The 144,179-nt window shown below is 40.8% G+C and overlaps 1 protein-coding gene across 5 annotated transcripts; it reads right to left on the reverse strand.

The window, feature by feature from the left end:
* Positions 1 to 3,375: 3,375 nt before the first annotated feature.
* MAPK10 (mitogen-activated protein kinase 10) lies at positions 3,376 to 89,113 on the reverse strand. Of its 5 annotated transcripts, none has more exons than XM_059826998.1 (12): positions 89,042 to 89,113; positions 76,568 to 76,737; positions 56,423 to 56,552; positions 54,093 to 54,151; positions 52,419 to 52,557; positions 50,979 to 51,144; positions 47,947 to 48,018; positions 27,582 to 27,764; positions 25,250 to 25,374; positions 11,270 to 11,333; positions 10,605 to 10,682; positions 3,376 to 3,602 (listed from the first exon to the last, which is right to left on the reverse strand). In XM_059826998.1, the coding sequence occupies exons 1-12, from the start codon at positions 89,105 to 89,107 to the stop codon at positions 3,460 to 3,462; spliced, it is 1,395 nt and encodes a 464-aa protein (XP_059682981.1). In that variant the 5' UTR covers positions 89,108 to 89,113; the 3' UTR covers positions 3,376 to 3,459. The 5 variants fall into 5 exon arrangements, with proteins under 5 accessions (XP_059682981.1, XP_059682983.1, XP_059682982.1 ...); XM_059827000.1 differs by lacking the exon at positions 47,947 to 48,018 and adding an exon at positions 37,175 to 37,246 and having other exon boundaries at positions 89,042 to 89,107; XM_059826999.1 differs by having other exon boundaries at positions 76,568 to 76,797; positions 89,042 to 89,107.
* Between the last annotated feature and the right edge of the window lie 55,066 nt (positions 89,114 to 144,179).

Consider the following 144,179-nt stretch of genomic DNA (forward strand, 5'->3'; position numbering starts at 1 on the left):
GTGAGGTGAAAATTGTTACTCGAGTACTGTTGAGCAACATCCTAAACAGAGGTAGATTTAAAAGATCACCGGCAAGAAAAAAATAAGAAAAGCATTATCAAACTGAACAGAATATTGGAATAAAAGGGAATAGACTTGAAGAGAAGGGTATCAAAACTTCTAAAATCTGAAAGGAAAATTTTGTTTACCTTAGGACAGCTACAGAACATCGTCGCTGCAATCTTTTATTCAAGAGTACATGCATTCTTGTATCAGCTGACAGCACCAACCTCCTGACACAAAGCAAACAAAGGATACTATTCCTGTTCCATGGTCGCTACTTCAGTTTGGACATAGAAGGACCAGAATTGTAAAGAACTATTGCTTTTCTTCACCGATGGCTTTTTTCTAGTGTCCCATGTGGACAGCCCTAAGTCTCCTCCCCCGGCCAGAGCTTCTCATAAAGGAGACTAACTAATTTGAGGACAAAAAAAGAGATGCAGTAATTCTTTTAGGCCCCATTTCAGCAAGGCACTTAAGCACATGCTGATGTCCATCGCTGCTGAGCAAAGGACAGAAGCACACGCTAGTTAAAAGTACGTATGCATCCCTATAGTCTCCATTAAATGTTTGTACAAGCACTGGTGCTTCACGGAATCAGGGCTTCTAGGAATAAAGCTAGTTAACTTCTGTGTCGTGGGTTCATTTAGCGCCGATCACTAGGACATCTTCTGTGGTGACTGGTTCTCCACCCAGCACCCACGAACCCAAACAAGACTGAATTATACCACGGGACTAAGAGCACGTTTTTTGGCTTCGATAGATGAAACATGGAAGATCCGTAAGCATCCGTCTACTATAAATGGCTTCTCTGCTATTGCCTATGCCACATCTCCGTAATATCGCTGGCATTGAGCTGGGATTATTCCAAGTTTCTACAGTCTACGTTTGTGGTGTTTCCACAGTTTCTCTTACATACACCCTTGCCTCTTTGAGACACTGTTTCGTTTAAATAACACCACCCAAACGGTGCGCAGTAAGGAATGTAAAGCAGATACTAGTTACCTGAATATTATTCATATATATCTATGGTGAATTAAATCTGGAGGTGATAGATTTGATTATTGCTAAGAAGTCACCCTTGGTGTTATTGCCTTCGTACCTACAGAGCATTGCTGTTTACCTTTCAATACTTTTACGATCGTTGGCTTTGAAGTGAGAGTTAGGTCACTCAACAATAATTCGATGTTTCATGGCTTAAGAAAGAATATTGCTAAATATTTTTAGCAGTAGTATATTATTGCTTTTACAATTACTGCTCTGAGTTTTTAGAACATCATCGACCTAATTTTAGTCTCAAAAAAATTTCCATAAAAATCTACCAAAAAATATACCTGGGGAAGACCCACATTTCCTACAGCAATTTTGAGACAGCTCAAACCTACCAAGTATGAAATTATTTTATATCCACTTAATTTTTAGCTCCCCTCCTCCCCACCCTGGAAAGAAGTTTTTTTCTTTGCTTTCTTCCCTTTGAACAAAATCTGACGTGATACTCAATTTTTTTTTCCTGCCACAGAATGGCAGGCTTGTAAGCCACCTAATAGAACAGTCCTATTTTGGTCAAATTTTGAACACGTAAGAATTATTGAATTGAAAATATCCAGTAATATATACTAAGCGGTTTCTCTCTTTGACATTTGGAAAAGCATTAGAGTATGATTTAGCTCATTTCAGTTTACATGGCACACTTTGGTAAGAGGAGAGATGACTCAGATTTTAGTTAATTTGCAACTTGGGTAACGGTGACCTTGCAGTGGAGAACGCTAACGGCTGTTTTGGCTGGAAAAATACTCAGTTGTTCTGAAATTCCGTGTGGAGTTTTACCATTCTCTGGTAAAAACGCTTGCTGTTACTTACCACTGGGAATGACGTATTATTACCTGGTAAAATCAATTTGATATTCAGTCACTGTTGGGTTCTTCGGAACTTGTCAAAACTGCCCAAGACCCCTGACTGCGACCCTTTCAGCCCCGGGCGCTAGCTGATTGATGTCCTCTGCTATTACTTAGAATACAGGAACACTAGACCCATGCACTCCGTGGTTCTTTTCCATGTAACACAGCTAATAAAACTTCCTGGGGAGTCAGATGATTTGTCACGAGCCAGCGAACAGCCAAAAGCACCTAGAGAAGGTTCTCTTAGTAGTGGAGATCCCTTCAAGGGAATGATTTAAAGAGAAAACAACCTCTAAGCCACAAGCATACACTGAGAGGGAGTGGGCCGCAAATATCCTTTCTCTGTTGAACCTAGTAAAGGTCTAGGCATAAAATAAAACCAAGTTGTTGCATGTCCTTTTGATCATAATCTGCCCGTTCCCCAACCCCGTCATACCCCCTAACGTACAAGCATACATGTAATTCCTAAGAGCGAGCCTATCTATGAACTAAGATGATAACTCACTTAACATTGACAGGAAAAGTTGCTTACTGAGATCAATCTTTCTGGGCTTAGACATGCATAAAAAAACCTTCATTCTTGTTCCCTGTAGCTTGCAAAGATACATGTGCTTCCTTCTAACCTGGTCTTAGCTTGGCATATCTGCTCTAAAAAATCAGAACAAGTCTTAACATTCACAAACAAAACGTTTTTCTACGAAGCTCTGGGGCTTCTGCTTTCAATACAAACTGGTTATTATTTCAAAATATATATACAACTCTCGGCAGAAATTTTGGTGCTACATCTTCAAGTGTCTGAGGGAGCCACAGTTCGATGTGGTTATTTACACTTCCACAAATCCTCATACAAGATATGCAACCTCATCAATGAACAAACAAATAGAATATGTACTGGTAATATCACGTATGTAGTTATGCAGTTCACCTGAAATGGGCCGTTTAGTTGTGGAGCGCACACTAAGTACGTATGCAGATGTGCGTGTTCCTATAGGCACGCAGCTGCATACACTGCCAGAATTCTATTGGCACGTGTGTGTATGTGCTATTCATATATGAAGAAAAATGCATGTATACCCCTATCTGCCTCAGTGGGCAGAAGACGACAGAACAGAGAGTGAAGGCAGATACACACTCGTATGTTTGAGAGTAGCTACTGCACACCTTGTCATGCCAGTGTGAAAAGGACAGTGGCAGGTTGCTGGTTTTGCAGCCATTAATTTTACATCTTATGGGGAGGGGGTAAAAAAAAAAAGGATTTTTCAGTTCCTTTTTTCCCCCCCACCTCGGTAAGCATCATTGGAAGAAGACCAAAGCAGAGCAACTATAAGTTAAATATACACTTGAGCTTAGCTGCATTACATAACTCTGTAGGAGAAGCAGGCTGAAAAGATTTTTTTTGTTTGTTTCGTTTAAATCTTTGTATTTTATTTCTCTTCCTTTTCATCTCTTAACTCCTGTTAATTTTTCCTCCTAAATTACATCATCCTCTGAAGAACGCTGGGTTTCGCAGGCAGGCGGCTAGTCACCTGCAACAACCGAGGGGTCCCGCAGAAGCTTCCAGGCTGCTGTCCGTGTCAGACGCCAGTGTTTGATCCGTAGACATGGATGAGATGTCGTTGACAGATGAGGATGGAGGGAGGCTTTCACTGCTGTTCACTGCTGCACCTGTGCTACGAAAACGAACACCAGCGTGATTAAACCTGAAACCCCAGAACTTTCCGCAGTTTAAAAAGCAAAGGGTACTTACCCTGTGGCAACAGGCACGTAAGTACACAGACCATTTTAAACAACGGCAAACATCAGCAGAAAATGGGCCGTACAAACTTTAGGAATTGGATAACATTAAACATTTTACCAGGAAATTCTCTCCCTCAACAGTCTGTTTTGAAGAGGTGTAGCTCATGTTGTGTCTATCACTCCACTTCTTTCTAGCCACCTTAGAGTTACAAAACACCCAACAATCAGATGCCTGCTAGGATCACGCAGGCACCAACACGACGATTATAAAACCCAACCTGATCCTCCATACTCTCTCAGAAAATCCCTGTTTTCTTGTAGGTAGTTCAGTGGAACGGGTGGCATCAAATCACCTAGTGGCAATGCAGAGAAGATGGCTGCGGGGGAGGCAAGGCTGGTTTCTTCCTCTTAGTTAAGGACTAGGTGACTAAGCCCAGGATTTCAGCTGTGACACTATTTTTGTGCATCCAAGTTTACCTGTCCTGTGTAAAGTGACGCTAGTACCAGGTATCATCCAAAAATCACTTTGACTTTGTGAAACAAAGAATGTACCTTCGTGAGATTATCGTGACTGAACATTTAGCACATCCCTGAATATTATCAGAAATTATCTGTCCTATAAATGCAGATAATTGCATGATAAATACAGAGCCACGTGAAGAATGTATTTATCTTGCACCTGTGACTGCTCAGCCATCACTCTGCCCGCTAACCTCGGCTGATACGTAAGTTCTCAGAGTAGCAAACAACAGTTTGATTGGTGGTTTTTTTCCCCGCTGAACTTTCAGGCAACGTTTTGTTGTCCTCCTCCCACCAAAATTAACGCTGTCTGCAGTTTGAGAGGGGTACATTAATTTTCATCAAATATTCGTGACAATAAAATACATTATTTTGCATGCTGTTGCACAGCTGGAAATCGTAGCTAGTGACCGCGACACGCAGATCTTTGTTCTGCAGAGAGATGCCGTTTCATTCTTATGGCTGAAAAGTTTTCTCGGCTGACTTTTACAGATTTTCATTTCCCTGAAATGGATGAAAATTAACATCTATTGCCTTGAAAAGCGAGAAAACACACCTAATAAAACACACCTAGTAAAATTACAAAACCCATATAGTCTTAATACAGAAATTAAACAGCCATCTATGCAGCCTAGGCAAAATACAAGATGCGGTGGGCAAAAGGAGAGGATTTCTGTCACTTTCCGGTTTTCAATAAAAACATCACTTTGAGAAAACAAGCCACCACACCAGACCTCCAACCGCTCTTCTATTTTCCTCAACTTTTTCTTCCCTTTATACACATCCACTCTAAATGTGCACAAAACAGAGACAGGTACGCTCACTTTCAGAGCTCCGGATGGGAAGTGCTTTCTGCTGTTGTAGTAGTACAAAGATATTCCAGCATCAGAAGAACCCTTACGTGAGTTTACTTTCCTAATGCATTTGGAAAATTAAAGAGTTAATTTTGTAAATGCTGCAAAAAGACAGAGCAATCTCAAAGACATCTCATTGTTGACAGCAGACAGCAATCATCCCTCTTTTCTGACGGGAGATTTGTTTTTCTAAGAGTTATTTACACGTACCTCATTCATATTGCTCAGTAATCACCCAATACAATACTGTTACTTCATGTTCACATGTTATTAAACCATGTGGCATTTTATGAAAATCCTAATCAGTCAAGACAAATGCATTTAGATATAGTAAAAATATGACTCAATTTTATGATATTAATGACTAAACGATATATTACCTTTCTAAATGTTTACAGTGCTGGACAGAAGCCTGCCATTAAGTCATGGATACTGTCCCAGGAATCAAACGGAAAGAACTCCAGTCGGTTCAATCGACTTTTGATCAAACTGTTGCTGCGCAGCTTTCATTGATGAACGTGCAATCAACTTAGCTAGGCAAAATAACTGAAGAAATAGCTGCAGAAATTGTATAGGTGAAGATTTTGTTACACTCTGTCTGATTCAGCACCACTGAATTCAATAAACCCTGCTACGTTTGTTTCGGCAAGTATCAATTCAGCCCCTAAGTTTCTGGAAAGTGCATTTTTACGGTTATTCCTAGCTTTCAGCACAATTCCACGTGACACGACACACACCTGATAGTTACTGTTGCAGCCCCAAAGCACCCAGACTCACAAAATACCCACAAAACCAAATGAAACCACACCAAACCTAATGACAGAATTAAAGGATTTGGCAGCACAAGGCAGCCCAAACACTCAGAATTAAAGAATTCAGCAGCACAAAGCAGCAGCAACACTCAGAAACCCGGCTGAAAGCTGTCCTAGTCACTCGGTAATGCTTCATTTGCTATGCTCAGCACCTGCCTGGTGCTACAACAGCTCCTTCCTAAGGGAGGGGTGCCAGGTGAAACAGTGCAGAAATGACAGAGGAGCATTCAAAAGAGAAAAAGAGCCTCATTTATGAATTTGCTGTTTGGCAGGAAGCTTCTCCCTGGCTGCAGGGTTGAAGAAAAGAGCAAAAGGTTAGGGCAGGTGAGAAACAGCTCCCGGGATCTGTTCCTGGCTCTGCCATCGACTTGACAGCTTCTCTTTTAAGCCACACACCAGCTTTCCTGCTGTAAAGCAGGGATTCCTTCCTCAGAGGGCTCCTGTGAAGTCCTATTTAATTAGCAGCTATGGAAGTGCCTTTAAGACTTCAGCTGCAAAGTGGTACAGATGTGTGTGTGTGGGGAAAACCTGAAAGGAGAACTGCAGCTTTTGCTGTTTCCAAAAAAGCCTTGTGTCTGTCTTGGGGATTTGCTCAGCTTCTTATAAATCTAATTAGTAACTCTTGATATCCAATGTCGCAATGCTTGGCAAGTCCATCAGCTGCTTATTTTAGGCTCTGCACACAACAGAAGAGGGCTGCTAAAGGTATCCAGTCATTCTCGGGTGATAGCAACAAAACTGACCAAATCGGAGAGCAACTAAAAGGCAGAAAGGGAAGAATAAAAGAGCAATTTTCAGCAAAAAAGGGAACTGCTAAGAATAAGCTGCACTAAGATCAGCGCTATTACTATATTCAGTATCCAGAAATGAGAAGACAGTTGAAAATGTTAGGTATGAAACTATAGCTGGGTAGTGAAGCCTAGGGCAGAGTGTGAGAGGAGGTTCGACAGTACGCAGTGTCAGAGCAGGAGAAATCTGCAAATAGCAGGAAAGTTATTTAACTTTGGACAGAACTTAAGTTTAATTCTAAATGATCTACAGCCTTGTATTAATTTTTTTTATTTAATGGAAGTACCTGCTGTTGATAATACCAGTCAGAAACACTTTTTTAATATGTTAAGCAAATAGACAACAGCATTGGTAAACTCCTCCCGTATCTTTGCATAAAAGAGTTTATATCCTTTGCTTCTCTGCTTCAGAAATGACAGAGCAGAAGAGTCCCGAGACCGCTAGTGAAAAGTTCTACTGCACTTCTTGGAAAGCGAGTAATTTAAAATAAACAATACAACTTCTGTGGAACCCAGAAGGAGACCTCAACAGAAGATGCACATACGCATGTGATACACACGTATATGTACACGTGTATTTTGGAGAGGATATAGATGTATAGAAGGTACGTATCTTCATGTTGTAAGGGTGGGAATTAGTCAACAATCCTGAAGGTGGATTAAATTTAGTGGCTATTTCTCACATGTATTGTTGTGACTGAGTTCTGCTGAGAAAACATTTTATTCTAATCACTTTTATTCTCCCAGCCAAGTAATGATACGGCATAGACCCTTTGAATAGCGAGCGCGTCGGTAAGGGGTACAGAATCTGAATTTATAAATAAACCAGAACTGTTTAGCAATTCTGCAACATAGAATAGAAAAGCAAAAACTACCATCTGAGATTAAATTCAGTGTTCATGCGCACATGTGGACACGCGTAAGTTGTTTGCACATGTTGCTTACATATTTATCTAACACCTATATACACACCTACACGCAAACCTTTTCACTCAATTCAGCGCTCCTAGTGCCTTAAGCAGCTAGGTTTGGGCACTGTGAGCTATGAAAGAAGTCACCTAGATAAAGTGTAGAGAAAAGCAGTAAGTTTGAAAGATTGAAAGATGCAGGTAGTGGAGTTCAAAGGAAGGAAGACTGATTGGGGTGCGATAATGGAATTTACGTGAGCTAAAAGCTGCCAGAAAGAAACGTGGAGAAAGCTGTTCTCCATGTTCTCTGGAGGCAGGACAAGAAATAATCGAGTTAAACTGCAGCAAAACACATTTTAGGCAAGACAATACAAAAAGCTTTTTGAAAATAAACAAGGTAGCCCACAGAGGTTTTTTGGAACAGGCAGCAGCAGCATCTGTCGGGAACGGTTTTAGCCACAGTTGATTTTGTTCGTTGGACATGAGCACGAGGGGCACTTGAGGTCCCCCCCCAAGCCCCACATTTCAAGCTTGTATGATGTCTTACCTAATTCTTCACAGGACAAGAGGAAGCACGAAGTGACTGACACCCTGATACACCAGCACTCTAAGCAGCCTGCACTATCAACAGGCAGCTACTATCCTTGGTGCTGCCAACTTCAGCTGTCGCCCCAAAAGCTCTGATCAAGTAATCACAGAACTCGTCTCCAGCTTGCTTGCTATGATTACTGATAGAGCACCAAATGTTAGCCTTCTGAATTCTTGCCAAGAATGCCGACCAACGAGCAACATCTGTGTAGAGTCTCCCTCATTTCCCTTATGCTCAGAACTGGTGACTCGTTTTACCTCATTCTTCCAGTATTTCACTCAGTTGAAGAAAAAAAAAAAATAATCAAGTCAGGCGCACAAAGTGATGAAAAACCAGGAAATCTACTGTTTCGTACAACAGCCTCATCTCAGAGCAATTTTTAAATAGTTGCTATACTTGTTGGTGCCTGACAATCCAAAAATAGCCAAAGGGGAACAGCAAAAGAAAGACAGGTAAGAAATGGCAATTTTGTATGTTCGGAAATATTTTACGTAAACAATAAAAACCTTCCACCTAGGAAAAACAGAACATGGAATGCATAAAGAAATCCCCGGGTAGTTAATTCCTGAAAGGAGTAACTACAATGTTTCTCAATTGTAAATCAGACTGCAACCACCTTTCTGTAGGGGAGAGAGATTTAAGAATGAGGATTTATCAGATACCTGTCAGGGCCCAGATTTCTTTTCAGTGGTGGTACAATAGTTTGGTAAATTAAATCTACAAGTACTATACTTTGTTTGCTACTCGGCAAGAACACAATGGATCGTTTTCAACATCTTACTTCATCGATGTCAAAATCGAGGTGCAGTGCTAGCGCTCTAATATTACCATCCAGCACTCTATTAACGTCCTCCATTGTTGCCATGTTTCCCCTTGTCGTGTCAGTTACTAATGATGCATTCTTGTTCTAACATTCAGTTAGCACAGCAGCAAGTGAAAAATGAGAATGCAAAAAAAAAATCTCTCTGAAAATATGCAGAGAACACTGAATTAAATGACTTAACTTTGAGGAAAGCCTCTGCACAAGGCATTTTTACCCGTAAGCGCTACCGGAACACTGTGGTCAAAATCTGGGCACTTCAAGTCTGCCAGTGAAAGCGTACCTTCACAAATACGTATTCCTGTGAACTGGCACTCATCATTTGAGTTTCTGTGAAAAGAGTGCTGATGTGAATTTTCCTTAGGTAAAATTTAGTTGCGATTTTCTTGTGACAGGACCTGAAGAATCTGTGTTTGAAAACAACTTTCCCTTCTCATCGATGTGTCGACCAAGCTTATCAGCAAGCTGTTCTAATGTTACCAGACTTCTGAAAGGATTAACGACCCAAGTAGGTACCTGATGGTTATGTGGTGGGGTGCAGCGTCACGTGTCCAACAGATGGATTCATGCTAACATCACCGATTTTGCTTATATCAACTAGCAGAATATTAGTTCAGTCATGCATCCATAAGCAGTATAATAATAATAGCGTGAGATAAGCCTCCCCACCCACAGGAATATAATCTGTAACCACAGATCTTTCCATAGAAAATACCAGGACAGCTATATCTCAAATAGCAAGCAGACCGATTTTTAAACTATTAACATGACACTGGAGCGCAATTAATTGAGTTCAACCCATTACAGAATTACACAATGACTAAGGTTGGATAAGACCTGTCAGATCAAGTCCAACCCCCAACCCAACCCCACCATGCCCACTAAACCACGTCCTGCAGTGCCACATCCACACGTTCCTTGAACACCTCCAGGGATGGGGACTCCACCACCTCCCTGGGCAGCCTGGTCCAGTGCTTCACCACTCTCTCAGGCAAGAGATTTTTCCTCATATCCAGCCTGAACCTCCCCTGGTGCAACTTGAGGCCATTTCCTCTTGTCCTGTCACTTGGGAGAAGAGACCAGCACCCACCTCCCCACAACCCCCTTTCAGGGAGCTGTAGGGAGCAATGAGGTCTCCCCTCAGCCTCCTCTTCTCCAGACTGAACAACCCCAGCTCCCTCAGCCGCTCCCCATCAGACTTGTGCTCCAGACCCCTCACCAGCTCCGTCGCCCTTCTCTGGACACGCTCCAGCACCTCAATGTCCTTCCTGGAGTGAGGGGCCCAAAACCCAACACAGCATTCGAGGTGCGGCCTCACCAGCGCCGAGTCCAGGGGCACGATCCCCTCCCTACTCCTGCTGGCCACACTCTTTCTGATCCAGGCCAGGATGCCGTTGGCCTTCTTGGCCACCTGGGCACACTGCTGGCTCATATTCAGCCGGCTGTTGACCTGCACCCCCAGGTCCTTTTCTGCGGGGCAGCTTTCCAGCCACTCGTCCCCAGGCCTGTAGCACTGGATTGCATAAAACCTTCCTAACCGGTCTACGTAACTGCAAGCGTAACCCAAGTGTTTCAGCTATCTCCATCCTCTTTTTGTCAGTACAGAAAACACATTTAAGTTGTTCAATGGGGCTGAGTACCTGAAGGAGAAGGCTGTCCTTTTACTACACCATTTTTAGTCTTTTCTTCTGAATTCATTACTTCTTTGTAGATGAGTTCTGGAAAAGAGAATTGCAACAGTTACAAACAGGAACCAGTGCCTGTGATCAGGAACAAAACAACTACCACAAAACACAGTGTTGTAGCCCTCCCACAAGCTCCCTAGGTCTGCCCTACCTCGTCTTCACAAGTCTGACCGCTCTACACGCCTAAGACCTCTCTCTTCCCTTCCCCTCCTCTCCTATCATCTCTCTTTGGAGCTGAGTTGAAACAAATAGGGTTAAACTAGAGCACATGAATTTTTTAACGCCGCACTATCTAGAAATGAAGCAGCACAGTAATACAGTGCTTTTTACTGTAGGTAGAATTCTGCTGCTGAACAGGATTCTGTTCTCCAGATGACATCCTTAGGTTTCAATGAAGCACTGGAATCTGCACCTCCTGCCTTAACATGAACCTGTGTAGATAAAGCTAGTCCTCACGACATTTCTTACATTTTCGCTACCAAAGCACCAGTTTGTAGGGCTAGCGACAATTCTTCGTGTCAAAGGAATTCTTTCAGTTTTACACAGACGCACTTGGCGGTGGGACGTGGCCGTTTTGCCACTGAAATACGCCTTCCCATATAATTCTAAACTGCAATTACCTTTCCATTCCTCGATTGTATGTTCCCTTTCATCCAGCTGTTTATCATATATCTGAGGAGGAGGCTGCAGGAGAGAAACAAAGGTATTCAGTCTATTGTCTGTTATATTGTAAGTAATTAGGAGTAATTATTTAAGTCAAGATAAATTCTCTTCTCCCTCTTTGTTATCCATCCTGTACATGCAAAACCACACAAAACACCTTTGAATATTAAAGGAATTAACACTTCTGGAATTCAACTCTTTATGTAGAAGAAATCAATATACTTTTCCCTTTTCCTCTTTTAAAGAAGAGGCATGGCTGCAGCTGAAATAGAACACAGGTCAGCAATGCCACTGTGCTTATACTGAGCCCAGAAACTCCACACACGGATTGTTTGCACTGGCGGAGAAAGTGCTGTCAGAGTACCAGACAAGTATCAATCCTGATTAATTAGTAGTAATATTACTATGTTAATTTTTAAGTTAGCCATTAGACATCATACTTGCTGCTATACAAACTTCTTAGAGTAACTAATTTTGAAGTAAATCTCCCTCCCAGAATTTCTGATCCATGTTCTAAATTCCCAAGCTTTCCAGTATACAGATTTTAAGTAATTTTGCTTTGACCAGAAAGGTTTCTTTTTTTTTTCCTTACTGTATTATTCAGTTGATGAGAATGTCGCAGAAGTAGCAGATCCTGGGATTTACTGAGACAAAGGCAACTAGAGTTTCCGAGAGCCTGGATACCTGCTTTCACTGGGCCACTATGCCACGTGTTCATTGTCTCTCCTGATGTTAGCTGCCAAATACTGCAGCCAAGCAAGGCAGAGGACTCTCTCCTCCTTCCCTCTACCAAGAAGCCTCAGCATCCAAGGTAAGATATCTAATGAAGATGGAAACGACATCTACAATACTTGTCTCGCTCATAAATATTTCCTCTAACTTTCATCTTGGGCACTCGGCCATTGCGTCCTTTTCAGAACATCCTACTATTAAATGCACATTTACCGAGCTGTTTTCTGATTCACTAAGTTGAGAATTTGCTCTCAGGACTCTAACACCATCAGTCCATTAAGCTATTTGCATGCTACAGGTACAACTCCAAGTAACAGCTCAGTGACGTAATATGGAGCAGGAAAATTCTATGGTAGCTGAACTGGACAAGTCCACTGAAAACAAGAGAAGTGCCTGCAGAGTGACATTTGTATCGGTGCTAAAGACAAGGGAATTGGGTGAAGTCCTGGATTGCCAAGTCTCATACCTGAGAAGGTGCCGAGAGGGAACCTGAGACACGTGCCATGAGCTAAAGGGAGTGTCAGGCCTCAGCAGGGCTACCTGAGGTTTCGCTACGTCAGCAAGGTAAGACACAACCTCATAAGAAGTCTGAGTCCAAAACCAATACAGCTGCTCTCTTATTCAGCATAACCACCCTTCTCGGTCCCTTCCAGTCAGTCCTGAAGCTTAAGATAGATTCAGCCAAAATCGATGCAATCTCCGTGGGGACTCCGTGTCTGTATGGACATATCGGGGAGCTGAACGCTACAAAAGAGTGCAGGTGAGCTTCACCATTGACCGGCGGGATGCGGTAAGCAAGCTCCACTCCTCCAGCTGAGTCTGCTGGACTACTGCTCAGCCAGCCCTGCAGCATCCTGCTGGGGGGAAAGCAGAGAAAGCTGGCCAAGACAAGGAAACCCCGGGGGGTAGGAATTTACAGCAGACTTGCAGGGGCTGTCAGCTCCACTACATAGCTGGCTCTTGGCTTTTCTGGTAGCAGCAGGGGAGGTATTTGGCTGAGCTGTAGTCTGAATCACAGCGACAGACCCACTGCTTCTCTGTTAGGTGGAAGGAAAGCAGGTAAACCAAGTTGGACAAGAATATCTTGCCAGTACCTTTCTTTCTAAAAGCTTCAAGGAGGGGCTTACAAAAAGCACAGGCTGTGGGCAAAATTGCTCCTACCCAATGCAAACACTCTTTTTACACCTTCCATAGAAAAACAGGGGTGTATCTCCCCCAGCCAGATAGATAGGATAGATAGGATAGATTCCTTCACTACTTCAATTCCCAAACACAAATTACAGAAATAAAGGAACAAGTCATCAGATGCACATTCCTGTCCTCAGTTCACACAACCACAAAATCTTTGTCTGATGTCTCTTCTAATTTATTTCAGCAACGTCTTAAGCAGGAATAATTGGCTAATAGGCAACAAGAAAAGCAGCAGTAATTATTTCCTAGATTAACACATTCTGGAAACGAAGACATTTTCCAGGGAGAGAGCCCAGAATCATCTCATTTGTTACCAAACTCCTATTTTGCTATGAAGACAATCAAGGGAGAGCAATCAAACTCTACTTCACACACCGCACGCAGGATGCCAGAAACCGCACCCGCACAGCGTTCTACTGCTGCAGCAGGGTTTATACTGCAGACCTTTATTTGTGAGCTAGCAGAACCCGCAGCTATAGAACACGGCTCTCGGCAGGAACGCGAGAGCCAAGGGTAACAAGTATTCAGCGTGATAATGACATGAGTAAATCCCTCCTCTTCACACAGGCAGGATCTAACACCTCGAAAGCCTGTGCGGAACATAGGCGAACGGAGCTCTGCTGAGAGGCCAGGCCAGCGTTCTTGTGCTGGGAGAAGTGAAGGTGTCCCATCTAAATTCCCTGCTAAAAGGAAACGAGTCCTTACGATGTGTTTTCATTGATTCAAGGCACAGAGCTGAGAATACCACAACAGTTTCAGGAGTGAATGTATTTTCCCATGATCCTCATTAATCTTAAGGAGGACCACAAGGTTTAATACACATTGTTATCAACCTAGATAATCCCCTCCAGGCTGACCACCCATTTTCTCCTAAGTTGTTTGTTTGGGGTAGGTTTTTTTTTTTCAGTCCGTTCCTAAAATTAGAGGTTTTTCACACAAGCATTGTCACAGCAATGGAGCAGACAGAGCAGCTGCTGTACCTGGATCCTCCTGGGCACCTGATTTCAGTCTTGGTGCAAAAGTTGGCCTAGAAATGACTTTTTCTAAGGTATCTGAGTTAGGCGGCAATGACTGAGTTCATCATTATTAAGTTTCTACGTGGATGCAGCTGCAGTATTATAGACATTCTTATAAATCCTTCATGCAGCACATCCCAACTGAGAGTTATATGGTTTAGTTTGTACAGGTTTCAGAAAAAGGACAAACTAGCATTAAATCAAAGCAGAGTGTGGATCAAGCCTATGGGTGGCAGCATCTAGCTTCAGTTTAAGGTAGCCATTTTCTCCCCAAATCAGATTGATTTGTAAGCAATTGCATTGGCAACAATAACAAAGAATAGAATCTATTTTTGGATGGGGAAGAGAAGGAATGAATTATATTTCTCTTGCAGATATTAATGTAATACCTTGTTGTTTCAGTGGTTCTTGGCTTTTACATTTTACAAATGGATCTTCAAAATATTTTTGCATTAAATTTAACACTCATTGAATATAATAAAAACTACCAAAAAAACCCAGAAAATATCCACATGGACCTTTTTCCTAAAAAAACCAAAACAAAACCACCCCCCCACCACCCACCAAAACCCAAAACCCCACAAAAGACAGTTTTTTTCCTGTGGTCAGACACACATCAGGAGACTACTGGATTTGTTAAAATACCTTTCTACTTTCCAGGGAGGAAAAGCTTTTCACTAGGGGAAAAAGCAAAACATGTTGAGGCTGATGTATTCTCACTGTCCCAAAGCAACACGATTGGTTTGTACGCCACTGCTAGAAAGCAAAGGGAATGGGATGGAGCTCACACTTGAATAAATGCCGCCATCTCTGTCCCTGCCTCTGCAGAGCTAGTGCCAGCACAGTGAGGACCCTGGGATGAGCTGTTTTTAGAAAGCTTGGCAGGAGCAAGGCATCTGTTCCCAGAATCGCAGGGTCTGGAGCGGTAGTTGTGGAGCAGCGTACAAGGCGACGATAGAAGTAGCAACATACAAATAACAGAGGCAATGGAGGCTGTAAAAATTAATGGTGTGAGGTTAAACAATTTGTTAAATAGCTTAGATCCTCATGGCAGGTGAATATAAGAATTCCTTTGTGTTTTGCTACAATCTAGATTGCGTTACTGATACCATTTATATATTTGTTTTTGCAGTGTACAGCACCAGTGTGCCGTCACCAGAGGCCTGAAGTCTCTTTCGCTAGAGAGGACCGTGTCAAGGACCTTGGATTTCATCCTGCATTGCCCAGAGACTCCACAGTGGACTGGGCATGATCTCAACTACGGATATGGAAGAAGAAATGCCTCTGTGCCCATTCTTTCCTTGGACTCTTTGCAGAGCCTTTTGGAAAACTCCACGCATGGTACGTGTCAAAGAAACTGTGGTCTGAGCTGTTTCTGTACAGCTGGACTCTAAGGATACCAGGCAGCAGGAGTCAGGATTACTTGGCTACAAGTAACGACTGAACAGCTTGCAGATACGTACGACAGCAAGCTGGAAAAAGCTTTAGTTTGGTTTGGAAAAGAAAAAGATGATAAGAAATGCCTCTTTCCTCTCTAACCACTACTTCTCACTGACATGAACAAAGATTGCTGCAGAAGCTGTGTTCAGCTTCCATAATTAATCAGCTATAAATGGATAGATGTCGCTGACTACAGGAAATATCCGTGCTTCTGTACAAAGCAAAGCTGCAAACTTCTTTTGTGAGACAACAGATGCGCACCATCGACCTCTAAGGAGAAAACCAAACCCTGTAACTGACTGCTAAAAACCCCCGTGGCAGATCACCGAAGAGGTTAGGTACGACATCTGTACACACAGGGCTGGGCAAGAGAAAAGAATACCAGAAAAGAAGCGCAACCTGACAGCCTTGATTTTGCCTTGAAGTGTCACACGTAGTGAAGGTGCCAAGGGCACAGAGCTCTCCAGAAGCGCTTCTCCATCATCATGGACAGTCAGCGCTCACAAGTCAAATAAGAGACAGGTGTTTTGGTGGTGGTTTTTCTTTTTTCCTTATGACAAACTATGAAACTTGAAATTCATTTGAACAGGTTGTATTTAACAGCGGGTCATAGATAGCTTATACAGGGCTAAGACAATACAGCAGCAGTTTCTCTCCTGGACAGGACCTCGGACTGAGCACCGCAAACCAAGCTCTCTTCATAAGCATCGTAGGAAACAGCATCACATTAATAAAGGTAATGCACAGGTTGGCATGCACAGAAAAATGAATGGTAATTCACAACTCAGCCCCTCGTGGGTGGTCCTAGATGCAGAGATACCCCAGTGAAATATAAATCCTAGGAAAATAAAACCCGTAACGAAAGCAGCGTGAGTTACAGCGAATAAAACCCCATAAAATCTATCACTGTTGTAAAATTCTGCCAACACAGAGAAATGCTTAAAAGGATTATTTTTAACATCTGATCTTTCTAAGAAATCTCTCTTCTAATGGATGGCACATGTCAGATAACAAACAATAACTACAGGTACAGTAAAATCTAAGATGAATTTTGAAACCAGTTAACAGAAAACATCAGATAATAACCTATGGCAAATTTTGCTACTAGCTTTGTTCCCACGGAATGGAACAAAACTGTTCCCAAGTAGGAACCAATATGAGATCACACGGATATTCACAGAATCACTAAGGTTGGAAAAGACCTGTAAGATCATCAAGTCCAACCTATTCAAAAGGTTCCAAAACAAAGCCATTTATAGGTGAAGAAAAAATGTGCAAGACTAAGTCCTAAACAATTGCCCCTAAACAGCAAAAATTTGTCTAAGAGAGGCTCTTCCCGATATGCGCAAGCAAATTTTTTTGGCCAAAAAAATACTTAATTTTTTATGAAATAACATAATTATTGAAAAATTAAGGGGAGGAATAGAAAGCAGCCACAGTCTTGCGTAAGAGTGTGACTTTGATAGCGATCAGTACGTTTCTCTCCCATTCAAAATTACTTCTAATGCCAACAATATGGAAGGAGTTTGACTGGAGACCAGGCAGCTCAAGCCAACGCAGTCCTAGAGAACAACCAGCACAAGTGTTCTGAAATTTTATTTCAGAGCCACCCAGGTGGCAACGCTAAAGCTATTCTAAAGCACACGTCTAGGAATCCATTCTGCTCACAAACAATTCAAACATTTTGGGATAAAAACAGTGACATCCATATAGGCAGCATCGCATAAACATTAGGGGAGATAGGAAAAATATCTGATTTGGGATTTATTCACAGATCATCTCGAAGGATAAGAATGTATAGCAACTTCAGTAAAAGGCAGCTGTGTAAATGAAAACAAAATCTCCAGCACAGCATTTTCAGACAAGAAAACAGAGAAGCTAATACATCATCAGGGAGATACTGAGATTATCTACAATAAACAGAGTAGTCTACATGTGGAGGCAAGAGATGTTGGAAATGTCTTCTTTCCTAAAAATAGAACAAGAGCACTTTGAGGGAGAAAAGTTATTGCGTCTCTCATTTATTCATTATAATAGTCCAAATGCTGTTACGTGGGTAAAGTAAATATCGTAACATGAGAATAATAAACATACTATTTGTTTAAAAGTGGAACTGAGACACTTTCTGCATGTAACATATAAGAAGAAGGAACCTTTAACTGAAATATAAAACAGAGAAGTAAGGTCTATAGGTTCCTATTCTGATTTTACAATAGATTTCCTGGGTAATATTAGTCAATAACACTTGTCCCCTTTGAACTCTGGTTTCCCCTACATGTAAATTAGGTGCAAAGACTGATAACAGATTTCAACAGTTCCTAAAATCTTGGGAATTCCACACAATCATAAACACACATTATCTGTCTGTTTTCGTATTTTTTTCAAAACACATCTTTTACTTGTAACTGGTTGAATACAGAAATTGTCTTAACTGTGAGGAAGACTTGAAATTAATTTCAAAGCAACGATGTACGCTCCGGAGAACCAGACACTGTGACTTTATCATCAAAGATACTGCGGCAAGTGGGCTGAAAAGAAGCTGGCTAACTCGGTTAGTATGGTAGACATAAGAATTTCCTTTAAATCCAAGATCTAGCTTATCCACTCACTCCACAGGTAAGCTTAAAAACTGTGCAAGGCCTGTTTCTAACAGTAAATATGATGACCTTTTCAGAGCTGTTGAGGGCTTTGGATGTGGTTTGTTTTTATGGTGTATTTGTTTTATGCAGAAGTCTGTGGGAGAGGCACAGCGCTGTTTGTGCAACCTCCTGCTGTGAGTGAATAGCAAGTACCACATCTAATAAGATATCGTCTTCCCCTCTGTATCAGGGAATCACAACACAGCATTTAAGGCTGACCAGAAGAGTTTGATGCTGTTACACATCAGGGGGAAAGGGTATTGCATTCCTACCACTTCCCATTTGCGTTACAGTCTTTGCCCATTAGAATGAGACATAATAGTTTTATTGCCCCCATACAGCCTGTGAAAGACCATAAACTTTTAATAGACTTATAAAAAGGGACTGTAACTGTCTCACTAGTCTGCTTTTTAACTGGACAGGGCTATTTCATCTGTTTCACTCACATTCACAACGCCATAAATATGGGCAGACATAGAGGGTCGTTACCTCCAGGTTAAAGTTAGACACCAAATTCTCTGCTTATTCCCTAAACTGTCTTCAGTGCTCTTCATGGTCTATGCCAGCACACGCTGACTCTTCACGATACTGCAACAGCTCACTTCCAAAATTCCTGTCACATTAAATGCTTTCCGTTACCTGTCCTCCTAGGCCTCCGAACCACATGAATACTGTACAACAGATGCCCAGCTGCTTTTGAAGAAGCCGTTTACTGGGGAGAAGACGCAATCTAACTAGACAGCTAAGTTGGCTAAATGCCCCCCCAATGCTATACTGGTTGAAAACACCATCTTGTTTAATACCTCTGTATCCTAATTTCTGTGTCATCCCTACTGTCCAAGGTTATTGACACACTAGTTATGTTATGTTACACACTAAGGGAGGAGGACTCAAAAAATCCCAAAACACCCCACTGCTAAACCTTTAGTCACATGATGAAAGACTTCACTCTGGAAAAGTACTTAACAAGTGCTACAAAAGACAGAGTGCAGTGAACGTGGGCCGATGCAACACAGCGCAGGCTTCTAAGTCCCAGTGGGGCAATCAGGAAAAATAGCAGGAAGTTAAGCACAATACAAGCGACCAAAAGCATCTCCATCACTCATTTTCCTATCGCTCTCTTGTCAGGTTCCCTGGCCTGCACGTTTGCAGGACAGTCTGTGAAAAGCAGGGTTGCTTCATAGAGCCTCGTCTTGCTCCAAATCCTAAAGGAGAATTCATTGCCAGGTGGTCCTCTGCAAACTTTCCCTAAGGAAGTGGCAGAATATTTGTCTTTGCTAGTCCGTCCTTTCTCCCACTCCTCCCTCCACTCCATCCTCGCCTGCCCACTTTGCAGTCAATAGCTAAGGCTCCCGTCGCACCCCCTGGCACCTAGCCCCTGAAATAGATGCAAATCTCTGAAGCCATGAGCTAGTGGGGTGAAGCGCTCATCTAGGAAGAGACAAGGCCCGATCGGGGAAAGCAAAGCAAAAACCGCGGTTAGTACCTGTTGTCCATGATACAGAAAGACAGAACGTAAAATCCGGCTTACGGCTTTTCTTCTCCCTTCGCCAGCATTCAACACAGCTATTACTTGAAATCTAATAGACAGGTACATCCCCAAATACAACATACTTCTTGTGTAAAGAAAGCGGAAAAGATGAAGAACACCGCGGTATAGGTAAGTGCTCCTGATCCCTCTGCCTGACAGAGGAGTTCTGATCTGCCTGTTCATCACACCCGGAGTGATGTAATTCAGCTCGGAGCAGAACCCAGACAACAGAGAACTGAAGTGTTGAGCTTTTATTGAGTCAAAGATGACCAGGCTTTTCTTACATTTCACTCCCTTAAGCTTTGTTCTCAAACAGGAAATTTGCACACCTTGGATCAGACCAGTTGCAGAAGCCAAGTTCTGACACAAGAGAAGACTCACTGAGTGCAATTGTAAAAAAAAAAAAATTCATAGGGTCCAAACCAGTATGTTTGTAAAATGCAGGAGCAAGCAACTGCAAACTAGTAAGGCTCTTGATTACCTCAAGGCAAATCCACAAAAAGAGGGTGGAAAAAAGTGGGGAAAAAAAAAAATGATGCTGACTAACCATGGCATTTCCAGTGAAACACAAAACACAAATGCCCACCTAAAACCTGTTTTAACAAAAGATCATCTTGGAGTAAAGATACCAGGGAGAGATGCTTCAAAAATGGCCAACATAGTAACAATAGCACTTCTGAATTTCAACACGAAATAAGCAAAGAGAATAGAAATCAAGAGCAAAACTGAATACTCGGCGCAAATGCAAAATCCATCAACTGGTTTATCAGCTACTGAAGCAGCAAAGCGTTAGAATAGCCCAGTCTCCTGATAATCAAAACATGAGACAATACCTTTAAGAGACAGAGAAGAGTAGAACAAATGTTGAGAAAGACGTCAGTTTGAATAAGACTGGCTACTGTGCTCCACATCGGCTCAATCCCTTTCCATCGCTTCACTATTAGGTAAGTTTGCAAGACCGTCATGGAACAAGAAAATATCACCATGTCTTCCTTGGGTAGGAAATCTTCCAGACAGGGAACACAAACAATTTCATGCAACTTATTACACACCGAGAACAGAAACTTTCTAGTAGCAGACTCGCCTTAGGCTGATACCCTTGCGTAAACCTTTTGTCAACCTATTCCGATCACAGATCCTAAATCTGTACGTGAATAATCGTAAGGAAAAATGGGGCTAAATGGTTTGAAAAAATTATTTAGGCTGTAGTCTTTCATGTGCTGTTGTCCTTCAGTTATAAAAGCTGGCTCCCAAACACAGCTAAGATAGGTAGGCACAAAAAGTTGAGACCACGCCGGGACAAACTCTTAACTGCATTCAGTGAAACAGTTAGGGATCAGTAGACGTTTCTCCACCTTTCCCATGAGGCATTTTTATAAGCTTCACAAACTACGGCAGAGTTTGGGGACAAAAAGGACCTAGACTAGTAGCGTGAGGATTTCAACGCACTTCAACAGCGCTTTGATCTAGCATCGTCTTCTGGTTTACATCTAGAAACAGGTTCAGCTGCAGAACTGAGGTCCAGTGGCAGATGCAAATTCCATTTCCACCTTCCAAAATTCAGTGGGCTAGATCCAGAGATCGGTTAGAAAAGCCACTGATGAGATGTTCTGGTGCAGTTGTTTCATAGCACACATAAATAAAGTAGCTTACCAAGGCAGGGAAAAATGACTTGTTCCATTCAAATTGGAATGGGAAACTTAAGACGTATGCAACCCGGAAGAATCGGACCGCAATCTGTTCTTCGTACCCATGTCCCCGAAGTGGTTTTTTTTTTGCAAAAACTAACATTAATGAGCCAGCAAACCATTTTTAGGTTTTTACATGTCATTCAAATACCACTTCACAGTGCAATTGTACCCTATTATAACTCCTGCGGTTTAGTTCAGTGCAGACAAATTCACAGAGTCAAATTATTAAATGAATCAGTGAAAGTACCTACCTCTCAAAGAACTCATTTGTTGGACATATTAGATGAGTACTAGCTCCCACCCCTGCTACGAAGTTGGCATGATCTAACAAAAATACGTAAGACGACAGTCATTTCCCCATTGCCCATGACGTGCTTAACGCATGGCGGTAGGAAGCGTTTACTGAATTTGATCCTAACTCTTCTGCAGCTGTAACAAGGTGGATATTTCAGTGAAGTATTTATTTGAGAGATGCAAAGACTCTTGTGATAGTAATTTAATTCTTTATCCAGCGTCCTTAATAATACAAAATTGCCACAACAAGCAACACAGAAGTAGAACAAGGGAATTGGCACAATGCGGAGCCCGGAGCTTACGGCATAATATAAACTACCGCACAAAACTGTAATCATTTAAGACATCGGATGTCAGCGCAGCGTTACAAGATACACCAAAAGGTATTCTGGATGTTACACTAGGTTTCCCTGGCCCATGTCTGAGGTCACAGACAGATGGACACAGCCTGTTGTGCACACCAACACAGCTTTTTCCAAGAGGAAACAAGTTACTTCGTGCTTGAAGCACTAAATTGCTCGTGGTACCAACAAACAAGTTTATGACATACAGGTACCTTGCTGTCTTGTAAAGAACAGCCGATCAGACATCAAGCGTTCAGCCAGAAGCGGAAAGTTGTAACACGGACGTGCAAGTAAAACCTTCTCTCCAGTGCAGCAACAGCTACTTCTCGTAGAAGGACTGCCCGTTAGTAGCAGTCCCAGAACCTCAGGACACTCTTCTGAGAAAGAGCAGAAAGCCACCAATCTCCCGTGAATCTGTTTGAGAAACTTATTCCATCATCGAGACAACGCCGATGAAAAACCCGGGCTGCATTTCAACAGCTGAATCAAGAGGCAAAGAAAATCCAACTGAGTTAAGTTTTCTCCAGAAACTAATTAGTAAATGATTCACAGCTAGCCACCAAAGGTGTGTCAGCAAGAACAGATGGAAATTTAGAATTTAATAAAATGTTAATCGCAGAAAGGAAGTCCTCCATTTTACCTTTCCCTCTGAAAATGGAATTGGAAAAATAATGAGCGTTAAGTGAAGCCAGGCTCTTTCTAGGATTCCCAGCGGTCTGACAAAATACAATTTATTAATCCCCTGTTCTTCTATTTAGGTTACACTGCACACAACCTGAACCTTCCTGGTTTTTAACCTGCTGTGATCCCAAGAGAAGAAGGGTTTCTGTACCACGGAGCGATTGGCGTCAAAGCAATTCAATAACACTTCAAGGTCAAAGTACTCATGACAAAAGTATTAGTATGATTCTATAGTATGTTATTGCCAAGATAGAGCATGTTTTGGAAGAGAAAACTTTGAAGCTAAGAGAGACAGAGAAAGCAGCTGGGGACGCTGATGTTCAGCTCACGTTAACTACACAATAACTGTGCAAAGAACCAGGTGGGAGAAGAGAAGAGAGGGTTATTTAAAAAGATGCAATTCAGACAAAGATGCAAACTACAAATAACTGGGACAACACCGAGCATTTGAAGTCGAGCGTTTAAAGGCGCTGTTCCTTCCTCACAGGACGTCCTCTGTTCTTTGAGGTGCTATGGGAGCAACGACAGTTTGGTTTTCCACTGCTTTACACATTCTGCAGTCAGTGACGGAGCAATGAAATGCAGTCAACAGTGAAAATGCCAAGGAATGTGATTTGATGGAGTGTGGCACCATGTTTGTGCAGGTATCTATGGTGACTGGAGGTGCACGTGAGAGACTAATGCCTCAGTGGACTAGAATGGAATTACCGCAGGCTTTGGAGAGCCAGTGGGCTCATGAGATTCCAGCCAATTCACCTGGCAAGCAAAACGCGTAATTATCATCCCTGTTTTACAGTCACGATCCAGAGAAAGGAGGTGCTTTGTTCTAGATCATGTGAGGACTCTGTGGTACAATCAGAAATTAAACCATTGGCTCTTCAGTCATAGATGTACCCCTGATCTCTGTCTGCGTAAGACGACAGTAATATGAGGTTCAATATCAGCTGTAATTCTAGGCGTGGGGGGCAAGTTTTCCCTTCTAAAAGGGCAATCTCATTTTGACAAAAATTCAACCTCCGCTTCAATCGGAAATACAACTAAGAGCATACATATGGAAATTGGGCAAAGCATTACACCAGAATAACCACTGTCCCAAATCCCCTTCCTGTTCTGCATCACAAGTGGCTCTCCATGGTTAAATTCACAGGCAAAGAACATCTTAAAGAGGGACCCAAATGTGAGTTCTGACATGGGAGTAGTTCTGTAAAACGGAGTTAAGAAATGCACGGAAATGCAACAAAAGTACCTGACGATGGAATGAGATCTTAACAGGGATGTGAAACTAAAATGTACATGCCAGGGGGTAAAATATTGCAAGGGATCAAATGTTTACGCTTCAGACTGATAAACTTTTTTCTTGAAGAAAACTAAACAGGACACAAAACCTAAAGGCTCTCTAAGATAGCAGAACCACCCCCTATAAAGCACTCCTATAACATACTCCGCATAAATCCTACGCGTGTGAAATTTGCTGGGGTTTTGTGCATTCTGTTCACTTTTTGAAGTGTACTGCACTTTCAAGAACACACACTGAATTGGAGCACATCACTTAACAGCAGTGATTTAATTTTGCGAGGTTCAGGGTCTTAGTTGCCCATTGCGGTTAAGTAAGATTTCTAAACCTTATGAAATAGCGAGCTCTGTTTTCATACATTTCATACACAGTATTACAGAGAACACCTCTGTATTTATACCTATAGCTATTATACCAGGTCACTGAAGCGCCTACAGGTTGTGCTTATTCCTGTTAACACCAGCCTCGTCAAGGTATACGGAGAGGTGTCTAGAGCACGACAGCATTATAAGAAAAATTCCATTTCTGTTTGCAGACAGCGTACATGACACTGCACCGCGGCCCAGGAAAACACACGAGTCCCTGCTTCATTTTAAGGAATAATTTATGTCCTACTAAGATTTTTCTGAATCCCGACTTCAGGATTTTGTATTGTTTTGTTTAATTCTCCTCCTCTCCACATATATTCTTGAACACAAACAGAAGAAGAGATGACTGCTGTTTTCCACAGGGAAAGGCTTAGAGAGCAAGATAGTATCTTTTGCCAGGCTGACTTATATATAGCTAGAAAAACCAGGTGAGCTACTGGGCTCAAAATCCTTTCTTCATGTTGTCTAGAAGAAAGCAAGAAATGGCTTTGTGTGCTTGAAGTGGTTTTGCTTCTCCCATCTATTGTCGGTTAATCTAACAAAGAGATACATCCTGTCCCTACAGATCTCTTTCCACGTAAATCCAAAGACCACCGCAGTCACAATAACATTGTTTCTTTATAGCATGCTCGTTACCCAGCTGCTGTAAAGCAGCAGGAATCTACGAATCCTATCTGCATTCAGCAGTCTGAAGTAAGAAGCCACGTCTCACTTACCGCCTCCACTTCTGCTGGGTCATACCAGACGTTAATGTATGGATGCTGTAAGGCTTCATCTACTGATATTCGCTTGGCCGGATCAATGACTAGCATCTTTGATAGAAGGTCCCTGGCTTGGCTGGCTAGAACAATGAAATCAGATAAACATAGTATTAGTACAAAACAATCACTGCCTCCAGAGGAGGGTTAATTGGGTTGGAAAGTAACAATGGCACAACCGTTTTAGAGCTTGTTTCTATGTACTTCTGCCCCTTGCCTTCTTATAGCAAGAGTTCTTCAGTAATCATTTTAGGTCGGATTCGTTAGGAAGGTGCTAGCATCAGGGCTGCGTACCTTAAGTCCCCTAACAAGCTCGAATGAGATTTTTACCTGTTGTACGCAGATTCCATGTAGAGGGCTGAATAATACACCCAAGAAAAACATGTTTGAGGTATCTGTATTACTGCCAGGATCAGAAAACAAAAGCTCGCATAAGGAAGTCTAAAAACACGGCATTACTAAATCAAAGCCTGAAACTTCCAGGTACTCTTACCGTGGCTCAGAAACACACCCAAACTTCTCTGTATGTTTTAAAATTTTTCACCTAGCCTGCTGGGAGGCATTAAATATTTCAGTGAGGCATAGGTACCGGGAGTATCTTAGGGCATCCCATTAGAAGCAATACTGTCTAATCTGTAGCCTAGGATCAACGCATAAGGGTATGGAAGTGCCTTGCAACTGCTGAAGTCTTGTTTGTCCCACGTAACAAAGTTTAAATCAGTGGGACGCACCATCCTCCACTACAAAAATGTACAGCCTTATATATACGTGGAGTTTTATCTTGCAACATTGATTTATTTTACCTGATAATATCGCCCATTGTGCCTATCAGGCCACAAAATCATCCTTCAATTACCCAAATTGTTTTTTTTGTTTTGAGTTTGTGACAAATATAAATACCATCTAAACCCATGTAAAAAAATTATAGCAACATATATTTCTAGTATTACTGTCAATGTAGTGTTCTAAGCTCTTCCACGCTCAAAATTATTTCCTGTGTAAATGGAAAAGAAACTGAAAGCAAAAAGAATGTGAAGAGATGTAAGTGCAAAAATATTATTAGGTCTCTCATCAGGCATGGGGGAGTAAACGTAACATCTAATTAAGCCATTAACATCACATTATGGTGAAATATTTAGGCAGGGCATAGGATGATACAATGATGCACAAGCAGAATTTTTTTAACGCACTGTTTCTTGTTCTGTGACTATCTCTTAAAAACTGGCATTCAGCACGCTCAAATGCATGTGCTTCCTGTATCCAAAAGATAACAGCGCTGTTTGACAGTTATTTCTATTCATTAGCTCCAAATCCAAGAAAATTCCATTATTCAATTTTATTGTAGTAAGAGTATAAAATTCCGTCTATCCAAAAGCATCTGCTCAGACCTTTCACTTTGCTCCCAGAGCCGAGACGGCAGCCTTCCTATGAAACAGTTGTTAAATGGAAGAGTATTCCGGGTAATTTAATCACATGCAATTTGCAAGCAATTGAAAACCATTACATGCCACCGTAGCAAGCGGCCTCAAGTACTCAAGTGGTGCAGAACCGATATTCAGCACAAGTTTGCAGGGGTTCCAGAGCTGTGATGAGAAATCCTTTCTATACTAAACACACATGAATCACTCTTTCCAACTGAATGTCAACGTCCTGTTCAAGTAAAACAAGACTTCAATATACGATTAAATTAATTGCAAGTTGTATTTTACAGGGGTATATCTAGTCACACTGTAATTAAGTTAGCGCTCTACTTCACGCATCCAAACTGAGCCACAACATTTTTTAAAAGAAGAAATCGACCCACGGCAGAGATTAAACCTCAGCTACCTCAAAGACCATTTGGCTGACATTGCTAATATCTTTCTACTGCCTAGTAAAGGCAGAGCTATGAGGCAGGCATCTGGCTGAAGTGCTATTTTTCACCTAAAAGAAAACAGTGCAAGCGCTGAGATCTTCCGATGGAAGTCCTGCTGTTCCTTTGTGTTACAAGTTTAAGAACGAGAGTAAAGGAACACCTCAGTTCCTCACGGTACGGAAACATCACACAGACCACCACAGAGATATGCTCAACGCATCAGTGACAATGTAAGTTCCCTTGGCTGCCCAAGCATCAGCGCCTCCAAAAATCATTTCCAAAAGCTGCCTCTCAGCTGAACAAAGCCCCCGCAGCCATTCGTCTCTGCAACTAACTTCATTAAAAGGGAGTGCAACCAGAGAGAAGAAAAATTGAAGAAACCTTCATGGCATTGTAGCTGTTGACACGTGAACCATGTCCCTTTGTCAGACATACCTTTGAGTTTGTTGTGTTCCGAGTCCGCTGGAAAGAGAGAGTCTGGAAAAAGTTTGGGGAAAGTGAGACCAGCATACTTGGGTCTGTTCTCAACGTAGTTCCGTACCGTCGGCTGCAGCTTCTTCATGAATTCTGGACAGGGTGTTCCCAGCTGCTCAATCACTTTATTCCACTGATCGATATCTGAACATCAGTAGTTAAGGAAAACAAAACGCAAACCCCAGTGTAGTCTCCTGACATTCCTGTTTGAGTGTTCTCTGGGAATCCTCAGAGGTGTTTAACTCCCTTCATAACATCTTTACAGTCACTATCTTTTTTCATCATTACGCCTCCAGGTGCTACAGCCTGCAAAGGGCAAAACGCTCTCTCACAGCTATACTGACTTGAGGGGATTGCGCAATCCTATAACCACCACGGGAAAACACACCGCTTCCTCTCTGAGTCAACGCATATTACCGTTTTTATTTTTAACTTGCAGTCCAAAGGCTTGCTCTCCCCCTTTTTTACGTGCGGGTAATTGCCTCTATGTCACCTTGGCTACCCGGGCGCAGCAGGGGAGAACGACGCGTTCACCTGCCCTCTCTGTTCAGTCCGCGGAGAGCGAGACCCGGCCGGCTCAAAGGGGTTCTGCATGGGACAGAAGTCACCTTCAACTCATCTGCTTCGCGCTTCTACGTTTATTCTCTCCAATAACTCAATTGGTGCTAATTTTGCTAAAACCACCCAACCAGCAACCCCTCAAAAGCAATTTGTTTGATTTTAGAAGCATGCACTGGGACTTATTTTCTATAGACGAATGCTGCCTCGGGTATAGACAGATGTTTAAGTGCCAATGGGATGGCTACGTTGCTAAACTGGTACTGATGAATAAGAAACAGGCTCTCATGCTTAAAGAGAAATTGTATTACAGGCAATTTGTACTGAGGGTTTTTTTTTGGTTTGGTGGTGGGTTTTTTTAGTTTTCTTGAGATAACAATTAGGCACCTGATAGGCGTTATGTCGCTCTTCCAGCCACGTTCCGAACACGCCTTACTGTGCCAAAAATAAAACCATTATTAAGCAAGTGTCTATAAAATCAGTACCACCTCTACATCATACTAATTCACACTAAGAATCTGATGACAACACAGGAAAAGTACATGCAGCCATGGGTACATTGATGCTAAGAAATGCGGTGAAGGGAGTTTCGTTAAGAACATACTGGAAAAAAAAGCTTTTAAAAGACAAACATTCAAAGCATTTCAGCACAGAGGTTTGGGTTTTTTTTAATTATTCTTCTAAGTTATTCTTGTCATGAGTGTCGTAAGTGTGGAGGAGTTTCCAAATACTAAAGGCAATTCCTCACGATCCAGGAGAGTAATCAAGTCAACAGAATGAAGGTAACGAGAAAATAAAAAAATAAAGTCAGGCAAAACCCAGCTCTTTGGTGCAGTAGCAATTTCAGATTTTCAAAAAAGTGTTTTAGTTTAGGGAAATGGAAACTTAGTATTTTCACATGCCTTGAAAAGTCGAGACAGACTTAATTTGGGTTCACCTGAACTGTCTTATTTGAACAAAAACCCCAAATAATTAATTTAAAAATTGTAGCTTTACTAATCAAAAGCGTTTAAAGGAATGAAAGCAACTTAAACATATGCTTTAAGAACGCTGAAACAGTGTTTTGAATGGTTTTAATTTCAACTGAAAAAGGTTGCTAGAAATAGCAGTGGTCTCTAAAGATTCTTCTGAATAACTTTCATTTTTTTTTTAAACTAAATCAAAGATTTATGTAGAACAACCCCTCACACACACACTCCATAGGTTGTATGCATCTTGCGTTGTCCATGAAATATCTTTTTCTCAACAGGGAAGCGAAGAATTACAACAACAATAAAGTTATCCAAGACTATAGCTGCTCACAGAGCAGCCTGAATATTTCATTACACATTTTAGTAGAAAATAAAGGTGTTTTAACATTTTAAACTTGTATTCAAGTTAACACACCTCGCTGTTTGTCTGGCTGGACTATTTCAGGAGCAGGTCTTTCTGAGGAACTTGAAAATATAGGGCGTGTAAATGCTTTGCAGAGGAGAACAGAGAATACAGAAATGCAGGTGCTGTTAGTTGTGCCAAGAGAAGCTAAAGGGGTGAGAAAGCCAAGCTATCAAAGCATGACTGGAAGCATTACCTGTGCAGATTGAGCAAAGGCCATTTGATAAACAGGGAGGGCCGAGTCAGGGCTTGCTTCAAAGCAGACGTCAGCAGCTTACGCTTGTACAGAGCAGGTTCACCACCTCTCAGACATTTAATGGAGGCCAAAAAGAGAGAGCTCTTCGGGATTTACAGAATGTTGTGGGACTTGGACATGTTGAGAGGGAAGAGGTAGTAACATGCTCTGGATGTGCGTGAGAAAAGAGTAAAAAGAGTAAAAAAAGATCCCAGAACAGGGCCTGCATGGTGGAAAGCAGTGTCAACGGTGATGGAGAGGGGAGAAGGAGAATCCTCAGACAACGGGCCTGAGCCCACTGCACACATTTCTTTTAAGCTGACGGAAAGGCTTTCCCTAAGAGGCAACAGACGAGCAGGCCACCACCCGCGACTGGAAGATTTTAAGAGATGGAAGAAGCTCCATGAGTCATCAGTGCAAAGACGACAGCCAAAGCCAAGGGAGCTGGCAGAGCCACCACGTTCCTCTCCTTGACTAGCCTTGATTTGCTGAAGGACAGCGCTGGAGCTTTTGCAGCCCTGGCTTGCACCAAGGGCCAAAAATGTCAGGGTTTACGTCGCAGCAACTTCAGGGACTGGTTTTAAGTAACTGAATGATCTGAATGGATAATAGTGCTTCTTTACTGTATCATTTCCCACTTACGTTACTTAAATACTGTCAAAGCCCTTAAATGAAACATATCCATTTGCTCTTTATACAGATCTATACACACACACACAAATTGACATGATGGAGCACTCAGGACCTGTTTTTGTCCTAATAATAGCAATAGGAAAACCATGCCCAGCGAGAGCAGGTGGAGACAGACCATTTTTCAGTCAGATGGACACACACATTTTCTCTCTAGTATTGTTTCTCCACTTACCTAGGCCTTACTAGCACTGCATTATATTCTGAGGTCAAATACACGAAAACGTGCAAGAACGTAATAACGTTCTTACTGAATACTGCTCCGGCTCCATTTCATTGTTACGTTTTATACAGCCACCGTTTGTAATGCGTCTGTGGTGCACCTGACAATGAGAGGTTGTACCCGTCACGGTACGAGATTAAAAATAAAGAGTTTTGAAAAAAAACTGAGGTCTACTTACTGAAGCAAAGAGAAGCAGCTTTCTCTAGCTGGCAGTCAGAATTAACTTCAGCAGTTCTGCAGAAAACAAATGTTACTCCAGAACAGTCCTAACGTGACTCAAAACCTACTGTAGGTTACATTAACCACTGAGTGACTGTGGCTATAGACATTATTTGCACACCAACTGAAACAACGGTACTACGAGTTAATGATCATGTAACTCTGACAGAAATTTCCCGGGCCAAAAAAGATTAACCTGTATTTGAGTGAAAAAGAACTTAAAGAAGAAAAACTTCTGCTAACAGAAGACCCTGTTTTTCCCCTTGATATTAAGCAAAAGTTGGAAAGAATTACACCCCAAAACTCTGGAAGATGACAAAATGTCTGCTTTAAAGCTACTTGAATCACCTCAGCTGTCCCTCGCCCCGAACGGGATCAAGGAAAACGTGTCAGCTATACACAACGGCATCTGTATGACTTAAGACAGAAGAAGGGATCTAACCTGGATTTGTTAGCTTGTCCCTGGCACTAACACTGTGGCATTTTTACTAACATTAAGATGGCCACACAAAGCTGCAGCAAAGAAACTTATTTAAGGAAATAGTTCTAAAACGTGCATCTTTTGAACGAAGATTTATCGAGTGAGGCCTCAAGTTGCCTCAAGCTTCCCAACCACCTTCTCTCTTTGCACTCTAATACTGCCTTAAGGATTGTTCTCCTTTGCTTTCTAAATACTTGGTTACTTACTTGGTAGAAAATAACCAGAATCTGAACTGCAGATTCAGAGATGTATTTTTCTAAAGCAAATGCACAAATTTTCTAATTGGAAAATAACATTTTGAATGCACAATAAAGTATTTCTGTTGGAGATATCAGATTTCACAGTGAAGTCATCTCTTTAGAGGTACAGGCTGGAAGTTTACCATTACTTTTGTTTCTGTTCCCGTTGATGCAATGTGCGCATCGGTGCGGGTTGTTTCGGAAGCGTGAATTCAGGACCACCGTTTTGTTCCTTCAATTGGCCTGCAGACTTCAGTTAAGTTACATTTCTGCAAATATTCAAACAACTAAGGAAACGGAGCTTGGCTGTAAGAGAAAACTTACAATACTGCTCTGTCTCAATCAGAAAATATTAAAAGCATTTCTACAGTTGCACAGATTAATAGCTTGTGATTAAAAAATGAAATTTAGACAACAAATTATTATCTTTGTACTTAAGCTAGCCTCAAAATGGCAAAAATTTTTCTTTTTCCTTCGCACATTATGTCTGTGTAAATCACACTTTTTTTTGAGTGAAGGATTATCTTATGTTCAACAGCAAGGTTTTGTGGGAGGAGATACTGTTTGTGGTAGGATGTTTTAGTTCTACTGCAAAACAAAATAACAACATACTACGATGCATGTATAGTTAAGCCTGTTCATTCTTCCCTCGTAGTCAGAAACTTGTCGGTGCTCGGCCATTTAACCTTAACCTTTAGCAATAACTCTGTTTATAACAGAGCTTTTGGAATTGTGCTGGACGGCGGTGGTGATGGTGGGGAATCACGCTTCCCTGCCCAGCACGCTGGACAACACTTTCTTCACCTGTTAAGCAGCACATCTACACTAGTTTTACTCATCTGGATAAGGATTTGCTCTTCTGGCTGAACGCACTTCTTCGGGTTGGGACTACTGCATGTCAAATCTTGCTTTTGTTAAGGTAGGCACAACGAAAAGAAAATGGACACTGAGCTCTTCCTTTGTAACAGACAGGGTAAGTTCATCTCTCTTCAGTCTCAAAACCTTAAGGGAACCACCTTTCTGATAGTTTTCTCCTTAAATGTGTGTGTTCCGCTAACAAAAACTAACTGCATTGCTTCGGGTACAAATTTTTGATGCTCCTAACTTGTCAAAATTAGAATAATTACAACGACCAACTCTATTTCCCTCCCCAACACCAAATTATCGCACCAACTGTCAAGCTGATAGCTCAACTCATTTTCATTCTTTTTTTAAATTGGACCTTTTGTTTTTTAAATAAATCTGTTAATAAAAACCAAACTAACCAACTTCACTGTGGGAGACAGCAGTGTCAGATACCTGTTTTTCCCCACAGTCCCACAATTTACATACTGATGTCAACACGGTTTACAAAATATACATGAAAGAAAGTGAAAACGCTAGCATCTGACAGGACAGCAAGCGTAGAGCATTTTCTGTGCCAAGGTGAACGCTTTGAGAAGAATGTGGCATTTGTAGAAATCAGACCGTAGCAGAAAATATTTTGCAACTTTAAGAACAGTAGTTGCTATTTATATGCTATAATAGAACACGTGGTGATAATAAAAATAACACGTAGCACATAAATAAAATGACTTCATAAGATTATCACTGATCATTCAGAAGTTAGGAGATAGCAGTGTTAGTTGTGTAGCTGTCATTAACTCTTGGGACGCCTATTTATGAGGACACCTTCACTAAAATTTTCAACTGCTGTTTTTTTTTAGCTGGCACTTCATTCAGTTACTGAGCGTCTTTGCTTACACAGCAGGAAGCGAATCAGTGCTTAGTGGACAGTTCAGATATTGCAGCAAGGGACGGCAGTCTCACCCTTGGGTAAGTATTACCATTTCCCTCGTGGACGTCCCCTCCCCATTGCAGTACCTCTTTGTAGTGCTCCAGGCTGTTTCCAGGCTTCTAGAACCTTCTGTTGTGGCACGCTTCTGTCTTTGTAATGTGTCTAGCTGGATGCACGATGATCACGCACCTAGCCTAGGAGGCGGCCTCTGAACTTAGAGCTTTTAAATACTTTCTAAATGAACTGTAAAACTGCATAACAACCCTACACCCCAATCTCTGAGACATGCATAACATGATTGCAGTTGTAGAGTAAGGCTCCGTAAGGAATAGCTTGTACGGCCAGCTGTGATTTATACTAAGAGAAGCTGCCATCACGCTAACCGTACATCTCTCCGCTGAACATGTACTTGTCTCCCTAAGCATTCCCAACCGCAGAATTTAAAGGCACATTCTTCCTTGCCTGCCCAAAATGCATTCAGCAGTTTAAAAAAAAAAACCAAAAACAACTCCATGTATAGCCACCACTTTCACAGCTCACCAGAGGACTGAAGCACCTTCTTATCTTCTTCAGATCATTTCTGCAGGGGTGAGAAAAGAGCAACAGTCTCTCTCATAAAATTTTGAGAAGAACACACAGAACAAGTGTCAACTCACAGGTACGGTCAGCTTTCCAAAGCTCCTTGCTCGTGGCACAAGCATATCCAAGCTTCATGATAACAGTTTCTCTGTAAGCAGAACTACTGCTGTCAACCTTGAAAAGAAGTTTCATATAACATAAAAAAAAAAGGCTTTAGCTCACAATTAACTGCATCACATGCATACACCAAAAACAGTAGAGAAATAGTAAAATTTCAAGGATCGATAAAGACCATGGGGATTTTGGACACTGCAAAGCATTTGCTCACAACTGGAGTTTAAAAAAAAAAATTAAAAAATAGAGGTGGATTCTGTTCTCGGCTCCACTCAAGTGATTTCAGTGAGTTCAAATGGATTACAGGAGTGGAACAGAGCTGCAGCCTGGCTAAGCACTCCACTCACACTTACTCAAAGGCATTTCCTATATTTCTGCTTGTGAATTTTCCGTGACCATGTAAGATGGCTCTGTTTTGCTACAGAAGTTGTTTCAGTTAGCGGAACGGACCATTTAATTCTGTAAACAGAAACAATATCAAACGACCTATACTCCTTAACCACTGGAAAATGGCAAATAGTAAATTTTGCAGTCAAATATATGACTGACAGTGCATTTCTCATGAATATTCAATCTTTCAGGCTCAAAACTGCTTTTCAGTTATTTATGCATAAAAATTGACAGCAATTAGTATTAAATACTCTTCAAATCACAGTGTGGTTGTGAAATGCAGCACTGCCTGCGAAAAAAAAAAAAATTGCTGATAACAAATTCTGGTAGACTGCCAGTCTTAACCCATTCTACCCGTATTTTATGTCAAAGAGGAAGCTTGTTTTTTTTAAAGAAACAGATTTCTAATTACTCTTGCTCCTTCTACACTTAAATACATCCTTAAGTATGCTGCCCTCAAGCTCTTAGGGCTCCTAGTCCCTGCTGATGGAATTACACAGCTGCCCAACTCGGTCACACCTCTGAAGAAAGAATCTGTTTCCCAGAAACGCTAAGCATTTTCTGTGCAGATTTAAGGCAGAAGATGCCACGAGGGCATCAGTCTCAGCAGGCGGGGTCTGCCCTCGCGCCCTTCTGACCGGTTTTCAGCTGCACAGACGGGCAGAGGAGCAAGAAGCGGGGAGCCCCTGCCAGCGGCTGCTCGGGAGCAGGGGAGAGGTGGGGGGACGGATTTGGAAAAGAGGGGGCTTTGAGGAGGGGGGCTCAGCGGCCTGAAAGAAAGCAACGGCATCCTTCTCTGTTCACAGAATAGACACCCGTGGAACGGCAGAAGAAAAGCAGAGCGGTACATAAACCAGTGCAAATTTAGCAACGTATTACAAATACAAATGAAGAACGTGAACTCCGTTACAGAACAATCCCAAACAGATCAGCAGCTGGTAATGCCAATTTCTGCGGCGTTATCGCAATAATAAACAGCACATAATGGTTTCGTCACAGAGGCTTTGCGTGATTTCTTCTTACAAGTATGCAGCTGTGCCAAAGAAACCAGGTTTTGAAGCGCTATATAAGACACATTCAATGCTTTTTGTACTTGGGGATTTCTTTAAACGATATCTTACAAAACGTAAGTCTATTATATTAACATAAAACCAGTTCTGACTACACCACTGAACTACGCTAACCCCCACACTTAAACTTCTCGCTCCGCATTGACAGAGACCACGAGCACGGCCTGGGCCAAATCTTCATGGAGCACAAATAGGTGCTAGTGGTGGACATTAAGACATAGAAGGGAAAGATTTATGTTCACATATGCAGATGAGATGTGCTCCAGATCATACGAAAACGCATGGGAATTTTAGCGTTCCTTCAGTACGCACATGCTCATCCAGCAGTTTGGACAAAACACAAATCAGAATCTTACTAGACAAGGCTGCGAAAATATTAATGATATCATTTCCTACTTTCATTTCTTTAATGCTCTTCTGATATCACTTTTTTCCACATTTTAATCAAAATATTGAACCCTTTAAAGTGTGAATGAGGCCAAAACTGAATTAGTAAGTATGTACATATACACACACAGAGGTGTACACGCACACACGTTCAGAGAAAGTTACTTAAAAATGAATAATGCCTGGAAACTCCACAGCGTTTAAATTGGAAGGAAAACTTGGACACAGGTCACCTCCATTTCTCATTTGTGCAATCCTACGGACCACGGATCACTGGAGTTAGACCCAGCATGCACGGAGCTCGGTTGCTGCTGTGCACAAGAAGAAACCACTTTTACAATCTGATAAATAAGGGAGCATATATCAAAGCTTTAATAAAGCAGCAAATAACATAATAATTATGGCTGCCTCGGTCCTGAATGGTCTCTAAGGAAAACGTACATATACCCACTCTGCTTGGACTGCTTGTCCGCTGATTTAATGCATTTATCTATAAATCTCTCTCTCGTTGATGTCAAAAATACATTCTGCTTTCACGTAATAGCTACATGTACTTAAATAAAGGATGACAGACTGAAGTCCTCTACAACAGTTTCCAAGGAAATTCCCAGCCTTTCGAGTCATCAAATTGCTACAAAGTTAGTTGATAATTTTAGTCGTGGGAAGCAGACGTTGTCCCCAAACTGAAGTCATTTCCTACTTTCCTACTTCAATACCACTTGCAGAGCAAATAAGCAAAGAAATAAGCATTTCTAAAAGTCATCTCCGAGTTAATCATACCTTCTTCCTAAACCGCAGAACCTCTTACACACCATCCCGAGGTAAACGGTGACTTGTGCCTACCACGCTGCAACCTGAACTTAAAAAACCCTGTCATTTACAAAACACGCACCCCATCCCCGCCAAATTAAGAGACATTTATAACAACAAAACTAAACCCAAGCGGTCACTGGCTGCAGAAAGCGATTCTGATGAACCGTGCAGGATGTTGTTCTCCATCTCCTTACGCTACGCTCGCTGCGGGTTCCACCCAAGGCTTTTACTGAGAGGCAGTAATGGTTTATTGACATTTTGGTTTGCGAGGATTTTGCAGCAGGACTCAACCCAGCTCTTCAGGTACGGCACAAACGTACGTCAGAGCTAGTCTAGCGGGAAGGGACTGGAGGGGAAAGGGTTGGAAGTACCTACTGAGGCCAAAACGGCTGCTAGGAAGGATACGATCAGTGCCGGGAAACAACACAGCACCTTTAATCATTTCTCCCATGATGCACCCTACTGACCACATGTCAACTGAAAACAAAAATGAAATGAAGGTAAACAAGAAAACAGGAACAGAACAACAAATAAATGAGAAGACTTATCCAACCATGCTATAGCACAGAGCCTGCAGCCCACACCGCAGGCACAGACCTGCCCGTCGCGCTCTGCAGCTGCTTTTCTGCTTGAGCGTACAAGTTTCATGACAACGTAGCAGGTCCGAGAAAAATCGACTCCAACAGTTTTCGTTACCCCAGCGTGGATGAAAGGCAATACTATTAAATGCAGACAACCAAGCGAGACCCACAGCTGGCTACTGTGTCAGAATACAACTTTGTAATTAAAATTGACCGATTAGTTTTGTCTTTTTTAAGTTTTCATTTGCATTCATTACCCAGGTTTATACTGCTTTGTATTGTAAATGAATGCCGGTCTCTTATGTTCAATGAGGATATGCAAATTGCTTTTCCTTTATCCTTTCAGTTACCAGAGATCCACGCATATTTTCACAAGCTGAACTGCCAGAAGCCACAAAAGGAACGTGGGTCCTTGTGAAGGCATATCCACCTCTTATTCAGGGGTATGAATCGAATTTGTTGAGATCATTCGACTCCAATAATGCTTGCTTTACAGCCTGTTGGCTCGCTTCCATTGAATCTCAGCGAAGCCAGCAGTCCATAATAGGGGTCTTGAGAATCTCATCAGATTTCCATTTGCCGTGATAGGAAACGGTGATTTCTAAATAGGAGAGTCGGGACACAGAAGCACTAAGCTGTACCTTCGGCACTGAAATTCAGAGCAAACCGGGGGACTATTTACCTCGTACAGAGAAGAGCAGTTCAGCTGGGTCAAGCAAATCTAACCACAATTTGCACTGGAACATGAGATGAAAATCAGACTCCTTATATCCAGTACGGGATTAAGGTGGCGTTTTCCCCCATACCAATACCATGAAACCACATTACCGCTGCTGTCCTTGCTCTATGATAAATCATAGGGCACGGAAGCAAGAAAAGGGACAGACTGGTCTCTCAGGGCCAGAAACTGTGGGGAAAAAAATGAAAGCATCATGCTGCTTCGTTAAATTTACTCTTAGAATTTCATATTGAGCAACAGTTTAAAGTGCATTTGACTTTGAAGGCGAATGTCCTATCTGTGGAAATCTTTACATGCCTGGGTCTGAGGTTCCCTGTTGCTTTATTTAGCATATGAAAAGCTTCATTACTACACAATAAATAAATCAATAAACAAACAAAGAAATAAATAAAAGGCTACTTGTTTGGAAGCAATAAGCAAACCTAGAGATGCAAATTATTGCTGCTTTCATCACAAGCTAAACGGCATGCAAAGTATCAGGAAAAGATAGAGCAAGCAGTTGTTTGTTCATCTGTTATTAATTCCTTTTTATTTTCAGAGGCTGCCTTCTGACACGACTGCTCTATGCTGTGCTCAGGTGAACACGCACAGAAGTTGAGCTAGTGCCTTACTCAACTGTAAACTGCGTACAGCAGCGGTGATTATCTTCCTCTACCCCTGAGGTTCTGGGAAGGAAGCTCTTTGAAAATTTCCAGATCAGAAGCAGCAAAGACGAACATCTGAACATAACCAACCTGGGGAGAGAACAAAACTGTGTCCTCTTGAGTGCTGCCTCTTTTTCCTCTCCGGAGGCAATTAGAAATAAGTCAAATGGGAAACCGGAGTTTCACCGCGCATTTAAGAAAAGTAGTTAGTTGGAGGTTAGGGGTTTCGGCACGTAGAGCAGCAGCTGTCAGAAGCCCCGGTTAAGGCGCTGAGACTCGTGCGAAGCTCCATAAGGGACTGCAGCACAGAGACCTAAGCCTCATCCTCAGTTTCGTTTAGTCCAGCATCAACGCAGACGTAGTCCGAGTAATTTCAGTGGTACAAGCGTCAGAAAAACAGACAGACCACAGTCTCTAAACATTTGTACTCAACTCCAAAGCACTGAAAACTTACATTCGGTTCAAGATTTTTTTCAAAGGCAAAGTGTTCACAAAGACTGGCAATGCTCCACCGACACGGGGAACACCCCTAAGCTTTAACCAAAGGCAGGCTAACTTACAGTCACAGAGACCTCTGCGTGACTCTAGGTAAAACTTCATTTTTACCAACTATTTGCCTCAATGTTTTAGGATCACGTGAATCAGTGTTAAGGAATTAAACCTACAACTTTTCATGACTCTCTGAAGTGAAATTGCTGAGATTTGGGTAGCCCTTGATGAGAAGCCCCCTCTCCATTAGAATACCCATGTCCTGGATTACTAAGAGTAGGGGATTTTTAATTTGATCAAAATCTCTACAAACCAGATTATTGCACAGAGCTGCTCTGAAATGCATTCTTGAGTGTGTGTACATGTACTTCAAAATACAAGTAAGTTTTCCAAGGTCACCAAATGTCTCCCTAGCATAGCCACTTTGAATAAATGCCCACCACAAACCACGTGCAAGTATTTTCCTCAACAAAGGCAGTATTTCACTCACGCAGCAAATCTTAACCTCTGGGCCACCTCCTGGTTCTGATTCCATGCCAAACAGTTTAAGAAATACCCTCTACAGTGATTGTGTCAGGGCTGTCTTGCAAAACATTTGGGGAATGAATCTGTCCTCCACAGGAACCTCCAACATCTCCCCGGGGGATTGAATAGAGTTTGGGGAGGCTGAAGAGAAGTTGCTCTGTTGCCACGCATGTACGCCCCCCAAACCTTCCCGTGTCCTGGGGAAGCAGTCTGGTCTGGTTGCTGAGACAGCCCTTCACGGCAAAGGTGACCAGAAGAGATGGTGAGGAGAGAAGGGAGAGTTGGGATGGAAGAACATTACTAAAAGACATCTATTCCTCTTTGTGCTTTAGTCTCAAGTACTTCCTGACCCAAATGAGTGCTTGCTCATCCTTCCAGGTTTCAGATTCCCTTCAAAGGTGCAGAAGGATCAGGAATCGTAGAACTAGCCGAAGATGTTTCTATATGGAAAGGATCCAAGCTCTATATGGAAAGGATCCCATAGACACCTCCCTCATAACTCGGAGGTGGATGCAATTTCCTTCTTTGTTTCTGCAGAAGGCTGCTCCTACCATGCTGATGAATTGGAGAAAGCATGGGTGTCACTCTGATACTGGAGACACCAGAGCTCATTTCCTTCCTCATTCCTTCATAATGGCCTTGCGTTCTCCTCCTGCCAAACTGCAGGTTCTCTGGGACTTGACAAAACACAACGAAAGAGAGCCCATAAGGAAAATCTGCAACTGCCCTGGCTGAAACTCCTACTGAGGTGGCTCTTCAGACCTGCGCTCAGTCAGCTCCGGTTTATCATTCAATGAAAATCATGACATTCGAATTAAAATTCATGAAATGCAGGCCACGGGAAACTCTGGAGACCAGAGATGCAGGCTCAGCTGAAGGAGCTTTGATATCTTTCCCAACCTCATGGGCTAGTTTGCACTTTCTCTCTCTGCCCAGAGCGTTAGTCAGAACGCCAAACATTCACATTTGTAATAGCTCCTGTTTTAGTGATGCAGAAATCGTCCCTCTGCAAGCTGGAGAGAGATGAGCATGTCCTCAAAAGTGACTTGGGAACACTACGACAGACAGATTTATGAAGCAAATGATGATACCTGATTTTATTTGTGTAACTGTAGGCCAAAATATTTAGCACACAATGCTGTTTCCCAATGGCTGAGGAGCAAACCCTAGTGAAATCTCGAGGCGACTGAGCATGTCTGTCACAACACAGTGAGCCTCTCTCTCCAAACCCTCCTAAAATGGAAAGACACCTTGCTGGGTAGGACCTCCCTTTACCTCCATCTCTGTTGTTGAGTGCTTCTCCAGATCTGCACCGAGGTCTGCTCTGAAGAACCGTTTCTATGCCCTTACTTGAACTTTCAGAAAGAAAAATACAGCACTCTATATTGGACACTGTACTTTGTTTTTCCAAGTTTTTCTGTTATTTCTATGCAATATAAAAAGGACGTGGTTTATAAAAATATTTGGTAATACGTGGGCAAAGCTGCTTTTTTTCACAAGCTCAGAGAGCACAGCTACAAAGGCTTCAGGCCAAGGAAAGTTTGTGATGCGCACTGCTCCCAATGACAACTGTGAAGATGGCTCAAGCACTTGAAAAAGAGTAAAAGCCTCCCAAAGCCACTAAACCCTTCCCTCCCTGAATTCTATCTAAATCATGGCAAACCCCCAGTTTTGTGACATTCCCATCTCAGGACCTCGCTGAGATTCCAAAAACCTTCCCTTCACGCTTGTATTTATTATATGCATGGATTTCAACATGTTTTAAAAAGTGCTCAGCATAGTATCAGCACAATCCATTAAGATTTCATGAGAAAGTCTTTCCTTTCTAATTTAAAACACCACTTTCCACATGATGTTATTAAAACCTTAACATTTCTCAATAACAGTAATAGGGTTCCAAAGTGTTTGAATATTGCATTACTGACTTCCAATTTACTGCCTGCAACTGAAGCTGCAAAATACTGTAGAGTACAGCTACGCTCCTGACGGATTCTAGATGGTCCGAATGGGAGTTGCCATCATTTCACAAGTGTGATGCTTCAAACCAAGGTATGAATTTTTCACTTTTTTTTTTAAAAATTTCTGTGAGTTCCAAACTGATATGCATTGTGCCTTCTTACGACACAGCTGAGCCATCACACTCTCTGGGATTCAGACTAGCAAATGCTCACCTTCATTTGGCATAGGCAGAATTGACCTGCAGTAGACAGGCAGATGCCAGAGCCTGGCCCACCTGGAAAAACGCGGAAGGAGGTACGAATCACATCCAAATCTGTGCTCTTCCTCAGAGGTTGGCTCTTAGGTTGCAGTGCCAAACAAGTGCTGAAAAACTATTGGTTTTCCTTGGGAACTCGTGGCTCCACTGTCTCTTTCAGAACAGCAGAGCTTGCAGAGGGACTGGAAGGGCTGTCACAGGCTGTTGAGGCATATGAATATTAAGAAAAGGCCATAGGAATCCCGAGATGCAAGCTCAAGAATGAGTGGAGGCACGAGGAGTGACTCATGCCCTTCCCTGCCTCACATTTTCTTTTGAATATAACTATATAAAAAAAAAAATTACCGCAGGAAGAGAGTCCTACGGAGAATCTTGCCAAGGAATGTGACACGCACTACACTGCATCTAACAGACAGTAACATTTAAAACAGATTTTGCAGATCCTGTGGTTGCTAGCTTCAGACCCTCTTTTTAGCTTAATTTAAATTTTGACTTTGAAGCATCTCTTCCCAGGTCTCAAAGACTATCGAAGTACACTTGTTTTACCTCTTCCGGCAGGAATCCCACAGGTAGTCTCTCCTGCTACAATACAAACAGATTAGCGTATCATTTAAGTATACTTATATATTTTCGTAGATGATAAATGATATGTGATTTTGAGCATGTTCCAGTCCTCTACTTTGATCCCAACCAAATACCTACATGCTCTTGACAAAAGACCCTTCAGTGCTATCTGTGTGGTCTACAAGTTCTAGATTCTCTGCACAACTGTACCAGTGAAACTCAGCTCAAATTAGTACAGGTGCCATCAAGCAAAAGCTGATTAATGGCATAGAAAGGGAAGAAGAAAAAAAAAAAGACATTTGAGACCATCCAATTTTTTAAGTGCCTGAGAAGGCAACTAACTTGCCTTGGCTGAACTTCACATGATAGCACATATCTACAGCTCAACACTTGGCCACTTCTGAAACTGCACGTTCAGACCCACGCTGAAAATCTTTTAAGATGAGTGTTGGGAAACGAGCAACGGATCATAATGGATCATCTTCATTGTAGCAGCTGGGATCCACTCCGAACGCCACGCAGATCACAGACAGCATGGGGCTCTTATACTAAGTGCAAATTGCACTATAAACTGTTATAGTATACAGATCTGAATTAGAAAAGAAAAAGAAGAATGGCAACGGCCGAATCGTCTCCACAGCTACGCTGAAGCCTCTTTGAGACAGACCTCATCTCATATGAGCAAACTTCCCCCAATAAAATCATCGTAATTCAAACTCTTGCTATATTCTCAGAAAAATCCTGAGTCCAAAACCAAACACCATATACTCAGGGAGGAATCATCCAGCTAAACAAAATCCCACCTTAGCCATCAATGCCAGGGTAGCTAACAGACACTTAAGCAGCAGGCTAATGCGTACCAGCTGATCTAACCCGGAGAGCCAGGCCAGCCCTTCTTAATAGTCTCTCTTAAATAATCCTGATGCTAATTGCTGGTTTTGTTTGTTTGTTTGTTTTAAAAAGACAAAAACAACCCTTAAGAAAATATTACCGGGAACATGGAAAACAATGGACTGCACTAAACGAAAGTGCAGATGTTTTATTATAGAAAAGTTCAAGGAAACCCCCAACACGCACTCAAAACACTAGGATTATACCCATTAACAAATGCAGATCATATTTCACATGCAAAGACAAATTCTGCTAATGAGTGGTGGAACGGCAACATCTTTTCCTAAAAGACTTTCTTGATTCAAAATTTTTTCCCTAAGGCGAGCAATTTTTTTTCCACATAAATTCCTGGGAAAATACAACAGAATACTCTCTGTATTAAGAGAGCATCTCTTCATGCCACCACTCCCAAAGACAGCTGGCGGACAAAGGCATTTTTGAAAATCTGGCCACAGAAAACATTAACTTCATCTGTTAATGCTGACTCCTCTCCACAATCCCTTTTGGATGTTCATAGCTACATAGAATACGTTTGGATTTTTTTTTTTTTCTCTCTTGCTATGTTATTATCTCTTTTGACTGTCTTTGACTCTAAGCTATTTGCAGAAGGGATTCTGCTTTCCATTTTCGACACTGTAATCCAGGCCTAGCCAAACTTGAGACTTGGCTGTTATCACAATCTATTTCTGACTAAATCACTGTTTCCCCTTTGATCTGCTGAAGGACTCACACATGAACTTGCTGGAGTACCATCCTTTATAGGCCTCCCCAGTACCGAAAAGAAATGCTCTCCGATTGCTTTATCTCCTAAGTCATGTGCGCCTGCGGGACATCACTGTGGCCTCAGCGGCTCAGATGTTAATAAATCTCTGACTTGAAAGCCTTCAGACCATGTTAAGTTTTCCCTTCTCAAAAAAACCCAAAACACATAAATATGTTTCCAATCCTTAAATTGAAATCTTCTGAGATTTTGAAGACATTATCAGCTAGAGCTGAATGCAGCTTTGGGGAAAGCCCTGGAGTTTTCCAACATATTTCCAATGGCATCCAAGAGTTTGGGCAGTTTTTAGTGGCTCACACTCTTTCTGATTTAACTGAGACAAGAGTGGAATAAGCACCGAAGAAACTCTGAGCGAGAAGCTCAGAAGTGGACTACAAAAGCTTACCAGAACTTGCCGGGAATATTTTGGTCTGGAAATCCATCAAAAGGTGGATTTCTTCTCGTGAGGGTCTGACTTTTGACAAAGAAGTCTCCCTGGCAGTATTTTGAAAGGTCCACTTTAGGTGAGTAACAAGGAGCAAAGGTATCTGCTGTGCAATTTTGACCCGGTACTCTCCAGGAGTCTGGGGGGGTTCTTATTTTTCTAAAAACCATCTGGCTCGTCGCAAACTCACAGCACTGGAACGGACCAGTCCTGCAGCCCTGCCGTACCCCAAGTGTCCTACTAAGTCAAGTAGATTAAACACCTCAGTAATATTCACAGAGCAATAATTTTCAAGTTTGGCTTTTTGCTAATGAAAATAACAGTTCACTGAACACGCGTTCAGACAGCATTTTAATAAAGTTAAGAAACACACACATTTTTTGGGAAATGCATAACTTACATTTACACTAACGGGGACAGTTGTTATATACTGGTACCTGTATAATCTATACAGATTTCAGAGCTTTCTTACAGTAACTTAGAAAGAATTTCTTATTTATGTAGATGAGATGATCTGAAATTAATCATCCCCATGTTTTAATTTCCATGAAGACTTGAAAAAAATGAAATTTCATATGAAGTCAGCGGCACCTAAGTGCAATGGTAATTCAGTGCGATGGTTTAGTTAATCTTAACTTCTTTATACTTTTCTTTCCATAAAACTTGGCAGCAGCTGTGAAATTTTTCTTAGATGTACACTGTGCCATACATGAAATGTTCTTACTCCAAGCTAAAAACAGGTAAGCTCCTTATATTGATAGCAAGCACGCACAGTAGCCATTCTTCTGATTAATTAAAAAGAACTGAAAATTTTGGTTTCTACACAGACTTGCCTCTCACAGCTAAAAAAACCCACTGCTGGAAGGCCCCAAGTAGCCCAAGGGAAGCTTTATTGTGATGTGGTTCTGTGAAGTTTACCCGCGGCTGCAGAAATGCTTCCCCAGCTCTTCCTGTATCTAGGAGGCAAACTAGATCTGCTCGCAAACAGCTGCGGAGGGAGGGGAAATAATATGGACCCATACACAAACTGATTTTTCTAACCCTGAACACACTTATTCATGGGGTCAAACTGGTTAACAAATGAGTATTGACTTGGAAATGAATGCACAGAGTCCATTTTTTTTTCTTTTTCTTTCTTTTTTTCCCCACCCAAACTTCCAGCTCACCTGAATAAAGCCACCGCTAAAACATGGTAGCAGTTGTGACGCAGCCCACATACACTGCATTTCAGGGTATGGGATTTCCAATGATTTAAAAAGTAGGACTATCCCACAATTTACACAATGTTTTCTGCATTTGTTCAAGAATTCAGTTGTTATTTTTAACTGATACTGAAACATTGAAAGGTATTTTAAACATATTCTGTTACTCTCCCTGAATAAGACACTGTCAATAAGAGATTGTTGTCCCAGCCAGCCAGAAACAAAGTAATTCTCATGTTTGAATGATTTCTTTAAAAGCTAGGTTGTTTAAATTATACAGCATTTATTTTTTCTGGAAATGGGCAGAAGAACGTAACTCTTAAATATAATTTGTTGATGAAAAAGGAGGGCAGCCTGCTAACCACGCTGTTACGTTTTTATACCAAAATAGCTTTTTTTCTGTATTCTAGTTGCGTATCAATTAAAAATTCCATCAGACTTCTCTCCAAATAGATTAAATGGAAGTATCCTCAGTATTTACAGCTGAACCTCAAGTATGTTACAGATGGTTTAGTCTTTCATTGTACATTAAAAAAAAATCAGAGGAAAAGAGCACAGCATTTGGAGGAAGAGTTACGATGGCGTTTCTGAGGTGGTGTTACCGCTGAAACACAGCGTAAGCGTGACGCTGGATTACAGGTCTCATGAATGCTGGGAGCTGCTCTGCACATTCAGATTACAGCGGGAGGTGGGTGTGCAGCCTGCTCCACGTCCTGCAGGAAAACCTCAGCACCTACGGAGTGACATCTCAAAGCTATCCACTCATAATAAAAACCACCGTTCTTATTCCACTAATAATAAAACACACCGTTCTTACTTCATTGTGTTTTGCAACCGATAACTTTCCAGTCCATATTGCTGTACGACTGGAAGCCAGTACAAGGTTGCTGTTTCCTCCCCAGCAAACAGGAGGCACCGGCAGTTTCCCTATCTACCTGTCGGTAAAGCACAGCTGCATCTTCACCTTGCTACCGGGCAGAGCTCCGTTTTCAGAGCAAGTCGACAGAGCTGTGAAAATAGGACAGGCAGGACCTAACTCTGACAAATGCTACAGGAATCACTCAAAAGCCAGCAAAAAAATAATTACTCCCATGACTACACGTCTGTAAAAGCTGGGTTTTCTCTACACCAACTGCCAGGGTCTGCTGATGCCAGATTTTTATGGCGTCTTTCTGCCAACCTGCTGAAAATAATATGCCTTTTTGTTTCTGAAAGTGGAAAGCATGTTACGTTGACGCATTTTATTCTGATGGGCAAAATACACACTACTTACACTTCCCAGCCATCGCGGGCAGGTTGCCTGGCTTAGCCTGTGATAAACCAAAGGCTAAACAGACACTCTCCTCTTTTGTTTTCATTTTCTAATATTGCTTTCACCACCTCGGAAGGGGTAAAAATAATATCACCCAAGTGAGAAGAACAAGATGGGAGGGAAATACAGTTTAATTAACGACACAGACCTCATGCAAGTAAAGGAAAGTCCATTTTTAAATCAAGAGAATCTGATTTCAGGCCAATTTGGAAACCACAGCAGATAAATGGTTGCCTTAAACTGGGCGAGTCAAATTCTTCATTTTGTTTTAAAGAAAAAAAATGTTGTATTGACTCAACTCTGAGCCCATACAGCATCGAGATGAATCCAAATCCATGATGCATTAGCAAGCAAAAGATTATGATGTCACCACAAATGTTATGAAGTCACTATTTCCAAAACATAAAAGCAGAAAAAGAGATTTACAGGAAGCAGATGGGCCAAGTTAGGATTCTTTTCTTTTCTTTTTTTTCTTATTTTTCCTTTGAAGAATAATAAGGAAAGCCATCCAATTTGCAATCATAATGCTTGTTTTCTATATTGCTTATTAGTATGACATAAAGACTACATAAACCGGAAAGATTACAGGTTTTAAAATAACGTAACTTATCTGACTGAAATAATTCTGTGTTTTGCATTTTCAATTTTGGTCGTATCAGTAGTGCGTTATTTTCATTTACTCATACCTCTGGGATTCAACTTTTTGCTTCTATCTTTACAGTCCTGGCATAGTCATTCTATGGTAAAAGGGATGGGGTGGAGGAGAGGAACAAATAAGAGGTGAAGCTGCAGCAAATGGCACAAGGATACAGTCCCTTCCTGGAAAGAGGATTTTGTGGCGAACCATTTCTCCCATAATGCATCCCACAGACCATATATCCACTAGAACAGCAGAGACAGGGAAGTGAAGAAGAAGGGAAAAAAAGCAAAGTTAACTACGACATTTCACTCCTAAATGGGAGGGGAAAAAGAGCAGGTTGATCAGAACAGTACAGTTTGGTTTGTGGTTTTGTTGGGGCTTTTTTTTCATGTCTTACCAAAAGCTAAAATAAATAAGTCAATAAGTAAAAGCTGTGTCAGTCAGCTCAACAGTAATTAGTAACAACAGTGGAAAAAGTTTAAAATCAACATTTTTGGGAAAAGGCCCACAGCTAGCAAGTAAAGATCAAGTAACAACTGCACCGACCTGTGAGATACACCGAGTTTATGGTGAAAAAAATACTTTTTTTTTAAAAAGAAAAAAACAACCCAAAAGCAAAAAAACCCCAAACCCAGACAACGATCATCTGGAATAAATCCTGCTTGCAACCAAGGCAGCTTCCAGGCTTTGTCCTGCAGGACTGAGTCTCTCTGCAGCAGTACACAAGAGGTTCCAAATGGAACTGCTCACGTAAAGGCCATATGGATCAATACCACCCTTAAGGGTTATTTAAAACTCCTGCTTCAGCATCTGTACCTATGTCCTATCTATAGGTAACTGTCTATATCTATCTGTCTGTACCTACATACCGACTGGAAAGAACTGGAGAGTGTCACCTGTGCGGACTCTGCTTTTCAACTGCGTAGGTACTCAAAATAAATGCCAAAACAAATGCTTCGCAGGCCAAGCACCAAGGAACTAAGAGCAGTTCTCATCTTCCTGATCCTGCCTTCAGCTTTTAGATGCACTATGCAGCGTTACGTTATCAGCTTGACTTGGGTGGGGTTTTTTTGCCCTTTAAGTCTTACAAGAAAAAAGGCTAGATAGGGAGTGACGTAGTACGCACAGAAAGAAAAGACCTGTATTCCACGGGAAGGGGAAAAACCTGCTTTCAAATGCTTTAAAAGACTACGTTGTTTCTCAGCTGTGAATCCTCATTCCGTGGTCATGTTTGACCTACGCAACCAGTTTCTCCTCTTTTTCTTCCCCCTTTTTATCCTTCAAAAGCAATCCAAAACAAACCAAAGAAACAAACAAACAACTCATTTCTTGGTAAAACAAAATAAAGGTGAAATGTTCCATTTGGGAAAAGGAGGGTACAGGTATCAGGGGCATGGGACAGCAAGAGCATGCCTGAGGCAGTGGCAGAGTTTTCTTCATAGTGACAGTTTTGGGACCTTCCACAGAAGTGCAGCAAACTGGTGATAATTATGCATCTTTAGCCAACCAAGTGCAGAAAGAAAATGAAAGCAGTGAACAGTCCTTATACAGGCAGTGTACGCAGTCAGAGGAAAAAAAAAGTAGGGGAGCTTCAGTAATGTGGCAGCATAGGCCAGAGCAGGGAAGCAAAGAAGAACCCTTTCTGTTGACTTCCTTGGGAGCTGGATCAGAGCCTCCAAGCAGAGCGGCTCCTCAGACAGCTGACCTTCATTTTCAAGTATTTTGGTTTCCTTTCTCTGTTTACTTTATTTTCGCTTTGTACAAGTAAGATGAGATCATTCATCTTGAGCCAGATTCACTGCCCAGGGAAGTCAAAGGAAGTCTCTCTGTTAACGGGCATTTGATCAGGACCTCTGGATGTGGCAAACATTCTTAGTACCTTCCCAGCTGTGTACTTCATCGCAAAAGTGTTTCTAACTTTTTCTTGGTGCGATTTTAATCATGTGAAAAGCAAGTGCTTTCTCTGTCCTTTCAGGGACAATAACAACAACAATGGTAACCATCTACTAAATGTCTGGAGAGAAAAAAAAAACGCAAAATAATTCATTTCACAATCGAAGGAACTCTGGATATCGACTAAGGAACTCCCTAAAATGTGCTGAGCCTAGTTCAAATTCCTAGTGGCACCCATCAAAAATATCAACTACAAAATACTTCAAGGAAGACTATTCCTTTTTCAGAAATTATTCCGTACGCTTAGACTCCGCTTAATAACTTGCTACTTTTTAGACTTTCACATTAAATTGTGTACTGTAAATTCATAAACATTACAAATAATTCATGCAGTGACTTGCTAATTTTGGAAAAGGTTGTGCAAGCATGCCTTTATTCTTGCTTACGTCATGGAATCAGCTCCCAAATCAGTTTCACTGCCCTTTACAGAATGCAGTTGGCTGTTAGTAAAAGTTCTCCCACAGGTTAGATAACCTCTTCAACGTAAATTAAGTGGGAGACTTTTTAATAAATTCCTGGTTTTGACGTGTGCTGTATTTGTCATTGAGAAGTCTCCTTGTCAAACAGACATTTTGACATTTTACATCTAGGGAGATCACATACAAATTAGATGCATGATTTTTTTAGCTTCAGCTTTTCCCTCTTTTCTCCAACACTATTTTTCATTTAAAAAAAGACGACTCAAAATGCAAAATTTCTACCTAGATCTTGACCACGTGAAACCTGTCAGCAAAACCTGGGACTTGAGTTAAACCTACAATAAAGACAGAAACCGTTCCTGAAATTCAGATCTAGCTCTGGATTTGGAGAAATTCTGGAAGGGCTAGGATTCCCTATTTCAGCTTGCACCTATTCTTCTTCCCTCAAACACTTCAGAGACCCAGACTCAAATTTAGAACACATCACTTGTTCAGCAGTTCCAGCTATTCTCACACCGTTTCACAGCCACAGAAGCCAAAGACATTCTGGTCAGAAAGAGCTAATTGGATTTAAGTTCAACCCTAACTAAGAACAAGTTTCTCATTACTCTGCAATCCCACATGGATAAATTCACCAGCACTGCATCCCAAATATATTCCGTAGCTGCAGTACGCAACAGTGAGAAACTGCTCTAAATGACCTGCCTTTTAAATTCAGGACGTCATTTCCCATTAGGTTTTCTTTTTCTTCTTCTGGTGCCCCTTACAATTGTAGAGGCAGACCTTACACTTCAGGTCGCACTGTGCTTGCTATGAAATTGCAGCCCTACCGTTCTCCTTGTAGCCCATTCCCAAGATGACCTCAGGTGCTCTGTAGTAACGTGTCACCACATACGGAGTCATCATGAAGCTAGTGCCTGCAGTCCTGGCCAGTCCAAAATCCAAGATCTTCAACGTGCAGTCAGATTTTACCACAATATTACTTGGTTTTAAATCCTGCAAAAGATAGCGAAAAGACATATGACTGTCCTTCATAAAGCCAAGCACAGCTGTGGTACGGACTGATATTTTAGGTCACCCTTCAAATACTCTTTTACTCTTCTGACACTTACAGTTACTATCGGAAATACTTGTAAATACACAGCAAAACCTTGCTACTCTAGGCAAACTCTTCTGGAAGATGTTCTTGGTGTACTGTCGGGCTTTACCTGGATAGCAGGAGCCCACTGGTGTTAAACTAATTATGTTCAGCAGTTCACTAGTCCTAGTTTCTTAACTAGGACTAGTTTTAGAGTACCATTTTGAGTATTTTTTTAAATGCTTTGAGCCTAACAGAGACATTCCAGCTGTATGTGTGGAGATACCTTAATGCTTCATTTACAGTAATTCAGCTAATCCTTTGCTGTATGACTATCTGGAAGCCAAATCTATCATCCTTTGCTAAACATACAACATGCCAAGAAAGGAGACCTTTGTATATTGTAAAGCAACATCCACTTTGTAAACCATTTTATCAGCCCCCTTCTTTTCTTCCTTTTAGAACAGAAGATTTGGATTTGTTTTTTCAGCTGGAAATCCCAAATTAGTAAAAGCACATTTCAATAAAGAAGTTAACTCAGGATATTTTCAATCCATTCAGAATTGCCTCCTGCTCACACAGTCACATCACCGTTCCCTCTGTTGTCAACCATCACACGTCGTACGATCTCCGGCATTCACAGCCAGGTACCGCATCCTTACCAGGCACAGCACTCCGATGTGGAAAAGCAAAATGACAGGGGGCATTTAATATAGACTTAGCAGTCTTTTCATTTGTTTTAGCACATGTAAATGACTGCAAATGCCAACTCCGTATGCCCTGACCTCTGCGGATCCTGATCAAGCAATACTTGGAACCATGCTACAACATCAATTTAAAGCGTTTGAATGTCATGCGTGGTAGATGTAGTCAGCTGCATTTGCAGGAGAAACAACATTTATCTATACGTTTCAGAGATCATAATCACTTTGATGACTTCCAGTGCTCATTATTTGGTTATTATTTACTTTTAATAATCACATTTTTTTTTTGCCTGATTAAGTTCGCAAATAATCTCATTCCTAATACAAGCACAAAGCTACTCCTGCTAAGGGGATGGCCTATGACTTGTAAGTTTATAGTCATTTTACTGGGAGGCAGGGCTTTGATCCACAATACACAAGAAACTCAAGCGGTTTCTAAAGTCTTCATGTCATATGCTGCCCTAAGTTTTAAACCCAAGGCCCCTTACCCTGTGAATAATTCCTGCAGAGTGAAGATGCTTGATACCACAGAGCATTTGGTACAGTAGATAAGACATTCGCTCATGGTCTAGCTCCATCTGAATGACCTGGCACAGATTGGCATCCATTAACTCCATTACCAGGTAACTGAAAGAAAAAGCAAAGGCATAGTGTTATTGTCTGTGTTGAAGAGGAACCACAGCATCATCTCAAAAAAGTAACAATGCCTTTTCGTGCTTTAGAATTCACTTTATTTCTGATGACTGGGAGTAACACAGCTGAAGACCAGGCCCGCTTACAACAGCGCCATCGTGGCATTTGTTTCTCACTGCACCATCTCACTGCAGAGACACCATTCTTTCAGCGTCCCAGCAAAAGAGGTGGATCGCTGGCCCCTTCTTGCTGCATTCCCCGTGACAGACTGTACCCTACACGGGCAAACAGGCAGCACGACACTGAAACGTGCAGAAAACAGAAGAGCCACAAGCACCGACACGACTGCTCAGCTTTTGACCATTATGAGGCACGGCTACCACAGTATGTGTAGGAATCGGAGAGCAGTAAAGATGTCCAAGAGGCTAAAATACGCATCCCCATGTGAAATGTCTCCAATCCTAAGATTGCACGACTTCGCACAAGTCTCATTACAACTAATTGGTCTCGTGCTTCTGATAGATAAGCTTCACTGCCAACCTCAGCAGGACGTTAACCCAAACCCCTTTAGCAGTCAGTTAATATGTCGAACACATCAGCTCATTTCTTATGAGACATCTCACAAGCACAGCTGATTTGTAACTGTAATGTTACATTAAAGCACTCTCAAACTTTGGGGAAAACACTAGCTCTCCATTTCAATGTGAGCTGCACGCCTTGTCTTCTCTCCAGCACTAGTTATCTCCTCTGCTCTGCACAAGTCTGCAGTAACAATATTATGTGGAAACTCCATACACCAAAACCCAAACAGTAGTCACCTGACTTCAGTCACTGCTATCTCTCTGTTATCAGTACCGATAATACGTGTCCATACAATGTATACAGAAAATGGGAAAGACTGGAAGATAAAAGGCAAACAACTGTATAAAACACTGAATATTTAAAATTTCATTCGGGGCAGGTTCATACTACGCCCAGTAGTGCTTGTGCAATAGGGCAATGCTCAGCGGAGGTGCTAGTTGTCCTCTACACCTAGCGCTAGTTCCCCAAGCAAGTAATCTTATGCAGTCAAAAGTTATATCAAAACAAATATGAAATGAGGAAACATTTCACATCAGTCTTTTACAGGAAATTATTTCAGAATAAAGTGCCACATTTCAAAACCTCACACACGTCAGGGAGTCACGTAACAACCAGCATTTCCCAAGCAAGCTAATACCACAAATGCATATGCCTTCCTCTGCACGTGAAGGCAAACGCAAACACTAACCCTCTCAGGAAGAGCCACCAGCAGGCTTTGCGCGCTATTACAACGCTTAGGAAACTTGATATTTGGCACCTTAGAGGTGTCCAAAGTGCTCTCAATACGGGAATGCAGAATATCTGTCTACCCACAGTGTCGGCTACACATGATCCCTGTCAGAGGGGCTTAAAACCTTTGTATTTTGCTGAGTTATTGTGTTCAAGGTACGCTATAATGCCCCATGCATCTTTAAAGCTTTAGTTTAATTACTGCCTGTGTTACTTACACATCCTGGAACTCCTCCAGAGATTTCTGTGGTGTGAAGACATTTAATAAACTGATAATCTGAAAAGCAAAGTAAGACAAAAGGATGAAAAGAAGTGATAAACGTAAGCACTTGGACCTATTTTGAAGTGTGTGTTAAAGGATAAACTCTGCTTTTTCACTGTTCAATTTATACTAACACTTCTCACTTTATAGATCAGTAAAAAGTTAGCAACATTCAAAATAAAATACTGCAGATCTCTAAGACTTCTTCTAGGTGCACTTGAAACGGTTTCTGAGAGAATGATTAGTGACGATCAGTGACAAACCAAAAAGCTAAAGGTGAGACAGTCCTCTGAATTTTGAAGTTACAGGTTCGAAGACCAACTTCAGCTCAATCTAGCATAGCAGTCCTTGTGCCGCAGCCGGAAATTTCTCATGTATGAAGAACGCTCATCTGAGGGGACAAATAATCAAGGACCATCTTATTAAACAGAAGACCTTCCTTCTCTCCGACATGGCCTCAATTCCATTGAGGGCACATACGCACACACGCTGACACAAATTCCATCGTGAGAGGTACCGCTTTTTAGTAGAAGCACTTTAAAACAGCAGACACATTCTGGGCAAAGACATCTTGCATACTGCAACTCCTTTTTTACTTTTTTTTTTTTCCCCCAAATGGGCTGGGCTGTTGAAAGACACTGCTAAGAATATGTGAAACAGCACAGAGAAAAAAAAGTGACCTCAGGGTTCTGAGTTTCCTGCACTTTCCTTCTGTGTAGGCAACAGAGGAAAAAGGTATCAGCACAGCCACCACAAAGACAACATCTGAATGTCTCCCTCCGGGTCTCCATCACCTCCCCAGGCTTTCTAACAGGAATGGTTCAATATTCTTTCTGTCTGCTCCACATATTCTGACTGATTCTTGCCTCCGCATAGGTGCCTTTGCAATCCTCTCCCTCCTTTGCACTTCTCTGTACAGACAGATTAAAACCCTGACCCCACCAACGCAGTGCTGTTATCAGCTCTTATGCAGCATTTTTGAAATTATATATTGAAAATTAATACCGCTCCTGCTGCCCTCTGCTCTCTCCAGTCCATTAGAAACACGAAGCGAGAATGCATCACTCTCCCGCCTCCAGGGAGAACTACTCACTCACTCCTGCATTTCCAAAGCCCCGTGCGTTGGTCTGACTGAGGGAAGTTTCCATCCAAGTCAATAGGGAAGAGACAGGTACAGTCCCGATCAACACAGTGGAAATGTAAGGATACATTGCCAGTGCAGAGGACACATACAGGGCAGAGGACACTATAGGTGACAAGTCCTGCTGTTTGCCATTTTAGGGTCAGTCCTTTTTCTTTCCATGTGAATTTGTGATTGAGAACAAGTGTCAAATCTCACATCACGCTTTTCAAGCTCATTTATGCTTTGCATTAGGAGAAAGGGTCATTATTGCAGGATCTGAGGCAAGAGTAAACATGTAGCCAACTGAAAAATTCACTCCTAATGAAAAGGAAGGGGCACACAGATATGGCACCAAGCCACATCAGAAACCGAGGAATTGGAGGAAAATTAAATTCTGGGGAGAACCCTTGGCAATGCAACGGGGCAATCCTCCATATCTCACTACAGAAAAGCAAGCTTACACAGTGCCAGGCAGATAGTTCTAACTAACAGATAGATGGTTACAACTAACACACAGCCCTGGTATAACTCTTTTGCTGCAGCGTAGGAGTATTTTCATTCGTTATGGATACTAAATGTTACACAATAGGTAGTAAGTGTAAGAAGGAGGAAAGTCTAGAACCTGCTAGTGCTGTTTATTTCAACAAGAACACTGTGTTAGAAGGAATGGAACAATGTGTTGAGGCTTCAGAGTCCCTGGCTCTGCAACATTAGCTTACACACAAATACATGAGAATGGAAAAGTGCTTTTGGTTCTTTATTTTCTTTGGCAGTTTTGCAGCAACCTTCGCTATGATGACCCCTCATCTTGTATAATCTATACAACGCATCTATATGACCAGGTTTCAGATGAAGTCCAGAACAAGGAGTGACACTTGTGCATGGGTACTCCAACTCAAGAGACACAGCTTTTGAGTCACAAATCCCAGTGACAAGAGGATGGAGCCACTTAACGCATTTCTGCATAATTTGGCATAGCTTTTAAATAAGCACATGGAAGGTCCTCACTCTCTCATGTGGGCATACAGCACCAGAAAGACTGTAGCCCTTGAGCATAACTCACTTTTCATCTCTTCTGTTTTAAAAAGGCACCCAACAAAACAATTTTCTTTCTAACAAACCAATATACATACCATGTTTCCAGTTACCTACTGAAAACTTACATTTTTATGATTCACACACTTCATGAGGACCAGTTCCCTGTAAGCTCGCTTGGCATGAGTTTGGTTCTGAAATGGTCTGCTGAGCTTCTTAATGGCCACGTTTCTGTCAAGGACGGCATCATATGCAGCACTGCAGTAATTACAAACACAGGGGTTATGCATCTTAGAGGATATCCTGCGTATCTCATGGCACATTCCTGAGCCTCAAGTCTACTATTCCCTTTTTTTCCACTGAGGAAAATACTGGGACAAAAGGAGGCAGAAGTTTCTAGTGAGAAAAAAGAAGACATCAAAAGGAAACACGTACCACCACATCAGCAGAAGACAGCATGCACCACTACTTCTGAACTCCAGTTGCATAGGAAATGAACACTTATTTGCAAGGGGTGGGGAAAAAAAATTAAGTAACTTCAAATAAAAATACAATAAAACCCGCATGAGACAAAAAGTTGTTTTATAAAGCAACTCTCTGTGCATTGGGTACAGCGGAGAGGCTTTTGCTTTTTCTGTCTTGATTAAGGACACCTTCACCGAGCGGCTGAATGAACAATTGCCCACTTTTATCTAGAAAGAAGTTTGTATTTTCCTTATGATATTTCTAATGGAACCAAGTTATTTAGTCATTCTTTGAGACCGTATCATCCAATTCCAATAACATACCTAGAGACAGAACCACTTCACAAAATTTCTTCACCATTTCCTTCTGATAATGAAAAAATTTGTTACATACGCTTAGTTATAAATTTTGAAATCATGAAGAAATACAGGTTCTGGTTTGCTAAGTGGGCTTTTAAAGCTGGACTCCTAAAATTCTCCTTAAGTGTTTTGTACAACCTTCCGTTATTTTGATAATCTTCACCTCCTATGAATATGAACCCCTTATTTCGGCAGTTCAAACCTGACTACACAAATTTTGATTTCTGCATTTCACAAAGCGCACTGATTCTTTGAAACCTTCCCAAATGGACGGTCCTCAGCCCCTCTTCCTGATTCTCCCTTTTAGCAAGAATGAGGAAAGGCATGACACAAGTTTTCTGCTACTCCATGAAGAGCATCAGTGTATTTCCCAAAAGATAAATCAGCCAAACCACTAGTCGTTCTAAGAAGAGTGACTTTTTTCAAGCAAAGTAAACATTCAAAATCCTGTAGCTTTTTTTCTTATTAATTCCTGCTTATTGTAGACGTTCACTTACAGAGTCTTGCTGACCAAGTACAGAGCAGAAAGCATGCAAGCATCAGAAGCTTAGTCACAAAGCCAACGAAAATGTACAAGTGCTCTAAATAAGTAAAAAAAGCCAAAAAACCTGTTGGCACCGTATGTCTTGGAAACCATGCAGGCAGAGAAGAATAAGAAGTATTTCAATTACACTACTCCTGCATAAATAACACACCAAATACATCCCACAAATAAGAATAATTGTTTGCTAAAGGTGATGAGGAGTTTTGCGAAGAACGCTTTAGTCCACCTTTGACGTTTGGGACAGGATGGTGGGATTTCCCCCGAAAATATGTTCAAAGGGAAAAAAACTTTCTCATGACTGTCCCTGCAGGTAATTTTGAAACTGTTAGGAAGTTCCATTTTAAAATTTTCATAGTGAAACTATTTCAGATCAAAATGTTAATTTACAGAAAAAAAAGTAAAAATAAATACTGTATCACCCCAAATTATCAAAACTGTGAAATGCCCAGTACTGCACCCAGGGAGGAATAACCCCAGGCACCGTTACACGCTTGGGGGTCGACAGCCTGGAAAGCAGCTTTGCTGCTGTTCTGGTGGACAACAAGCTGAACGTGAGCCAGCAACGTGCCCTTGCGGCAAAGAAGGACAACAGCAACCTCAGCTGTCTTTAGCAAGACTGTTGCTAGCAGGTCAAGGGAAGTGATCCTTTCGCTCTGGTCAGTGCTTCTAAGGCCACATCTGGAGTGCTGGTTCCACTTCCAGGCTCCCCAGTACAACAAAGACAGGGACATACTGGAGCAATTCCACTGATGAGCCATGAAGATGATTAGGTACTGCAATACCTGTCATACAAGGAGAGGCTGAACAAGCTGCGGTTCTTTAGCTTGGAGAAGAGAAGGCTCGGGGCGATCTTACCACTGTTCTTCAGGTTCTGCTGGGAGGAGTAAAGAAGATGGAGCCAGACTCTTCCAGTGGTCCTGAGCAACCTGCTCTAGCTGACTTCTGCTTTGAACGGGTGGGTTGGACCAGGCGCTTTCCACCATCATCCATGCTGTCATTTGGTAACAATTATTTCTTCTCTTATTCATTAGTGAGGCATATAACTTTTATGACCCAGCTAACATCATGCTAGGCACATGCATAAACAAAGATATTGCACTCACTAGTTAAAGCATATATGAAGCAGCTTAGGTGATAAGGCTATCAAAGATCCAGTCTCACTTGACTTCATTCCGGCCAGAGACTTTCACCCAACTAAACCTTACGTCAGGAGGAACAAGATGTGTGATTTATAGCCTAACAGCACACGTAGCAGAAAGCAAACCTCCTGTAGCAACTGTCAGAATGGCATCTTTCATTCTCATTTAGTTCAGCCACAACAGGGCATCATAAAGGCCACAACTAAAATATCCCTTACTTCCATTAAGAAAGTATTGAACAAATAAAATGCAAAGCCAAAGGATTTAAAAAACATGATCTTTCAACAGTTAAATGTTTTGTCTCTATCGTTTATGGACATATATTGCAAATATACTTCAGCAGACAAATCTCTCAGCTAATCCATATTACTTGATCACCCAACTTCTTTTAAGAAGAAAAGCCTACATGAGACTCATCTGAGCTATGTAAAAGTACTTTGAATCATTTTAATCTTTTCTCTTCTCATATTTTAATCTCATTAGTTACATCATAAAAATCACTGAGTAGGAGTTAGAAAACATTAACACCGAAAGTTTATCTGGGCAACCATTTTCTCCAGCTTCTGATCTCCGTTTGCTTTTCTGAATTTTCTCTCTCTCCGCCAAAGCAAGAGATAAAAAAGCATCAGTCTAAAATCAGAAAACCAAAGACTTCTTAAGCCTTTGACTTTTATGATCCATTCCCAGTCCTTTACATACCACGGAGGAAAATAAAACTACTCAAGTAATCCTTTGTACAGCGATATTTGGAGATACAAGGATCTTGACTGCAGTTCTATCCTTGTCCTCTATCAAATGGAAGGTGTCCAACTACTTCAAGAAGTCAATACGTAAATTCATTGCACTGAGTAAATTAAATAGCACTGATGGGTTTTTTCTATTCACCAGAGAGAAGCTTTTGTTTACAGACAGCCAACTACGCATTTTACTACAATGAAATTACAGATACCACATGTAGGTCCTCTCTCTGGTGCTTGCTACATAAAATCCTTACCTTGGAAGACCAAGGTTAGTATTGATGATATATCAGCCTTCTTAAGAGAAACTTCAGTCACTGGCAGAAGAGTGGCTGTATAAACAGGTGACTCAAGGGAGCAGGAATAAGAGAGAGAGAGTAATGAGTGTCTGTGAACTGCTATGAAAAGGCTGAGCGTGAAAGTCAATTGCAAGACCTCCAAAAATAGACTGGACTCGCATCTAAAAGCCTGTGCTTCTTCCTCTGGAAACTCTGTCATAACACACCTCTTGATCAACTACGAATTTATTTTTTAGTTTATACAGTTGCCCTATTTTCATAACAAAGACTATAATTCACCCCTGGTCGTGTAATAAAATGATAGTTTTACTGCAACGTGAGCTCAGAAAAATCCTCCAAGTTTACTACCCGATCTCTGGCAGCTGTACAGACAGAAAATGCAGTAAACAAACCTCTCCCTATAAATTCTGTTTACAGCTAGTTTGGCAAGGTAAACATTAGTGTCAAAAATGCCTTCTTAAACTGTAAATAATTTGAAACAAACCTATTTAGCAGAGATGAAAAATTTTAGCCAGATGCGAATATAAATTTGTGACTACCGAGAGATATATGTAATTACAGCTATTTAACAAGACTCTTTGCTGACTTCAGCAGGAAAAAAAAGGCAATAAACGAAACTCATTCTAGTCAGATTTACACGAACCCAGATAGTCATTCACCACTAATATTGTGTGCGAGTTCAGACTGTAATGATCAATGAGCGATGCTCTGTCATCATACACTTGAAGGACCGGGCATTCATTTTTATACCTATTTCAAAAAGCGAAGAAAAGCATTCTACTTTCTTTTCCAAGTTTCTATTTCAATAGACACTTCCCAAGTAAATACTTAAAATTATTCTTTCCCTACAGGAATAACTCTTTTAATCAACAATGGAACTTAACGTTTATCACTTCCATTATATTCTACCCTAGAACAGATTGCCAAAACCACAGAAAACACAGATTTTTTTAAATCGACTCTTAAGAGATGGGTTCCTAGGATAACAAATGGCAATTTTTGATAGTCTTAAATTTCAAGATTCTTCGCGTGGGGCACACACATCCTTTTCAAGACACTTGCCCTTTCTCAAGCCACTACTTCATTACAGTACTATTATTAGCTCGCAGATGACGAAGTGGAAGCCCGAAACAGGAAGGGAAGCTCCCAGCCTCCAGCCTCCCGGGGCAGGCAGTGAAATGGAGACTCTCGGCAATCTCAGCAACCAGCTTTCCTATATTAAGAAAGCCTCTTTGCTGAATCTTGTAGAAATCCAAGGGACACTAAACGTTCCTCATACCTATCACTACATATATATATTGCAACAAATATAGTACTAAAATCTTTCTGAAAACCTGCTTTATATTATACCTACTTTCTATAAGTGACAAACTTGGGTCATCTTTGCCTTTCTCCAGAAAAACTACAGCTGCAGCTCTGTTTATTATGTTTCACTGCTATTTCTATCTGCATTGCTTGATCCTTCTCAGTAAGTAATGCCACCAACATTAGCATTTTGCCTTATTTCCTTCATCCCAGCACGGCAAGAGGGAAAAAAGCTGAAACTGATCTTGTTAAACAAAGCACTGATCTGTGTGTTTGAAATACCCTGGTTATTTAGTGCCGAGATCTCCATCAGTGGAGAGAATTGGTAACCTTGAAAACCACGTTTAACAAGAACACTAGCGATAGCTCACCCTCAACAATCACCACTGATGTATGGAGCCGAACACATTCTATACACACACACAGATACACATCTAAATGTATATACACAAAAAGAAAAGCCTAGATGGCTGTATAGATAAATCCTTTTCACAGTAATTTCTCTGACTTCAAACTCACTGCCCTCGGTTTCAGACAACTATCACTGCTGCACTTTCTGAAGAAGTCATTTTTAGGAATGACAAGAGTCAAATCTCTTTCTCCTGTATCAAGCAAAATTTCTGTATAAGTGGGTTATGAAACTTTAACCATAAAATTTTTTAAGTGCTTTTTCTTCTCTCTACTTCAGGTCCACATTCCAGGCAAGCACTCTAACAAAAAAAAAAAAGAGTGAAAAAGTTATTTTGCCTTAAGCAAATTTTGAAGTGTATTTTGGTAGGGTTTTTTGTGGGTTTTGTTTGTTTCTTTTTGTGTTGACCTCACTTACCAGTCCAAATTTTAGAATGAAACTAGACCTTCTCATTCTTACCCTTTTTTTTCCCCTCCTTTTGGCATGTAACTTCCAAGTTTCTAAAGGCAGACATTGATACATTTCTATTTACAAACAGTGCCTATTCCTCTCTTCAATACTTTTGAACAGGAAAAAAATAATATGATTTTTAGAGTGAAAACTTCTCTCCAGAAAGAATCTTTAAAAATAGTGAAAGTTTTCCATGAAAACGGTGTAAAAGAAAGGAATTCCATACATGCACTAACATGCAGAAACAGTTTCCCCCAAACAGGACAAGTCAAAGGGCACTGTAACGAACAAGAAACTTTGTATGTCCTTCCTAGGTTTGGAACCAAGCCTGTGTGCCGAAACCCCAGAAAATAACCAAGACGACCCTAACGAAGAGTGGTAGACCTGATGTCAGGAATGGCTACTCTACACTCCGGATCAGGTCTATTCCTCCTCAAAACACAGAGAAATTCAGTGGCCTCTGAGAAAACGTTCAGAGCTGATGCTTAAGGAGACCAAAACACTTTCATAATGGATGACTGCTGCACTTTTCCTGCTACCATATAGAGTTCCAGCTATTTGTTTTGAGTTTCCATCAGCTCACAGCTTCTTGCAATCAACTGGTAACAGTTGGATTAGGAAATACAATCAAGCTGCCTCCCCAGCTGCAACACAAGTCATCATTTACTTGTTTTACTATCGCCATGGATGTTTCACAGAATAAATAAATCAGCCTCCAAAACCTTCCGTGAGCTTCCTCATCACAGCAGAGATGACCGATTGAGCTCAAAACGTTCCTTCCTGCACTGCATGGGGCGGCAAAGACTGCGCGTGCCGCAGAGGGGTCAAACACAGGCATCCTGCCCCAGCAAATACCTTGCCAGCGAGGTGCTCCAGCTGGTGCCCTTTGGAGGCCCTTCACATCCCAAGACGACATGAACCCTAAGCAGCAAAGCCAAAAAGAAAGGTCAAACTAGGCTGTTGCCTCAGCGCATTTTAAATGGGAGCAGGTCCTCTTTTTGGGCCTTTGGGAATGTTGCAGCCAAAGCAAGGTAACTGACTGCCAGATATTCAACACAGGATCTCTTATCCTGTGTTGGAATGAAGTAACCTGAGAGAGGACAGAAGCGCTTGAATGGTTTGGGATTATTATCCTAGTCCTTCAATGAGAGTTCAACATCACTGGCAAGATCATTTAGTGAATTCTGTAGCGCTTGAACTTCAAAGATGTACCATTAAAACTGGATGATTTTAAGACAAAAGTTCAAAATGCGTGGCTCTATTTTACATTTCAGTGTTTAATCAGGAAAGACAGGTTTCTTTTCAAAGATAACTCTTGGAGAACCAGGCCCACCGTTCAGCGTGCGCATGCTTTCATATATTTAATAAATTTATGGCAGGCAAAATCCAGTTAAAAACAGAAAATACATGTCTTGCTCTCTGCTTGCACAGTACTGTTCATTTAGCGTACTGCACTGGAAGATGCTTGCAATCAAACTTCCCTTGTAAGACTTACGGTTCTGATAGTGAAATAAAGTCCTCTGAAAATGAAGAAGTTTATTGTCCAATTCATATTATGGATTTTACAGTTCGATATTAAATATTTTAGAACAGAGAAGAGCATACGTGGCACATCTTTACTAAAAAATGTCCACATCTCCTGTATCATTTCATTATAGCGTCACTGAAATTATTACTGTAACATTTTAATCCAGGTTTCTTCACTACAAGATACTTATTCTACTTCCCACCTGGCAAAATACAGCTCTCTGAAGGCCCCGGTTAAATGGAAATATGTTTTAGTTGAGCGACATTTTTTCAGAAATCAGACCAACGCTCTCTGGTTATCCATACGTTAAACAAGAAAAGGTGATTTAAAGAGCTCTACACACATTTTGGTCTGAAAATGTATGGAAATGACAAAAAAAAGGAATAAGAACTGCTCACACGAGCAGTCGTTAACTGTGCTTATTGAAATGGGAGTCAAACAGAGAGATCTTCGCCACAGCTAGAAGAAACTACTTCAACAGGAATCTTCCCCCAGACAGCGTATGCCTAGATATTTATGAACTTTAAGAACTTATTCAGAGATCCCAATGCACTCACGCTTATTCTTAAAAAAGCAAACACAAAGTCCAAGCCCACAACGTATCCGGTCCCTTTACTGTCACCCATAAAGGATTAGAATAGTACCATCTTCACATCCACGACATCTGCAGTCCAATTTTGAATCCGTATTACTCATTCTGTTTAAAGTACTGCAGTCATTGCCTGAAACGTCAAAGCCAAGCAGCCCTTTCCAGCAAAGATAAACCGGGAAGCACAATGAATTTGTATTTCTAAGGGCAACTAGATTTGAACACTTTGCTGTGAAATCTATTTTACAATTCAGTCATGCTGAGACAGCTCTTATCTGCCAAACTTTCAGATGAGTGTTCTGAAGGAAGATGATCGAGCCATAATACCTAAGACAACGTAAAAGAAGTTGCACAGAAAAAAAAAAGGCTGGAACACTTATTTTTAGGAAACATATTTACAACAAAGGTTCACTCAACATCTGTCACTGGTGGCTCCAAATGTGCTATATTATAATTTCGCCAATTATACTATTGGTTAAAACTGTAAAATAGCAAAATAATTCACTATGTGGCAAAAGCAGCTACACACTTGGAAAACTGCTGGGAAAAACAGAAATCACAGGCGGGAATCTATTACGAAAAAGGAGGGTCTGCAATAAAATTTGCCCTCTATTACTTGCTGACAAATTCTTCTGTTACTAGGCTGAACCTGCTCTGCTGATATCTTCTTTTAAAACAGTTACACACCTGAAAGTATCAAATGAGTTCATGTCAACAAAGTGCTCTTCCATCAAAACCTCTAGTAGTTCTTATACGTGACTATCCTCTCCAGCTCCATCACCACCACAAACCACAAGCCTGTGTACACAGAAGCTCTACACCTTGCACAGACCAAAATCTCTTGACTGAGCTGACAATTCAGATGCGCCAGGCTGCGCCCTTTTGGCTCAAGTCGTACAAAAATACCTCTGTGACTCTCTCATCCGCAGCTTGAACCTCAAGTTAGTTATCTTTCTAATTACATGAGCTGGCGATCCCTAACAAGAACCATTTTGGAATCCACTGATCAGTTCTGTATATTGATGGAAGATAAACTCTTTTCCCGTCGCCGTTCTCACTCACAAAGACAGCGCAAGGATACTGTAGAAAGACAACGTGGAACCAGCTATACTGTGCACGCATCGCCTGGCACGCCTCTCATAATGGGTGCCATTCCAGTTTGCCTGGTGACCAAAATATTCACGAGGATGCTGAATATATAAGTATGCCTACATACCTCTCATCTGCATATACTCTGCTAATTCTTTGTACTTGGCTCTGGAAGTGACTCGGTTGTAGAATCCTTTTCTGAACAGAACTGTAAAACCGGTACTTTCTGCTTCTGCATTTCTCTTGCGCTAATTCACTATGTAGTCTGCTAGCTGACAATAACTTCTGTTAACTGCCAGCCTACGAAATTCAACCTGGTCAGGGAAAGAAGCCAAGTTTTTTTTTTTATTCTGCTTTAAAAGGGCTCCAGGCCAAAATGCTTTCCCATACGTGCGTGCCATCTAAGAGATGACAACCTCGTGGTTTCCAAAGTATGCCACACAACTCACTCTTTGTATGCTCAAGGATTTAGCGAAGCCAGAGGAAGGTAAAAAACATCAGAAAAATGGATCAGAGCTGGGGGTGCCTATCAATACTCAGTGGCAGAAAACACATGGGCAAAGGAAGTTAAAGCGTCATTTGTAGTTAAACCATATTGAGTAAAATGTTTGCCCAGCATTTGGAGAATGGGTATAAGACACTGAATCTGGCAAAGAGATCTCACATTCAGTGCTCCTGAACTGTCAGCAGGGTATATAAACTTTGGACAGTTTTCAAGTTGTGTTGAGCAGCAAAGCCAGAGAAAGTCCAGTTTGCTCATTTAACAGTGATTTACAAAACTAGGGAAATACAGACTCAGATGCAGAGTACGTGCACCTGGCAGGAGCTGAGTACCAAGCACATTCAAACTGTCAGTCACATGATAAATCTGTTATTTTTGGATCTACAAACTGAAATAGAAAACAGCTACTATCTTCCACAGCCACCTCACAGTCATAATTTACAAGCCTTGCTGGCTTGCCTGACAAACAGAACAAAAGCTGTCAGTTTGGAGAAAAAGAAACATTATTTCACAACCTTTCTTGCTGCATTTCTCAACGGATTAAAAATCACAATTCAACCAAGCACTAAAAACGTATTGTCAGCAAGTCATCATCTGCAATGTGATAATCGTGGAAGGAAAAAAAAAGTCAATGTAAAAAGGTTAACCCTAAAAGGCTACTCAAGTTCTAATTTCCCCAAACTAACCCTGCGATCTCCGCAAGGCTATTTTAAGCAGACAGAAAGAGAAGATCGGAGATGCTGGGATGTCACTCGGTGCTGTTCTGGGAGGGAAGAAAGCCAATGCGGCCACAGATGTCACCTTTACCCTCCCAGCCTAAGGGCTAGTCCACAGCCTGCCCCTGCGCTGACACTAACTCAGCCAACGCGGGTTGCTCAAACTCATTCAGCACTCTCTCATCCAACTGGGGTAATCCTGTATCTACAGTCTCTCAGGCTGAGAGAAGTCTCTGACACAGGTAAGATGCTAGCAGGTAAAACTGATGGTTTGTAAGGATACTATATGTTTTACCTGCTGTATAACAAGCCAAAATGCCTTTGTTCAACAGGAACAAAATTAACAATTACTTAGGTTTTCGAGCTGCCCTGTCACACCAGAAATTTCAAGATGCAGATGCTCCGACACAGTTTTAAGACAAGATTTTTGTTTCAATTCGAAACTCTACCGCCTTCTGTGGCTCATGGTGAATTAGTGACCCCACAGCTACAAAATTTATTTCCAGTTTGTAAATGGGCACCAACTAATTTTGGATGGAAAAGTGTAACACCACGAATCCAGAAAAGGATAAAAGCAAAAAAACAATCTAAAAACCCCCTCAATGTCCTGTTTGCCACTTGCTGTCAGTCCTGCCTTTAAGTCTTCCTACTTTCTGTTTCCCTTCCTCCCTTTATCACCAGCTCTTGCCCATTATGGTGTATTTTCCCACTTGTGTCATGCCAGACATGTCTCACATTGTTCACAAACCACCTCGGCTTCACACACAATCTCTTGTTTCATACTGTCTTTTTATTTTGCACAACTTCTGTTATATTCCAATTTTTTTGGCTGTCACTGTTTTTTTATGATTGCACAGCAGGTCTTGGGACAAGGGAAAACGTTTTACTTTCTGTAAAGCACTGTGAAAATCTGTAGACCACGTTAACATCAGAGAATAAATATCAACAATACATGCTGACAAGGAAAACTGAATTATCCGAGCTGCACTTCCTTCCAGACTGGCTCTAGTTTCTCTATTTCTGGTTCTATTGTTCCTCTTGTTTTGATACCTGCCCTTTTTTGTGGATGCTCTGTCCTACAGCCCTGCCTCTCTGTGACTCCATATAGTCACAGCTATTCTCCTATCACAGGAGAACCCCCTTGTCCATAAGAGGGACTACACGTGTTTAGTGCAACTGCTTTCACGTTAAACACTTGGCAATCAGTGATGACGACACAATGGTCTTCATTTCAGTGGTGACAGCATTTCGAGTAGATGAAATAAAAGGATGAGTCTGAACTCAAGTTTAGGAATGGCTGCAATGCACTGACAGTAGTTAATTCCAACCCTGATTTCCTCCTTGAACTGATATTTGTCTATGACTGAATTCCAGGCAGACAACCTGACACAAGAGGAGAAGCAAGGAGTCTTGAAAAAAATCTGTCTGACATGTCGCAGTGTAGGAGTGAGACAGAAAAAAAATGTGAGAAAAGGGAGATCTGGCAGTGACCAAAAGGAAGTTTTTGATGGGGTAGGAGCAGATAGGTGCCTGACGTCTGTAAAGGGAGTTACAAAAAGTTACTGCCTTATAGCAAAAAGAGTAAATTAAACTGAGTTTTTAATCAGCCAACACAGAAAGAGCTTAAGTTACACCAACGTCAGTTACTTCTCTGCCGCCACAGAATTTACAAACAGCTGATAAATTTTTTCAATGGCTCTAACAGGATCATAGATGCTCATCCAGTTATGGCTATGAACAAACCTGCTCTATACCTAAGAGTTGTAGTGATCCAACTGAAGATTCCGGGTGTCAGCGCTCTCAAATGGGCCTGACAGTGCCTTTACAGTACTGTATTTCATGACCAAGTAAAGTGAGTATTGTTGTCAGGATTCACAAAAACAGGTTGTGCAGAGATAGTTTCTACACCAACTTGTTTACCTTTTTTTTCATAAACTTGCAGAGGGAAAATTTGGAATAGATTTTGCCCGCTCAACTACTGTAGTCATGGAAACTATTCCTTTTTGAAGGAGAAAAGAAGAAAAAAGGACAGAGTCAGAAATACTGGCAGCCTGAGTATTTTAGAGACAGAGACACTGATCTCTCTGCTAGAAGAGCATACTGTGGCATATTTTGTAACATATCGTTTGTGATTACCAGAACCTAAATTACATTTTAGATTTATTTCTGTGTACGAGCAAAGGGAAATGAAACACGAGAAGACAAACCATGAAATACGTGGCGACTTCCTGCCTACCAGTAATCTCTGCAGTTAGGTAGAAAAAAGACATAAAAAAAATTAGGAAATATTTTTTGTAAAGTAATTACATGTCGGACCTTTAAAAAAAAGATACAACAATGATTCTTGCTCAAACATTACATCTCAGGTACCCCTGCCATATAAACATGGGTCTTCATCCTGCCTCAGGTGCCTTGATGCACTGCTACTGGACATATACCTTATTTTTGCTTCTTTTCCACTTATGTGAAAGATATTAGGAATAGATATAAGAAATTGTAAGAATCAAAGCAAATATGGAATAGAAGCTGCTTATTCTTCAAGACAATTAACTTGTCTCATTTTTCAGATGTGTTATGTATAGTTTGACGTATGGCAGCTGTTCTCTATGATCCTAACGGCAGCTTCCTCCACATCTAAGCTAAATTCTTTGTTGAGTCATTAGCAAGAGCACTGCAAGCCATTGCGCCTCCTCCTCTCACCCCCATATCCAAGCAAACTCTGAATATATGTTACTATGCAAATTCTAATAACATCACCTTAAGAAACACAAATCTGACCAACTTAGATAAGCGCCTTCACTCAGTATTCTGGAGCTCAAATCCACAGAGATACTCAATCTTCGCTGTTCCCACTGGGAGTCTTTCAACACCTTCAAATTCCCGTGCTGGTGATCCAGATTCCAAATACAATTGAAAAATTGGCTCTTTCTGAAGAATCAAGGCATAGATATATCGGGACAAAGCAACCAGAATGGGCTGTTCCAGATGTACATCAGATGGTGATCAATGGCTAACTGAATACACGCAATTGAATTTTCGGCATTCCAGAGTAACGACACGCTAGAAAATCCAAAGAACACTACAACGTGAATGCAAACTGGTAGCTGGAGAAAAATCCTGCACCGTACAAATGAATGAGTGGGGCTTGAAGCTTGCTGTGAGTTAACTTACGGTATTTCAACATTTAAGAACTTCCCAAAGTGAAAAAAAAAATATCTGGCAATAGATTAAACTGCTTGTTCTCAGGAGAAAAAAAATTTAATATCTCATCAGGTGTTGCCATTGTATGAGATGATATTAGCACTGGGAAACATCAGAGAATTTGTTTAAATTGACATGCTTATCTCACTAACAGTACATTAAGAGCTCACAGTACAAACTAACAGCTATTTTCTACATTACTCTCGCACAAAACGCTTGTAAAACTCTCTAAAGCTTGTCTTCAAAAACCTCCTCAGGACTCAAGTCAAAGCCCATCAGCAAAGCACACAACAGCTATGCTGTTTCCTGAAAGAGAACACAAGCTGAACTAATGGATACCATTTGGAGAATCTTTAACAGAACAGGATAAATCTGCAGTGCCAGCCAGCAGAATGTTAAGCACAAAAAGCCTGCGAGACGTGACTGCGTAACGGAAATGCAAGTAACTGAACTCACGACATACGCTCAGTACTGATTCAGAGGAGAGGCTGGGACTGACAAAATTAACACTGCCACTCCCTTCAGGGCCACTGAAATTCTAAGCATATCTGCATACATGGTTCACTTCATTTTTCCTCTGGATGACACGTATTCTTTGTTGTCCTCTTCTGAGGAAAATTAGTGATCCATCCTGCAGTGAGAACGCCTCTGAACTCCAATGGAACTATGCCAGCTTATACAAGTGGAAATGTTGACCTCTATTAAGGAATACAGTATTTCAACTCAGCAGCACAAAGAAACCAAAACAATATTACTGGGATAGCAGGGTCACGATGGAGAAGCACATTGGTCTCTCAAGAACTTTAATACACCAGTGTCCAGGTAAACAATACAAATAAGGTTGTGCATTAACTGTAAGACACTGAGATGCCCGCTATTCTCTGTCTCTTTTCCACTGCACCATAGCAAAAGCATAGACAATTCTTCTTTGATCAGCATGGGCTCAGAATTGATTACGCTCAGAAGTGTCGGCTCCTCTTTTCCTATGGCTTCTACCATTATTCCCACTGCAATATCGCTTTAGAACCTTACACTCGGACCAGGAGTCAATTGTGCCACACAAAACCAGAACTGAAGGATAACCATCATACAAAAGAGCTCAAGTCTTTTTGCAGAGTCAAAGATCTGATCCTCTTCATCATTTACAGGCACATTCCACACAGAAGGTAGTCATATTGAATTAAAATATATTTTTAAGTGGTTCTATTGATTGACTATGTTCACATCTTCTCAGACATCCACCAGAGATCTATGGCACGGAATAGGTTTCCCTATAATAATTGTCTTAGTATATACTAATACATGAATATATGGAGAATTAGAGGAAGTTTTAGCCAACTCCATCTTAACAAATCTTCCATTACCAGTATCATGACACAAGAGGACACTTCCCTATGATAGTTCCAAGGAGAACAGCAACAAAAACCCCTTCATACTGGACATCTTGTAGCGGACAGCATCTGTCACACTCCTCCTCTGGGCACTATGGGAAGTGGTTGAGTCACCATCCCTAGAGGTATTTAAAAGATGTGTAGACGTGGCATGTAGGGACATGGTTTAGCGGTGGGCTTTGTAGTGTTAGGTTAACGGTTGGACTCTCGGATGATCTTAAGGGTCTTTTCCAACCTAAATGATTCTATGGTTCTATGATTACTTTAGGGAAAGAATCAGCAGTTATATAAACCACAACAAGCACCACCATCACAACATGCTGATTCGAAAGAACTCTGCACTCCTTAAGATTCAACCACCAAATTACAATTAAATCGGCAAAGGAGAAACGCAGCATAGCAAGCCATCAGTTGTCTTGCTGACTCTACCTGTTACAGGGAACACGAAAAGACTGAAATCTCCTTCATACTCAGGCTCAAAGATATCATCAAATCACTAATTCCAAGAAAAAAAACAAACCACAACAAATTGCCCAATTTACTATTTCAGGAATATACTTATCATCTCCTCTATATCTGCAGATGAGGTATCTTTCTAAATTTATAATGTGTTCACTGAAGAGCTACCAGGACTCTTCAAAACTCTCCTCAAACCATCATTCCTGCTCCCATACTCCTCCCCCCGCCATATATTACTCAAAGACACAAAATCTTCTTGCATAAACTAGACGGCATAAAGCTAACACTCCCCCAGTCCAGCTGACACATCGTTAGACCACATCCCAACATCATACAGCATGAAAGCCTGTCTTCGGTCTTCAGGAAAGAGCAAGATAAACATTCAGGATTTCAGCTGAAAGACAAACTCATCTATTTGTTACCCACCCAGACAACTTTGTCTTCAAAGCTAACACTTTCCTGATAATGCACACAGGTACAGGCACCAATGTGGTCATAAACCAGGCCAAATGTCTTCATAAGCTGCTTCTAAGATTTTAGTTACCCGTATCCTCAAACCTGTAAGTGATGTCTTTGCTACCTGCCACGGAAAACTGGACTTCACCCTTGCTCCCGTCATAAATTCAAAAACTATCACAGCCCCTTCAAATTGCTTTTGAAATATTCCTATACAACATCATTTTTCTAGACATCACAGGCAGTATCAAAAATATCACAGGCAATATAAAAAATGATAGCTTGCAAACCACAGCAGAAAACCTACAGATCAATTGCCTTGCTTCCAGGCAAAAAGCATTCATTTAAAACACAAAGAAACACCCACTCCAGTGTCAGCATATTTCTGTTGATGTGATGGAACAGGAGAATTCCTCTCCCTCCACCCTCATCTAAAGCATCCATACCCGCAGGCTGAAAGGGACCTGTCTCTCTCTCTCCCCCTCGTAGAATAAGGTAGCTGTCAACTGCCTTCTAACACTGCAGAGGGGTATCAACTACCTCTTCTCTACATGGCTTAAGTAGCACATATCTAATTAAACTCAGAAAACCATCCTCAACTCATTTTACCTTTTATGTTTCCTGTTTCTATCACAGACTTGAAGATCAACTCACGTGGTTAAAAGCCTGTATAGTTTTTTACAACTACCGCTTGGTCTAATAAACTACAAGCTCTGTTTCAGCTCTGTCCCATTGTCTTCATGCCTGTAACAACATGATAATTTTATGCAAACACACCCTATATAGTCTTTCTCACAGATGTCAGTGTGATGTACAGTGAGCAAACAGCCTACACTTGCATTAAGAGGCGTTTTTGTGGAGTAAAGAGGAACTTCCCTGCTCAAGAGATTCCAAGCAGCTTTTTTTTCTTCCTGCTGGCTAAAATAATTTTGTTAAGACAAACCCCGTTGAAAGCTCCCACAATTAATTTCCGCAGATAACCGAATGCGCTACGTCTACAGCCAAAACCACTTTCTCACTGAGTTTATAATTATTTCACATGGGCACAATGACAATTATAACTAACACTCACACCATATGACTTTCTCTTTTTCACATAATTTAATAAATTATCATCCCCTGAAGACCTTAATACCTTTACTTTAATGCTTCCATATAAAGAAAATTATTTTGTCTTTGATGTGATTTTTAGAACAATCAAGTGAAATCAAGTCCCAACTTCTTTCATAACCACATTCCCTGCTTCCCGTGCCTGCTTCTGTTGCACGACATGAACTATTTTCCACCAAAATTCTCCTGCTTACGTTGACATCTATTTCTAGAATTGTATGAGAAAGATTTCAGTAGTCTGCAGCTTTGCCTAGGAACCCTGCAACACCAGCTTCCAGAGCAGCCTGAAAAACATCACGACTCTCCTCCGTCTCCCTCTGCCTCTACAATTACCTCTTGGGCTGCAGAGAGTTTGCCTGTCCAAGTATATCTGGCAAGGTGCTAAGGCAGCCAGCGTGCCAGGCACGTGGGGTCCCACATCCATGTTAAGAGGGAAGCTGTTGCTACCAAGTGGAGTTTGGTCCTGAAGTTAGTGCTGAGGCAGGCCTTGGCATGGAATATCTCGCACCTGATCAATACTGAGAGATTTGATGTCAAGTTACTGAAAAATGTATCATTGAATAGGCCCATTTTTCTGAAGATGTGGGAATTACAGTTGTGTGGCTAAGTACTAGACAAAGCAGAAAAGTCATCGGCAGCTCAGCTCTTCCAACGTGGGGAAGACAGCATGGACTCCACTTGCCAAGCTGCAAAAAATTAGACTAGTCAAGAAGCAGGCCACTGGCTGCAACTGCTGGCAGCAGCTCAGTCCCAAAAGGGTAGTTAGCGTTACCAATAATACTCTACCTTTATCACTCCATAAAATCAGATGTCGCTACGTGCTAAAGCTGTCTCCAGTAGCTAGGCAGCCCATCGCTCCAGCCAGAAAACAGGTAGTGTCCTTCTACCTACAATTATCCGGAAGGAAAATCCAGAAATAGTGCATGCTATGAAAAGTCTGAGCCTAAACCCCTCTGAGCTATCCTACCTGTGTCTGCCCTTGGCAGAGGAAACAATCAGAAATCACCCATTCAGCTCCCGTTCACTTCTGCTAATTCTGGCACTAAGAGACAGAATTGGATCCCAGATCCGTTACACTTCTCGAACAACAAGTCATTAAGTATACACAGAGCCACTGGATCTAAAAGAAACTATGACCTAGGTTTTTCCCACTGTTTTCATAGAAGCACTTCTCATGGCTAGTCTTTGTGAAAGAACAAGATGAGCACGGCAAAAGATCTCCCCCACCAGAGCCAGCAGCACTCCACAAATAGGCAGGTTTTCAGTATATCCAGTATATTTCTCCCCTATTGCACCTCGAATGCTGTGTTGGGTTTTGGGCCCCTCACTCCAAGAAGGACACTGAGGTGCTGGAGCGTGTCCAGAGAAGGGCGACGGAGCTGGTGAGGGGTCTGGAGCACAAGTCTGATGAGGAGCGGCTGAGGGAGCTGGGGTTGTTCAGTCTGGAGAGGAGGAGGCTGAGGGGAGACCTCATCGCTCTCCACAACTACCTGAAAGGGGGTTGTGGGGAGGTGGGTGCTGGTCTCTTCTCCCAAGTGACAAGTGATAGGACAAGACAAAATGGCCTCCAGTTGTGCCAGGGGAGGTTTAGGCTGGATATTAGGAAAAACTTCTTCACTGAAAGGGTTGTCAGACGCTGGACCAGGCTGCCCAGGGAGGTGGTGGAGTCACCATCCCTGGGGGTATTTAAAAGACGTGTGGATGAGGCGCTTAGGGACGTGGTTTAGTGGTGGACTCAGCAGGGTTAGGTTTACGGTTGGACTTGATGATCTTAAAGGTCTTTTCCAACCTAAATAATTCTATGATTCTATCCATCAGTTTCTATGTAAACTTATTACTATATATTTATTATTATTATTATGCAAGTAGAAACTTACACAACTGAACATTTTTTTTTATCATGTGTCGTCCTCCCTTAGCTAAACTACAGATATTTATCTCACAATTTTTTTCATTAATTTATCACTTCACCACTGATTCTTCATGCTTTCCTCATAGTTTGTTAATGTATTTCCGGTAAGTTATGCATCATGACAGGTAGATTGCAATGTAATGCATACTAAGCAAAAATGCTCATTATCTTCCCCATCTATCATGTAATACTTCTACATCTGTATGATCAAACCGTAAAAGGCCTTTTACGGCCTCTCCAAGCTGCTCAGCCATTTCAGGGGATTTGTGTTAACTTTCACTTGAACGTACTTGTTTTCTGATTTGATTTTCTTTCCTAAGGCATTCTTAATTTTTGCCTGTCAATTCTTAGTACAGAAGACAAATTCCTAAGATGTTATTGATTTTATTTAGCTTAACTTCTACGGTTTTTTGCAGCTCATAATTGATCATTACAGCAATTCAGTTGCAGAGAGGTTCAACAAAATCTGATTCCTCTCTGAAAGAAATAGAGGATAGTAAGTAGGAAGAAAAAACATCTGTCACTATATATGGAAGCGGACAAACAGTGCAAGATGAACATTAATAGTACTCAACACAAAGCATGTTTCTTCCCCAAAGCTGATTTTAAACTAACCTTTAGCCCTTTTGTGTTTAGGACATGAAATAAAGTACTTGATCATTTAGATCAATCTTTGGACTTGTGTGGCCTCCAAGTATACTAAGCACTGGAAGCGACCGACTGAGACCTAAGGATGTCTTGCTAGTTGTTGTTACGCTGCCAATGATAGCGCCAATGCCAGTGATCCACGGAAGCCCACTTGCCCCCAGATTAAAGGAACCTGTTGCTTTACCACTGCCTCCAACTGTAAGGTAACACAACGCTACATCAGAGTCAGAAAAGAGCAGTGATAATTATGACAGATGGAATTAGACTTCATCTCCAAACAAGTTATAGATAAAAGATCGTGTTAGTTACCCTAACGTCTTGTAATTAAACAGGTAACAAATGCCTGCACAGAAACATTTAAATACAAGCCACTGAAACTTAAGAGCCACCTCTAAAAAGGCAGAGGCAAAAGCCAACCAGGATATCACAACTCTTGAACGTAATGATTTCGAATTCCATAAGCCTTTTGTGTTATTCAGGAGAGCTACTGAATTTGTGTCTTTTGTTCGCATCGCTGCAAGGTCTCTTAAGAAATAAAGGAAACATTAGCAATTACCTCGATTCGAAAGGCTTCCGTTCCGAATACTTGAGAATGCTATGGGATGTGACAAGTTTCTATATTGCTCTCAGTGACTTTTACTGTACAAAGACCAAAATTGCAGGGTTTACTCAGGATATTATTTGCACCGCCTCTGGAAATAGTGCCACAGTTGTCAATTATGATAAGATCTTTCTCCCGCTTTCTTGCTAGTTACATTTTGCTACGTGGAGAAACAAACCCAGTGCTATCATTCTCACCAGCACAGGAATTTATTAGCGAATCACCAGGCTCCTTCTGCCTCAGGGTGTCTGTTGCCTGACTGTGATTTTTGCAATTTTAGACAATGTCTGTGGCTAGCAAACTGTGAAGAAATGAAAAAAGGCAAATCCTATTTAAAAGCATAAGAGAAACTGCTGATACTTACCAAACTATTCCCTGAGCCCCAGAGCCAATAGGTTTCAAGTTCTGGTAGCGTTTGAGAACTGTGAAGGTTGAGTCACCTACTTCCACGCTGTAGAACTGGTTGTCAACTTTGCTTTTGCTCATGTTGTAATGTTTGGCAATGTATGACACATCCACTTGTTTCCCAAATCCCTGTTGTACAGAAGAAGGGAAGGGGGGAGGGAGTGGAAAAAAAAAACACAGAAACCAAGGCTGGTAAAACATCAGAATACCGATAAAACACAGTCAGCCTAATTTTCCAATATAAATCCTTGTCATCTTAGGCTCATTGTCATAGATCTACATGAACCCTCAAATGCTCTCTAAGACTGCCAAACCCTTTCACCCAGGAAGTAACCAGAAAAAGTCACTGATTAAAGAAAGCTAGTGAATTCTCCAGCTGATGTTGTGACACAGGTACTCTCAACTACCGGTCTCTACTTGCCTTTACTGCTGCTTTGTGACTACTGGCTTATGCGCTTACGCTGATTCTGCCCTCATTTGCCTTGCAATAAATATCTTATTTTGAAATGAGAAGACTTACATCAGGGTACAAGTGGGACATGAGACATAGGAACTAGGCTCTTCATCATCGGTCAGATACAGCAAATAAAGTCTATTCCCGTGAGCACTGAAGCTTTCCCTGAGCATATGATAAAGGCCTTGAGAACCTTTCAACAGGAGTTGCAAAAAAGAAACAGGGCAGTTTACGAGACGAACTGTGACCTGACATGGCTCAGTATCATGGAGAGTATTCAGTAGCTCAGGAGACCTTCCCAAGTTCTGGGTTCCTATGGACAGAAGAGTTGCTCTCGTGACCTGACAAATGCATTAGTCCTAAGCAAAGGCTAATTTTCATGACACAAAGACAAGTTACTGTAAACTTTTTATGCTTGCACTGAAGCTAGCACTACGGAGCTGTAACCTCACGCAAATTTGTAGAATTACTATGCAGGAAGTTACATTATAACCATTTTATGACTGCTCATGCTCTCAGTTCCCCGAAGACTATGGAGCAAAGTATATAGTAATTTGAGATAAAAATCAGAATTTAGTGTTTGTAATTTAGGATTCTATACTACATGATGCTGAGCACAGGATGCAGAAGTTGAACATATTACAACAGATCTGTCCTCAACTAGTTGACAATTCACTTACAGAAGTTAAGACTTGTCCAAATGCCTTCTGTAAGGAGAAGCAAAACCCAGACGTGCTTCTCTCTGCCTGAGCATTTATTTTCAGTGCTCACAAATGTAGCTTCTAAATTTTCCTTATTTGCTCTATTATAAATTGCTTTCCCAAAAAAATCTGAATAATCAACTGCGTTATATGTCACTACAGACTACTAAGTTGAATTTTGGTGGAGCAGGGAAAAAAATGTAAAGTCGCTTTGGAGAATATTATTTTTTCAATTTAAAAGGACATCATTCTAGTGTGCCACGAAGCTGGTCATTAACAAAATGAGAACTTGGATTCTCAGGTATGCCTTTGGACGATTAATACACTTTTTTCTGTCCGTTGTGTCACTGGACAGCATTGGTTAATCCTAACCACCTCATTTAGAGACTTTGAAACGTTTTCATGAACGTAGCTGTTCATTCAAACAGAAAATCTCATTTCAGAAGAGCAATTAGAAACATTACATCTACTAGTTAATTAGACACAGGGCAAGGCTTGTTTTTTTTTTTTTTCCAAACGCAGAAAGTGAGAGATTTATGGACACTGACACAGCACTAAATTCAAGCTTACAGAGAGTGAAATGCCTCCAAAAGAGGTTTGAATTTTTCTCATCTGAAGAAAGACAGGCTGCATCTGACCTGCACTGTGTAGCCTTATTCTTAAACCCCCTTCCATTACATGAAGGAAGATGCATAAATTTGGCTAGCTCAGCTATTCATACCAGACCTGGAATTGAGAGGCTTTATTTTGATAATACGCTCCTGATAGACAGGAAATAATCACAGCTCCCTCCGGCTAGACAAACATATTTGCAGTGTGGTTTTTTCCTGATGTCATTATCAGAACAATGCAGACGATATTCAGCATTAACACCCGTTACTGTGAAACCAATGTTATATAAAGTGTCAGCATAAAAATTGCATTCCTTAGCGAGCCTGACTCGTAGCCAGCTCCTCTGTAAGTACAGATACAGCAACTTTTTTAAACAAGCCAGATGACTGTGTTAAGGCTTGGGTGAGCCAGGCCTGCCATAACTTCTTTGCATCCTCTCTCCCGAGCTATCCAACAGTTCATCGTGTGGTACAGAGCTACGTGGGAAAAGATACTTCGTCACCCTACGTTTAGAATCCATCCTGTGCGCATCAAAATTACTTGCTTTCAAGTTAGACTGACCCTGTGACCCGCTGGCCTCAGGAATCCCATACTGCCTACAGCGGGATTGCTCAACGACTGCAGCTCCAGCCGGTTATCATTTTAAATCCGGGAATGTCTTAAAAATCAATTACAACAGCTCAGAAGAAGCACTCTGTAGTACCTCAGTTATATGGATAATTAATGTATGCAATCACTGCAGTCATTTCAACAGCAATTAAAGTGATGTTGATCAACGGGACGCAGAAGACCACAACTGGTAAGACCTGGTCAGAACACAAGTGTCCTCACGAGCAGCACTCCTCTGCGTAACACAGACCGTTCCTACCACAATCCGCAAACCCACACAAACCTGTGTGCGAGTAGGAAAGGTAAAGACTGTTTTATTTTTCATGGAATTTTTCTTCTTTTTTTCTTAAAGTCTGCCTACTTAAAAATCTGTGAGCTATAAGGAGCTTTGATAGAAAATATCAACACCAAGAATTACTTATGAAGTTCAAGACAGGCCGATTTAGTTTGAAGTTCACTCCACGCCAGAATGCCTCCTCTGAGCGACAAACACTTCAGCTTTGTGGACAGGCCAAACAGTCTCCAGGTTATCTACTAATTTGCCTCCTCCCTTTAAACCCACACTGCTAAAAAAAATACAGCAAATCCTACTCTCTTCATTTGCCAATTTTTACCAAAGCCTAAATACGCGAAATTAAAACACAGTAAGCCTACTGCTTAAGCCCAAAGTACTGCTTACTTTTATAAGAACCAGGAGATGAATGATATAACTACCCTTGGCATGACTGTAATTTAAATCAAATGCCTAAATCAATGTATTAACAACGTTATTGGATTAATCACATTAACTCCCAAACCAAGATGACACGTAATCAAATCATGAACCATCTCCAAGTTAATACAACAGGCACTTCCTAAATGAGGACAAGGAAATGGCAGTTTTGTTTCACTCTGAAATTAAGCTAAAAGAGCTTTTCTGATTAGCAAGGAAATTCATACTCTTAATAGAGCACATCAACGTTAGTTTTAGTTTCAAACCCCGATTAAGAGGTTCTTCTCAAAGTCTTCAAATCCACATTGCTGATCTTAAAGAAACCTAACCACCACATTTTGGTCTCGGTCCATTACATTCCCAGCGCTCACTCAAACCCCTTCCAAAAGCCTGGGTGTTGGTATAGCAGTTTTTCTCCCCTTTCTCCACCACCCCTCTACACCATGTAAGCTATTTCAGCTTCGAGTTTTACTGCATAATGCTTACAAGTTCTGTACTGGCAGCTTAAGTTAAAGCTTTGATTATCTGACAGCAGAAAGGAACACAGGGCTAGGGATTTCCAGTATGCAACCTTCCGTATACACACCTAAACCAAAAACTTCTTTCAAGTGTGATTGATCCGGATGTCTTAAGAAACTAGGAATTAGCACTTCATTAAGAATTAGCTGGGGAAAGGGAGAGTATACATACACATGGCGATCAGGTTTACTTCTTAGGATATCACAGTAAAGATACACAGGTCTCGTACAGAAAAGTGAATTTCACTGAGTTAAGAAAGGTGAACTTCAAATGAACTTGGGCAAGTTACAGTACTGGGACCCCAAAGTAATAGTAAACATGGCCGGTGTGAAACAAAAACGATTTTCTCCATCCTTCTCGCTTTGAACAAAACAAATCTAGTTTCTCAGACCCCTGCGTAACATCAAAGATTATTCCTCAGAGACCAAGCATGCATTGGAGTGCCATTTGTTCTTGGTTTCCATAAATATTTGGACAATGAAATTACATTGCTTCAACATTGACCGGAACTTAACTTTCATTTCACATGTACAAGAATGCACACATCATTATTCTCCCTCTCCAGTATCTAATGGAAAACTTGTAACACGCACACCTAATGCCATTCTCTTTCCTCCGTACTGAGAAATTTAAGAGTGGGAGAAGTAAAAGTTTTTCAGACCTGAAAACATAGCTATCCTTGTTGGGTGACTTAAACGCATAGTCATATCTGCAACAATGATTGTTTAATATCCCAATAATCGGGGAGAAGGAAAGAAAAGGAACTGTCAAGACTCAAGCGTTTGAGATGAAAGGAAAAGATACTCTCACCATTACTAAATGCTTAGAGAACATCTATTTTGCTTTCAAAGAACAAGTATTGAAAAATTCAGTGAAACTCAAACAACTTACTGCCTCACACACAACTACAAGATGTATTCTTTTTTGTTTCACAGCAGAGAAAGCAAAAGAGAGGGTTAAAAAGCACAACAGAAACAAAATGATGTTATTTTCTGTGTTATGAGGTGAGTTGTTTCCTGATATCCCATTTTATTTGTCCATTTCTCCCCACAAAAGTAGTATATTAGTTATATTTCACTGACAGACCTTTGTTTCTGAACACCATTCCTGCTATTATTGATGAGCCTAAAATACCACAATTTCTTACAGCTCAGTATCTCATACATCTGAGCTTTCATAAATACAAACCACGCTAACAGCAGTTTAAGCTAAATTGCTTCCTTTGCATTTCCAGGACAATGAGTGCTGTCACCGTGTCTGTTAGCAGGCATCAGCTGAGGGGAAACTTCACCTCAATATTAGTATCCTTCCCTGTCCGCAGACAGAAATACCCACAGGAACTCATCAACTTCTAAGGGTGCTATGATTGAAGGCTACTGGAAACGACTAAATGACTCCACATGTGTGAACGCAGGTGAGGAAAAGAATTCAATGGAAGACTGAAAGGCTGACTCCCAATTTGCAGGTGGCACAGCGCCCCAAGCCGAGCAGGATGCAGAAGAGAGGATGTTCCGAGCTAGCAGTCACGATGGCTCCCCAGGGACCCCCACCCTCTCCACCCCATCTCAGACAAAGGGACTGGTACGGAGGACAGCACGTTTCAGAGGCGGATGCCTTCATTTACCTCAGGATCTGAAAAGGATAGTAACTTAAAGCTACAATTTGACCTTAAAAGTCAGATGCTGAGATTATACAAACTGAAATTGTGAAGCACGGTAAAATCCCCAGAGTCTCCTTGCCAGCTCCGAAAATGTACGTACAGGCAAGCCCTGCTCACCTGTGTGCATCTGCTAAGTCAACAGCGCTATTAATCTAACAGCTATCCTCCCACTTGCACAGCTGTAATTTTCTCAGAAGATTCAAGTGCCAGAATTCTGGGGTGAACAGACGTTTACTGAACCCCCGGCTTTGGATTTAACGGTCACAGGTTTTGCTGTGTAAATTTGGATAGCCACAAAAGCCGCCGCTTGAGAAATACAAAGTATCTTTGCATGGAAAAGCCTACTAAATTATTTTTCGTTGTGTATTCTCTATATGCCACATTTAGGGCAGAAATATTATCTATTTTTCTCACTATAAAGCCAGGCTTCTCACTTATTCTGGCTCTCCCTGAACTCCAAAGTCCATAGATAGTGATCAAATCTGCCACCAGAAAAAACAGGGTTTTCATCTTGTTTGTGTGTGTTTGGGTGTAGTATTACAGATTTTTATCTTATCAGCCACATCACACCACAGTTCCCCATTCTTCCATCTCATTCCCATCCTGTAAGGATTGTATTAATCACCCAGTCTTCCTGATTTTAGTGTGTTTTGAGTGGGATTTTTAACAGATTAATTCTCTACCTTCTTTTAATCTCTCTCCAGCAGTCTTCTCCTAACCCCCAGACGCAATCTACCCTCCTTTACGAAGTCAGCCTTTCAAGTAGCCAACCGACCCTTGCAAACAACTCAGCCTTGATCGATTAATCATTGATCTTTTTACTATATTTGCTTTGTTCACTCTATTTTAAAACATCACATTAAAACACTCACATTAAACCATCTTATTAGATGGAGTATAATATTCCTAAGTGCTGGTTGGGGGGTTTGGGGGGTTTTTGTTTTCTGGGTTTTTTTCTGTTTTGTTTTGTTTGGGTTTTGTTTGTTTGTTTAAACACACTGTCCTTGTTTAACCTCTTCTAACTGAAATACCAAAATCCCAGCACCTTCAGCACTGGCTCTTACCTAGTTCCGATTACCCAAGAAGCAGCAGGACTGCCGTCTGTTTCCTTTTCATCGGTATCTACTCAAAACAGAGAGCAAAGCACTATTTACATATTCTTCACTTTTCCTCCACATGTTCACTGAGCTATAACTACTTTTAATTGCTTCTTTCTTACAGGCACAAAATTTTTGTAGTTCATTTGTAACTGTGGTGTCACGTGTTGGTCAGAAGTCCCCGTGACCCAAAGATGTCTCCTTCATTCCGGGTCACACTTCTATGAGATGAGCAATATACGAATATCTGCACAACAAAACAGCTAGTCCAAAATGATTCCTCATTCCCCTGATGCCTGAAGAATTCAACACTGACACACAAGTAGCATCCAACCCTGGTCATCGTACCAAAGAAGGTAAGGATGAGAAGACTGATCAAGAAACACCAAGATAAAAAATTCCTTGAGAGTGAGGTTTCTTTATGGACAGAAACTTAATCAGTGATCCAAATGGAAAATGTAGCCAAAAATACAGGGAAGAAAGATTTAAGAGTAGGTGAGAAATGGGTAAGGTAACAATGTTTGGAAACATTTCATTGAGGCACAGCTCCAGAGATAGGAAGCTAGCAAAGACACACTGTGGAACTGTGTCCAAGACAATGGAAAGCGATGGCAGCAGCCACATCCAACTCGCAGGAGAAATAAGAAAAGAGGAAACACTGCAGCTTGTATTAATCAGTTCGTTCTGAGGCTGTAAATTTGAAAAAGAAGCAATAACATGAGAAGAAGAAAGATACAATTAAGATTAGGAAAGAGAAACGGGATCACTAAAAGTTCGCCAAAACATCGCAACGCTAAGAAATGAGAGGTACGCTCGATTTATCAACAGCAGTGAAGGGAACATAGGAGCACAGTGCGTTAAGAGCATAGGAGAGCCAAGATGGGATTAACAGCTTGTATTGATAATACAGTATATTTCAAATGGTTTACACTTCTCAGGAAACTGGAATCGCATTGAAATACTGGGTATTGTTTAAGAAGCTTTCTTCTAGTACGCAAGCAGGGCAACAAGAAGCCTGACTAGACAAAATGCTATGCCCCAATGCACATCACGGCTTCCTTTAAAAAGAAGAGTAAAGCAGCAGCACATAACAACAGGACAGATGAAGTATTCAAAAAATTAAGTTTCTCAATATAATTATATAATTACAGTATTCGCTCTGAAGACAATAGCAAAGGAAAAGCTTCTCCCTTTTGTACGTAAAGACTATAAGGAGCTGAATAATTAATCACACCTTTTGTTAGAAACAGACAGCTCTTGATACTATGAAGTATCACTTTAGCCCTAGAAATCTAAGATACAGGTCACTGCTCATTGATGGCTTATGAATACCAATTAATCTCCCATTGGATAGACGGCATAATTATAGGACATTGTGCATCAAGACAGTTTCTTTAACGGTCAAAGTAGTGACTCCATCCAATCTGATTAAAGCCTAAGTTGTAATTAAAGTGGTTTATCAAAGTTAAGATAAAATTAAAAAACAGATCAGATGAATCAATCAATCAATGGAGAGCAATGCAATTAATACAGCTCGTCTTTTCCGTATGTAAAATTAAAAGTTTTCTAAAATCATGTGATATTTAAATGGTCGTTGATCCAATACCGCATCTAGGAAGTCTATACACGTTTTGCTCAAGACAGGTAAGCGTGACTGTGGAAATAGAGCAAGTCAGCAGAATACAGGGGAAAAAAGATGCCTAGAGAGAAATTAAAACTTTTAAAATCTTTCTGTTTGGGTTTTTTTTTTAAAGCACAAATTGAGTAAGAGTTTGCAAAAACACCCTCAACATGCAAACGAAAACTTCATTCTAAGGTTTTCTTTTGGTGGCATCAGTACAGCACCAATTCCAACTTCGGTATGCAAAAACGCTGACATACTCTATCTAGGATTTTATCTATCTTAATTTTTTCAAACTGGGCAATAAAGACCAGTGGTGATGCCATACCAAAGAATTAGCATGTGAATTTACATTCCTGATTCAGGTTAAACATTTTCTTAACGTGCATGGCCAGGTCCTCGATATCTCGTCTCAGCAATCCCATGTCCTGCTTTTCTGTTGAAAAAATTAGTTGTTGCAGCACTATGGAAATACCGTGACATACAAATTCTAATAACAAAGATATGTTTTTCAAAGACAAGAAAATTCAGGACTATGGCTCCAAGTAAAAAAATAATCATAGAACTGTATTTTAAATAAAGGTATCCTGTACAGTTACAGTTCAGAAAACTTGAAAATTCCAACAGGCTATACACGTCTTGATGCTGATTAAAACAAAATGTTGAAAAACTAAATGAAGGAAAACACAGATGAAGCAGTCAGTATCCTTTAGACATTGTTAGCTATTATTCAGCACTTGAACTTCAGTGCCCTGTTCTACTCAGAATATACTACTCTGCATTACGCTGTACTTCAATAAGAATGTGTAAGGTACTACAGATAAAGCTTGTTGGTGACACCAGCCCTACAAAAGTCTAATGAAATTCTAAAAACCTAAAAGAAATCTTCTTGTCCTACCTCTCTATTATGATAGAAAAGGGGATGTCCTTTCCCTCAGCCTTAAGAGGGCTGTTTCAGAATATGATTTAGGTAGCAACGTACAGTAATGCCAGACTTAGGTATTTTTACACTGCAAACAGGGAGTGGGGGAAAAGGCACATTTACCCTACTTACGCTACAGAGTATTTCTCAGGAAGGGCTTTTCTTTTTTCCTTAAGCTGGAAATCCTTAGGATTCTACTCCTGCTGAATTAGCATTTCATCATATAAAACTAGTATCATTTCATCATATAAAACTAGTATCATTTCATCATATAAAACTAGTATCATTTCATCATATAAAACTAGTATCATTTCATCATATAAAACTAGTAACATTTCATCATATAAAACTAGTAACATTTCATCATATAAAACTAGTAACATTTCATCATATAAAACTAGTAACATTTCATCATATAAAACTAGTAACATTTCATCATATAAAACTAGTAACATTTCATCATATAAAACTAGTAACATTTCATCATATAAAACTAGTAACATTTCATCATATAAAACTAGTATGCTCAATGACATAAGCTCTGTGTCAAGAGGAACAGCCTATAATTAGGTGTATGTCACTTTCTTTCGTAGCACATAAAGCTACACCTCTTTTAGGCCGTGAGAGAGAAATCGCCACAAAATATTCGTAACAAAAAAAATACATCCACAGTACTAACAATCATTGGAGTACTCTTCAATATTGTACCTTTATAAAAGACACTTCAGCACAACTCTGTATTTTGTAGAAAGTCCACAGGGATGCACAAATTCCAAATGGGACCAGGACTTCTATTCTATGTGGTAAACACAAGTCACAAAATTGCAGTAGTCCGTTGGATAAATCGTATATTCTAGGACACCAACACTAGAGGCTCTCATCTTAACAGGTCAATAGGGCAGGATCGAACTATATACCACACTGACTTTTTCTGGTATCTGCTGCATGCTTACATAGCAGAAATAATTTTTGCATTTGTTGAACCACATGAAAAAATTGAGCTCAATTATGTTCACTGGAAACTACATTTTTGGGGTCTCTTGTCCAGATGCTGCTGGGATCCTTGTCAGCCGTAGACACCTCAAGAGTTGAGTGGCAGTATCCATCTCTTGCTGATGATAACCATTCTGCTGTCATGTCATCATCTGTTGTTAACAGTAGTTCCTGAACGTCTTCGATTTACTGATTCAGCAGATAAAAGTTTCCCAAAGGTACAAACAAACTTTACACTCAGAGCAGAAGAATTGCTAGTAAATCATGGGGCATTTGAATTCCACATTAGCATTTTGAATAAGCACGGAACAAACAATATTACTACCTGGAGACTGTTGAATAGTCTCTAAATAAAGATCTGGATGTTTGGACCAAGTATTACCAGGATACAGATATAACCCACGTCACACCCTGTGCAATACAACTGAAGAGCATCCATGACAGCTAAGGTCTTAATGCAACAAAACACTTAATTTAGAGACTGTTCTTGTACTTAATGCTAACTATGTGCTCAACTGTTATTTGGATCAGGGCCTATCTTTATGGAGAGAATAAATTAACATGAAGCCTGAACCATCTTTTATCCTCAGGAGATTAAATCTGAAGATCTGAAGACCTTGAAAAGGTATTTGTGTGGTAAGTGCTTGAAAGATAGAATCCTGTTTCCTGCAATGTCAGGATAGTATCTCTTGTATGTATTTATTGGAAGACTCCTCTTTGGGTAACTGCTGTAGGCATTAAACATCAATCAGTTTCATTCAGGGATAAAAATGCATCCAAAACGCTGTTGATTTCATCATATATACTTTAACAAAAACATCATAAATACGTTTGGTTCTGTACGTGCCTCTGAACACCTTTTATTCAGTTAGGGTAACAGCAAAGGAGTAATTACAGCAGCATGTTTCCACTAAATCAAGAACCCCGAGTGCAGTGACAGAAAGCATTGGCTATACATGGTCACGCACTGATGGATACCAAGACTAAAGGAGCACTGAAAATTAAAGGAAGTGATTAAGCGTACCTTTCCTCTGCACATGTAAAAGCAGAGCTATGCGAAAAACTGTATTCTGCACCGTAAAAGTAACTTTCTCATCGATAAAGTCTTTTTCATACAATATGAGGAAAACCCCTTTTTTGCAATTCTTGCGAATTTTTTTTGAAATTTTTTTTTTTTGCTAGTGAACTCTGACAAAAAAATTACGAAAATACTACGTTTGACAAAATCCTTTCTTCTCGCAAAAACAGTGAAAGAATTAAGCCAGTTAGGTAAACATATGCACATGAAGAACAGGAGATAAAGAAGGATTGAGGAGACAGTTAAACAGATAATCAAACTGAATAGCCAAGATCCATCCTAGAGCTGATGATTTACTAAGTGCAGGGCCAACCTTCTCAGCAGAACAAATATTTAGTACTCCTGAGTTAAAACACAGAAATCAAACCCCCCAACAGCCGTCACTGCTTTGTGTTAAATGCTTACATACAAGTAATGGCCCTTTCTTTTTTAGAATTGTACTTTCACTTACTTGGACCCCATAAGTAATATAAAGGGAAAAAAAACACCCCTGTGTTTACCATAATTCTGTTTCTAAGAATGCAGCATTGTTCTCACCCCTCAAAAAATGAAGAATGTCCCTAATGTCCCTCCAGCTAGTTAGATTACTGGTGTCCCATCTCACCAAAAAAACTATGAAGAGACACAATTCAAACACAAAACGCTGTTCAGAAGTGTACAAAAAAAGGCATCTTTCATTCATGATGGAAAAACATGCACACAGATTTGTGACATATGTTAACTGACTTAATCTAACCAAGAGAACCAAAAACTGGACAAATCAGTACGCTTTTTTCTTCATATCACAAAATTCGTTTCAGCCTTCTAGACTTCCAAGCATTGTGATCAAACAATTTCAAGGGTAATTTAGAAATACAGAATTGGCTACAGTGCAGTCTCATGACTCCAGAACCTGCATAGATCGTGGTGTTCAACTGGAGAGGAGACAAACCCCACAATTTTCATTACCCTCCCTTCACTTCTAGTAAAGGTAGACTAAGGGACAGAAGATTGCAGTCACAGGCTACAACGTAAAAAGGCTGTCTCACAAAAACAGAGGCTAAGATAAAATAGTTTTAATTTGCGTATTTCCGTGAGACCATCTGTGTACGTACAGTTATGTTCTTTGATTCATCATTAAGTTTATTGGAAATACAGCCAATATTTTTTTCTGTTTGCAAACTCTGATATTATTGTTACCTAAAAAAAATTATCTCACAACATTAATTGACGTTTTACCAAAACAAAATTAAAAATCATTAAGAGCAAACTACAAAATAAGCTTCAAAATAAATAGGAAAGTAATTTTTGTGATGCATTCTTCCATTTTTTATATTTACATTTACTCTTATAACCAGTTACTCTCAGTAAGCTGCTGAAATTCACTTCTATTTTTTCTTTTATTATGGCATATGAACTGCAAAAATGAAGTACAAGTATATACTGTACCTTGTTTTACCTGTAAGGAACACACACCTGACAAAAGGCAATCTTCACATCCAGAGTAGGTTCACCACAATAATACAAGAAATGGCGGCTCATAAATACCTGCAATTAAAGAGAAGTAAACATAGAAATCTTGTATGTCTGCTGATGTGCAAGTACAATGCAGCTCTATCTACATTTAGATTATAAAACCAACCCTAGTTGCTACCCAGGCTTGTGAAGAACAGAAATCAGTTCGAACATTGAACTGTAAATAGGCTCTAAATTCTTTCTGATGCTCGTCAAGGTTATGGCCTCAAATATGACTCTGCTACATTTGCAAAATTTTACAGTAACTGATGCCATTACTTCGAAGTTTATCATGTCACTTGTGTATTCCTACATCAACAAATATAAAAATTGGGTCAATAACATTCGAAACAATGTGGGACTGGGAGAGAGTTATTATTATGGGGAGGAAAAAACTAAATCCAAAGTTGCCAATTATTAGTAAAGTTATAGAAATGGGAAGACTAATTATATCACTGTATAAATTCAGGGCACAACCGCTTTATGAACATTACATGTAGATCTGGTTCTCATCTTAACATCTCACAACTAGAAAAGTTACAGAAAAGGGCAGTAAGAAGGCTCCAAAGCACATACAGATTCCTTACGTGAAACAACTGACGGACAAGGAATTTTTTTTTTTAGCCTAGAAGGGAGCTGTCTGAGTGGAAATATGCTGGACAGCCATAAAACGAGTGGCATACTGAGAAGTGAAAAGGAAAACACTCTCCCCTCTTTTTAACTAAAAGAAGTATGTGGCAGCAAATTAAGTTATCAAACAACAGATTCGGAATCAGCAATAGGAGAGAATTCTTCGTACGCTGTTTCGTCAGACTGTGAAACTCCCCGCCTCACGTTGCGCTGGATGTCAGAAGCCCTAAGTCCTAGTGTGATTAAGCAAATTCACAAAAGGAGGAATCTGCTGAAGGCTGTTAACCTCAAAAAATATCACCTCTGACTCAAGACAACCGTGAGTCATGATCTGCCACTATATGCTCACCCTATTTTTAGATTCTTTCACAGGCATCTGATCCTGGCCAAGGGAGCCATACACTAGATTAGACAGGCCTCCCTGCGTACCCTGTTACAGCTGGTTTAACTTAATTCTGTAGTACCACATTCAGCTCTGACTAACCGGTCCTTTCCTAGCTGCATTCCAGCATGGGACATCAATGAAAAAAACCCGCAGTAATGCTATCAGGCCGAAATAGGTAGCTATGTCACAAGACTTTGGAGTATATTGGTTTTTCTGCATGACTCCACTTAAAAAAAAACCCAAAACTTAACAGTACAATTAGAAAACCAGCAACTTTTAGGTAAAGAGAGATAAATAATATAGAGCTCCATGCTTTTCTTTTAAATATAAGCTCATTGCCAAGACTTAAAAACCAAACAACCGCGACCATCACTCCATTAAGATACAGCCATGGTTCTGAAACACCACGTGCCTCCTCATGGCACTTGTCTTCAACACGAAGAATTAACTACCTTCAGGTGTAAAGGCCACCAAATAAGACAAGACTTCATTTGGAGTCACTTCATCTTACACAAACTGATCAGGACTTAAACTACAAGAAAGTATTCACCAATACTTGCCAACTTGAATGCATCCCATGCTCCCACATGGGTTTAATTTTTAATGAATGAATGAATAATCCTGTTATGAAAGTAAGTGTATGACCTTTTCTGCATCACGTTACAGTGTCTGAGATTGCTGCCTCACTGCCCAGTGAGTCATTACCAGAGCCTCACATTCCACAGAGGGTTTATATTAAAACGAGGCGAAAGAAAGATATAAAAACGCTTTTAACATTAGTCATATTGCCAGTGATTTCTGGAAAGTCAGCAGATAATTACACTCTCACACTGCAGATGTATACACTATAAAATCCTGTTGGCTGGATTCATTATATTGCTATAATAATCAATGACTGAAATGTCATTAGTCATAACAAACCCCATTCAAGACAGAGTTTAATAGTGGAAAGTGAAGAAAGGAAGGGAAGGGAATCAGGGAAATTTGGTTCCTCACTGAATTTGCTGCAAGGGTCTGCTGAGAAGACACACTTTGTATGGTATATGCATTATTAGTCATACACAGCTCCTCAGCTTTCCACAGGAGTGACTGTAACTGTTAATAGTCACCCTGGGCAGAGCAATAGACTGGTGAATTTTATGAACTGGAATACATTCTACAATTTATTATGTTGTCCTTGTATGCAGTTACTGCTTGTAAAATAATAGAAGTATGATATGTTTTAATGGCCCAGATCAATACTCATATTCCTGCGTACGTGAGATACATCAAACGAATCACTAGAGAGCTGAGATCCTCCAACTGTACACTAGGAATGAGAATACCTTTCCATACCACAGAGGTCTGTAAGACTGCATAGCCAGGCCAAAACAGATTTGAGTTCGTGTTTTACGTAGTGCGTGTCTTTGTATATTGAATTCATAAGAGATTGCCTTCAGTGCCCTCTAAGTAATTACACGTGTATGTAACTTCTAACTTCTGCATGCAGAAAAAACATTCGCTCCCCACTGCATAAATACCCTTGATCATACCTCCTCTGGTGCTAGCTGACACCGCATCACTAGAGACGCTGAAGAAACGTCGGTGTAAAGCGAATAAAGAACTGGCCTGATGCTGAGATAATTGTGTCACAACATAAAACAGTTATAAAACAAGAAGCTACTGACAAATGGCCCGACTCACTAGGGATCTGAGCTTTAGGTGAGAGCATAAGCATCCAATATTTCTTTACCCTGCTTCTTATGCTTTATCTTTTCAACCTTGAGCAAAATCACCCCGGGTGGGAAGAACTGGGAGAACAGAACAGTGCTGATACAACAAACCACCTTGTAATAACCCACCTTGGCATCCAGCTGGGAAGCCAAAGATCGCAGTAGCATCACAGTGAGAAAACCTGTCTATGAAACGCCAACACCACAACTGGATGTCAAATTTTCATCAGCATCAAGGCATCTGCGTGCCAGAACCCGTAAAAACATACGGTCTCAGCAGCAAACACACACGATACACTTTCAGGCAAGACAAAACCAAGAGGCACTAAAACAGGAGAAGGAGAGTAGACGTGACGGCAAGAGTAAGAAAATCCTGAAAATCCCCTGAGCCGTCCAGTGGCACAGCCCCCAAGTGAACTGCTGCCTGGGACGGTGAAGGTACCACTGAGGCTTGGCCTCTACCTAGCCTGCTGCTTCGCCATCCTCCTCTTCACTCTACTCCTCCTCCCTTATCAACAGCTATCTTCCAAACAGAGCGTGAGCTAATGACGTGCCGGAATTTCAGGCATGAAATTCCCCTTCCCCTCAGTGTTGCTCCCAAATCTGTCTTTTCTGGAGAAGGACTGTTTATTTTTAATAATGCTTATCTTTCTCTCCAGGGGTCAGGAGGATTATCTCATTATTATTCAAACAGCTCTTTGAAGACTGAAAGGATTAAATCAATACTATTAGTATAATTACCGAGAGCAGAGAGGAAAGCGCGCAATGACAGTAGACAAAGCAGACTAAAAACCCAACAGTAACTATAGTTCTCACATACAGCCTCCTGCAGTAAATCTTTCTGCTCGTCCTTGAATTCCTTCCCCACCCTCAAAGCTATACAACGTTGTACCCAGTGAATGTCTGGGCAATTTGGCAACCAGTCTTTTGGCCTAGGGAGCCTTGTTTTCCCTCCCAGGCTGCACTACTGTTCACGTAATTGTCTTCTGGATCACGAACGGAGAGCTTGTGGTTGCCTGAGGCCCCACAGATGCAGACTTCGTGCCTGAGGGGCCTGAACTGTTGCCGTACTGGTCTGAGGAGAGTCTCAGCACTTGCACCCACCACGTTGCCTCTAAGCTGCTTCTCCAGCTGACACTTAACAACTCTCTTGTCTGGAGAAAGCATCACAGTCACTTTCTTTTCAGAAAATATCTCCATGATGGTTTCTCATCCCTATGTCTCCTTCTCAACAGGCAAATTCCTCATGCCCAGTGGATATTGCCTTGGCCTGTCAAAGCATATTTAAAGCTTTTTTTGTGACAATTCGGAGGACAAATGTGGAGCCTCAGGAAAGCTCCATATAACTTTTAATACAGAGAGACGAAGGAGCCAGCTGCCCTGCTGTGATACTGCTTTCTTCATCACAGCCTGGACAGGCAGGACTCTTCACCTCACCCCATAGCAAAATCATCTATGTCAAATACAGCGATCCAGGGTTGAATCAAGGTTCTCGATGAGAAAAGCTGCAGCAGCTGTTTGACATGTATTTAAACCAGCGTTGTTGCAGTTGAAATGTATCAAGTCCCAAACCAGCCCCGGTGCTGTTCTCACCGCCTCCCACGCTCCTGAGGCTGTACTCTGAGAGGTATTGTATGTCCTACAACAAAAAGAATTGGAAACAAATTCCACAAATCCTAATTTAAAAAAAAAAAAAAACCCAACCCTGTGTGGAAAAAAAATACTATTAAAAAGTATGCATTCCAATTTAAACAGAAATCAAATGGCAGCTGAAGACGATATAGAATAGAATCAAATTGTTTAAGTTGGAAAAGACCTTCAAGATCATCAAGTCCAACCGTAAACCTAACCCTGCTAACTCCACCACTAAACCATGCTCCTAAGTGGACACCTTAGACGTACAGACAGAACTACTTGCATCTAAAACATCACTAGATTTAAACCTGGCACAGTACGGCTGCAAACCAGAAGGTTTTAACAGAATCACAGGACATCTCCTAATAATATGCTACAATCTATTCCCGAACCCATCAAGTGTGATAATCTCAATAACAAGGGGAAGTTACATACATTCATATCAAGAGTCAAATCCAGCATTTTTGCTTGTTGGGTATTACCATCCGAATACATCACATGTGCACAACGGGTACAGTGAATGTGTTCCCTATCTTCACAGGCATGGAGTTCTATACTTGTGCTACAAAAGGCTAATTAAAGTATTTATCGCTGCCTCGTTATATTTCATTCATGAACAAAAAGATTCAGAGCATGAGAAAAATTAATGAAATAGCACAATCATTTAAAATTATTTTTGAAAAAAATCTTGTCCCACTTTAGTGAGAAGGGGCAATCTATCAATTCAGCTGTCACTGAAAAACCTTCCTGAAAAACACTAATGTTCAAAGATTAACATTTATGAATTATTGATGTTTCCTGTTTTGAAAATGTGTTTGAATCATACATTTCCAGTACTGGAATTCCTCTCTCTATCTGAAAACATATACTCTCATCACAGTAGCTTATCAGTTCTCTGAAGCTTTGATTCATGCTCTCACTCTTGCAACTATGTTTTTCCTTTGCTGAAATTTGGCTACTCTGCTCTGTGTAAACAACAAGGAGAATAATAAAGAAGTTACAGAATATTGTCAGCATCCTGCATCTTTCCATTTAGCATCTTCGTATCCTGAACGTATGAAATAACGAAGACCTGACCAAAGTCACACAGTGTGAGAAACTATACCGGGAGAGAACGGTAATTTCTGATCCCCAGACTCCTACGGAATTTCATACATGGGCTCTGTCTTCTTTAGCATGCTGGATCAAGAAAGAAGGGCTGCAATTTGCCAGAATTTTTCATATAATTGCTGCCAGTTATGATTGGGATATAGATGTCCAAATAGCCTATCAAATTGGTCTTCAAAGACCAGATCTTCAGGCTTATCAGCAATTTCTATAGAATTTAGTCTTTTTTTTAACATCTAAGTTAGAGCACCGCAAAACCAGGGCATTTTCCGTATAAGCTTCAATGAGACCCACTGCTTTGGCAAGATGCTTCAAGACCTGACAGCGGATAACTATGAACTGAAATTTGCAAGTGGATTAATAATAGATAACGAGAGTGCTTCTACTGAGAAAGAGTGTTTTTCTGTTGTGTCTGTGCTCTCATTTTCATTATTCCTTGAATAACTGGGAAAATCAATGGTGTGAACGGGGTAATTATTAAGGTTATTTCCCAGCAGAAACAGATCATCTTCCACTGGGATGAGAAATGATGGCACATAAAAAGTCACAAGAATCATGCAAGCAGCTCTAAAACTGAGCTGCTGGTAAAGAAAAGAGAGCGGTAAAGAAAGAATTTAGGAATAGTGCTGAGAAGGCTTCCAGAAAAATACATATGAAAGGAAAAAGAGCATACATACTGAAAAGATAGGGGGACTGACAAGCAGGTTTTCCTAATGATCACGTGCAGAAGACAGGAACAAATGAGCTCCAAGTCTGGCCTTGCTACCAGCTTCCCGTGTATTCTCAGGTCAATTATTATGAGTGGGATTTTCCACACTTAACAATACCTGGTGTAAGTGCCCAAGTTATAACAGTCCAAGATATCACATACCTAAGCAATACTTATTTTTACAAACACGTACTATCGGAGAAAGAACCTGCTCCTGTGAGACGCTGCAGCAGATTAATTAGTCAAAGTTTATATGAGAGATTACGACAAGATCATCATAATCTTTTCATTTGTAGCTGAATATCTTCATTCTCTAACACAAATTCAAAGAGAAAATAAAATCTAGCCACTTCCTAGAGGCATTAAACCAGACTTTGATATTCGAAACAGCTCTGAATTTGCACAGGATGAACGTCCAGTGGTAAGTGTGCAAGACCACAGCTACCGTGATCACCAAAAAATGAAGAAAACCTAACTGGAAAGAGCTGAGCACAGCAAAACACTTACTACTTCCCTACCATACGATAACAACCTTTACCACAAGTGGTAAAAGCAAAAATTTTTTTTTCTTCCTGCATCTTTTCTATTCCGGCACTTGGTTTTAATCTGCTTTCTCTTTCTGGAAAAAAAAAAAAAGACAAAAAATTGAGGTAACCATCTCAGCACAGTTGAATGAAAAATTCTGCCCTCTCAGAAATTTGTTTTCCTCTATTGAAAAAAAAAAATTCAATAAAAAGCTGTTCCTTAGATAAATGTCAGTGGTAAAACTGCCTGAAGGTATGTAATGAATCACATCGAAACTATTTTTAATACACTGCCAAGTCAGAGCACAACCTCCAAACCTAATTCAAATTCAGTTAAATTTGCCTTCAACACAGATGGCCCTCGCACTGTATGACTGGTGAAAATTACGTTTATTCTATAGAATATATAGAGAAAAATACTCAATTACTGTCTGCAAGAAGCAGTATCAATAAAATTAATAGATTTGGCTAAATTATATATTCTAAGCTCTAACAGTTTGGAATTAACTTCTAATACATTGAGCTGTATGCTATTAGATCTCATTCTTGATATGCTGCTCCGTTATGCAAGTTAACCACCCCATTAACGAAGGGTGCACGTAAAAAGAATGAATATCCGAGTCAAAAGCAAAACTCTAACTTCAGGAGAAATGTATAAAGGCCAGGGCACGTAGATGCAGATATAAATCCTGTTTCAGGGTACCTTCATTTTGTGGCACCGTGATAGAGTAAACAGCGATTTCTATGACAGTTTCATTCAATTTAGAGGAAAAAAAATGATGGGTTTGGTGACTTAAGAGGAACAAATTATGTAAATAAAATACTATTTAGCCATGCTTTTAATTATTTGATAAAAAAATTTATATTATACTCTACCAATGCTCATCCTTCCTATATCAAAGTTTGTACGATGGAGATACAAAAAGCTGTTCAAGACTACAGAATTACTTGCTCAACTGAAACATCCGTATTCATCATCAAGAACTGTATAATTGGCCACTGAACCGAGCCAGCCAATTTATACCTCACACTTACTCAGGAACAGAGTCACAGAATCACTCACATTGGAAGGGACCTTGGGAAATCTATTATCCAACCTCTCTGCTCAAAGCAAGGACAGTTGCTTCTGTTTGCAAAGTCAGGGTGCTCAATCCCCGCCTTGGTTTGTATTTACGTATTAATACAGTAGCTACACAACTAAAAATACTATTACTCTAAAAGACGTAAGAGGCTTAGTTCTGGAGTACAAGCCTGTGGCCATGAGCAGATTACACTGTAAATTCTGCAGCTACAAAACAGCTTATTTCTCAAACAACTAAAAATCCAGATTCCTTCCCATCTGAAAAGCTTTTCCCTCTCCTAAGCTTTAACATGTGTACATTTTAATTACTCCCGTAACAAAAACACTACTAGAACTACTTATCTCAGGGATGCAAGCAGGATTTACTGCAAAATCACCGCAAACTTAATATCAAATGGCAGTTGCATCTTGTTTAAGGAAACACAGAAAATATTTTGATACTTTCTGGGTTGTGTTGATTAAAACTCTAACTATATGAGAAAAAATTCTTAATGGAGTAAGAAGAGGCCCCATGTTTCTGATGATCGATAATTAAATCTAACACGATGCGAGTCTGGAAAGAACAGCTCGTCTGCTGCTGGACTATATCCATTTACCTATGCTGCTGCTGTTCAGAACGTATGTCATGCTAGTGCAGAAAGGCTGAAGCAACCAAGACTCCCTTCGAGTTAAGCAGCGTACAAACCCAGCAAAAGGGGGAGTTTCCTTGCTCCAATCTAGCTTTAGTTAATGCTGGGTGAAAGTTTTTCAAAGGTTAATTGGCTTTGTGCTAAATAAAATACTAATACAAAACAATCTTCAGCCTCCGAGCTGATGCATGCAACTGCACAACATTTTTTTCTTTAGCTTCTTTGGCTGTCTGCATAGCACTGATACTACAATCGCTATGTTCTACTAATCCCATGTAGGTTGGTTTTCCCTTCTCCAACTAGGCACTTCTCCTTAAGTGCTACATCAGATTTGGTCATGAAGTTCTTACATTAATCAAGCCCTTGACTACACAAAAACTGAAGCGCGACACCTACGCTTTCACTGATGTCCAACTTCTTCACGCCACACGATTTGCAAAAAATTTAGCTTACTATATTTAGCAGCTAGACCGAAAATAAACTAAAAAGAAATGAAGTAGTATCTCTTCTCTGGAGGTATTCAAAACGCACCTGGACGCATTCCTGTGCAATCTGCTCTAGGTGAGCCTGCTGTGGCAGGGGGGTTGAACTAGATGATCTCCAGAGGTCCCTTCCAACCCCTGTCATCCTGTGAAATCTGTGAAAGCTATCTGTTATTCTGTTATCACAAGGAATAATAATGATAATTATATATCCAGTGAACACCACTGAAGTTCTAGAGTCTGACAAAACAATGACAGGAGAACTATTTAAGGAAAGCATATCCACTGCTGCTGAGTGGTGTTGCTGCAGCATTTTTTTTCCCATAAACAAAACCAGAAAAACAGTAGCTGATTAATGCAAAGATACAGAATCGTGAAGGTTATTGTTAGTTACCTGTTATACAAATGACCACACAAGAGCACATTAGAAAAAAATTTACAGTTTTGTCAACTTAGACTGGACGGGTAAGGAGTAATTAAAACCAAGTCATGTTCCTGTGAGGTTCTTGTATACAACTAAAACAAGGAACGGCACGTTAAAACTCAAAGGTTAACTGTCACAAGAAAGTAAAATCTTTTTTTTTGTTTTCTTTGTTCTGTAGCATTGGAACAAAGTGACTTTGAGAAAGTCAGAGGGTGGGAATTTCAAAGATGGTAAGTAGAAACACTCCTTCATGTACATTTCTTTTTAGACCAAGGAACTGATTCATTTTGTTGCAGAAAGTGCACTGAGGCCAGGAGTTTAATAGAGGAATTTAAGCCTTACGTGAAAAGCAAGGCTATCCAGGTTTATAATAGCTAATGGTTACAAAAAATAAGATGTTATGGTTTCTGACTTCAATTAGGGTCCTCCTATTTGAGGCCTACTGTGCAGGTAATGTCCCATATGGTTATTTACGGATTCTCATGCTTACCTGTGAATCTTCTGTAAGAGACCATGAGAAGCAGATACAAACAGGACAGCCAGAGCACTCCCATGTTCCGGCTTTGCTGCAACAGAAACTTTGCAACTCTATCGTATGTACTACATCAGTCTTTTCAAGCCCCTGCCATTTCAGGAGATGTATTTAGAATCTCTCTCTGTTGCAAGGTTCTTCCATTTTTAATAGGCTGTCATGGATTAAATAAAGGAACAGGGACAAGAGATAATGGGGAGGACTTCCTTGAATTGCACGGCCAGTCTCCGCTAGCCTGGGATGCTGGCTCACTTCAAATATTACCCCACAAAACACTGACCCCCGCAGAGGGCCCAGCAGTTTATTTCAATGGGCAGGATTTCGGAGAGCTGGGATGTAGCACGCTCAGGCCTGTGCATGAAAATAATCCTAGCTTTAGTTCTTTTCCCAAGCGTGAAACGGCCAGCAGGAATTACGTGCCAAATTTAGTCTACTTTCCTGTGCCAAGTGGCATGAAACAACTCGGGTGAAGTTAAAACATTGAAAAAAAAGATAACTCTGCTGCAAAATACTTTCCTGTAGTTGTTATCTTTCTGTAGTAAATAAAAACTTTACTGCATGAAAGACATTGCATTTTCACGGGCCATCATGTTCCTCTCTAGTTGCAATTGCAGAGCAATTTTTCTACTTATAATTCCCAACTTCACTTTCTGAAAGGAAATTGTTCCTCTCTCTCTCCCGCTCTCTGAGTTATCATCACACCATATCCTTAGAGATACACCACAGAATACAGAGAGAGCGTAAAGACATGTTTGGTCCTACTTTGCTGAGTGACAAAAGACTCAATGATCTGAAGGACTTGGGGATTAGCCTTTTACATCAGACACTGTCACCCATTCCAAATGGAAAGTTTTAAATACAATTTTTCATAAGCCATTCGTTAAAACAACCAAAAAGAGAGGAAGAGAGAAAGCGATTCGTGGAGGTGAACTAAAACAGCAACATGAAAGTTTCTACAGTACTGAAATGGAAGGCAGCACATCAAGATTCCAGTAACAACGTAAAAACTGTTGTTCACATCACTGCAAACGAAGCTGAAGGTGTAAGGGCAGAGGTGCCCTCTTGGCACACTCCTCTTAACCAAAGATGACCTTCTCCTAGTGCTATGGTAAGGAAAAAGGAGCCAACGAGGCAAACTGGGCAATCTTCTAGACAAATGGTTTGGGAAAAGAAAATGGAAAGCAAAACAGGCTCTTTCATAATTTCTCCCTCCTCATCACTACCAAGACCCAGAGACACGAGCTCATCATCTTTCTGACTGTAGGGAAAGACCCCCTGTTACAGGTTAGCAGCAATTTGGAATTGATTCTGCCAGGCAGAGGCACACAGCACCATTCAAAAGCATGGGCACCCCCATAGTTATAGAGAAATGCTGGAAGTGCATTAAAGCAGAGATACAGTGCAGATATTTTAGACAAACAGGCAATTGTCTGCCTCTCCTATTCTCAGGTAGCTGTCGAAAGTTTTCAGAAACACTTGACTCTGCTGAAGAAGCAGAGAGTTCAGAGACAGGGATAAAAGGCTTTCAAAATCTATGGAAACACACGAGGTCCAACACCTCATATGAAATCAAGATCTTCACAGGTACTAAACATAATTCAAATGTGAAATGACATCAAGAACTGTATTCTTTCTTGCATCCCAGCTCCCCCCAGAGCTGGGCAAAAGGGTCAACAGCAACAAATATGGGTGTCTGATCCAGTAAGCCAAGGGGGCTGAGGATAGTACAGGAACAAATTTAATTTACCTGGGTATACCAGGTGGATTGAGGACTTCACTCCTCTCCCCAAAACGCTGCCATTAATAAGATATGGAATATCCTAGCAAGAACAGGCTGAGCATCCTTGAGAAAGTCTTTGCCACCAGAAGAATTCTGCAGTGAGTAATACCAGGAAGCAAGAGAGACAGAGAAAGACTAAAGAATAACTTAAGTGACAAACCTTTGTATTACTTGGAAAGAGTTTGGACTGGAAGATCCGACATGGGTACCACAAAGTGATACATAGCCATGATCAGGCTAAACACCTATTTTACATGAGTTACTTTTAATTAAGACTTTAAGAAGTACAAGAACACAACCTTATCCTACTTTTGACTGCCTAAATTTAAGTGCAAGAGTAATTCTCAAGTTCTTCCGTTTGGCACCTCCTTACGTATTTTTCAAAAAACGCTGCAATCTATAGCTTGCTCTTCTAATGTTTTTGGCTTCTTCCTCAGCCATGACTCAATTACCAGAGCTTCCCCACAGCTAGAACACCTTCTGATATCCATAGTGCCAAGCTTTCTTTAGGCTCACAACAAAATAGCAATGTAAATACTCTTTATTTTGTCCAGCCCTTCACACTTGGTTAATTCTACTCCCTATAAATCATTAACCCATTTGCCTAACACTCATCCCAATTAGACTACAAGCTTGGAGAGTATAAACACTACACATTTTGTAAAGCTTCATGCACACAATGCCATCAGATAAGTATTACGTAGCAGCAATAATAATGACACCCCTTACATGGGTGCTTAATGCACATGGTCATCTAAAGAAAACAGAGCTCTTAAGGGAGATATAAACCCACGTGCCCTTTTTGTTCTAGGAAAATCTCAGCGATTTAGTGTGTGCCCAAGGCATAAATGCATCGTAGAGCTCCCAGGGGGACAGTGCAGCTTTGCATTAGCCTCAGTGGGGGCCCGTGCTCATAAAGCACAACGCAGCCCTCGCACAATTCCACTGGAGCACTGCATTCACTCTCCTAAACTAGAAGTGTAAACACGAATGAAAAAATGTAGAACTCTCATATGCCAGGGCTCTAGAGTTTTAGATTAAGGTTTCAGGGTTTTAACGTGGTTTTTTGGGTGGCAGCCTTGATCCCCTGTTGAGCCCTCGATAATTTTCTGTTTCTGTTTCTGAAATGTCTGTTGGCCAGTAAAGTCACAATTACACTTAGCTCTTTTCTTGCAGCCGGCAAGGAATATATACCACAAGAAAGCAATCGCCTTTGAATGAGCAACAGACCAGCAAACATCAGGGTTTCTGGAGTCACTTTCTAGTGCTCTTACACTTGAACTACAAATGTAAACCTTTCCTAAACGAGGCAGAAGCTAGCAGCACCTTGCCTGATTTTACTCTTATTCAGTTCCTATCTTCTAGACTTCTCAACAAGTATGAGAACATAATGAAAAGCACATATATATAAAATATAGGAATACTTTTCTTAACGCTATCAGACAAACATCTCAAACCTGATGGACTGTGACTCTTTCTAGTATGCTCAAGTTCCCACGCTACTAACAGAGCCATTAGAACTGCATTTTCCAATCTGCTATGCATCCAACACTTTAAAAAATATTTCTAAACTAGAAAGAAAACCAAAATTTCAACCAAAAAAGCCTGAAAAAATATTCCTTAGAGTACAGGAAAACACAAAGGAATTGAAATATTTAGTCTTTGATTGATTTTAATTGCCTCCCCACCATGGGCAGGCAGGTGTTCAGCCATCTCCAGGAAAGCAGGGCTCCATCACACGTAACCCTTACTTGGGAAGAGAAATGCCATCACTCCAAACGTCCCCCCCTTCCTTCTTCCTCCCCCAGCTTTACAAGCAGAGCATGATGGCACACGGTATGAAATAACCCTTTGGTGGGTTGGGGTCAGCTGTGCCGGCTGTGTCGCTCCCAACCTCTTGTGCACCCCCAGCCTGCTCGCTGGTGGGGTGGGGAGCAGAAAAGGCCTGGGCTCTGTGTAAGCACTGCTCAGCAGTAACTAAACATCACCTAGACATCAATGCTGTTTCCAGCACAAATCCAAAACACAGCCCCATACTAGCTACTACAAAGAAAATCAACTCTATCCCAGCCAAAACCAGCACACAAGCAAATGCTTCTGTTCTGTTAAAAGCAAGTTTTGTAATGAGAAGTCTTCTACAAACATTTTCTTCAACCAGCTGTAGTTAATAATATCCCCTAAACATACTTCTGAGTCTGAATCCTCAAAGTTAAAAAAAAATACATGCTCATGTGTAGCCTGCTTTGAAAAAAACCTGATCCACTGCTGGAGAGGTCTGTGAGGTGCTTGTGTCGTCCGAGAGTTTCCAGTCTGGTCACAGGCTTTTGCTCCAAAGCTACGCTGTCTGGCAGAAAGAGTTTAGGATCACACAAGCTAAAACATTAAATCAACATTGCCAGACACCTTTTAGACATTATTGTGTACATACCTTAAAAAAGAAAGGGGCGGGGGAGGGGGAGTATCCTTTTACAAGATAATTGGAAATACATTAGAAAAAGAATACAGCAACACTTCCAACACATCAACATGGCAAAAAGGACAGGACAAAACTGACCAGTTGACAGTCTGCGGCTTGATCTCCACCTTGTAAATACTAGAATAGGCTTCCCCTTCCCAAGGTCGAGTGTAGTATTTTTGTTCAAGTTACACAAAAACAGGTTACCAAATTGGGGCAGGGGAAGAGTAAATCCGTGTTAACTTTTTATCCACAGAACAACCCTAGTCCACATGAATATTTTAAGATAATTTATTTTGTTCCCAGGGTGAACAGAAGGTGTGAGTTCATAAACTCCCTCAAACTCTTTCCCCTAGTCTGTGAATAAAATAATTATTTTTCTTCTTAGAAAGGCCACGAGTATCACAGCTGTTTTTCTGAAAAAAAAGAGACTGGTGTTTCAGGCAATTTTAGGAAAGCGTCCAGCCGGAGAGAAAAAGACAGAAACTATTAGAAACAGGAAAAGATACATGATATGCCAGAAGAGGTACAGTTCCTAGGTCACTTCATAAAATGCTATAATTGCTTCCAAAAGAGACTATCTGAAGAGAAGACAAATTGAAGAAATACTGAAACATGAATTAAGAAATAAACTAAACTAAGGAGAACTTCCAGAAAGGACTGTTCCCAACTTATAATGGACATGAATACATGGAACAGTGAATGAAGTTTAAAGTTCCAGGTAACTGCAATCAGAGCATCCACTGACAGCTGCTTTTATTGCTCCTAATTCCACAGACCTGACAGCTGAGGTGTTGTCAACTCTACCAATAACATGCAACAATCCTAATTCAGTCATATTTATCATGTTCTTGCCATTTTCCCCACTCGTTTTACCCTCATCGTGTCATTTACCCTCATATTGGGTTATTTCTACACTGCAATCCAGGTAGGAAGTGCCAATGCCACCCTTGCAGTACCTACCTAGAAAATACCACGGGCTAGTAGCTCAACCTATTAATCCTTTTTGTAACTATTCAGGAAAAAATTTCATGTATAAATACCTGGTCAGTTGGCCTGCACAAAGCTCTCTGCTGTCGTCCCTAATTTGCAATTGGAATTTGAACTAGATAGTTTAAGGTCAGTTAAAGTACGTTTCCTCTGAAGCAACTGTCCACTGTGTCTACTACATCATCTACTGGGGTGGCCCAGCTGGCGGTCTGTGACCCCAATCTTGCCCACGGGCTGCTTACATTGGGGTACCTACCCTTCTCTGAGGCAAGCGGCTGCTGCTGCCACGACGACACAGGTCGAGTAAGAGGTATTCTTCTGCGCCTGAACCATCGCCATTACTCCCTTGATAAGAGCATTTTAAGACAGACTGCCTCTTTCTCTGTTCCTGTTTCCAGAAGGTTAGGAAATTCCATGATTTCTCGCTCTCTTGAACCTCACACAGGCCACGTGTCCAGAATACAAGCATAAGCAGACAGCTCTGCTGTCTACTTTTCAATGCCAAGCTGAAAAAAAAAAATGCACTGAAGGACACTAATTTCCTGTATCATAAATAAGTTTGAGCCCTGCTTCCTAAACAAGAGCAGATGCCCAGAGAATCAGATATGACAGTCCCTAAGTATTTTCCGATATAATTTCCAGCTCCCATAGAAGCTGCATATAAGACAAATCAACTTAAACCCAACTGACCTGACATCACTTGCAAGGAATTATCCCACTATGAGACAGCTGATTGATTCCTCTTCTCCATTTCAAAGTGATAGCATGAGCTACTGCAACATGCAACGAATGTCATGAAGTTGCTCCACACAAAAATGACTCACTGTCTAAATTCAGGTTTTTCTGTACACAAGAAAATTTGCTTCACATGGTTTCCAGCCTCCTAGAGGCTACAGAGCATACTTTCCATACCCTACGCTACATAATCCCTTTGCAGTCATGTGCATAGTTCATGTATTTCCAGTTAATTGACTGTTTACTGCTTTTTCAGCAAAATCAGTAAGAGACAGGTTCAGTAATGCTCCACAGGGAGGACACCTGATGATAAAAAAAACCCAACCCACCTTTTAGACTTCCCCCTCCCCAAAAGTAGAGTGTGCTAAGAAAAAGTAGGAGCTAGATGTTTTACAAAGAGAGATTTACAACACTCCGCAAGAGCTCTTCCACGCACATTCGACAGATAATAAAACCAAAGCACCCGCAAAATAAATGACATGTCCACCCAGTCAGGAATAGTGGCCTGGGTGCCTGGTTTTAATCCACCTGCTGAAACCTAACATAAATAGGATGGGTCAGAATCCTAAACAAAACAAAAGCTAAGGAAGACTGGGTTTCACTGAAACAGATCCTTCTGATAGGTGCCCCAGAAACAAAGGAACAAAGCCCAATTTTTCTTGCATAGCCAAGTGCTTTTTTTTTTGTATTTCATTTTTTGAATCCAAACATTTTTGGAGCATAGAAATGAGCAGCTGAATAAACTGATATATTTCTCTGTAACATCTTGTGGTTTTTTGTTGTTGGGGTTTTTTTGGTTTTGTGGGTTTTTTTTTTTTTCTTTTTTTTTTTCCCCCAAGGACATGTTTCTGGGTTTTGGTGTGGAATCAAATGGATTATATGGATAATAACAGACTCCATATTCTTTTGAGTGGCAGGGAGATTTAAGTTGGGCTGGGCAGAAATTTGTGAATGATGGTGGGAAATAGGAAAAGGAACAAGACATTTCTGAAGCACAATGAGCCTTTTAAAGCTTTAAGCACTTTTAAGTGTGGCTTCCCCCCCACCCTTACCTCTTTGCATCAGTACAAACACCTTTTATCAGTCATTCCAAGTCTCCCCTGATCCTCTTTGGCCTCAATACTCTGTTCCCCAGGGCATGGTGAAGAGGAAGGGTTAGATATTGTGTTAAGTACCTACAACTACCAATATACAAGCTGTAGCCTTAAAAAACAAACAAAAGATAAAAATCTTACACCAGATCCGACCTCACAAGTATTTTATAATACTGGATTTTTTTTAACTTAATTTTTAACCTAGATAGCCCATCAGCTTGAATAACAATTTTCCAGACTGCATTGTCTACCAAACCAGTTGCTACATTCACAAGTTGTTTTGTTTCCTTTGATTGCTTTCTTTCCTTCCTTGTTTTTTTTAATTTTTTTTTTGTTTGGTGTCTGGAGTTTTTGTTTTGTTTAGCTTTTAGTTGGGGCTAATAGTAAAAGGGTCTTTTGCTTTTTTTTGGCCTAAGCTGACCACCATTGACAATTCTGATTGAATGTAGAGTTCTAACTCTACACCACAGCTTTTTAAATTGTAACACATACATGGAAGAAAAATTTCACTTTTATTAGAGCCCAACTGCTCTATCAAAATATCTTTTATATAATACTCTTTCATGATATTTGCAACAACAAATAGTAACTGGCCCCACCAGTTACCATAAGATGCTTGAAATCTGGCTAACCATCACTGCTGTTTTCTTATTCCAAGCTTTGTTTTCAGCTGCCATTTGTTCTTACCTAACAAACCCTTAAGCGAGTTGTACAAGTGCAGTCTTCCCCCCTCCTGCATTACAGAAGAGCACAGCTGGAAGATGCCACCTTGAACCCCTGCAATTCCAGGGAAGGCTGCCTGTAGGTGCCTGCTAACCCACCCTAAGCTGGACAGACGGAGACAGCTCTCGTCCTGCAGCATCTCTGCGTAAACTCTGGCACCTTTGCAGACATTGCCAAGCAGGATACCAATCATTGCCATGCAGACTGAAAGTTTTAGCTTGTTTTCCTACTGGAATAAAGCTTGTCTGTTCATCCTTCAACTATAAGTAACTTTTGAAAGTGTAATTAATCAGGAGCTAGAAATACAGAGAAAACGAAGTTTTAGTAGTTTAAGTGTTCAAGAATTAATCTGAGTGAGTTTACAGACATCTTGTCCTCTAGGATGTTTAAGGAGTCCAACAAATTCACCGCCGTAGACAACTGGCAAGACACAATGTTACAAAAACATTTCATCCCTAATTCACACAATACAGGTTCAAACTGAAGCATTTTTATACCTTTATTGATTTTCCATAGAGAGCGAGATATCTATATAGATATGTGTGGTAATAGAACATAAATAAAACGATTCAGACACTTTCCCAAACTGAAACTCAATCAGCAGAAATGCCACATATCGACCACAACAGAATAGCAGGAAAAATGTTTTCCTGTTCTCCTTCTCGTGACTCTAGCCTGTTTCTCTAACTTACAGGGCTACATCTCTGCAATAAAAAAAAAAGCATCAGAACTAATCCTTTGCGCCAGCTGCCTTTACTTTACTCGCGTAGGGACTACTACCCCATGCGACGTAGTTTAAATGAAACACATTCTCTGAAATAACAAGAGAATCATTTCAGCAGATTACTGTGAGTTGCAACATACTAGACTGATCCTACCTCAGTCCTATCCAAAAACTCTGCCTGACTTCAGTTCCCTCTCACAATCTCTCAGGCTTTCTAATTTACAGCAACATTTTATCTGCAGGTAGCATGTCTTTGTAATTTACAGCTGAAGCTACTATCTTTGAAAAAAAGAAGATTCAGGGAACAGTGTCACATTCTGACCGTGTAATTTTACACCTCAAGAAACACTGAAAAATTATCAACTGAATGGAACAGGCTTGGCAGACTAGATATGCGAAGTATATTCGTGTTTGTGAATGCCATGATTTCCATATCCAACACAGCATATTGGAGGTGTTCCTGGGCTGAACTGTACTATTTCTCCTCAGATATAAAGCACGAGGAATTTGCACACATTCAGCACGTTTAAAAATATTCTGGAGACACACGTGTGGTGAGAACTACAGTGTTCTTTCTTGTACCTAAACTATGTAAATAATCAATACCTTAGAAATTTAAGCCCTGTACCTCTAGCTAACAGAGACTATGGTCTCAGAGAGGAGGACTGTTTTCGTTTTATGTTAAGCACATACATCCTACCTAAAATATACAAGAAATTACTTCTGGGGAGGCATGGAGCTGGCATGCTTTGGCCTAGATCCTCCCTCCATCAGCCATAAACTGTCAACACCACCATTTCAGTGACTCTTGTGGCTTGTCGGTTTGCTGCTGGAGCTGTTAGAGAACCCTGATACTGAGCAATATTTCACTAGACACCAAGTGAAAAGGGAACAATGGCTTTTTCTTGTACAGGAACCTCTTAATAAGCACAGGTTGAGTCCATCTTGCATTTTGGGCTGCCATCAACTCTTCCACATCACAGATTCACTGGAAGTTGTGTCGCTTCTCTAACATCCCGTACAGGGGTATGAACAGACCTGAATGTTATTAGGACAATTCTGCTTCCAACGAAGTTAATTCTTGGTACAGGCTCTGCACCAGGGGTCCCAGGCTGACCTGGGAGCGATGCCAGGCAGAACAGCTGGAACAGCATTAACACCTCCTCTCCAGCATCACCCAAGCATTGTTTAATGGCAGATCATCTTAAAATGACATACTGGGGACCCAAGAAGGGAAATGTTTCATTTATTCCTATTTCCCATGCATTCACTTAACATGCAGCCAACAGTTATAGCTCCAACAGGGCCAGTACCTAGGAAGCTAAGTTCACCCGGTCACATTCTATCATGAACTGAATTGGCTATGTTTATCAAAATGAAAAAAACGACCCAAAAAACCAAGTTAAAACAAGAAAACGGCTCACCAAGTGAAGAAAAAAAAAGTAGGCTACATAAGATACAAGAATGCTTTGTGATTTTCTGCAGCTGTTCTCAGCATTGCTTAGCAAATGAATTTAACACAGAATGTCATTCAGAACTATCTTTAGTCCCTGTTAGTGTTTTAGCATATTATCATGATTAATCATTGTTATCATATTAATGTATGGGCACTTAAAGATGAACTAAGAACAGTCACATTATACTGGGTACTGCTAACTCATCTTTTATATTGTCATTTACACTATTATTATATTCTATTTATATTATAATACTACGCATCCATGCTACACAGAAAAAAATATTACACATGTATTGAGATCTTGATTTTGCAAGAAATTTACATACGGGTCTAAAGAAAATACCGGCATCTGCAACGTCCTCTAGACCACAGAGGTAAACATGCGCCTAAGGCTTTGCATAGGATCCACAGCTGCACAGTCATGCCCACGGAAAGGAAGTAATACTGAAATTAGATTTAGAGGTGAAACTTCACAGTAAGATACGCAGCTAAATAGGTCACGTCTACAGATACAGCCTACCTCACCCACACGCTGCCCAGGCTTAGAGCTATCATGCAAAACGTCATATTCCTTCAAAGGTTCATTGACTGGTCAAAGCAAAACCAGCTCTGTCATAACACTCTCAGGCATTTTTCATAACTGAAGTCCTTGGTCACAATGAGTTCTCCCTCACAGGGGGCAGACTACAAACAATAGCTACAAACAACAAACTACAGAACACCTTTAGAAAGTGTTTCTTTTCCCCTACTGATTCTCCTCCTATTACTGTGCCTGCATTTTTACAGTATACTCATCACAGTGCAACACGAACATTTCACAAACATGTTAACATCTCTGTAGCAGTTCACTTCTTTTGCAAGTATTTCCCTTTTTATTAAGCTTGCTTTCATCAGTAATTAGGTGGCCCCAGATGCCTTACCAGGGTCAGGATAGTCTGACAGCGAAGTTTTACATTTTGTCCAGGTGACACACTTGTAATTGTTCCGAGGTCTTCTCGGGGAGAGCTGCAAATCTGGGGACCACTGCTCAACAAACACGGCCTGGCGAAGTTTCCCCTCTGTCCCAGTGGAAGACAGCTGTCAAAGGAGTTAGAGACATGCAGGGTTAAGGAAGCCTCAGTCTGCATTGGGACAGTTAGCTCACTTTAGGACCACTTTTTCCATTTTACCATGCTCCAATTCAAAACAGCACAGATAACATGAGCAAGGGACACCGAGTGGTCCATTTTCTCTCGTTAAACTAGCTGTTTTCTTTCAAACCCTCTCCAGCCTTTCTAAAGTCAGTACTTTCACCCACGGGTGTACTCTGTTGGATTAAAAAAGCCCGGAGGTCACTACAATGCATTGCGATAGTCAGTGACTGCAATATCCTGTTCAACTCCAGGTAAAGAACATTTCTGTAGCTGCGGACCTTTGTGTACAGGGAATAGTCCGAAAAGCAAATAAACAAGCAATACATGATTCCGTAAATGCGCCATTATACAAGAATAACGAGTCCACATCCTAGATCTTCTTTCTGCACAGTACTGAAGGCTTACTGATTTGGAGAAATAAAGAAGCCTTCTGAGGAAAGGTAAATTAAAACCCCCGAAACAGCAGTGTTGAAATACTCAAGAGTAGATATTTAACAAGGGCAATCGATAAAATCTTATCAACTGCGTATCGGTGAAGAAAGGGTACATTAGAAAGAGGTATTGTTGTCCGCTCTTTAAGAATCATATCGACACTTCAATTTCTACCAGACTCATGAAATCACAATAGCTGTTTACCAACCTACCTTTTTTTGGTCCTGCCAACTATACATTTCATCTCTCTCTTTTACCTTGCTGTCCTGAACAATTGTAGCAAGCCTTACGATCTAAAGAACGGGGGAGCAGAGGGCAATGACAACCAACAGCTTTGTAGCTTCTCCCATTAACTTATTCTACAGGCTGCCTAAAAGTCACTCTTAAAGACAGCTTGGCAAAATATGCACTTCAGACCACCACACAGTGGATTTACCTCCATATGCCCTTAGTCTTCTACGAAGGGTTGTACTGTATGCCACATCTGATTTAAGGTATAAACTTTAAAAGGAACAAACAGCTGTTCGAGGCCTTTAAGACATCCTCAGGTGTCAGTGAAAAACAGGGAAGCATTTGTACGTTCAAGAGCCTCCACAGCTTCAAAAGCAGTATCCACATGCATACTCTGCTTTCTACACAGTCATGGAAGAATAAGCCCATGTCACAAACCACTATGCAAAGCCAAGAATAGAAGATTAATAACTTTTCCTTTCCCTTTTCTTCCTTACACATGATTTTATGCTTTTCTCACCACTTGGAGTTAAATTCTGATATTCCTGGAACGGAGCTATGGAAAATACTGCTGAAGGAGACACCAGTAAATTATCCAGTCTATATTCCTGCATGACAGCAGGATCAACTGTAATTATTTCTGACAGGTATTTTCATAACTTGTTCTTCACAATGGAACATGCCCTTGCAATTTACATTACCTTCAGCAGAGAAGTTCCCGTTTACAAAGAATAAAGTCTGTAGCATCAGAAGAACACTGCTCAACAGAATGCTAGGCTTACAAAGATATAAAAGAATTCACAGAAAATGTATATAGTCTGGGCCAAATTAACCGCTGGTAGAAAGGTTAATCGGGGTTATGCGCACCTTCATGATGAACCAGTATATGCCCTCTATAAAACTTAGAGTTTTATCTGTTAATGAAGAGCCTGTATGTTTAGTATACTCTTGTGTCAGTTGCTTTACATGTGCCAAATCATTTTAAACAGCCACTGCATTTGAATTACTGTAATCTGATGAAACAGGTTTAATCAACCTGACCAGAAGAGCTCAATGTTTAATGTAAGTCAAGGAGTTTCCTTATCCACTTCACAACAAGCAGAGAAACTACAGCCAACAAGACTTCATCTTCTGGCTCCAAAGCACTTTTCCACCCCATTTGCATCGAGTTTAACAACACTGAGAGTAAATACCTTTGCATGGTCTTTTACCCCTGGATTTTGAAAGCCTGCCAGACGTGGACTATTAACCAGTACCTGTTTATGGTTGGTTTGTTTGGAGTGGGAGTGGAGGTGTTGGCTGTGTTTTGTTTTTAAATTATCAGTGTAACTTCAAAAGCAACAACAGTAACTATCCATTTTTGCTCAACATGGGATGGGTGCCTACCCTGAGAGCTCACAGAGCATCTCTGGGACACACAAGAAAGCACATGGCAGCTGAAAGAGCATCTTACTGCAGCACATTTCTTTTGTATGGGGATGGCCCTTAACACTCTCCACAGCATTTTCATGGCTCAGCTTCCACGAAGTGACTCCAGGGTTGCTTAATGAGCATGAGGGACTCATTGAGGGACTGGCAGAAGATTCAGAAATAGAATACCACTGGCTTAGCTTCGCCAGAGATGAATCACAGACCTGGAACAAGATGAGTGAAACAACCAATGCACGCTGTAGATCTCAACAAGGGTGACAATTCATAGCACTATTTCATATGCACCGTATAAAAAACTTAAGGTCTATTTTAGACATTGCAACAGTATCCAAGCAGGACAAGCTACTTACCCCCTCAGGAACATGCAATGTCCTACTTGTAGGACATCTCCAACACAAGAAATATCTTGTTTATTTTGCAGCTAGTACAAGGGATGTCCAAGCCAAGCAAACCTCAGTCACAGAGAGAATTTTCCTGGCTTTGCACTTCTACTGTTGACTCACAGAATCATTTTAACATGATGCCACACTTACTAAACAGGTGCAGGCATGCAAAAGCAATCACTCGTCCGTTAACATCTTGTAGGCTTTAGGAAAGCCACGCAGGTAGCAATGAAGCATGCCACAATGAGCAACGGCTTACAACACCCTTCTCCTTCAGAGGCAGAACACTTTCATCAAAAAACGTGTCGCTGTATTTGACTCCTTAGCAATTTCATTAATTCAGAAACATGTTTCAGAATAATTACTCTCCCCTTCATTTCTTTGGGGATTTTTTCCTTTAAGAGAGATTACTCTCTCTAAAACAGACCCTGCCTTTTGAAACATGAAGTTTTATTTTATCACTTGCCTCTGTCTCATTTAAAGCATGTACTATTGTAACTGTAACTCTTTTTTCTCTGTTTAACCCAAATAATGTCCGAAAGCTGTGCAGTAAGAATGCTGGCGCTTTATTTTAAGCAGAAGCTCCTACCTCAAAGATACAGTAAAAGAAAAATAAATTCACATTTGTGGGATACTATTCCCACATGATGGCAGAACAACCCAGTCCATCCGTCAGTCACGGAAGGGTGGGTGACACGCAACCATTCTTCTATGACAAATGCATCCATTTGTCCTAAAGTAGAAAATAATTTCCCCAAAGTTAACAGCCATGTACTACCAGTGAAACGATTTTACTGGATTGCAAAAAGGGTATTAGTTCTGGACTAATTATATTATTTCCATGAAGTTTACAAATTAAGCCTATTTCATTTAGTAGAATTGCTTCACATTTAAACAATCAGGCAGCATTTACTGCCAAACTGACATTTGAAGGCGACACACTAAGCACATAGCGCAATGTTTGGGATTTTGGAGGGTTGGGGTTTTTTGGTAGACACAACTTACCTGCAGTACTTGAAGGATTAGAGAAGATCATCAGATCCTCTTCTAGACTAGCCAACATGTGCTTTTCGATAGTTAATCAGTCCTGAAGAACATTCAAGCATGACGTAAAAAAGAAATCTCTATCCTACTGTTAAGCAGGATGCAGTTTATCAGTCCACGTGTTGAAAGAGATGTTGTACAAACGAAATTCACAGCATCAGCAATAATGAATTGGATGTTTAAAAAGCTCGTCAAAGCAAGATGGACATCTCCAATTCTCAATCAGAAAGGTGCATTAAACCAGTCACAGAAAGACATTTCCAAGACATTTAGTGGATTCACGCCTAGTCCCGGCTGCATTTCAATGAAGATAAAAATAAAATGACATGTACACTACAGCAGCTCCACAGTAGGAGCACTTCCATGACTGGGAATGGAAGAGACAATTTCTGAAGCAGAACTTCTCAAAAGACATGCAGAGTCAGCAGAGCACAAAGCAGCTGTCGCTGCCGACAGGATGGGAACTGAATTTGCAAGAAGTCTACTTTGAGTTGGAAGGGGAGGAGGGAAAAAAGGAGAAAAGGAATGTGAGCACCGCAAGTCCACAAAATTAACCACAAGTCTTTCCTGCACAAATTTCAAAGCTGTAATGGAAGGGCAATTTTAAAACCAAACACCAGCAGTACAGAAGCACAGTTTTGTTGCTATTATAAATAGTCCTCAGCAACAGAAATGTTTTACTCATTTGCTTAAGTTCATAGCATAGCGTAGCCCTTCCAATTTCAGGTGTGTGCTGACCTCAAACAGCACATATGAGCCACTCCCCAACATGACCAGCCTTTGCTCAATTTTCCTATCACTGTTACTGCTAGCACTGACAACTCTTGTTACGGTATCACAAAGTCCAATGGTGTTTGTTGCTCTTCTCAAAGCTTCAGGTTAAAATTCTTAACTTTCATTTAAAAGAAGTTTCTGTCCCTCACAGTTGCAGAAAGACAGAGAACACACTCAACAGCCTCAAAAGATGAAAAACAAGAACGTACAAAGATTCTCCATTTAAAAACAAAATGGCCCAATAATTTTTTGAGACTTAAACTCATGATTTATGACTACACGGAGACAAAAATCCACTTTGCAAATGAAAGGCAGACCTAAGCGTACGCTTATTTAACCAACCTGTAGCCGTAAATTCAAGACAGCTTTTTGTCTTGAAAAGATTCACAGAATGACAGGGGTTGGAAGGGACCTCTGGAGATCATCTAGTCCAACCCCCCACCAGAGCAGGGTCACCCAGAGCACATTTCACAGGAATGCGTCCAGGCAAGTTCTGAATATCTCCAGAGAAGGAGACTCCACAACCTCTCTGGGCAGCTCGTTCCAGCACTCTGCCACCCTCAAAGTGAGGAAGTTCCTCCTCGTGTTGAGATGGAACTTCCTATGACCAAGTTTGTGCCCGTTACCTCTCGTCCTGTTGCTGGGCACCACTGAAAAAGGACTGGCCCCATCCTCCTGGCACCCACCCCTTCAGTATTTATAAGCATTGATAAGATCCCCCCTCAGTCTTCTCTTCTCCAGGCTAAAAAGACCCAAGTCCCTCAGCCTTTCATCACAAGAAAGATGTTCCAGTCCCCTAATCATCTTCGTAGCCCTTCGCTGTCCCCTCTCCAGCAGCTCCCCATCCTTCTTGAACTGGGGAGCCCAGAACTGGACACAGCACTCCAGATGCGGCCTCACCAGGACAGAGTAGAGGGGGAGGAGAACCTGCCTCGCCCTGCTTGCCACACTCTTCTCGATGCACCCCAGGACGCCATCGGCCTTCTTGGCCCCAAGGGCACATTGCTGGCTCACGGTCATCCCGTTGTCCCCCAGGACTCCCAGGTCCCTTTCCACAGAGCTGCTCTCCAGCACGGCAGCCCCTGACCTGTACTGATGCATGGGGTTATTCCGCCCCAGGTGCAGTACCCTACGCTTGCCTTTGCTGAATTTCATAATGTTCCTCTCTGCCCAACTCTCCAGCCTGTCCAGGTCACGCTGAATGGCAGCGCAGCCTGCCGGTGTGTCTGCCACTCCTCCCAGTTTTGTGTCATCAGCAAACTTGCTGAGGGCACGCTCTATCCCTTCATCCAGGCCACCGATAATATACTGAACAGGACTGGACCCAGTACTGACTCCTGGAGAACACCACTTGTTACACATCTCCAAGTAGACTCTGTGCCACTAATCACAACCCTCTGAGCTCTATCTATCAGCCAGTTTTCAATCCACCCCACTGTCCGTTCATCTAACTCACACTTCCTAAGCTTGCCTATGAGGATGATGTGGAAGACTGTGTCGAAAGCCTTGCTGAAGTCAAGGTAGACAACATCCACTGCCCTCCCTTCATCTATCCATCCAGCCATGCCATCGTGGAAGGCTATCAGATTGGTCAGACATGACTTCCCCTTGTTGAATCCATGTTCAACCCATGTTCAATCCTTCTTCTGATAACCTTCTTTTCCTCCAGATGATTTCAGATGACACCCAGAACGAGCTGTTCCACCATCTTTCCAGGGATGGAGGTGAGGCTGACTGGCCTGTAGTTTCCTGGGTCTTCCTTCCTGCCCTTTTTGAAGACTGGAGTGACCTTGGCTTTCCTCCAATCCTCAGGCACCTTGCCTGTTCTCCAGGACCTTTCAGAGATGATGGAGAATGGCCCAGCAATGACTTCTTCCAGCTCCCTCAGCACTCATGGGTGCATCCCGTCAGGACCCATGGACTAGTGAATGTCCAGTTTACTTAATTGGTCTCTTAATTCCTTCCTCTAACATCAGTATTTAAAGGAAACTCTACCGGTTATTTCAGTGGGAGGAAAAGCAGGTTCATTGGTGACTGGTATCAGTCACTGCTAGTGAAGGATAAATGAAATCTTTCACTATACAAGAGTTTCTTTATCATGATTGTTCAAATAAAGGTCAAAGTAAGCGAAGAGTCCAAACTAAGGCATGCGAGCAGGATGGACAATTCATCTGCTGAGAAAAACTACCACCAAAATAAAATTCTGCAGCATTAACTAAGGGTTAGCTTGGAGTAACGCAGAGCCAAAATACAGACAAAAATCTCATCTACACTGCAACCACGAGCACTGCAGTGCAAATGTTTTTAAAAACCTTGTCAGTGTATAAGTCTACTGCAGCCCTTATGAATACATACAAGCAAAGCACGTGTGTGCGTGTGTCAGTGTGCTACTAAAATCTTCTTGGCTTAATCTGAAAAAAATTACATGAGAAGGAGGAACTGTAGGGCACTGTCTTATAGGAGAGCATTTTATTTGTCAGAAATTACTCCAGTGTATCAGAGACACACTGTAACAAGAGATTTCAATGTAATTGTTCTTATGGAAATGTGACAAAATGATGTAGAACACTGAAAAAGTGCAAAGAAAAAGACCTGCAAGAAAAGTGTGAAACACATTTTCCAATAGTAAGAACTGTCATCCCAGTTTCTCTATACAACTTTTCGGAGATTGATAGTAACACAAAGTATTGAACTTCAAGATCTTACACACCACGCTATTGTCGTAATAGCATTACTACAGGAGTATCATATTGTGTTTTGTATAATATCCCTATTACAGTAACAAAACCTAATAAAATAAATAAAAGATAAATAGTATTTAACAAGAACGATAAATGTATTAATGAATAAATTCTGCCAGAATAAGGTAAGCAAGCAGATTTATGCCCTTAAGAACAGCCAGAAATACTGTCCTGCACACACAGTCTTGTACAGAAGTTTCTGCTGAATCACAGTGTTGCCAGGGTTAGGGACCTCGCACGATAGCCATGCCTAAGCCCTGACTACTTGCTGGGACACTTGATGTTGCAACAACTGACTGGAATACAACTTGTACGTTCTCGGGCTAATTCTTCTCCCAAATGCTGACCCAAGTCAAGTATCCAAGTAGCTAATGATGTGAAACTTGGTGATCAGAATGAATGCTAAATATTTAAGCATGATTTATAGAATCCTAGAATGGTTTGGGTTGGAAGGGACCTCTGAAGATCTTCTAGTCCATCCCCCCTGCTGTGGGCAGGGACGTCTTTCATTAGACGAGTTGCTCAAAGCCCCATTCAAGAGTAGCCGACATACACTTCATCTGAACCACAGTTCAATGTGAAAACAGACTGCCTCTCACAAAGCTAGTTTCAATGGTTTGTTGAGTCCATCTTTAGGCTCTCCTCTTCTACTGAGATTACACAGAAAATCTCACCTTGGTGAAAACTCATCAGCTTTCTCTGTAGAGTGGGTATCATCCAGTCCCTCTTTGAGTGCAAATTCCCAGTGTCTACAGGAACATAAGTTATATTTCGAACTGGAATGCCAAGAGAGACAAGAGAATCCCTCGCTAGCTGACATATTTCTCATCAGACAAAGCGTGTGGATGGAAAACAAACCAGCAGGACCAACCACATGGATTTTAACCATGGATATATGCAAATTTTTAACACCATCGAGGGGAATAATTTTGTTACAGTTTTACCGTTTTACCGTTTAATTATGATTTATTTTCCTCATCACATTATAGGTATAAATCCATGCTGCCATACTTAAGCCTACTGTCTCTCACTTGTACAATAATGTAAACCCTCTGCACAAAGTTACCTCTAATGAATCCCAGTTGCTGCAAGTGAATGCTCACTGAGGAAACACTGAATGGCAGTTACTTAAGATGAAGACTCGAACAGTTTAAGCAGCTTATAGCTGGAGGAGGAGGGTAAAAGGGAGAGAGAAAGAGAAAGGCTGACTTTTTGTTCTCTTTCTTTTACATTGACTAAACCAGCCGATTTTGAAACACACCACCACGAAGCAGTTCGGTACTGCTGTCGCTACGCAGAGGGCTGTTTCACGGTAGAACCCGGACTTCTTCCTATCATGGACATTAAATCCGGTAAAATTACTACAAAGTGGCTAAGTGTCAGATAACACGCTGGATTGCCCTGACCTACAGAAACTATGAAGCAGCTGGTAGTGCAGGTTATAAAATAGCTATTAAGATTAAAGATTGGACAAAGCATTTAGGAGACATCCTCTACAACATCAATAGGTCATGTTTATAAACCTATAAAAGATTTGAATGCAGTGAAAAAATGAAGCTGTAAAAGCTCATGAAAAGATTGTATCTGGTTTGATCACCAAGAGGCAATCATACACCCTTGTTTTGGGTTGAGACTGTGTGGTCTGAGACTATGTGGTCTGGTTTTTGACAGGCATGTCTGTCTTTTACAAAATAATTCGATTACTTTGTAGATCTTCACCCAAGAGATAACCTCTCCACTGCAGGCTCCCTTATTTTAGGTTCTGAAGAATGTATTTTGTCACCCTTTTTGTTTGTTTTTTTATAAACTTCAACCAAACAGCATAAACCTTGGATTTCTACATGTCTTTTTGAAAAGAAGGGCTGGACAGACTGAAAGATCTCATCAAAAGTCGGGGGGGGGGAGGGGGGGAGAATTATTTTTGGTACTGTCTATATGCTTCAGAGGGAACGAAGGAAACCAAGGTCTAAGTACAAAGGACTTGGTCTCAGAAAAAACATACACAATTAAAAAACATAAAATAGCTTAAGTGATCAAGCTGCCTAAAGTTCTATGGGTCAGGATATGTCATTGTGATAGCATAAATCATGAAGGTGACAAAAGCTTATAAGCTTTCCTATACTTCCGCATCCGCAAGGCACGCAATTATCGGCTGCAGAAGGAACACATTTCCTTTCTGAGTACCAACATTCACCTAGCTTCACTAATGAGCCTCTCCTTTTGGGCCTGCAGCTGTATTCGTAGTCCTAATGATACACCAAATGGTGCACAGACACAGCGGTCCGTACTCTTCAGGAGCAACCCTCTTAGTATTTATGCAGACCCTATACGTGTCAGAAGTGCTAAGTTTACAATATAGGATAAGCTGCAATTCTCTCCAGTTCCTTCAGGATTTTCCTCTTACAACGTGCACAGCCAAATCAGTGCTGAAAAATAATCTAAAGCTGGTCTTATCTTGGAGGAAAACATCAGTTTAAGTATCCTTGACCGCACTGAGATTCCTTAATTTCTGTTCACACTAAATGAGTCATGAATAGATAAGTTATTCCTCTGTTTGGGCTCATGCTGGAAAATACTGTGAAAATACTTTCTTCTTCAAGAAAGACAATGACTCATTTGGAAGATAGCCACCTGATGCTGAGCAGTATTAAATCACAAATGTGAATGTGACTGTAGATCACAGAAATACTGTGCTAATACCCTCATTTCTTGTAAACTCTTGTAAACTCTAGCTCAATGTCTACAACTGCTGTGACAGACTTCACGGACTGGCCCAGCCTCTACTCGCAAAGAGAATAAAACTACTAACCGTGTACTACGACAGAATGAAGTTCATACTCTGGCATCAGTATGTTTTACTATATGTTCCTACTTCTCCCATGGAAACCACAGATAAATATCTAATTCACACTGCTCAGTGCCTAAATAGCAAGCTCAGACTATGCATATTTAAAATGTATATAAACGAAACTTATTATCAGAGGAATGCTTTCAGAAACACCAGCCCACAGGCCATTAGGTTTCACGGCCAAACAGATACATATTCTCTCTACTTACAGCCCCCTTACGCCCTCCATCTGAAAAGATTTCAGGTCATATGGGTACATGTGTTGATTACTTGTCATTCCTCAAACCCATACAGGCACAACGAAGTAGCACTACTTGCCAATAGGTTACATCTGGGATTCCCAGGCCTGCAAAATGAGCGTGCACTACCTGTCCCTCAAAGGAGTAAAGCATTAAGTAAAAAATAATCACAATTACATTGTCTTGAATAACTGCCCACAAGCAACATGAACAGAAACAGCAATGTGCAACAGAAAGAGAAGACAATCCTACAAATAAAACAGCAGAGCACATGGTACCATATTCTAGGAAGTAACAGTGAATTTACCGTGATACACCTGATAGAATAGTTGCACGTAAAAAAACCCAACAAACTTGCTTCTTCATCAAATGTAAACTTATCTACTGTATTCTATGCAATATGCACCACAAATTCTAAGTGTAACTCATGTAAAGATAAGCCCAGATTAGCAGGTGTCCATGAATATATTAACATGCAGCAGGTTCTTGCAAGCATATGTCTTTGTATAGTTACTCAACTAAACTTATGTAAGTGTGGTAAAAGTATACAATCTAACGTTTGATGTCATCGACCTTTTGTGAAGTGCTGTTCAGCACTGGTTTTTAGACAACGTACGCTCAAGGAGCTCACAGAATGAATAGCCAAGAGATACCGATATCTTTGCAAGAAACGCCAATACCCAGTTATCACCACTTACAGACTAGAAGGGTTGAAGATTACTGTCTTCAGAGACTAAACACATACGCAACGGTTACCTGAAGCAAAGTACAGAAACACCACTATCTCTGAAAGCACCCTCACTCTTGGCAAAATGGAGACGGTAAGTTGAAGAGCGTATCCATATTTATCAGAAATTCTCGTTCCTTTAAATACTGTGCAAAATCAAGTATAAGGAGTTCTGCAGACAGGCTAACGTAACTGTTGTAATTGGCTCAGTGACCTTTCCATAAATAAATGGATTTCAAAGGCACTCTTGCGAATTTATTGAGGTACTCAGGAAAAGTTCAGTTAACATTTTTCTCAAATTCAAAGGAATAGCTACTTTAATACCTTTCCTGGATTTAGTACAGCTACTTCTCTCTGCATACTTCTAGATCATTCACGCTAGAAGTGGATCTACAGCTTGTCCACCTCTACAGTGGAAAGAAGCACATCAAATGGCAAGGCGTTTAAAAACCTCTCTGACAGAGAGCAAGCACGGGTCTTTGTCCTTTACCTCTTTGTACTGTCAGATATGCACATTCTTGATGCATTTCAGCTCATCAAAAAGACCAAAACAAAACAAAAAAAACCCCTTCATTAAAATTCTGGCTGCACACTGCTGTTGCTACAATCACAAGTGTCACACAGGAAGACATCGTGAAGTTTAGGGACAGATGAATATAAGGGCACGAGAGCCAACTCCCTTTGAAAAGGAAAGGGTTTGAGAGCTTGGATCTTTTCTCCATTTTGTACTGGACCTGGACACCAAATCCAAATGCCTCGAGGTCTCAGGGGAACGCAAACTCATATTATAAATCCGTCTAAAGTCAGGTCTCATGTTACTTGTTGCAATACTGAAAAAAAGCCCGAGTTCCAAAATAGCTTTAGCATTCTCGCATTAAATTATCAGTAAGTTCAGAGCACTGTGGCTTCAGCTTAACTACATAGGGCACAGAAGCTCCGGACAAGCCATCTTGGGCACTGCTCATTAAAATAGCCACAGCAGCACGCAGACGAGGAGCAACAGCCGGACATCAACCCATTTTTGCTGCAGTTCGTAGCGAGTTCCACGCTGCTGGGCCTCCACTCTTCTCAGCACTCAAGTCAGCTGATTTAAAACCAGATGCACGTGCGCTATAATCTTGCGTTGACTACAATAGAGACATACATCTAACAAAAACTAAATAAAGCAAAGAGCCAGTTCTGTACATCACGTAGTCTACCTAAATCATATAGATGCTTCAAAATAATTTGGTTTTCCCTGCACTTCGTGTGTGGATAAATAGTTTACGTAACTGGTAATTGTGTTAAAAATAGGAAAAAATATTAAGATAGTAACTAGTAAAAACAATAAAAGAAAAAATAAATGACAATAGGCCAAGTAAGATCCACAAATAGCAATGTACCTACAAATCTGGAAAATTAAATTATATCCGGAATGACTAGATACAGAAGAAAATGGGGAAAAGAGATCAGTGTTTTACTCTTAATAATACCAAAAAGCTTGTGTAGTCAACAGAAATGGACAGTAACACTGCAACATTATAACATTAAACATTACCTAATCAGATAAAATATTTGCATGATCAAAGCACTTGATAGAAGCTGTATGGATACAAATGTATTTATAAGTCTACATTTATCTTCTATCAAAACAAAAGATACTGTGAACAAAAACACCAAGACGGCTGAGTCTAACGGAATGAAAAGACCGCGACTAAACAAAGGGAAGCAGTGGAAGTACGGGGCTAGTCCCAGCTCATCTCAAGATAGCCAAAAGGAATAGGCTGTACAATTACTTCGGGTTTTAAGAGAGGCTACAGTTTAACATGCTTAGTAAGGAAAGTACTAAATTGTCACCATGAAACTGAATTTTCAAACAAACAAGAGCCAGAAGGTAGTAAATAAAAGGCAAGAAATTAACATCCATAGTCTCAAGCCTGGAGAAGACATACACAGATCTCCCAAAAGGCATTCACACTCCCAGCAAGAGTAAGCCAGCCATGGGGCAATGACAAGATAAATCTTTCTGTACAGTCAGATACTGACAGCAATTGTTGACCCCCATTCCCTGAGTATCACTGGCATCTTGTCTTTGGATTACATTATTTATATAAAATACAAGATTCCTTAATCTCCTAACAGAGAACCTTTCTATGATTGATATAGATGTTTCAACCTCAGGAACCATTTTTTGTGCCAGTTCGGTAACAATTTCTAATTCTGTAACACATTCACAATTTCAAAAAAAATGACTTGACTGCAGGTCACACTTGGTCTGGTACTGAGTGAGTGTATTCAACAGATATCTTTCTCCTGATTTCACTGAGCTGTGGATTATTTCATTAACTTGTGTTCTAGTTTGCAATAAAGGCCTCATATTTACAGCGCCAACCTAATACCTTTCAGTTACGTTTTACGGTCCAGATTCAGCAAAGTAATTGGTCTAGAGTGTTCTACTTCCCTGAGGGATGCGCTTAAGGACTTTGCGTAACAAATCTAAAAATCAAACTGAAAATTGCTTAACTGATAAGCTGAATTTTAAGCTAAAGCATCCTTATTTCACTAGCTCTCTTCTCCCTTCTGATCAGCATTATGCATGCAAGAAAACTTTGTAATTTTAAGAGAAAGTTGTCACCATTTAAGTATACTCTAATACGCAAGACCAACCAGCCACGTCAGTCAAAGCTGTATAATACAGAGCAAAAGTAAAATAAATTAGAAACTTCTAGTTATTAACATCTTAACATAAATCAGTGTGACATTACTGAGCGAGCTGCAGCACTAGGCCATTCTTCTAGCTAATGACCAGAGAAAAGCAGCAATGCCATGGAGGAATGGACAACGTTATTCAACCCTGGCACTCACAGTTCCTCTCGTGATACAGCAAATAGATGGAGACCAAGTCATACTGCAGCGGGAGCAGCCAGCACGCTTCTCCGGGCAGCAAGAACAACGGCAAAGCCACCTGGTGAGTCTCTGTCTTTCTTCACTGTACACTGCCGCCAAAAGCAGGTGGCTAATAGTCACATTTTTACAGTGAACTGTTTGTTATTTGGTAATGGGTTTTTTTAAGCCCTTAGCTCTTGAGTCATGTAAGGATCTCATCTTTCATTAAATATACATACACACGATAAAGTCACATACTTCAATGAAATATATTATATAATCTGATATATTACATGAGCTATATCTTCAACTATATCACAGATAGATTATTATTTTTATTTATATATACATGCCTTTTCTGCCACCAGGGTTCTAGAGTTTAAAACACAAAATGAAATCGTGTAAAAGAGTTTAAAACAAATCACTGAGAGCAGCTGCTGCACCAAACAAGCGTGGAGAAGCACAGCAGCTATATAGATGAGATTACAAGAAACAGCATCATATCCAGCTGCCTTTGACATCCCCAAAACAAGACACTAAGTCAGATTCACCAAGCAAGTGCTTTGCTGCTGGCCATCTGAAGCAAAGCCCACTCCACATCACTCACCTAGCATCTCCAAAAAAAACCTACAAAACCCCACCACAAACAAAGCACACAGAAGTCAGATAAAAAGGTCAGCCACTGATGATTTTCAGACTTGCATTTCTAAGCCACTTTCACAAGCTCAAAGGAATCTTTCTTAATTTTTTTTTTTTTTTAATAACTTGAGAGGATAACAATCTTAACTATAAAAGCTGTTGCAGGGCTCACACTAGCAGCCATAGTTAAATACTTGCTCACCCTCTTGGTGCCAAGGTCTGCATCGTACGGCTTGTATTTCACATAGCTTGGGCCATAACTCTGGTCTCCTTCGAGTTCGCTTCACTGTCTGGTTCTCATCTTCTCTTGACATGATTACGCTTTACCTCTTTGTGATCTGTGGTAACACGTGCATACTGACTGATTTGGGGGCTGCTTTTGTAGGTGTACTGTGACCTTGGACATGCTAAACAAGATTTGATCCTTACTACTTGGAACAACGAATGAGGCTTCAAACATAATCAGAAGCAAAGCACTACAGAGCAAGGTTGTATTTCCACGTAGCTGCTCTTGGTTCGAGGGCCTCTCTAAGTCAGCGCATGAACTGCCTAAGAAATAACAACTCACAGTCAAAATATGTTTGAAAGTTCTCTATATTTTTTCAAGAGAGAAAAAAACACCCACCAAAACACACCTAAGCTACCTGTTCATCTGCTACAGCTGGAGTAGTTTTCAAAAGACTCATAAGGTTAAAGTATGCCTTAGAGACACTATATTAGTAAGGAAATCCTATCAATTACTACATCACATCTTCTAGAAAGTTAAGAAGCAAGCAAATGAGATCGCACTGTACTGGAGTTTTGTAAGACCAGGGACTCAGCTACAAGATTTACCTCTTGTCACACTCACTGCTCATGCAGCTAGCTCATACTTCCCAAGGGAGAGCCATGCCTGGTGTTACCGCTTACTAACTGCAACTGCATAGCACATTAGCTCATTAAAACCACATAGGAAACGCTAGGGTGGACAGTCACAGACAAGCCCCATCGTGCCCCGATCCCATTTTCTTCATCTAATTCTCATCCATCTGGGAGCGTGGGCAGGCAAGACACAATGAAATCAGTATTAGTCACCCACCTCGCTTTAAACGCTGCCGAAGGTCCATCCCACCACATTCAACTGTGCCACTTGAATACGGCCTCTCGATACGTACCAACACAATTCAGATCGGAACAAATGAAGGAATGGCCTGAAGGACAAGGCTGCCAACCTGTGATTTTGCAACTCTAAGTTGACTTTAGCAACAAGTCCCTATGGTAATGTTGAGCAGGTGACGTGCGGTATGATAGCTTGATCAAATCCAAACTGTTCATTGCTGCATCCCATACCATGACTTCCCATAAGACAATTATTTCTTGTGCAGAAACTACACTAGCACAGCAACGAGCCCCAAATAATAAATGCTGCTGAGAAACATGGTAACAGCAAACACTGAAGTTCCAAGGCTATAATCAGATTGTTTTCTTCAGCCAAGAATTTTATTTTAGATTGCATTCAGTAAGAAAAGGCAGGTCAGTCAGAAATTTAACTGGTTGACCTACCATGCACTTTAGTTAAACATTAGTCAGTTACTTTTTACATCTTTTTTTCATGGGTTTATCTTCCTGGACAAAAATTAATTAATAAGTATTCTTGCAGTTGACATATTTAGACAAAGATCCCTATGCATGCAATATTCGATGAGCAGTATTTTTAGTATTTGTAACCTGTTTTGCCTCAGAGTATCTAAAGGTCCATTTTCACTGGCTTTAAAAAAAAAATAATGCTTTTCAGTTGAGAAATCACAGGTTGCAGCGACTGAAGAGAGTCCTGTCTCAGTAATTCCAGTTGGCTCCTCCGTCAGTACAACATAACATGACAGCTTTCACAATGCATCACCTTCCTTAAACATAAAGGCTATCTTTCTGAAGTACTGCCAAGACGTTTGGCACAGTTGCCAGCCTGGATTACAAGGAGCAGACCATTACAGCACTGGCTTGCTCAGAGCAGAACGCTGTTTGGGCAAATACATCCATACCCTTTTGCAAAAAACACAGGCAACAGGCAAAGCAACAGTCACAACCATGGAAGTCGTCTACCTATCCTATGTACAGCAGGTAACCTTCAGTGATAAAACTGACCCATCAGCTGTTAATGCTCTAACCCCACTACCACCAGTGGAGTTCAGAGGCTCTGCCTGGTCCTAACCAATTTTAAGTAGAGACAGCCAGAAATGAGCTATTGCAGAACACATTCATCACCCACGCTGCTGATGCTATGATTTCTAGGACTGATTATAACGTTCCACTCTATCACCTACAATATCTTCAGCTTGCCATCTAAAGCTACCTGTGGGTTACCTGGAGTTATTTACCTTGATGGATTTTAGCAATAAAATCTGTTATTTGGCTGGATAACTAGCTGTATCTTCCACTGAATTTATTATTAAGAATACAACACAACAGTGGAACAAGACATAAACTATTGCCAAGGCACAGCACCACACACTTTCACAGCTTTCAGATCAAGTACTTCAGCAGCAAAGCTCAGTTACTGCTTCACTGTAGCTGAAGGCAGGCGTAGCGTTTTGTGGCAATTGCTATACGAGCAGTTCTTTGTAGAGCAGTCACATCCAAAAAGACAGGATCTGTGCCCCCACATCCAAAATGGCAGTAAGTAGTACAACAATCAAGAACAAACACGAAGCAGATGATGGCAATGGCAACTAGAAAGCTGAAAAATATATATTGGTTGAATCAACAATGGATCTATATGTTTTATTTTTAATGCTTTATTATCATAGTATTATTATTATTGCTGTTAATGATATTAAGACTTCTACTTCTGCTACAATGATCAAAAGGACAGGTCAGTGCTTTGCCGAGGAAAAAATAAAAAATGGGGCCACCTGTCAGATGTTGTGTGGGGCTGTGTGGCTTACTCCCGTTTCTCCTCACCCCACGGGCATGTACAAATTCACTGCCAGAGTTGCCAACTCACTAAGCCAAATGGTTTAACAAGCTGAAGGTTGCTATAAGCAAGATTGCCCTAGCTGCTGCCTTCACATCAGACACTTTGGTTGATGTGAGCTGCCTGTCAGCCAGAGCTACAGCCTGTAACACCAAAACACAGCCATAAACCACAAATACAGTGAAAGATTAGGTCAACAAATTGTTAGTGTTCTCATACTGATAAGTGTCAAGCTCTCAGTGAAATGGTAGACAAAAAAATAAAATAAAAAAAAAATCCTTTCTTCCACAAAACAACAGAAGGGGTAAATAGGTGGGGGGTGGGGGGTGGGTGGGTGTTCCCCCCCAAGAGAATGTGTCCTGAATGTCTACCACCAACTAAGAAAATCTCTCTTCCAAAATCCAGTGAAGCAAACAAAAGGGTTCTGTAGAGCTCCCTGTGTCCCTCTCCCCACCTCTCAACCCTGACTGATTACCAAAACCCTGAGAAAACATTTGTCTCCTTTCCTTTCAAGTCTGCTGAATGTACTAACCTACCACATCCTCCTGGTACCTCTTTATTTTCTCATCACGAGAAACGGATGTGCTGCCAGACTACCGAAGGCTTTCTGTGGTTTCCATTTCTTTCCCCTTCTCTCTCTTCAAACAGTACACATCCTCTCTAAACAGCAAGCTCCGCATCCAGTTCGCTTCCGTCACCGCGACACCGTCGTGGCCAATACAGCCGACCGTGTCTGCTCTTGACATGCTGCCCAAGAACACTCCTCCTCTCCAGACTCTTTTCTTTATTATAGCTGCACCTGCTTTTGAAGGTCGCATAAAAAGAGCCTACGCATTTGGTATGGTTTTTTAAACAGCACCTTTCTTCAGGGTATAGGCATGTTTTCCAGAAATGACACTTCTGTGTTGCCTACATCTCCGGTTCCCAAATGATGTGGTTTTTTTCTTACAATATTTCTTGTGGTGCTTCTTTTCACATATTTTTGTGTGTTTCCATTAAAGCTAACGACATAGCATTTTGTATTTTAAGCGTTTTTCCACCCTTTTGCGTGTGTTTCTATGAACTACATAGGAACTTTTGGCATCATACACCATGCAGCTGTTCGAAGTTACCTGGTTTGACCGTGTTGACGTGTCAACAGATTTATATACACCAGAAGACTTTCTGGAAAATGCCTCTATAACCTTTGGAAAAAAAATTACTATCCCTTTACTAACTACTGCATGCTTTGGTGTTTTAGATATAGGTACTTGAATCTATAACCTTCCCTCCTGAAAAAAGTTTTTCTTTCCTTAATTCTGCTTGGAGATGACTTTCTGTATCCTCGTGGGCTGCAGCTCTTCCTAGCCTGTTAGCTCTTTTCAGAGCACCTAATTCCTGATTATTTCAGTTTGCTGCAGTACAGAAGAGTGAGGAATATTCACTCAAATTACAAGTAAACCCCTACTGTTCCCCTGTGGGTTTTCTTTTTAGATTCTATCTCATCTCCTCTATGATTAGAAACTTCCAGCAACAATCACACTCAAGAAGCACAGATGCGCTCACTGAGTTTTAACAGTTTTCTGCCCATTGGCAAGCCCCACTGAGATCCTGAGTCCTTCATATATGAAACATAAACCAATTAGGACTTTATTTAGTGACTCATTTAAAGACTGTCAGCTTTATCATGGAGATTTTCGCTTATTATGTCTGTTTTAATAATTTCTTAGACAATAAAAACCTTAGAGAAAATACTGTCCATACTGACTCTTCCTATCCATCCCTCTCCAGGGAGACTCAGTATACCCATATCACAGGCTTTTTTTCAAGAGTTCATTTTTACGAAGCGGCATTATTTTTTATCAGCAATCTAGACAGATAGCCAATGTCCATTTCAGCTGAGCGTTGCACATCTTTGTCCTTCCAGCTTATATTTATCTCCCATTGTTCCTACCGCAAACCCTACAGCAAACAAACAGTAGTCACAAGCCTGCAGTTGTCACTATAGGATTATCTGTCAAAAGTAGTGAAAGCACAATTCTGTACAAGTAGAAAAACGGAACTTGACTTCTTTCAGTGAACTGTTTGTCCTTCAACTTTCAGAGAATCTGGGCACTGGATTGAAAGATGTCCTTAACATCTGAAGTTTAAGAACAGACACTATAGTAAAAAAATCTGAGTCATCAGGCACGGAAATCCTCACCGATTTCAACGTGACTATTAGAAGTAAGAAACTATCAGAGTAAGAAGCTGTAACTTGTTCCAGAACAAGTGAACTCTCTTCTGCTCCCTGCCTGAGGTTATCTCAAAACCACTTTGAAAAGCCCCCAGACACTGCCAAATATTTTGTAAATTGCAAACCAGAATCACTAAAAACTGAAAGCAAAAAGGGAAGCCTTCCAGAAATTCTTTAATGACATGGAATTATATCTACAATCACCTCCTTTCTCTGGGACGCACAGCAAGTCAAGCCCTTCTTTCTGTCTGCTTTCTGGGATGGGAGTTCACTGGAGCAGAAATTCCCTTTATGTTTGTGCCTTGTGCAGCACAGATAATGTCACTAGTATTCTGCAAATACAGCACTGCAGCAGAACATCAGCACTAAGCAGCCGATCGGCAAAGTGACTTTATAAACTTAACTTTGCTTCTAGCACATGGATGAGCCTGGAACTTTTTTTGGTGCCTTAAACCGATAAAAACCACCTGCAGGCTTAAACAGAAATGAAAGGGATAATACTGCCTGTTATTTCACTTTCCAAGCTATAATTTGCTATATCAATCCAAGTAACACTACATTTTAACCCAAACAACACAGGAGGAAACTTGACAGTACTTTTCTACCTCATCTCGTTTAAGGAAAACAATACAACTAGCATAGACAAGCTTTTTCTTGTCCCTCTTCTCAATGCTTGGCAATGTTAGGACAGTTCAAGGCAGGCTGATTTGTCCCTCAACTCTTTTATCATATTATGTGCAGCTATTAGAAAGCAATCTAACTAGGAGAAAAATAAAAAGAGTAAGCCAACCACCTTTCTCCACACATCATACATGCGAGAAAGCCAACGGGTTTTGCTAGCGTGCCAAAACAATGTATGACCCCACTGTTTTACATAAACGTACCAGTTTCATAAGAGGGTTGGACAACTTTTTGCATGATACACTGTTTTAAACGAAACGAACTCTACTGGGTGTCATAATCTGTTAGTTAATACTGGAAGTGGCCCGAAGGCCCCGTAACTAATGTAACCTTCAGAAATGGCAGCTCAAACAGTCTAAACGCACATCAAACCAACTGAAACGGTCATAATTCAGTAACCCCTTAAAGCTGAGCTCCATTTGACACAGAACAAATGACTGCTTCGAGCCCTGAGACATATTCTTAAACATGGACTTTTCAGCTTCCTCCTTCTTTGAGATGGTTATTACCCATCAAAGCATTTAATAAGCCATGGTTGAGGGAATGGACTGTGAACCACAGATACTCTTGTACCAGAAACCAGACCATAGATGCGACACACAAATATATTTCGCTATTTTTGTATATCATACTCTGGTCTACAAAAGGCCAGTGCGAACTTATCAGCGTCCCATACCAGGGAGTCAGATATACTACTGTAGCACATTTATTGGACAGACAACAGCAAACAGTAGAAAACTATAGGAAGACAACAGAAAGAACGTTCCATAGCAGTAAAACAGCCTGTCCCATTGCGGAAAAAAATATCTGTGAAAAGCCAAAACAAGAAGGGAGTAGGGATGGAAGGAGAGCGCCATTATCTTGCAGCATATTACAACTGAAATTGTGTCTGGTCATCCCGATATGCGCATACACCAAAAAACATGTCAAATGTCCAAAATGTAGAATAAATGTAGCACAAACAGAGGGTCTTCCTTCACAAAAGTTTGGTTTGTTTTTTCTTCTCATCATTCAATGTGTTAACATATCATTTGGGTTTAAAGTATTAAAAATGAAACGGCAACATATTTTCCTTTTCTCAGACCACTGTCCATCTGGTAATCACTTTTGGATGGGCCTTGGTGGTTGCTTCAAAGAATTAATTGGTCTGACTTTACTACAGAGCTACATTCCTGTAGCTGAGCCTCCTCGTGCAACAGTTCCTTCTCCCTGACATCCTCCCTAGAATCTCTTAAGTCTATTACAAATGTGGGCAGATATACTTTCTTAACGACATTTCTACTTGCACAGAAAAACTGAAAGCTTGTCAGCCTGGCTCCTAGATCCACATTATGTATCCATTCATGTCTTTAAAGATTCCATCTTTATTGTAATGAGTTTACAGGAGTTGCTGGCTCTCTAACTCAATTCCAGAAGTGAGCTTTCATACTCAAGCAACAGGGAGTCATAATCCTGTTACAGAAGTGGTTTTTCACTAGGGTTAAAGTGCAAAGATGTTTTCAATGTATCAAAAAGTAAATTGCTTCTTTGTTAACAGGAATATAAGCAGAAATTGACTGGTTTTCAAGTTATTGAAGGAATGCAAAGGCTACTAATTATTTTCAGAATGTCCTTTCAAAAATGGCCCTTTCAATTATTTCAGTGGTTGTCCTAAGATGCCAAATTCTAGTCTGAAAAAAATTTAATTCTTTATACAAGGACATTTTATTCACAAAAATAAAATTCTGTTTCTATTTCTCTGCCACTTTACCACTGTTCTTCCTTTCTTATTTCTCAAATTTTTGTTACTTTTTTTTTGTCCCAAGGAAACCTCCGCAACCCCAAAACATGGAATCTCACTGAATGGTAGTCATCATTTTAAGGACTGACTTAAGTTCACACAAGATGACTTTATCTATCTCACATTTCATCAAAAGCTGACCGAAGGAAATTTGGGGTGTTAAGTTCAGGCCTGAACGTTGGCGTAGGCGAAATAAGCAACTACTTACAATGGCATGGTTCTGGGCACAACACACGCCCGTTGACTCCTCTGCCTAATACATTTATACCCAAGCCGTACAGAGACAGATTTCCCATTGCTAGTCGATAAAAGTTAGTGTATACGGAGTCGGAGCTACTGTAGAAGCTATTTCTCTAGTCCCTGCTCTCTATGCTCCCTTTCCTCAGCATTCCACCAGCTGCAAGAACAGCAAACCTGGCTTTCCAAAAATCTTGTCCCATCAGCCAAGTCCCATACCTCATTAATTCTGGTGACAAAACTTATACTGATAATACACCTTCAGCTACCTTTGACTGAGTATTTTTAATGACTCAACTTTGAGACATTCGTTGGATCTCGTTCCAAATGTATCAGCCAGAGGAACGTGCCTTGCATCCTCTCATACCGGGTCCTAAGGAGGCAAGGCAGACTGTTCCAAGGTGAAGTGGTTTCCCACTGAAACTAGTACCTGTAGTTTTCATGCTGTTATGGCAGTATTTTTTCTGAAGCTCAGACTCCGCACTCGCTGAAACAAAACATTTTAACAGCGTAAGGCAACTACCTCACAGAATATGAAAGGAAATGTTTTGAATGAAACTATTTCAACTTTTGATCATACACTGTGAAGTCTTCCAGCATTTTCCAAAAAGACCAAGCATACCTACAGTAATAGAATCCTTATGAGACATAATATAATTATTACCAGAATAGTTTGAGTATTAAAAACAATGAGACCATAAAATATATTTGATGAGGTTTCTGAAAGATTAGGCATATCATCAGAATACCCAAAGTTAAGTAGAAACACATGCAACAAACAACTTGGCAATGCTGGTACAGGTTATATTTACTTTCTACTTACAAAAAGACCAATATCTAATCCAGCCATTTCTGTTTCTGTAGACTAAATTCATGCTACGACTACAAGAAATTCTACCCTCCTCTGTTTCCTAATAATAAACTATCCAAGGTACCTGTTGTATGCTATTAACATGTATAACATAATACCTACAGAAGACAATGTACTCCCTATTCCAAAGATACTTTTGCCTGCGTTGTCCTGATTTCAGACACGTATTCAATTATTTTGCTAACTTCAAAGATAATAGTCATTACATTTATTTCCATGGCATTTCTTACATGCTTAGGTACTTGCTAGTGTGCCCTAATCAAGGACAGCAGTACACTAAAAACAGAGCAACAGCGCATTCCTGACCCGAAATTACTCACTTTGTACAGAGATTTTAATTTATGGTTCATTAGTTAAAACGTAATGGCAGAAAGCACATTATAGGAAAGAAGATTCACTGGATAACCTGAAAAAAGTCAGTGAATTTGACAGACTGCAGTGCGATTTCAGGATGAGGTCTTGCCATTTTGCACACGCGACTACCTAAAGCAATTCCACTGAAAACAATTAATCTGTGTGGTAACATTACAGGCACAGCATACCCTAGCTAGTAGAGTCCAGCCTCTTTGTGTGGCACCTTGCCAATCTTTATGTGAAAAGCTATGGTTTACTTGCAGTAATGATGCCTCCATGACCACCTTGTTTACTTTACTAATTGCTCTTCCTTTTGGGACTGATTTCTTAACATCCAGTGAAAACCTTCTTCCTCCTTTACCTTCAGGCCATACTTCTTGCCCTAGAATCAACACAAGTACTTGCAAAAGCACATGGGGAACAAACATCCCAGGCTGGTCTTGTCTCATTATTCTTCTGTTTGTTTTCTGTACAATAGATAGCATTACTTTGTTGGTACAACATAGAAAGCTTCATTTGGAAGGGCCGTAGGCAACCACAGTTCTGGCTGTCTTTAAAATATCAGCTGTTCCAAGGGAAAAAAGCATATGAATAATATTCATATCTAACAACACACTGCATACCTGAATACTACCCAGGCTAAATCAACCTACCTATACAAAAACTTTTAACCAGTCAACTGCCAACAAGTTTTCATTAGAATACCTGTAGTCTTCCTCCTTCCTGCTGTTGACAATAGCAAAAAGCCTCTTCTCAGTACTAAGGAGAAAAACCATCATCCGTGAAATTTTGGAGTTGTACGCAAGTGACTTTAAAGTGGTATTTTAAGTTTTTACACGCTGCAGCAAACCAATTCTGAATCAAAGTCATTGACGGCAAAAGCAGATACGGATGTGCTTATTTGACTAGTATATGGTAGCTTTGTATTGCCAGGGTGGCATAATGTGAGCAGAGCATAGCCTTAATCTGGAGAAAGATAGATGAAACCATTGCAAATATAGGAAAATAAAAGGACAGCTTATAGATGAATGGGCATATTAAGATCTACAGGAAATTAATCCCAATTTATTTTAGTAAGCTACCCCCCAAATTGCACTGTATTAAAGAAAATGAGAAGCACTGATAGTGAAATAAACCAGAATTAATACAGACCCTAAGACATTTTCCATTTCATCTGCTTATGTGACAATGGGCACTATCCTGCAAAATATTATTTCCAAAACATTAGCTAAGGTAGAAACAAGCTGCATCCAGAACTGAGAAAGGAAAGTTACAAGTTATTTCTCACCATAGGAACATATTAATAAGCAGAAGTCAGATGAGGTAGATCTGTCACATACAGTATGGGTGCTGTAGCATGTTAAGGAAAACACAAAGAGGACTTCAAAAAGTAATTACACCTTCAATCACTTCTTACGTGTGAAGTACAGTCTATGAGAAAGACCTTCTATAAACAGATGCATTTTGAAAAGATGACATATTGGTGGAAATGGAGTAGGACAAACAGCTTAAAATGTAACTGACCCAACCAGTACCTTTTTAATCAGAACTCAGCATGTTCAGAGATTAAATGATCCAACAATCCAGGTGAGGCTGCTTTTACCTGCACATGCAACATAAAAATTCTAGTTGTCTGGAAGTACCCAGATTACTGTTGTAAATTATCGTTGTACACGAATTTCCCAACAAGAGTATTCTACCCACAGTAAACGAGGCTGGAAATATCAAACATAAATCACAACATCCGCATGGATATTGGGAACAGTCAGATAAAACAGTCAAAATAAAATCCACGCAGCCATCCCCTACTCCAAGAAACACACAGAGAAAATGGCACAGGGTAAGCTATCTGCTCACTGAGCTGACTGACATTGACGCCATCCTGTGCCTAACTGCTCAACTCTTCCAAGGCTGAGGTTTCACAACACCTTAAATTCCAAGCAATGCTATCACTTGTGTCGTTACCACAGCATTTCTGATGGTATAAAAATAGATAACAGCTGCCCCCTGTGAACTGTAAGCGAATTTCATTAATTCTTTTCAGCACACCGTTTGAACATCCTATGTCAAGCTCTGGCTATGTGAATGTTTGCGAGAGAGGAAATCTAGGACTAGTAGAAAACTCACAAGTCCAGCAACTTCCCATAGGAGTCTGGGCACAATCAGCTCCTCAGAGTTATCAGCTCCAAAGTATTCTTTCATTAGGAACTCAAAAGTGAGAAGTACTCCAAATCAGTGGATTCCTTCAGAATCTTGCTTTAATTTCTGCATCTGTTTTAAAATAAAGGTAGTTTTATATGTCTCATTAAATTGCTGTGAGGCTTCCTAAATACCTGCATACAACTAGTGTCTTTTACAAAATATAGAGAAAAGACAAATTATTTGACCTAAAAAAAAAATATAATAAAAAAAGCACTTTAACCATTGTGTATAAAATAGAAAATAAAGATCCTCCTTCTTCTTTTGCCTTTTTTCCCTCACCCAAAATCCAAACTACCCAGTGACATGAGGCTGATGGAAAACAAAACTGGACGGTAAAAAAACCCAAAAAGATCCAGGGCTAATTCTTCTCTCATTTCCTCAAAGAGTCTTAGCTTTCATCACACTAATTAAGACCAGAAAGACAAAGGTATAAAAGAAACCAGAATACGGACCGTATGCCTTTTTCCCTTCACTATCACAATTGTGCAGTGAAGTAGCCAATGTTACCAAGTAAAGTTTTACAGATAACAGAAACAAAAAAGAATCTAACATCAATACGAAAGCTTCCAGCATAACATTTTGCGCCTATTTATTGCCAAGTACTTCATAAAACTGCTGTCTTATCTTCTGTATTTTACAAACTGAAAATATGGTAAAACAATCTCAAGTATGAAATACCTCAGGCAACTAAACAAGCACCATCTCAGTTCCTCGTACCAAAAAAAAAAGCCACACCAAAGAAGAAACACTTGATCACTCTCTGATTCAAAGCCTTCTACAGATGCCCAAATCCCATCAAATAGTTACAAAAGGATCTCACATGTCACAGCAAAAACAGAGCCCTGTTCATACTAGTGTTACTGACATTTCCTAAATCAAGAGCACTTCTTTCTACAGCCCACATTATACTGCAACATCTAGCACATATACCAGCTATATGTATGCTACATAAATTACAGAATCAGAGAATCACTAAGGTTGGAAAAGACCTGTAAGATCATCAAGTCCAACCACCAACCAAAAAACCACCACCATGCCCATTAAGCCATGTCCCACAATGCCACGTCCACACGTTCCTTGAATACCTACAGGGAGGGTGACTCCACCACCTCCCTAGGCAGTGTATTCCAGTGTCTCACCACTCTCTCAGGAAAGACATTTTTCCTAATATCCAGCCTGAACCTCCCCTGGCACAACTTGAGGCCATTCCCTCTTGTCCTGTCACTTGTCACTTGGGAGAAGAGACCAACACCCACCTCACCACAACCCCCTTTCAGGGAGCTGGAGAGAGCGATGAGGTCTCCCCTCAGCCTCCTCTTCTCCAGACTGAACAACCCCAGCTCCCTCAGCCGCTCCTCATCAGACTTGGGCTCCAGACCCCTCACCAGCTCCGTCGCCCTTCTCTGGACACGCTCCAGCACCTCAATGTCCTTCTTGCAGTGAGGGGCCCAAAACCCAACACAGCATTCGAGGTGCGGCCTCACCAGCGCCGAGTCCAGGGGCACGATCCCCTCCCTACTCCCGCTGGCCACACTCTTTCTGATACAGGCCAGGATGCCGTTGGCCTTCTTGGCCACCTGGGCACACTGATGGCTCACATTCAGCCGGCTGTTGACCTGCACCCCCAGGTCCTTTTCTGCAGGGGGGCTTTCCAGCCACTCGTCCCCAAGCCTGTAGTGTTGCAGGGGGTTGTTGTGGCCAAAGTGCAGGACCCAGCACTTGGCCTTGTAATTGATCTAGTCATAGTCATTGAACATACATGGTGCTTTGAGCATGGAAGTCTACATAAAACCTGCCTTTTAATTCAGCAGCTAACGCAACATTTCTTGCCTCTTCTCCTGTCCCTCACAGTAAACAACAGCATTGTTCAACTTCAGTGCAAAATGGCCAGTGTTCTCATTCCTCACGTGGTATGTTTCACAAGAAATTACTTCTATTTACTCACTGATCTATCAGCAGACTGTAATTTTACTTTGTTATAAAGAGTGAACCCCAGGAATTCTGTAGGCAATCTATTCATGTCCCTAGTATTACTGTTTTTAAACCGATGTTATACATAACCTTAATTTAAGGAGTAACAGCTGCTTGGTTTTGAGTGCCTTTGGGGGTCAGGGGGAAGGAAAGGGAGGTAATCACAGTTAATGTTTCATATTCTGATTCTAAACAGCAGGTGTTCAGATGAAAGCTCCTGATTTCCATTTGAAATTAACTCTGAACATTTTCCACTACTGATGGGGCAACCGTTGCTGATCATTTTAATGGTTTTGGCAAGTCTTCCCATGTCAATAACCTTGCCAATACTTATCCTCAACATAATACAGATGATTTTCTTCCGCTTTGATTCTGAACCATCTAAACTGCTGATTAAACTTGTGGTTCTGATCTATGACAAGGGACCGAGCAGTCTGTGATTTAGGTTTCAGTTCAGCAGGCCATTTTACATGTTGAAATTATTTCAAGCAGAAGTGGAAGGTTGGTTCTGCTTCACATACCGGATCGTTTTGGTTTTCATGCACAATGACATCACACACTGAAACACCACCAAAGTCCTCTCCACCCAGAAAATGTGAGTGTTCCTTCAGGACACGTGGAGAGCCTCAGTATCTGGTATTGCATCAATGTCGTACTGCTCAGCAAACGAACAGAAATATCCTTCGGCTGATCAAAATGTTTTCCTACGCTTGCCAATATGGGTTTCTGAGATGTGAATCTACCATGAAGCCACAACAGAACACACAGCCCAGCATACTCTGAACTGTGAGAACTCCAATCTTTTCATGCATTACACTCTGCAAAAAATTATTAGTATGGACCATGTCTATTTTGTTCTCTGAACAGTGCAATTAAGTCAGAAGTAGGTACGCGTGCTGCTGAAATGCAGAAATGTTGCTGCTGATTGAAATGATTAGTAGAGAGAGGTCAAGTATCCAAATTGTCACCTATGCCCCTGGTTCAACTCCATTCGCAGACTCAAAATTAATTAGTCTATTAACAAGCTAGTTACATTTGCACCCTTCGTATACTCAGTAAAATGCAGAACCTTCAAACCACCGATTCCGTCCAATTCGTGCACTTCATATGAAGGAAGCGGGGCTCTCTTTAACCAGGTTTCCATAAAAGCTTAACTAATATCCTGCCTGCAATTTTAAAGATGCTGAACAAGCATGTACCAATTAATTTGTCAGATCATTGTTAACTCAGTTTGGCTTTATAGAACTACGCAGGAAATAGTTTTAAGCTTACAGATCACCAGAAGAATCACTGATGAGAAGGAAAGTTTTCACACTGAAAAACAAGTCTTGCTGCAGAAACGGTTTGAAGAGTAAAACGGCGTGTGCAACACAAAAAAGCGTTGCCTATTCTAACACTTGCTAAAACCTTTTTAGAAACGTGCCCCAGGTTCTCTACCAACCAGAACCGGAGATAACCTCTGCCTTACCCACCAGAGAATGTCAATATGTATCAGTTACAAACTAAATAACTATCTTCATTTATTTCATCAGGAAAATTATTACAACTCGTTTATCTAACTATTACAATTTGGCTAAACACCCAACACAAACGTAAGAGTTAGAATCGCGTGCAAGTTGCATTCTGTACCTCAAAGTAAAGGTCATGCTTGGGAAGTTACATGGAAGCCTCAGTGCTTTTGACAGAGGTGTGCAAGAATCAGATTAAATTGCTGTTCCCTCTATTTAATGACCAAAAATAGTACCTCTGTGCAGACTTTGTAACAGGACAGAGTCTGGAAGCCATTATCTCACTAACATAATTAACAACGGTAGTAATTTGGACAATAAATAGCAGTCTCTTAAAAACTAAGAGAACTTACATTATCTGTCACGCTAGCAGTCTGTCTATCAACTGCCTTTAGTAAGAGTCATCACCAGCCACGTCACATAAGGGGCACTAAATCTTGCAAAAAGTTTACAGAGGACACTGGAATGAAGGTCTTGCCTTCTCCATGGCAAGAAAAGGCCTAATTTGTGTTCAGAAGCTAAGTCCAAAATTCTTCAGATCTTTTCGTCTTGTTTATAATAACTTAAGGCTATTCTTTATTTTTTGGTCTTGAGACATTGAGTTCAGAAACAAATATACCATACACAATGACAGTTTTTCTATTACTTACATATTAGGTTTCTTTGACTCCTGTCTCTGGAGCCAAGGAATAAACAAACACACATGACAGCAGGTGTTAATTACATAAAACACAGGCATACATCTAGCTACTTTGTCCTCTGCTCATTACTAAACCTTGCAGAGGCAAACAATACTTAGAGGCACTGTACCGAGCATAGTGCCAGCATCAGGCCAAGAGGTCAGGTCTCACTCAGAGGCATTTCACAACATTTGGACATTACACCAGCGACAAGAATATGAATGAGGTCTTTGCAACAAACACACACTTTCAGAGAGACAGGCAAAACACATTTTTGTCACCCATGCTGTCAGTTACTGCCTCAAAGAGGCACGTCTCTTGACAAATACCAAAAAGGGGGTGAAAAAGCGCAAGAAAAAAAAAGGACATAAAGCAGGATTTTAGACTGCCCGGTTTTAGTGTGTTTACCTTTACAAAAGCCAAAGATAAAAATCACCACTGCACACTGTTCTCATAAAGCTATGTTTCTCCAACAGCAAGTCATGACTGCCTTGGGAGTTGTAAAAGTAGTCAGCAGCAGCTCACTTCTACTCTAATCAACAGTGGTTTAATTCTCACAAGGCAGAAGGAGAAAACTCTAAAATTACCAGCCGTAATACTCACACAAAGCAACCGCCAACTCCCTTCAATTGCTGGCAACAGTTGCCATTCTTCTAGAGCTTGAGAGGGACTGTAAACAACCGCAGTGAGGAATTAGTGCATGGAAGACAAACTGAGGCTGACTGAAGATGCCACAAGAAGACAGAAGAGACAAAGGGGATCGTCCTTCCGAAATGCTTGAAGCAAACAGCCTTGTGGGGAAGCACACAATTCAGACAGGGGATGATACTCCTTTTCACCAATTTCACTCCCTCTTAATTCCATTCCTAAACTTGCTTGCTGCCTTCACAATTCAAGGCATTCCTTCTTTCAAGTATCTTTTTTTGTCTCACCTCATTTTCTCTCCTTTCTCTTATTTTGTTTCTTCACTACACCTTTTACCACTTCCTTTTTTGCCTCTTCTACCCATACTGCCTCCTCCTTTTCTATTCTCTTCACTGCTGTTTTTCAACAGCCAACACTTCACTTTTTCCTTTACTGCCTTTCCTTTACTTTTTCCTTTACTGCCCACTTCTACACTTTCTTTCTCCCTCCCCTCAAGGACACTTCTTGATTTTGCCCGTACCTTTAGTCACTTCACTCCTTTTCTTGTCTTCAGTCTGCAGACTGAAAATGATTCCAGAAACGAAGCCAAGCCCAATGCCCAGTGTGAACTCTGGCATAACCCTCAAGCATCAATCAAAACTGGAGGGCAGGCTATTGGCTTTACTGGTGAAAGAAAGTGAAATGGACAGATGAGAAACAAAAGCAATATAGTCAAGAACAGTACTTGGATCATACCAATGCTACATCTCTAGTTGTGTAGTCTGGAGATCACCAAGCCTTACTGCTAGACACCAATACCTTCTGCTGTTCTGCCTGCATGCTCTTTTGCCTTAAGAGTCCTCATTTCAGCTGGGGTTAGTTGAACAAGATTTCTGAAGCGGGGACATGATTCACACCAGACTAAGTAAGGAAAAGAGAAGAATCCCTATTTTAGACCAGAGCAGACAGAATAGCATTTTTTCATCTACTTCATGCAACCCTTGGATACCTATGCCACCTGTAGACCCGCAACCAGCACAAAGTCTGTCGGGCAGTAAAAGACCCGCTTTGAAGTAGTCTGGGAGCAAAGAAACGGTAGGAAGCGAGTGACTGATCTCCCAGTGATGTGCCCCATGGCTAAGTTACCCTGAAGAGAGGGAACTAGAGTTTTAAATTACTGGAAAACTCTACCTGAAACTCCTAATACTGCTGAACACATCAGTGAACTCCGCACGTGAGTTGAGGCACAGCCTCAGCAGGCAAATAAAACAAAAAGCACACCAAAAAAGTCACTTTTCATACGTTGGCAAAACCAACAAATGGTCAAGTTGCCCCAAACAATTTGTGCATCTAAACCCAAAATAGGTCCACATAATTACTTTCAGGAACCCCAAGACCAGGCTATTTGTGTTTGTAACATTTTGTTTATAACACTGATTAAGCGATCATCAGTGTCTCTGATTCTCCAAGCTTAATAATGAAAACCAGCCTCTTCAAATTTAATCCAATGGAGCACCCAGCTGACAGAAAACATGGACAGGCTCTCAATGTAGAAGGAAAACATGCTCCCTGGGAAACAGTAACCTCACACAGTCGTTCTTTCTCAGATTTCTGAGGAAATATCCCAGGACAAAAATGCACAACCTCCTGAACTCAGAATACCCATATTAACAGACTTTCCTCCTGCCAGGATAAACTTCATTAAACTCCCTTCATACGCAGCAGATTAAGTGCAATTGATCACATACAGAGTCAGATGGAGTTGGAAAATTAGCTGGTTTAGAGATGCAGTGAGCAGTTAAGAGCAGCTGAGATTTTTCATTCCATTTTCTTTATTAAGAACAACAGTGACTAAATTTAGTATTACTTCTCACTGGAGAAAAAAAAAGCAGCTGTAAAATCAATTAAGACCTGCTAACATTCTGCTAGTTTCAGAAGTTATCATATATCGGTCACTCTGGCAACAGTCCCATTTTGGTCAGGAACACACAGGATTTTAAAACCCACAACATGTGACATTTTTCTTCCTTCCAAGTCCTTCTATAGCAACTGATCCCTTCCTTACTTGATTCCCATAAGGAAGTCCAATTCTACATCTCCAACTGCCCCTGAAGGGAAGCAAAAGATTTCTGAATGCCTTAGTGTGCATCTTCTCCACCTTTGTCTATCTAACAGCTGCCTAAGATCTAAGAGACAAGGAGAAGAACAGTGCAGACTTCAGCTTCCCACCAGACTCCTAATGCTACGGGAATAAGTGTGGTCCGCCTCTGCCGTTCGCTCCTCAGTCCCCAAGTTTCCAGTTTAGAACGAAGGGAGGACAGGCTAAAGGGAGGCATGAGATGAACTGGATCACATGAAAAGCTATAAAGCAAGTGAAACGAAACAGAATGCTGATGGAACGAGACCACGCAAAGTTACACATTACAAACCAAAAAAAGAGATACTGAGAGGGTTGAGAGTTCGGAAAGGCATTGTAGACAGGAAATATTTAGGTAATAACAGAGAGTAAGCATTTTCCTCTTTCAATGCAGAGACAGTCAAAATATGTCCCTGTAGCTTATACCTGAAGAACGAAATGGAAAGAAAAAGTATTTATTTATTCTCTGCCTTTCTGATCTCTTCTTCGGAAATCTTTGGTTCAAAATTTTCAATAGTTCATACTAGTGCTGAGGTAGAGTGAAAAGCAAAATATTTCCTACTGTTAAACACCGCCTCTTCCTTTTCAGAGGTTTTGCTTCATTATGGCAAAACCAGTCAATATATGCTAAAAGGAAAACATCCTGGAGAACAGTAATCCCTTAACGCTGTACACCAGAAAGATGCTGTTGGCTGTGCATGGAAACAACTCCCCCGCTTTCTTATTGAACCTGCTGAGAGCAATTCCTACTGAAAAGCACTTCAAAGACAAAAAAAAAAACCCAAACCCACAACAAAAACATGAATACCAAAATGCATAAAAGAAGTGTTAATGAAGTAACACACACATAATATGAAGAGCATACTCAGACAGAACTGTTGAGGGGTTTATCTCAATTTTTTTGTCATTTGTATAACCAAAAACCCAAATCTTCCCACTTATCTTCTCTATCTTTCTGCAAAACTACTAAACAGTCTTTACTGAGGAACCTTACAAAATACTAACACTACTGGTAACATTGCTATCCTATACAACACATACGGACCAAGTCTCATGTCTGCTCACAGTCAGGTCAAAACCAGCAGAGCTGAGGTCTCTAACTGCCTCAATACAGACTGCCTGCATCCAGAAGACAAGATGTCTGGTGGTTCTTGACATGAGGAAGAAACAACTGCAGACTGCTTTGAGAGGATTAAAGGAGTAAAAAAGACAACTATCCTCAAGACCAGAAGAAATGCAGAAGACCTGAGTGAGAAAGAAAAACAGAAAAGAACTGGATTCCTCAGGATGACAGGACAAACAATTCCAGCAAAGCAAAATGAATCAAAAGGAAGGGGACATTATCCTCATACAGTACCGGGTTATGAAACACGTTGACTCATACAATCTTCCTTCAGTAGCTTCCATTTGAAAATTGCTCATGATCCTTCTTACACTATCCAGTATCCCGCTGAAGCAGAACTTTCTCTGAATACTTTATCGTACAAGTCTAATGACTTCTGTCCTTCTGTATTTTCTCTTTCCCGTTAATACGCACGCTAAAAACTAAGTTATCATTAAAATAATGCATACATGCCCCAAATCCCAATATT

The sequence above is a fragment of the Gavia stellata genome, chromosome 19, assembly GCF_030936135.1.
Source record: "Gavia stellata isolate bGavSte3 chromosome 19, bGavSte3.hap2, whole genome shotgun sequence".
Taxonomy (NCBI): Eukaryota; Metazoa; Chordata; class Aves; order Gaviiformes; family Gaviidae; genus Gavia; species Gavia stellata.

Bases quoted from the DNA above. Each gene is read 5' to 3' on its own strand.
- MAPK10 (XM_059826999.1), bottom strand. From the start codon at position 89,107: ATGAGCCGCCATTTCTTGTATTATTGTGGTGAACCTACTCTGGATGTG. The intron at 51,145-52,418 runs GTAAGGGGCCTT...TATCTTTTGCAG, and splicing joins CTGCAGGAATTATTCACAGG to GATTTAAAACCAAGTAATAT. The intron at 27,765-47,946 runs GTATCCTTGTGC...ACTGATGTTCAG, and splicing joins CCTCTTTCCAGGAAGGGACT to ATATCGATCAGTGGAATAAA.